A 125366-nucleotide genomic window follows, 5' to 3' on the forward strand; every position below is an offset into this window, starting at 1 on the left:
GTCCAACCTAATAGGTGCGCAGATAAGGAGGCTGAAACCAGGAGGGGGCTGTGACTTGCCCAAGATCACAGCGAGTTCCTGACTGAATCGGGTCTACTGGTCAGATCCTCTGAACCCAGATCTGGGCCTTTTACTCACTAACCTTCTTGAGATGGTGACCAGTCCTGAGATTCCATGACTATGACTCATCGGTTCTATAATTCCAAGACAAAGCACAATGGCACTGCTCCAGACAGCCTTGGTACAGAAGAACATGATCTAGGCTGAAGCATCAACTGAATCATTTTTTTTGTTTCACTTCAAAATCTCAACTACACCATCATGGATTCAAGAGCTGCACACAGTCCTGTGTTTCTAGTATTTCCTCCAGACATCACTATGCCTGAATTTCAGTCAGGGGATATTACAGGCACAACCTATGACTCTAGCATGCCCTTTCCAAAATCACTTGCTACAAGAATGAAAATCTTAGGGGTGAGTAAGATTTTCCCCCATGTAAATCCTACAGAGGGTATGTTAGAGGCTTAATGTTTGTTAGCCCCCAATTTGTATCTGAAATCCTAAGCCTAATGTGATGGTATTTGGAGATGGGGTTTTCGGGAGGTCATATGTTTCCGATGGTGGAGCCTGCATGAATGGGGGATTAGAGCCCTTGTAAGGAGAGGCCAGAAGGCTAGCTAGCTTTATTTCAACAGCACTCTGCAACCTGGCAGAGGACCTCCTTCAGAACCCAACCATGCCGGGAATCTGACCTCAGACTTTGGGTCTTCAGAACTATGAGAAATAAATTTCTGCTGTAAGCCACTCAGTCCATGGTACTTTGTTAAAGAAGCCTGAACTAAGACAGGGGGTAAGAAGAGAAGGGGGGAAAATATATATATATATATATATATATATATATATATATATAGTAGAATGATGTTTATTAAATTTATTTTATTGAAGTGTAGTTTATTTACAAAGTTGTGCTAATTTCTGTTGTGCAGCAAAGTGATTCAATTATATATACATTCTTTTCCATATTCTTTTCTATTATGATTTATCACAGGGTACTAAATATAGTTTCCTATGCTATAGAGTAGGACCTTGTTGTCTATTCATAATAGTTTGCACCTGCAAACCCTAAACTCCCAATCCAACCCTGCCCCCACCTCCCCTCCCCCTGGAAACCACAAGTCTGTCCCTAGGTCTCTGAGGCTGTTTCTGTTTCATCGATAAGTTCATTTATGGCATGTTTTAGATTCCATTTAGATCTAAATGGTATCATATAGTATTTGTCTTTCTCTTTCTGACTTACTTCTCTTAGTGATAATCTCTAGGTCCATCAATGTTGCTGCAAATGAGATTATTTCATTCCATTTATAGCTAAGTAATATTCCACTGTGTATATAAACCATGGTGGTGATGGTTTAGTCGCTCAGTCATGTTCGACTCTTGAGATCCCAAGGACTGTAGCCCGCCAGGCTCCTCTGTCCATGGGATTCTCCAGGCAAGAATACTGGAGTGGGTTCCCATTTCCTTCTCCAGGGGATCTTCCTGACCCAGGGATCGAACCCCGGTCTCCTGCATTGCAGGCAAATTCTTTACCAACTGAGTTACAAGGGAAGACCTATATCTTCTCTATTTCTCTGTTGATAAAACATTTAGGTTGCTTCTATGTCTTGCCTACTGAAAACAGTGCTGCTATGAACATTGCAAGGGCTTCCCTCGTGTCTCAGCTGGTAAAGAATCTGCCAGCGATGCAGGAGATCCCAGTCCGATTTCTGCGTTGGGAAGCTCTACTAGAAAAGGGATAGGCTACTCATTCCAGTGTGCTTGGGCTTCCCTTATGGCTCAGCTGGTAAAGAATCCGCCTGCAATGTGGGAGACCTGGGTTCAATCCCTGGGTTGGGAAGAGCCCCTGGAGAAGGGAATGGCTACCCACTCCAGTCTTCTGGCCTGGAGAATCCCATGGAGTGTATAGTCCATGGGGTCGAAAAGAGTCAGACACGACTGAGCGCCTTTCACTTTTCATGAACATTGCAGTGCATGTATCTTTTTGAATTATAGTTTTGTATGGATAGATGCTCATGAATTGGATTTCTGGATCATATGACAATACCATTTTTAGCTTTTTAAGGAACCTCCAGTTTTCCATTCCCATCAACAGTGTAGGAAGGTTTCCTTGTATCCACAGCCTCTCCAGCATTTATTTTTGTATATATTTTTAATGATGCTCAATGTGGCCAGTGTGAGGTGGCACCTCCTTGCAGCTTTTCATTTCTTAATAATTAGTAATGTTGAGCATCTTTTCATGTGCCTGTTGACCATCTTCTTTGGAGAAGACCATGTCTTCTTTGGAGAAATACCTATTTATATTCTATATATTTTTTGATTGGGCTGTTTGTTTTTTTGTTGTTGAGTTGTGTGGGCTATTTGTATGTTTTGAAAATTAAGCCTTTGTTAGCGGCATCATTTGCAAATATTTTCTCCCGTTCTTTAGGTTGTCTTTTTGTTTTCTTTATGGTTGGTGACACCATGTTTCAAGGTAGGAGCCAGTTCCAAAGTTTATGTTCGTAAATTCAGGAGATGTGTATCACTTCTATATCAATCCTGTGTAAGATTCTATAGAAAGGAAAACATTAAATGAATAAGCCAAGATCCCTGGACTCTTAAAAGTCACATAGTAAAAATCCCCAAACTGACTACCTGTACGATTTTTTTCCAGTCAAGTTCAGAAAAAAGAAAGGAAGGAGAAAATTGAATAGAAGTCAACACACTAAATTCTATATCTCAGGTTGTTTAGTTCTACAGTTTCATATTTTCCCAATGAAAAATCAAAATTCAGTCTGACAACAATGATATGGTATTCGTGTATGTGGAAACTTTTGCAGAAAATCTCCCTAATACTGTAAGTCTTCATCTATTCATCCATCTATCCACTTCATCAACATTAATTATCAATTATTTAGCAATCTTCTTTTCAGACAATGTGGGGATTCAGATATGTTTGAGGCTATGAAAGTGTTAGTAGCTCAGTTGTGTCCGGCTCTTTACGACTCCATAGACTATGGCCCACCAGGCTCCTCTGTCCATGGAATTCTCTGGGAAAGAGTACTGGAGTGGCCATTCCCTTCTTCAGGAGATCTTCCCTATCTAGGGATTTAACCCAGGTCTCCTGCACTGCAGGCAGATTCTTTACTGTCTGAACCACTAGGGAAGCTGTTTGAAGCTATAATATTGCCCAAATCTTAGAAAATATCCTTTCAATACCCAGACCTCTAAGAATAGAAAATAGAAATAAATCAATATTTTTTTCAGGAAAAATAAAGAGATTAGTACATAAATATGGTCCACTGACATGAGGAATGGGGCCATCAGTCTAAGCTGCATTAGCACCTATTCAAATATAATGACATCCAAACTTCTGCTGAAGAGTGAAAATTAGTTTTGAAATACACGTTATTAAACTACATGCAGGAAACTATGTTTAACATCATGGGGCCTATAAAACAAACAATCTAGTTTCTCTCACTGAGGAGAGAAAATAAATAATTTAAAACTAATAGAATGAAAATGTGAATAACTGCATTCAATGTAGTATTTACTAAAACTCATAAATGGTGTTGGTGGTGGGGCAGGAGAACCCAGAGGGGAAACAGTTACTTCCAGCTAAGGGGATGAGGCAACATCATGGCAAATCTGAACACCGAAGAAGTGATGCAATTTTAGAAAGCAGAGAGGAGGGAGGTAGAATATTCTAGATGAAGAAAGCATAATGGACAAAAGTTCACGGTGGAACAGCTATCATGAATGGCAAAGGAGAGCTGGGAGAAAAAAGCTAGGCTCAAAAGATGTGAGAGGATTGAAAAAGGACAAAATAGAAACAACCAGGATGGATAAGTAAAGTGTGGTACATCCACACAATGGAATATTGCTCAGCAGTAAAAAGCAATGAGCCATCAAGCCACGAAGGGACAAGGAGGCCCTAAAGCACACACTGCTGAGCGAAGGAAGCCGGCTTGCACAGGCCACCAACTATCACGTGATGCCCACTATACGACACCCCAGAAAAGCAAAACTACAGAGACGAAACCATCAGTGGCTGCCAGGAGACAAGGAGGGAAGGGCAGGTGGAGAGGTGGAGGGTGGGGGACTTTTAGGGCAGGGAAAACTATTGTGTACAATAGTAAAGGGTGGGTATGTGACATTATACATTTCCCCAAAGCCCTGGAACACAACACAGAGACTGAAAGTGTAAACTGTGATCTCTGGTTGACAGTCGTGTGTCAATGTTGGCTCATCAGTGTTAACAAAAGCACTATCTGGTGGGAGATGTTGATATTTGGGTAGGAGGTGAAGGAAGGGGATAGGGCGATATATGGAAACTCTCTCCATTTTCCACTCAATTTTTCTGTGATTCTAAAACTATTTTTAAAAATAAAGCTTACTATTTTAAATAAAATGGTAAATATGGTAAATTTTATATGTACATTTTACCATGGTATTAAAAAAGTACAAAAAAATGAATACTAAGTGGTGAGGAGAAGTAACCAGGAAAGTAATTTGGAGACCTAATTTCCAGGAACCCTGTAAACCATCCTTACTCAGATTTTATAACATAGATAAGTATTAATATTTTCCAGTCTGTAAAATCAATAAAATAACCTAAGGAGCTTTATAAAATACATACCAAGTCTCCAGACCTTGTTCTGCTGCTGCTGCTGCTAAGTAGCTTCAGTCATGTCCAACTCTGTGCGACCCCATAGACAGCAGCCCACCAGGCTCCCCCATCCCTGGGATTCTCCAGGCAATAAGACTGGAGTGGGTTGCCATTTCCTTCTCCAATGCATGAAAATGAAAAGTGAAAATGAAGTCGCTCAGTCGTGTCAGACTCTTAGCGACCCCCTGGACTGCAGCCCACCAGGCTCCTCCGTCCATGGGATTTTCCAGGCAAGAGTACTGGAGTAGGGTGCCATCGCCTTCTCCGAGACCTTGTTCTAGAACTACCTAATTACAATTTTGAGGGGGTGGGGGCCGGAGACCATTTTCAACACTTTTCTGAATGAATTTGATGAGCGCTGTGTTTCAAACAATACTGAGAAAAGTAACGGGATTGGGCTTCTCTTTTACACTGTCAAACAGGGAAAATGGATGCTCGTACAGCAAGGCCAGTGAGAAAACAATTTAAATGGTTTAGACGAACGGTAGCAGCCACTGAGCTGAACTTACTCCCCAGATATCAAGCTTTCCCACTGCAGGAGCAGTGACTGCCCGAGAACACTTAGGCCTTGAGAAGCAGAAGACGATGTGTGCCTGCTGGAAGACCTCTCGGCAAGGAAGGACGAGAGAAGGGGATCAACTTCCCAACCGCAGATGGAGAAGAGCGGAGAATATTCGCACATACGCACTGACACAGGGGAGGGGCTTGGGGTGCGTGAAACAGGTGCCCGACATTGCTGATGACAGAAAAACAGGAAAGAGCAAAGCCAAATATTTATGATTTTGAAAACAGAGGGAAGAGGAAAGCTTGGTTACTTTCTGATCGCAGGAGGTCAAGGGACATTCGAAGAGCAGAAGATGACTTTAAGCCTCAGAAAAAGATGGCACTAAAAACAAAGAAAGAGAGGGCAGAAAGAAGACAAGGTTTAAAGGGAGAAAAGGGAACTTGGTTCTGGCACATAGAATGCAAGGCGGCAGTGGGAGACTCAAGTGTTGGTGTTTGACGAGAGCTGAACACGCGAGTGTGGAGGTGAGGAAGACGGCACCGTTTACAATGGGCCTTTATAAACAGTACTTGCTATGGAAGTAGTGGCACTGTACAGGAGACAGGGATCAAGACCATCCCCAAGGAAAACAAATGCAAAAAAGCAAAATGGCTGTGAAAAGAAGAGAAGCAAAAAGCAAAGGAGAAAAGGAAAGATATAAACACCTGAATGCAGAGTTCCAAAGAGTAGCAAGAAGAGATAAGAAAGCCTTCTTCAGCGATCAATGCAAAGAAATAGAGGAAAACAACAGAATGGGAAAGACTAGAGATCTCTTCAAGAAAATTAGAGATACCAAGGGAACATTTCATGCAAAGATGGGCTCGGTAAAGGACAGAAATGGTATGGACCTAACAGAAGCAGAAGATATTAAGAAGAGGTGGCAAGAATACACAGAAGAACTGTACAAAAAAAGATCTTCACGACCCAGATAATCACGATGGTGTGATCACTGACCTAGAGCCAGACATCCTGGAATGTGAAGTCAAGTGGGCCTTAGAAAGCATCACTAGGAACAAAGATAGTGGAGGTGATAGAAATCCAGTTGAGCTATTCCAAATCCTGAAAGATGATGCTGTGAAAGTGCTGCACTCAATATGCCAGCAAATTTGGAAAACTCAGCAGTGGCTACAGGACTGGAAAAGGTCAGTTTTCATTCCAATCCCAAAGAAAGGCAATGCCAAAGAATGCTCAAACTACCAAACAGTTGCACTCATCTCACACGCTAGTAAAGTAATGCTCAAAATTCTCCAAGCCAGGCTTCAGCAATACGTGAACTGTGAATTTCCAGATGTTCAAGCTGGTTTTAGAAAAGGCAGAGGAACCAGAGATCAAATTGCCAACATCCACTGGATCATCGAAAAAGCAAAAGAGTTCCAGAAAAACAGCTATTTCTGCTTTACTGACTATGCCAAAGCCTTTGACTGTGTGGATCACAATAAACTGTGGAAAATTCTGAAAGAGATGGGAATACCAGACCACCTGACCTGCCTCTTGAGAAATCTGTATGCAGGTCAGGAAGCAACAGTTAGAACTGGACATGGAACAACAGACTGGTTCCAAACAGGAAAAGGAGTTCGTCAAGGCTGTATATTGTCACCCTGCTTATTTAACTTATATGCAGAGTACATCATGAGAAACACTGGACTGGAAGAAACACAAGCTGGAATCAAGATTGCCAGGAGAAATATCAATAACCTCAGATATGCAGATGACACCACCCTTATGGCAGAAAGTGAAGAAGAACTAAAAAGCCTCTTGATGAAAGTGAAAGAGGAGAGTGAAAAAGTTGGCTTACAGGTCAACATTCAGAAAATGAAGATCATGGCATCTGGTCCCATCACTTCATGGGAAATAGATGGGGAAACAGTGGAAACAGTGTCAGACTTTATTTTTCTGGGCTCCAAAATCACTTCAGATGGTGACTGCAGCCATGAAATTAAAAGACACTTACTCCTTGGAAGGAAAGTTGTGACCAACCTAGATAGCATATTCAAAAGCAGAGACATTACTTTGCCAACAAAGGTCTGTCTAGTCAAGGCTATGGTTTTTCCTGTGGTCATGTATGGATGTGAGAGTTGGACTGTGAAGAAGGCTGAGCGCTGAAGAATTGATGCTTTTGAACTGTGGTGTTGGAGAAGACTCTTGAGAGTCCCTTGGACTGCAAGGAGATCCAACCAGTCCATTCTGAAGGAGATCAGCCCTGGGATTTCTTTGGAAGGAATGATGCTAAAACTGAAACTCCAGTACTTTGGCCACCTCATGTAAAGAGTTGATTCATTGGAGAAGACTCTGATGCTGGGAGGGATTGGGGGCAGGAGGAGAAGGGGACGACAGAGGATGAGATGGTTGGATGGCATCACTGACTCGATGGACCTGAGTCTGAGTGAACTCTGGGAGTTGGTGATGGACAGGGAGGCCTGGTGTGCTGCAATTCATGGGGTCGCAAAGAGTTGGACATGACTGAGCGACTGAACTGAACTGAACTGATGGAAGTAGGGGAGCTTAGTGTCTGAGAAGGTGGACTGGGAATACATGAAGACAGAAGACGCAGACTCATATATTTTACACCTTCTAATCACTGCATCATTCTCACCAACCAAAACACTACTTGGTGTTGTAGGGCATCACAAATGTGGCAGAGAGAGAAAAAAAATAGAAAAATATAGAAAAGATGGGGGTGCTCTGGGCCCTGGGCGATGACGGTACCTCCACAGGCTCAGAGGACTGGTCATCAGCAGAAGGGTTTTCTGACTGTCCACTACCTGAGGCCAGGCTGGTATGGTGATTTATTATTTTTTTATTGGAGTATAATTAGCTTCCCAGGTGACTCAGTGGTAAAGAATCCGCCTGCCAATGCAGGAGACATGGGGGGCGGGGTTGACCTCCTGGAGCAGGAAATGGCATTTTACTCGTGTTCTTGCCCGGAAAATCCCATGGACAGAGGAACCTGGCAGGCTGCAGTCCATGGGTCACAAATGAAATGGAAGTGCAGTCGCTCAGTCGTGTCCGACTCTTTGTGACCCATGGACTGTAGCCTGCCAGGCTCCTCAGTCCATGGGATTTTCTAGGCAAGAGTACTGGAGTGGGGTGCCATTGCCTTCTCCAGGGGATCGTCCCTATCCAGGGATTGAACCCGGGTCTCCTACATTGTAGGCAGACGTCACAAATAGTGGGACAGAACTCGGCGACTAAGCAGGCACGCACAACTGCTTTACAAGGATGTGTTCATTCCTGCTGTACAACATGACGTCGTGAACCAGCCACATTATCCATTTATCCCCTCCCTCTTGAGTCTTCCTCCTTTTCCACTCACCTAGGTCATCACCAAGCAGCTAAGCTCCCTGTGCTACGGTGATTTAGAATTAGGCGTTTTTCAGACTCTATCACCTATACGACAAAGCCTTTGAGGTTTCTCCCCCAGCTTTACTGAGACATAACTGACATACGACATTGTGTAAATTTAGGGTGTACAATGTGATGATTTGATACACATACGTATTGCAAAATGTTTATACAATAAGGTTAGTTATCACTCCTTCGCCTCATACAATTGCTGTTTTTATTGTGGGAGTGGTGGCGAGAACATTAAAGCTTGGCTCTCACAGCAACTTTTGAGTCCACAATGCTGTCTTGCTAACTACCGTCACTACGCTGGACTCTCGATCCCCAGAACTTAAAACCAAACATTTGTTCCCTTTGACAAACATCTCCGCATTTCCCTGCCCCCGAGTCCCTAGCAATCACCATACTACTCTCTGTTCCTGTGAGTTTGATTTTTTTTTTAATAATTTCATTTATTTTTGGCTATGCTGGGTCTTCATTGCTGTGCGGGCTTTTCTCCAGCTGCGGTGAGCGGGCCGCTCTGCAGCCGTGGTGAGCAGGGTTCAGCAGCTGTGGTTTCCCGGCTCTAGAGCACAGGATCAAGCTGTGGCGCACGGGCCTACTTCGTCCTCGGCATGTAGGATCTTCCAGGACCTGGGATCGGACCCATGTCTCCTTCGTTGGCAGGCGAATTCTTTACCACTGAGCCACCAGGGAAACCCCGAGTCTGAAGGTTTTAGATTCAGCGTATAAAGGACATAATGTGGTATTTGCCTTTTCTTTTGACTTCACTTAGCATAATGCCCACAAGATCCATCAATGTTGTTGTAAAGCAGGATTTCTTTTTGTGATTGAATAATATTCCTGTGTGTGTGTGTGTGTGTGTCTTTATCCACGCATCTGCCAATGAACCTTTAGGGTGTTTCTCTGTCTTGCCTGTTGTGAATAATGTTGCCCTTAACTTGAGAGTATAGATAGCTCTTCGAGATAGTGACTGCATTTCCTCTGGACATACACCCAGAAGTGGAGTTGCCGGATCACGTGGCAGTACTATTTCTCACTGTTTGAGGAATCCCCATACTGTCTGTGCAGTGATACATCCCCGCCAGGAGTGCACAAGGGCTCCCTCTTCTCAACATCCACTCTAGCGTTTGCTCCCTTGTCTCTTTTACGACCGCCATCCTAATAGGTGATACCTATTTGTGGTCTTTATTTGCATTTCCCTGATGCTTGGAGAGTTTAAGACACAGACGTCTCAGCCTCACCTGGAGAGTCTTTCTAGTAAGTACAGGATATGACCTGAGAATCTACATTTCTTATTCCCAGGTGATCCTAATGTTCCCAATCCATGGACTACATTTTCAGGAGCAGGGAATTCGATCATTTTACCTCTCATCAATCACTGGACAGAGGGATCAAGAAAATATCTGTAGAAGCTTCTTACCGTCATCATAAAGAAGTGCCTACCATACTTCCTTTATTTATAAATGGGGTTAATTTCCTTTTAAGCAGAAGATCTCCTAAATTCTCACAGGAAGCCCGCCACTCTGGTCTCTTCTCACCAGGATGTTCTCCTCTATTTGCAGGCTGTCCAGATCCTGTTTGGAGTGATGAACTTTTCTTTTGGAACTGTTCTCCTTTTCACCTTGGAAGATCCATACCCAAGGTTTCCCTTTATATTTATTTCAGGATATCCATTCTGGAGCTCCGTTTTGGTGAGTATAAGTCAGTCAGATTCAATTTGAAGTCATGTCAACAGGGATTTTAAGGAGTTCTTAGTAATGAAATGAGCTACGCTGAGTTGTATGATATGGTTTGAAAAATCAAAATAAAATTTAACTCTGTTGAAATGATTTCCCCATTAATTCATCAGTTACTTGTATTCCATCATTGGGTCTTGAGGTTCCTTTAGGAATATTTGCTTGGGTCTTGAGACTATTCGTCCACTCATCCATTCAAAATGAATTACTATTATAAGTCAGATATGGAAGACCCCTGGTATAGGAAATGGCAACCCATTTCAGTATTCTTGCCTGGAAAATCCCATGGATGGAGGAGCCTGGGGGGCTACAGTCCATAGGGTCACAAAAAGTTGGACACAACTAAGCGACTTCACTTTCACTATGGAAAACAGCATAGAGGTTTCACAAAAAATTATTAAAAATAGATTTATGACCCTGAAATTCCACCTCTAGGAATATACCCAAAGGAAATAAAAGCACTTGGTCAACAGCATCTCTGCACTTCTGTGTTCATAGCAGCTATGATTACAATAGGCAGGCATGGTGCAACCTAGATGTCCAGCAACAGACAAATGAAGACGCCGTGGCACACCACACACAATGAAACGCCCCTCAGTCTTGTTCATAAGAAAATGAGAATATTTTGCCACCCGTGACAACACGAATGAGCTTTGAGGGCATTATGCCAATTGAAATGTCAGACAGAGAAAGACAAGTACCAGATGATCTTGCGTACATGTGGACTCCAGGAAAGAGGTCAGGGGGATGGGCAGAGGTGAGCAGGGAGCGGAATGAATCTGCTCTAAAGGCACACACTTCCAGTATGAGATCTATAAATGCCAGAAATGCAATGCACACCATTATGACCACAGTTAACACTGCCATGTGATACATGGGAAAAATTTTAAGAGGGTGGATCCTAAGAGTTCTCATCACAAGGAACCTTTTCTTTCTTTTTTGCTTTCTCTTTTCCTTTATTTGATACTTATACGAGATTATGAATGGATGGTAACTAAACATATTGGGGTAATCTTTTCATGATACATGTAAGTCAAATCATTAAGTTGTATACCCTAAACTGATGCAGTGGTATAATTCCATTATATCTCAATAAATCTGAGTGGGGGAGAGGGGCAAAGAAAAAGAATAATGCATGAGCCCTTCCTTCAGAGGGCTCTCACATCCTGCAAGAGAGAAAACATGCAAACAGGTCATTTCAAACTGGTCGGTAGATATCACAGAGGCATAGAAAGTGCTTATATAAGCAGAGATGAAAGATCAATTTCCTCTTTAGAGAAGTGGAGAAGCAGCTAGGACTTCTCAGATGTACCTTTGAGCTGCACAGAAGCATTTAATCACATTCAATAAGCATTGTTTTAGCACGTATTCTAGTACCAGAAAACTGGCAGTGTCTGGGGATTCTGAGAAACGGCAGTCCCTGGTCTCAAGGTCTCGGCTGAGTAGTGAGTGTCAGTCGCTCACACGTGTCCAACTCTTTGCGACCCCATGGACTCTAGCCCGCCAGGCTCCTCTGTCCATGGAAGTCTCCAGGCAAGAACACTGGAGTGGGGCTGCCATTTCCTTCTCCAGGGAATCGTCCCTTTCCAGGAATCGAAACTGGGTCTCCTGTGTCTCCTGCCTTGGCAGGCAGCTGAGTCAAGTGTCGGAGAATTATCGTCTGGTGTGATGGGTGATGATAAAGGACACACCAGCTGCTGCTGCTGCTGCTAAGTCACTTCAGTCGTGTCTGACTCTGTCCGACCCCATAGACGGCAGCCCACCAGGCTCCCCCATCCCTGGGACTCTCCAGACAAGAACACTGGAGTGGGTTGCCATGTCCTTCTCCAATGCATGAAAGTGAAAAGTGAAAGTGAAGTTGCTCAGTTGTGTTCAACTCTGTGCGACCCCATGGACTGCAGCCTACCAGGCTCCTCCATCCATGGGATTTTCCAGGCAAGAATACCAGAGTGGGCTGCCATTGCCTTCTCCACACACAAGCTGACTCTGCAGAACAGGGCAGGTTCTCCAGAGACATCTGCAGCTTGACTGACTGTTAAAGGATGAGTGGTTCACCTGGTGGGAAGGAAAGGAGTGGGGGGTGGTTGGGCATTAGGGGCAGTGCTGCCTTGCTGCATACCAAGGGAGAATCACAGGCAAAGGCTTAAGGTATGGGAGGACATCTTCTCTTCTGAGAACAGAGTCCAGCCCAGACAGTGAGAGTGGCAGGATGGAGCTGAAGAGGCTCCAGTCCACATGATTAGAAATTTAAAACAGATACATTGAAATCAGATTGGAAGTTTCCACCAGACAATAACAATACACAGCATGACTCACCTCCATGGAAACTGCCAGGATTTTTCCAGAATTTCCAGCGTATTAGCTGCAACTCCATCTATGTTCTCATCCAAGAGAACACACTGGACTGCAAACGGTTATGAAGGAGGTTTCTTGTAAGAATGGTGGAATCCAGTCTCACTGGCTGTAAACTGATTACACCAGTCTCTCGTGGCATCAGAGCTGAATCCACAATAGCTATGAAAGGAAGACAGATGAGAAAACAAAAGAGCCCAGTAAGGTTAAAAAACTTCTCATGTTCAAATAGGTAGGACCAAAGCAATTTGCTAGTCCCGGATTTCCCCACTATACACTTAGGACAATCATTGCATCGGCGCCTCTCACTGCCTTGGGGACTGTGTGAACTAGGAAGGAGAGATGCAAAGGAAAGGGACAGTGGCCCGTTAACCACGAGAATTCTTTAAATCAGTTCAACGTGTGCATCACTAAGATACGTGTTCTTTTTAACAGTTTGTTAATTCTGGAGCCTTTCTAGTTGCACTGGAAAGAAAAACCACAGAAACTCTGGTGAGTTATATATCCCCTTTTCTAAAGAATTTTAACGTTAAATAAATCATTCCAGCCTTGAAAACGAATTTGGAAAATCATTAAGCCACTATAATTCCACAAACTGCCAAGTACTGACACCAGTCAATGGTGTCTACTTCCTTTTTCACAGAATCATAGAACGCTAGTGCCATTTCCAGGGCATCTAGTTAAATTCTTAGACACTGAGGGTTAATAAATGACTGGCCCACGTTACTCAGTCATATGGGGAGGACAGGTTTCAATGTTCTGGTAACTTCCTCATCCATTTTCTGTAATTCAACCTTGTAAGCAGAATCTCAAAATAAATAACCATGTTAATGAATGCGAACTTTTAATTTACAAGTAAGTTATAGAGTATTTTTACTTTTCCCAAAGAAGCAAAGGCATGAGATATTAATTCATAGGCCAATCAATTATTTTCAGCAAAGGACATCACCTGTGGGCTTGTAGTTCTAGAATAAAATAAAAATTGCAAAGACATACAAGGTTTCACTAAACAATCATAAAATGAAAATGTCGATAGGCCATGACTTTTACTAGAGCATCAAAGGCAAGGTGATGTGGCTGCCCCCTAATTGTTAACTCCTCTTTTGTCTGCTGTGTGCTGCTTCCGGCAATTAAATGGGGGGCAACTTAGGTACGGCTTTGGGGGGATGGAAGGGTCATGCCCAGTTCACTGGGTCCCCTCCTTTCTGTGGACGAGGACCTGAAGCCCACAGAGGTCATGTGAAGGCGCCTGAGGTCACAGGCGGCTCTGGGGCATCTCAGGGCCGTGAGAACAGCCTGCTCTGCCGTGTCCGCGGCTCTGTCCGAGCGCGGCGCTGGGCTGTCACCGCATCCCTGTCTCACTCTCTTTCAGGTGACGCTGAGCCGAATAATGAACTCGCTGAGCGCTGTGGCAGCGGCAGCTGGAACCATCCTCCTCATTGTTGGCTTCCTTATAGATCGAGACTTCTTGTGTGGCTATTCTGGAGAAGCTAGTGAGTGCCACGCGGTTACCACTCTATTCATTGTAAGTGTGATGCACTTTTAGGGCGAGGAGAAATGGGTCTACTCAGGAAGGTTTATTAGCACCCGATTAGCATCAGCTAAAAAACACTGCAGACATGGGTATTGTCTTTTATTCACAAACATCTTACCGAAATCACAGTATCTGATAGACTGTTATGTCAGGCACTGTAAAATAGAGAAATGAAGGCATTATAACCCCCACTTTTAGGAATTCATGGATAAAGAGATAAAACAAGCATACCAGTAAATATATTCCAAAAGATAAAGTGATATATTAAAAGAAAAGTGTGCATATAGCAATATGGTAATAGTTCACTGCTAGATGTACGTATAGTCACATACGGAATATTTTTATGGTACTGGTTTTAATACTTAGACTGGACTTCTGATAAAACATGGTAGATAGAAAACAGGCATTTATTTCTGCTCTTTCCAAAATACCACTGAAGTTAGTGTGAGGAAATGGAAAAAAATATGAATCTACATGGAGAAAAAAATAGTGAGACTCCAAAATTGCTGAGAAAGCTAGAAAAGGGAGATCCTAATAAAAGTAAAATACTTCATATGGCACATTCTAAGAAACACTGAGTGTCTATATGTATGAGGACTACAGAAAGCAAGGCAGAAGAGAAGAAAATAGAGACTGGTTCTGGTAATTGTTAACGGAACTATTTGAATCAAACCTTCTCTGAAAACAAAGAAAAATGCTACATTAAAAAAACCACTTCAAAAACACAGAAGAGCTGAAGAGTCAACTGAAGCTCCTAGATCAATTTTTACACAAAAGCCTAATCTAAAAATCTATCAATGAGATGCCAAAGACCAACACAGCTGCTTCTCCTCAAGGCCTTTTCCAATGTTGTCTAGCTGGAATCTGATTCCCAGCCTAAGCGTAGGGCAGGAGAAAGAGGCCACAGCCCAGAGTCCACTCCAAGTATGAAGACTTAGAAAAAATCTCCACATTGAGAAAAAGGATCTGGGTCCTTGATAGATTACTGTACCCTTCAGGTAAGGGCAAAAAGACATACAAAATCCTCTGCCCCATAACAGCAGAGAGAACTTACTGAACAGAGTAAAGAAAGAAAGAAATCTCCTTGAGAAACTGTGGCCCTATACCAGATCCCCTGACAACCGCCTCCCACCCTGCACCCCGACCAGGACGTGAACCTTTGGTTAAAATAAACTGGGTGACTCCTGCACTGTTGCTGGGAATGCAAACTGGTGTGGCCACCACAGGGAGCCTGGCAGCTCCAGGGTAAAGAACCCGCCTCCGGTACAGGAGGCACAGAGACACAGGTTCCATCCCTGGGTCGGGAAGATCCCCTGGAGAAGGAAATGGCAACCCACTCCAGTGTTCTTGCCTGGAGAGTCCCATGGACGGAGGAGCCTGAGGGGCTACAAGAGACACGACTTGGTGACTAAACACCAACAACTATGGAAAACAGTGTGGAGGCTCCTGAAAATCTGAAAGTAGAGTTTCCATACGAAGCAGCACTCCCACTCTAGGCTTGTACCTGGGAAGAACTATGGCTCAGAAACATACCTGCTCCACATGTTCATAGCAGCACTGTTCACTATTCTCAAGGCACCTTGCTTTCCCAAGCAGCCGGCTCCTCACATCAGGGGGCCAAAGTATTGGAACTTCAGCTTCAGCATCAGTCCTTCCAATGAATATTCAGGGTTGATTTGCTTTAGGATGGACTGGTTTGATCGCCCTGCTGTCCAAGGGACTCTCAAGAGTCTTCTCCAATACCACAGTTCAAAAGCATCAATTCTTCAGTGCTCAGTTTTCTTTATGGTCCAACTCTCACATTCGTACATGACTACTAGGAAAACCAGAGTTTTGACTATATGGACCTTGTCTGCAAAGTGATGTCTCTGCTTTTTAATATGCTGTCTAGGTTGGTCATAGCTCTTCTTCCAAGAAGCAAACATCTTCTAATTTCATGGCTACAGTCACTGCCCAGAGTGATTTTGGAGCCCAGGAAAAATAAAATCTGCCACTGTTTCCATTTTTCCCTCATTTATTTGCCATGAAGCGCTGGGGCCAGATGTCATGATCTTCATTTTATGATGTTGAGTTTTAAGCCACTTTTTTCACTTTCGTTTTTCACCTTCATCAAGAGGCTCGTTAGTTCCTCTTTGCTTTCTGCCATTAAGGTGATATTATCTGCATGTCTGAGGTTGTTGATATTTCTCCCAGCAATCTTGATTCCAGCTTGGTATTCACCCAGCCCAGCATTTCTCATGCAAGTACGTTAAATAAGCAGGGTGACAATATACAGCCTTGATGAACTCCTCTCCTCATTTTGAACACGTCCATTGTTCTATGTCCAGTTCTAACTATTGTTTCTTGACCTGCATACACGTTTCTCAGGAGGCAGGTAAGGTGGTCTGATAGTCCCATATCTTTAAGAATTTTCCAGTTTGCTGTGATCCACACAGCCAAAGGCTTCAGTACAGTTGTACGGCCGATCCTGTTCGTGACACCAATAGCCTTGCTGTTCACGCTGTCTGCACTGGTTGCTGAACCAGGGTAGGCAAAGCATGAGCTAAGAGGCTGGAAGAAGACTCCAGGGGCCTTAGGAATTGCAGACACCTTTATTCTCTCCTGGCTGACACAGCAGCCGTAACGACATACTCTGTAGCTCTCCTCTCGTGGCTGACCGATGGACGCAGCCGGACGCAGCCATGATGCTGCCGCCTTGCAGTGGAGCCCGTGCATCCCTACAGCACAAACTAGCTCGCGGCCAAGCAAGTCCCTCATGGCTCGTGTGGGCAAGGCTGTCGGTGATCTCAGCTGTTACATAACTATTATTTACAAAACGTGGGGTGAGACAGTCTTCTTGGCTAATTTGCTTTCTCCCCTCACTCGTCAGAGAAGCAGAAGTAGATGTTTTGCTGTAATTCCCTTGCTTTTTCTATGATTCAACAGATGCTGGCACTTTGACCTCTGGTTCTCTTTCTTTTCTGATGTACATATGGAAGTTCTCGGTTCACATACTGTTGAAGCCGAGCATGAAGGATTTTGAACTCTATCTTGCTAGTATGTGAAATGAGAGCAATTGTGTGGGAGTTTGAACATTCTTTGGGATTGGAATGAAAACTGACCTTTTCCAGTCTTTTGACAACTGCTGAGTTTTCCAAATTTGCTGGCATATTAAATGCAGCACTTAAAGAGCATCATCTTTTAGGATTTTGAATATGTGTGTGTATATATATATATATATATACACACACACACACACACACACATATGCTAAGTCACTTCAGTCGTTGTCCGACTCTGTGCAACCCCATAGATGGCAGCCCACCAGGCTCCCCCATCCCTGGGATTCTCCAAGCAAGAACACTGGAGTGGGTTGCCATTTCCTTCTCCAATGCATCAAAGTGAAAAGTGAAAGTGAAGTCACTCAGTTGTATCCGACTCTTAGCGACCCCATGGACTGCAGCCCACCAGTCTCCTCTGTCCATGGGGTTTTCCAGGCAAGAGTACTGGAGTGGGGTGCCATTGCCTTCTCCAATATATACACACACACACACATATATATATAATTATTTGTTGTTTAATCACCAAGTCATGTACAACTCTTTTGTGACCCCATGGGCTGTAGCCTGCCAGGCTCCTCTGTCCATGTGACTTCCCAGGCAAGAATACTGGAGTGGGTCATTATTTCCTTCTCCAGGGATCTTCCTGACCCAGGAGTCAGACCCACATCTCCTACATCCCCTGCATTGGCAGGTGCCTGCCAATGCAGGAGATGTGGGTTTGACCTCTGGAGGAGGAAATAGCAACCCACTCCAGTATTCTTGCCTGAAAAGTCTCATGAACAGAGGAGCCTGGAGGGTTACAGTCCATGGGATCCCGAAGAGTCAGGCACAACTGAGCACGCACGCACTTATATATATACAAAACGTCTTTATCCGTTCATCTGTTTGTGGACGTTAAGGTGCTTCCATGTCTTGCCCGTTGGAAACAGTGCTGCAGTGAACACTGGGGTGCATGCATCTTTTTGAACTTCAGTTTTGTCTGCTAATGTGCCCGGGACTGGGATCCCTGAATCACATGGTAACGCTGGTTTCAGTTTCTTAAGGAACCTTCATACTGTTTTCCGTAGTGGATGCAACAATTTACATTCTCACCAACAGAAAACCACTGCATCTTGATTATGGCAGTTTTGTAATAAGTTCTGAAAAGGGGAAGTGCAAGTTCTCAAGCTTGTTTTTCTTTTTCTGAATTGTTCTAGCTGCTATGGGCCTCTAGCTGCTATGGGCCCTCTTCCACATGAATTTAGGCTCATCCAGTCAATTTGGGGAAAAGAAAAGCCAATTGGAATTTTTATAGGTATTACATTGAATCTGTAGACCATTATTGATGCCATAATATACAAAGTTGTTTGATCCATGAACCTCTTCATTTGATTAGTTCTTTAATTTCTTTGTCAATGACTTTCAGTATACAAGCCTGTACTTCTTTTGTTAAATTTATTCCTTATTCTTTTTTTATGCTATTACAAAATTAAGGTTTCCCAGGTGGCACAACCCACCTGCCAATGCAGGAGACTTAAGAGACATGAGTTCAACCTCTGGGTCAGGAAGGTCCCCTGGAGGAGGGCATGGCAACCCACTCTCATATTCTTGCCTGGAGAATTCCATGGGCAGAGGAGCCTGGAAGGTTATAGCCCATGGGGTCACAAAGAGTTGGACACAACTGAAGTGATTTAGCACACATACATGCACAAATGGAATTGCTTTCTAAATTCTATTTTTGCAATATTCATTGCTACTGTGTGGAAATACAGTTGATCTTAATAGACTATATACTCTCACTCTAACTTACTATTTGTAATACTTATTAGAGGATTCCTTAGGCTATTATATATACAAGAACATCAGTTCAGTGCAGTCGCTGAGTCGTGTCCAACTCTTTGCAAACACATGAACCGCAGCACACCAGGCCTCCCTGTCCATCACCAACTCCCGGAGTTCACCCAAACCCATGTCCATTGAGTCGGTGATACCATCCACCCATCTCATCCTCTGTCGTCCCCTTCTCCTCCTACATTCAATCTTTCCCGGCATCAGGGTCTTTTCCAATGAGTCAGCTCTTCGCATCAGGTGGCTAAAGTATTGGAGTTTCAGCTTCAACATCAGTCCTTCCAATGAACACCCAGGACTGATTTCCTTTAGGATGGACTGGTTGGATCTCCTTGCAGTCCAAGGGACTCTCAAGAGTCTTCTCCAACACCACAGTTCAAAAGCATCAATTCTTCGGTGCTCAGCTTTCTTTATAGTTCAACTGTCACATCCATACATGACCAGTGGAAAAACCATAGCCTTGACTAGACAGACCTTTGTTGGCAAAGTAATGTCTCTCTTTTTCAATATGCTATCTAGGTTGGTCATAACTTTCCTTCCAAGGAATAAGCGTCTTTTAATTTCATGGCTGCAATCACCATCTGCAGTGATTTTGGAGCCCAGAAAAATAAAGTCTGACACTATTTTCACTGTTTCCCCATCTATTTCCCATGAAGTGATGGGACCGGATGCCATGATCTTAGTTTTCTGAACATTGAGCTTTAAGCCAACTTTTTCACTTTCCTCTTTCACTTTCATCAAGAGGCTCTTTAGTTCTTTTTCACTTTCTGCCATAAGGGTGGTGTCATCGTATGCAAATTCAGATAGTTTTCCTTCTCTTCCAAAATGGATGCTTTCCTTTCTTTTTCTGTTCAACTGCCCTGGCTAGAACATCCAGCACAATGTTGAACTGAAGTTGCAAGAGCAGACAGACATCCTTATTTTTCTCCTGTACTTTGGGAGAAAACATCTAGCCTTTCACCCTTAAGTAGAACATTGTCTGAGAACTTTTTTCTGGTTGAGGACATTCTCTCCTCTTCCTACTGTGTTGAATATTTTTGTAATGGTGATAAATTAGTTACATGCTTTTTCTCAGCTTACCTATTGAGACGATCATGTGGTTTTGTCCTTTATTCTATTGATATGGTATATTGCATTGATTTTTTTACCCTAAATAAACCTTAGGTTCTTGAGATAAATCCCACGTGGTCATCGTGCAGAATCCTTTTTAAGTGTTGTTGGATTCAGCTTCCTAGTATCTTGTTAAAAGATTTCTGCATCTGTATTTATAAAAGATCTTGGTCTATAGTTGTCCTTTTTGTGTGATGCCTTTGATTCTGTGTCTGGTTAAAACTGGCCTTACAGAATGAGCTGGGAAGTTTTCTCTGCTCTTATATTTTGGGGGGAATTTGTGAAGCAATGGTATTGTCAGTAAACATTTGGAAGAATTCACCAACAAAGTCTCCTGGCCTTGGGCTTTTCTCTGTAGAAGTTATATAATTACTTGTTATAGATATACTCAAATGTTCTATCTCTTCTTGGGTTAATTTCAGTAGTTTGTGTCTTTTTAGGAGTTTGTCTCTCACTGTTGGCATCAGTGAATGAAGAAATATGCCAATAATAATTTTCAAAGAAGATGACCTTGGTGGTGCCATGTGTGTAGGACTGTCTACCAACAATCGAGAACTCTGAACTAGCAGAGAGGGGAGGAAAGGGCCAAGATGACGAGCACATCGCCATCAACAGTGTCTGTCACTCTGAGCCAGGCGGGGGGGCGGGGGTAGTTTTGTTTCAATCATCTTGAGTGGAAGCAGTTTACTTGGTAATTCTGAGGCACTTGCACCCCGTCTGCGAGCTGTTCTGTCTTTTGGACCATTTACTTCTGGAGAAATGCTAGAAGAGTAGAGCTTAAGGTCAGGAAAGGTGTGTGGGGTGGTAGTGGTTAACAAGGTCTTACTGAACAAGGCTCAAGTGTATTCTTTCTCTGATGAAGTTTCTGAAATAACCAAGCTCCTGCCTAAGTTGGCAAAGAATGATAAATAGCTGTCAAAGGAAAGTAGTCTATATCAGAGGGGAAAACTGACAAATTTATTATATCATCCATATTCTCAGGATGGGAGTCAAATCCATTGAAATACTGGTTGAAATATAACACAGAATTAATTTCTAAGGACTCACAATGATTAACTGGGAAGTAAGAAGTTTGGGGGATAGTGACAGCCTTGGAAAATCCACCCCTCCCTGCTGACAAAAGGAATCAGCCGCCTCTGACAGGTGGAATTTGTCAAAAAGAATCTATGCCACAGCAAATTTCTTACACATAAATAAAACTAAAAAAAAAAAACTTCTAATATTTTAAGGAGGAATCCAAGATAGTTGTTTCTAGAAGGGATATTGCTCAAAGAGACCTTTTACTCATTAGTCTCTGTGGCTGGGTAAGGATGATAAAACCTGAAATGACTCCTGCCCTGTGACCTATCCTTACACACGCAGAGAAACACAGATAGGAGGCAGATGGGCAGACAGGATGGCTAGTGGCAAAGCTTGGGCAGGCCTTCACCGAGAAAAAAGAACACAAGAACAAATCTGGAGAGATAATGCAAAAGGACTCTGGGAGACCAGCGTCCTGGACAAATACATAAACCCTGCTCGATGAAAAGGGCTACACTCACCTCACCAGCAAGGACAGTCAAACCCTGGGCAGGGAGGCTCACGGGCCAGGGACCAGCCACCAGATGAGTCACAGGACCGTAACGGTGAGGGGTCTGGCCGGGCACCTTCCAAGATTACTAGCAAAATCTACGACAGTTAAAAGCTTAATTTGTTACATTTGTTAAGCAGAGGAGAGCACAGCTTCTCAGGCCCAACAGACGAGAACAGAAAAGGGCAGCAAGAGCGACTTAACTTCACTTTCACTTTTCACTTTCATGCATTGGAGAAGGAAATGGCAACCCACTCCAGTGTTCTTGCCTGGAGAATCCCAGGGACGGGGGAGCCTGGTGGGCTGCTGTCTATGGGGTTGCGCAGAGTCGGACACGACTGAAGCGACTCAGCAGCAGCAGCAGCACCAGGGTTTCATCAGCTGGAGTCAGTCGTGGGGTGGTTTCAGGGACAGGACAGGAAGCAGTTAGACTTGCAAAGCAGAAGAGTTGCAGGGACAGATGACAATCTTATTTTCGGAAAACATGAATTAACATAAAGTTACCATTAAAACAGTTCTCCGTGGGTTTATCTTGAATAAAATAACGAAGCTCTGAAAAGCCTTATGTTAAAAGCTTGAATTTAGGCGGTAGTCTTTCTCATCAGACTGTGGCACACCCTGACTATTTGCTGAGTTATTTTTCCAAATTAAGTTTTCTTTTCACTTCTCAATTCTCAGCAATCATAACTAAAACTAAAAAATAAAAATAAATAAAGTTTCTGATAATTACAAGAAAGGAAAAAGCAGAAGCAACTGAATAGACAGCTAACTTTCCAAAAGCATCAATAAGATAACAGAACAATATCTTCAACATGCTGAATAAAATAACTGCCAACCTATACTCTATCATTATCCATTAAAATATCTTACATGAAGGTGAAATAAAGAATTTTTAGAGATACAAAAATTGATTTTGCCTCCTGTACACCCCCACTAAAGGAATAATGAAGGATGAATTCCAAATAGAAGGAAAATGATAGCAAATGAGGTACAAGAAAAAAAAGGTCAAAGGACAGAATAGGTGAATACTGCTTGTATAATGCAGTAATAATAATAATAATATACACTAGGACTAAAATGAAGCATTTAGAATATCAGACAGCATTAACATATAAGCAGAAATGGGGAGCAGTGGCACTTCTGCTGCTGTGTCTGCTGCAGGCCTTAGTTTTACAGGTTTCCCTGGTGGCTCAGACAGTAAAGAATCTGCCTGCAATGCAGGAGACCGGGGTTCAGTCCCTGGGTGGGGAAGATCCCCTGGAAAAGGGAATGGCAACCCACTCCAGTATTCTTGCCTGGAGAATTCCATGGACAGAGGAGTCTGGTGGGCTACATTTCATCGGGTCGCAGTCAGACACGACTGAGCAACTAACACTTTAGCTTTATCAGAGAGGAGGGTAAAGGTTTGAAGAACTTGAGACTTCGGTCTGTTTTAATGCTTGAAAGTGAAAGTGTTAGTCACTCAGTTCGACTGTCCATCTCTATCACCCCACAGACTGTAGCCTGCCAGGCTTCTCTGTCCGTGGAATTCTCCAGGCAAGAACACTGGAGTGGGCATCCACTCTCTTCTCCAAAGGGATCTTCCCCATCCAGGGATCAAACCAGGTCCCCTGCATTGCAGGCGGGTTCTTTCCCTTCTGAGCCACCAGGGGGCCCTGCAGCTACACAGTGGCCCTTAATATTGCAGAGGTGTTCCTTCTACTTATTCCTTTCTAGGCCTGTCTCAGCTGTCCTATGTCCTGCGCCGTTCCAGAGATTGCAGAGCAAGCTTTATTCCTTTCCAGGCCTGTCTCAGCTATCCTATACCCTGCGCCATTCCACAGAGATTGCAGAGCAAGCTTGTGCCTGTTTATCAATTTTGTGTCTTGCAACTTCACAGAATTTGTTTATTAGTTTTAATAATTTTTGGTGGATTATTTATCAATAAACAAAAGTTAAGTGCATTCTAAACACTAATAACAAACTCTCAGAAAGAAAAGTTAATGAAACAATCCCATTTGAAATTACATCAAAAAAGATGAATTATACAGGAATAAATTTAACCAAGGAAGTGAAAGATTGGCATACTGAAAAATATGATATTGAATAAAGAAAATAAAGAAGACACAAAGAAATGGAAAGATACCCTCTGCTCATGGATTAAAGGAATTAATATTGTTAAAATATCCATACTACCCAAAGCAATCAACAGCCAATCAATCCCTACCAAAACTCCATGGCATTTTTCACAAATATAGAAGGAAAAAAAAAACAACACTAAAATTTGTATGGAACCACGATACACCACAAATAGCTAAAGTAATCTTGAGAAATAAAAAGCAGAAGATATCGCACTTCCTGATTTCAAAGCATATTACAAAGCTACAGTCATCAAAAAAGTACAGTATGGGCCTAAAAACAGAAAGATGCATCAGTGGGACAGAATAGAGAGCCTAGAAATAAACCCACAGGTCAATAGAGAGCCCAGAAATAAACCCACACATACACGGTCAGTCCATTTATGACAAAGGGGCCAAGAATATAAAAGGAGGAAAGGACAATCTCTCCAATAAATGGTGTTGGGAAAAACCAGGTAGTCACATGCAAAAGAATAAAACTGGGCCACTATCTTTTACACCATACACAAAAATAAACTCAAATGAATTAAAGACATGAATGTCAGACCTGAAACTCCTAGAGGAAGACATAGGAAGTAAGCTCATTGACATTGGTCTTGGCAATGATTTTTTTAATTTGACACCAAAAGCAAAGGTGAAAAAAGCAAAAATAAACAAGTGGAACTACTAATATCAACCTAGAAACTTCTGTATGGCAAAAGAAACCATCAAGAAGATAAAAAGTCAACCTATAGAACAGGAGAACATATTCGCAAATAATATATCTAATATGAGTCTAATATCCAAAATAAAGTTTAAAAACCATACAAATCAACAGCAAAATAAAGCCAATTAAAAAATGGGCAGAGGGTCTGAATAGAAATTTTTATGAAGGATACAAAAGGCCAATAGATACAAGAAAAGATGCTCAACATCATGAACCATCAGGAAAATGCAATCAAAACCACAATGAAATATCATCTCACACCTGTCAGAATGGTTATTATCCAAAAGGCAAGAAATAACAAATGTTGGCTAGAATGTGAGGGAAAGGGGCCTTGTGTACTCATAATAGAAACGTAGTGCCAGCACTATGGGAAACAGTATGGAGGCTGCTAAAAAATCTAAAAATAGAACTATAATATGATCTAGCAAATCCACGTTGGTATTTAATACAAAGCAAACTGCAACGCTAACTCGAAATATGTGTACCCTCCATGTTCACTGCAGTAAGATTTACAATTGCCAAGACCTGGGAACAACTGTCCACTGATGGATGAATGATAAAGAAAATATGAGATACACACACACACACACATACATACATACACAGGAACATTATTCAGTTATAAAAAAGAAATCTTACCATTTGCAACAACATGGATAGACCTTGAAGAAATTATGCTAAGGGACATAAGTCAGATATTGAAAGATAAATGTTGTATGATATCACTTATACATGGAATCTAAAAAATCCAAATTTATAGGAACAGAATAGAATGGTGGTTACCAGGGGCTGGGCAGTGGGTGATTTGAGGAGACGTTAGTCAAAGGGTTTAAACTTCCATTTACAAGACGAATACGTTTTGAAGACCTAACACGTGGCGTAGTGTTACTGTTAACACCACTGGATCACGTACTTCAGTGCCACTAGGAGATTAGGTTGTAAATGTTCTCATCATAAAGAAGAAAAGATGATTACATGACATGATAGCAGTGTTGACTGATGAACACTATGGTGGTAATTCCATCGTAATATATAATGTGTTATATCAACATGCTGTACACCTTCAAGTTATACAGTGTTATATGTCACATATCTCAATTTTTTAAAAAAGTAAGTGAAAATGCCAGGCACAGAATGGGAGATAATATCCTCAATACATGTAACTGATAGAGGACTCACATCCAGAATATATAAGCATTCCCGAAAGTCAACAATAAAAAGACCAAAACATAAAAGTAAGGCCTGCACAAGCAGCTCACAAAGAAAAGCATACCGATAACTAGTGAGCATATATCTGTTCAACATTATTAATTACCAAAAAAATGCAAATTAAAATCACAAGTAAGATACCACTGCACATACACCAGAATGGCTTGAATTAAAAGAACTGGCAAAATTGAGTGCTGGCCAGAATATGAAGAAACTAGAATTCAACCACCTTGGAAAACCACTTGGCAGCTTTTAACAAAATTAAGCATAGACCTGTTTATATATCAGCAATATACCCAACAATGTTCTTGGGAAATCTATTCATAGCAATTAAAAACTTGAAGCAATTCAAATGTCTATCAGCAACAGAGAGGCCCAACCAACAGTGACTATTCGCACAACGGGACACTGATGCCCGCAGCAACACGGCTGAGATGCAATCCATCTGCTGAACACTCACATACAAAATTAACAGGTGAATTTACCCAGCTGTGCTAGAAATCAGGAGAGTGGTTTCCTCTGGAGGGCGTAGGGGAATTGACTAGCAAAGGACACTAGAGAACTTACTGCGTGATGAAGTGTATGGTTCTGATCTAGAAATCACAGAAGGGCAAAGAAAACACATTTATGTCAAAACTCTGCAATGGTAAAAGAACTGGAAGAATATTTTTAAAGCAGATGACAGAGAAGTTTTAAGGTTTTTATACACAAATAGAAAATAAAAGTGAGCAAAAAGTCAAGAACACAATGGAAAAAATAGACAAAAGTTTATGAGGAAGGACCAAACATGCGAATGTAGCAGCCAAAGACACTCAGAGGGACGCTCACATCCACTAGCGGGGAAATGCCAAGCAAATTAACAGAATCCCAGGGACAGAGGAGCCTGGTGGGAGGCCGCATACGGCGTCGGACACGACTGAAGCGACTTAGCAGCAGCAGCAGCATTTATATACACTCGACTGGCAAAAATCAGAGTTATAAAAGTTATGACTAGCAAGGAAATGGTGAAATGGATGCTTTTGTGTACTTAAGCAGCAGAAATATGAAATGTTCCTAAGATTCTGGAAAGCAAGGAGACATTCACCTACATGAAAGATGCACACACCTTAACCCAGAAAGCAGTCCCCACAGCACTGAGTCCCCTGCACATAAGGATGTGTGGGCAAGGATGTTTATTGCAGCATTTTTCAGAATGGTAAACACAAGGAAAAAGACAAAAAAACAAACAAAAAAAAAAGCAGAAAAGAACAGAAGAGGAGAAAGAAGAAATAAACTATTTCCAGTCACTAAAGAATAAAAGAATCATAACTACACCAAGAGATACTGTGCTTAGTCACGTCAGACTCTTGGCAGCCCCATGGATTGTAACCCGCCAGGCTCCACTGTCCATGGGATTTTCCAGGCGAGAATACCAGAGTGGCTTGCTATGTGTGACTTGAGAACAATTTTTCAACCTCTAGTCAAAGCATGCAGACACAGAGAATTGTATGACAGAGTGTCAACCATGCTAATCTTTACAGACCTTCACCAACGAAACACAAGTTGTGGCCAGCTACTCACAGGTGTGTGTCCCCACACGCACTCTTAGTGGCCAGAAAACAAAATATTTTAAAGGTCTTCAGTGGTAACAAAAAGAACACAAGAAGTTACTATTAGCGTTACATTAAAAGTGTCTTTTTCTGCATGTTCCTCTTTTTCTTAGCCTGTAGGTTTTTCCCCCCTCTTTTTCTTTCCTTTTCTATTTTTGCTCCTTTTTCGTTTCTTAACCTTCTTTCTCTTTCAAGAGGCCGCTTTCACAGTATCTCTCTGTATTGCATATTTATCAAGTGTAGTCACATAATTTAGCATATAATTTAGAAAGTAGATGCATAACTACCTCTTGCATAACTTCCTCTAGAAAAACAATGACGCTGTTCTGTACGGGGCTCTGCTGTGCCTGCTGTGTGAAAACACCCACATTTCCTCACAGCCCTCCAGCAGCTCGCTTCCTAAGCGTTAGACACACTTGAGACATGGAGGTCTCATTTCTCGCCCTACCACTGCTGCCCCATCAGCGTCAGAAATTACTATTATATGAGCATTACTGTGCTAATACCCTAACCCTTCATATGTTTCTCTTCTGTTGTAGGGAATTTTGGTTACGTTGATGGCCTTCAGCATCACTGAATTTCTCATTTCCCTGTCTTTCTCGGTTATGAGGGGACCCGCTGAGTGTGGTGACTGTGAGGAATGGGATGGAGCAGAACTGTGAGAATAAAGGCTTGATATGCAATGTGACCGAGAGGCGAATTATGCTGGTGAGGAAAAGCCAGCAGGAACACAGACTCTTAAGGCCAGTAATTCCTTGAAGCAAAGGGGAGTGACTCACAGAGTTGCTTGGTGGGGGGCTGGGGGGGTGGCGGGCAGGGGGGTGGTCTGGGAACTTTTGGCTGATAAAACACATCCTGCCTCTTTGCAAGACCCTCTCCTCCTCTCCCCAAATCACACAGTTGCCATGGTGTCACCTCCTTTGTTAGTGGTCCGTTCACTCAACTAAAGGATGGCAGTGCGGGGCTGGTTGAGAAACGAGCCAGAGCCAGGCTGAGCTGGGCCCGAGGTGCCTCCCGCTGACTTCGAGAGACTGAGCCTCGGGGCTCCTGCTCCACTCGTGTGGGAAGATGGGCTGGCTGCAAGGACGGCTAGGCCCACAGGCCACACTGACCGACGTTAGCCACTTGTAACCACTGGCAGGTGACTGCAGAAGGCACTGCAGCGTTCAGGCACCACGCCACGTGCTTCAGGGGCATTGCTTATTCAACCTCACACACACACAAATCTAAAAGGCAGGCCTTATTATTATACTCATTTTGCAGACCCAGTGAAGCTGAAGCATACAGAGGGTAAGTCAAGTACCCAAGGGCACAGAGTTTGCAATGGCAAAGTCATGTCGCAACAGATAACCCAGATCCAGAGCCCAGTCTTACTCTCTAGCCCAACACACTGACATCGTTTAGATCCTTGGTCTCAGGGCCTCTTGACACTCTGAAAAAATATTTAACTCATCATTATACATTAATACAGGTAATATTTTTACTAAAATAACTCTATTTTAAAAAATAAGAATTAGTGTGGAGAGTAACATTGATATACAGTTTTGTAAATCTTTTTTTTAGGGTTACGTGAGATTCTTTTATTTTTAGCTTTATTGAGTTATAGTTTATTCACCAAAAAACTGCACACATTTATGTGCACATATGCCCGGTACCATCACCAAGCCGCTCAGCCTACCCATCACTTCCAAAGTGGTCCTTCTGTCCTTTGTGGGTTTTGGTTTTAGTTTTAGATTTTAGTGACAATGCTTAATATTAGGTCTATCCTTTTAGCCTATTTTCCAGTGCACAATACCATATTATTAACTATAAATACTCTGCTGGACAGCAGATCTCTAAAACTTACTAGTCTTGTGTAACTTTATATCCATTGAAAAACAAAACCCCATTTAATTTGACTGCACATTCAAGGGGAACTTTCAGAAACCCCAATGCACCACATACCACCTCGTACCAATTAAATCAGAATGTGGTAAGAGTCGGACATCAATATTTTTTGAAGGTTCCCAGGTAGTTGCAATGCAGAGCAAAACTTGGAAACCACTGCTTCGCTCTTGATGGAGACAGATCCTCTTGGTTGCTCCTGTATTCAACCTGCTGCAGTGTCTCACGTCCTGCAGCCTGTGGAGAATGCTGTTGTACGTCCACAAAGAGGGGAAATAAGGCCTTAGTATTATGATGAAAATTGTTCTGAGGTCATAGGCCTCCTACGAGGGTCTCAAGAAACTCCCGGAGATTCGCAGGCCGCCCTTTGATGGCAGCTGCCTGGGAAGAGTTGGGGCTCACCTCTGTCATCCCTCGCTTGTCACTGACACCCTGAAAGAGGTGTAACTAGCCCGCATCGCAGACTGAGGCTCCAAGTGGCTAACTCTCAGACTACAGAAGGGAGCATGATTTAGTTCAGGATTTGAATCAAAATCCCTAACATTAAATCCTGTTACCCTCTGCTTCTTTAGGCATGGGGAAAACAGCATGCCTCAAGAACAAACAAGCAGGTTTTCATTTCTGCTCTAAGCTGGAAGGAAAAGGCATAATTGAGGGCAGAGGGTGGGGGAGTGGGGTTCCGATGAAAAGTAGATGGTAGCCAATGGGTAGGGTTCTGATGGGTAGGGTTTAAGGTATATTTGAGGAGGAAGGGCCTGTCATCTAATAATACGGGCTTTTAAGCCAGGCATTGGTTTTGACCTTTAAAGCAAAGTGACCTGAACACATCATTTAACCTTTTGAGCTTTAAATTCCTACACTGAAATGTAATGATACTCCCTACCTAATGTGTTTACTGCGAGCCTTAAATGAAATGTGAATGGATTCTATGACTGCTTGGAACGTAAAAATCACTCAGAAAATGGTGGGCTTTCTTTGAAATTTATAATTGCAGTTATCTTGCTTCCCAAACATCACTATCACTTACTCTGTGCCTTAGAGTCCATTTCCCCCGTTTCCTCTGAACTTTGGTTCCCACAGTTATAAAACGGAATCAATACCATAGGTGTTACATGGCCAGTGTTTGGCATATAAGCAGATATGCAACTAATGTTATTTTTTTTAATATAAAGTAGTCCCTCAAAGCAGAAGGAAGGGGCTTTCCTGGTAGCTCAGTGGTAAAGAATCCACCTGCCGATGCAAGAGCGAAAAAAAGCCAAAGTGTTAGTCACTTAGTCGTGTCTGACTCTTTGCGACCCTGTGGACTGTAGCCCACCAGGCTCCTCTGTCCGTGGGATTTCCCAGGCAAGCGTATTGGAGTGGGTTGCCCTTTCCTTCTCCGGGGGATGGATCTCGCTGACCCAGAGAGGGAATCCTGTCTCCTGCATATCCCGCACTGCAGGCGGATTCTTTCATCGCGGAGCCACCAGGGAAGGCCTGGAAGGCCTCAGGCCTCACAGTCCTCCACGACTCAGACCCTGGGGCGTTGCCGGCTGTCGAAGCGCCTCAGCAGATATGCGCAGACCCGCAGCCGGAACCTTAAACAGACGGGGGTCTCACGTGTCCACCTCTCCACTCTGCGACGTCAGTGAGAGGCGGCCGCGTGGCTTCTACCTGTGTGTGCTCCACCGCAGCAAGTTCCCTGTTCAAATGCCAGCCTGTCCCACTGAGGAGCTGCCCCAGCGGTGGGGAGATGGCACTTTTTCTACGTTGCCCCCAAATCAGCCTCTCCAGAACGACTTTTACTTGGTGTTTATCATCTGATTCCAGATCACCTTAAAGAAAAGAGGGAGAAATAGAAAAGAGAGAGAGAGCAAGAGAGAGGGTGTGAACTGACGTCAGGTTCAGCCGCAGAGCTGCCGTGTTTCGGCCCTTTAGACTTGGCAAACGACTGCCCAACTATAGCCCTGGGTCTCTGATGAGATAAATCAATAGATATGAAAATGTAAAAGTCAGGGAAAATCCAAACTATGAACAAAAAGGTTGTATACTGTAGGGCAAGGGGTACAGTATCTTTGGACAAAGCTCTCTTTGCTTCCTGTTCCATACTGATTTGATTTGATCCATCTTCCATCTCACTCTCCCGGCCATCATCTTCCTCCACCCCCTCTTATCTGGCTCTAGGCTCCGGAGTCACACAGCTCCAGCCCCTGCTGCAGAGAGGACACAGGGGACTAGACAGGCGGAGGGAAATGGCGAGCATGGAGGTAAAGGTGCTATTTCAGTGACACCCCAAATGTGGAGCTCTCACCTAAGGCTTCCGGGGACTCGATCTATAGCACCAAACAACATTTTTAGGCCATCTCTACTAAAAAATCAACATGAGACACGCATGGTCCCACTAGAACTCTACGTATGGGCCAATGAGGGTGCAGAGGGCACACACCACTTCCACTGTAAGGGCTAGGTGACCCCGCATCGCTCTGCGCAGATGCCTCCTTCCACAGCAAATGGAAAAAGGGAAGAGTCCTAACAGCCCTTCTTGGGAGAATTTCTAGAGCCCTTCTTGCCCTTGGGGACCATCCACACCTGCTTGCAGGGCGGGGGTACACAGTCCTAATTAAGGCAGCGTGAAGTACGCCTGGCAGTCCCTGGGGTCTTTTTCAAGAAGTGAAACCTCCTGGTATGGCGGAACTTCTTTGTATATCCTCTGGCTCTCATAACTGTGTATTAAACCCAAGCCATCAGCGCAGAGCCCAAGGCAGCAGAAGCCCCTGACTTCCTGTCACCTGGTATCCCTCGGCGCTCCCAGGCCTGGCCCTGCTCACTCTGGCCCCCGTGTCCTGGGGAAACGAGCTGGTGAGGTGAACTCGGCGGCCAGAACCCACACATCAGCCCTTGAGCCTTGAGACCTCGGAGACTCAGGTAAGGAATTCATTTGCTCTGTTTAAGTGACTGTGAGGCAGTGGTGGATACGACACAGGATGGTTCACGAGACAACAGTCTCAGCTTTGATTCTAGGGCTTCCCTGGTCAGGTTTTCTGGCAGTGTCTTTATCTGAGGAGGGGCGAAACCAAGACATGCAGTCCACCTACCATTGTAACTGCTCGCTCTCTCAAGAATGGCCTGGGCCGGTCAACTCTGGGTCATTCTACAAAAGCAGAGACTGCAATATGTACATTAAAGCATGGTTACTACCTGCTGGGCTCCAACCTGAGCTCCACCACCACCAAGTTACTGAACCTCAATATTCCTCCGTTTCCTTATCTGTAAAATGGGGGCAGTAGTAATACCCCCTGCATTATGAAGAATAACGAGCTAAAATCCTGACGCTCTTAGAATGGCCCTGTACCAAGTGAGAAAATAATCAGGCAAGGCTATTATGAAAATAACACGCCTCTCGCTTTAAATGCTTTTGTCTCCAGAGATATCGCACTAAATGTGAATAGCCTTAGGTGTTGGTAAGCCTCTCGGGCTAAAAGTTTCTGGAGGGGCTTGGTGGACAGCAAACTGAGCACAAAACCCTGCCTCAAATCCATTACAGCAGCTGCTGGTGGGGTGGGTGGCGGTGCGAGAAGGGTGTAGTGAAGGCTGATAGAGATGAGCTAACCCTGTCATGGTTCTTTCCTGAAACCAGCAACACTCCCATAAAATGGTCTCAGCTCACTGATCAACAGGTGAGGGGAAATGGTCGCCTTTTGGTCCGACACCTGAGTGTGCGTAAAGCTGCCCAGGAAAGTGATTCAGTTTCCTATTTATTAGCTCATAGTGTGTAGAAAAGGGAGAAGGCAATGGCACTCCACTCCAGTACTCTTGCCTGGGGAATCCCAGGGACGGAGGAGCCTGGTGGGCTGCCGTCTATGGGGTCGCACAGAGTCGGACATGACTGAGTGACTGAACTGAACTGAACTGAAGGAATGCAAAGAGCTGGGGGTTTGAAGAATTTCTGCCCAGGAAGAGCCTTCCATGTGTGTGTGCTCAGTCTGTCTGAGTCTTTTGCGGCCCCCTGGGCTGTAGCCCGCCAGGCTCCTCTGTCCATGGGATTCTCCAGGCAAGAACACTGGAGTGAGTTGCCACGCCCTCCTCCAGGGGATGTCCCCGACCCAGGGATTGGACGCACGTCTCTTGCGTCTCCTGCATTGGCAGACGGGTTCTTTACCAGTAGTGCTGCCTGGGAGGCAGGAGATGTGTCCAGACCAGTGGCTTTGTGGGCAGTGGACGGATGCGAGTTTAAGAAACCATGTTGAGACCACCAGTGTTTCTGGAAACCAAGAGATGGGTAATGCTTCTTAAGCCTAAACTCTTAGAATAAAGCAAAGTCTGAAACTGTAAAAAAAAAAAAAAAAAAAGTCATGTAGAGTCTGTGAGCAGCCAGGGGGAGGGTTTCTCCAGCAGGCGATGATGGATCAGAGATGAGTTAGAGTGCAGGAAAAGGTATAACTTCAGCAGGGATTTAGACAGCCTGCTCTAGTAGCCACACAGAGGATGGATTAGGGAAAAGAGATGAAAGTCAGAAAAGTAAGATTTTTGTGCTAGACCAGGAAAGGAAACGAGAATCTCACTCATGGGGTGACCCTGGCAGTAAAAAGAAAAAAGAAAAAGGTCCACCTGCAAACCAAGATCCCTTGCAGAGGTAGAAACAGCAGGACTTGGCCACTGGCTCCACGTGGAGATGAAAGAGCTGGAGAGGAATATGGCTCCAGCTTTCCAAGCCAGGGAGGCAGGGATACCGACGTGAAGCTGTCTGAGGGCTGGTGCCTAGCTCAACAGCACAGTCTGTATCTCTTGGAGCTGTCTCCCCCCAGCTCGTGGCGTGCAGGACCACAGTGACACGCAGGATCTCGGTTCCCAGACCAGGGATGGAACCCGTGCTCCTTGCGGTGGAAGCGCAGGGTCTTAAACCACTGGGCCTCTAGGGAAATCCCTGCAGCACAGTCCTTGAAAAGAGCGGTTTCAGCCGAGTGGCTCCGGCAGGAACTAGCCGCGGAGTGTCGAGCAGTAAGTGGGTGGTGAGGCGGTGGAGGGAGACAGGAAGCGCTTGAGACGCTGGGGGCACAGGCCTGGGGTAGGGCTGGGAAGTCGCCGGGGCAGGCCCGGGGTAGAGGAAGGGGCTTTGGGGTTGGGGGACCCTGCAGTACCTGCTAATCCTAACAAAGGTTCTTCGTTCTGTTCTGAATGTTGTGGACACCGCGGGGGAAGGAGAGGGCGGGACGCATAGAGGCGGTAGCAGTGGCATGTACACACGAGCGTGTGCAAGCGGAGCAGACAGCTAGTGCAACGCTGCTGCATGGCACAGGGAAGGGAGGCTCCGAGGGAGGGCATGTGCATCCATACACGGCTGATTCCTGCTGCTGTATGGCAGAAACCAGCACAACACTGTAAAACAGTTATACTCCAATTTAAAAAAATTAAAGATTAAAAAAAACACGCAGGTTCCAGTGACGGTTATCCTCTGAGCGCCTTAAGTTGAAATTATCCCACGTTCTCAAAACAAAACGCTGACTGGAGAGGTCAGATCACCGAGGCAGCAAGCAACAGAGCTGGGGCCTAGAAACAGCAGCGCTCTTTCCGCCTTGTACTCCATGAACAGAACAAGAGCCAGAGACGCGAGGGCAGATCTCTGAAGAAGTAAGACCGCAGTGAAAGGAGCCGGGCGAGGCGCGCCGGCAGCGCGGAGGAAGTGAGGCCACGCCTCCTCAGAGCCAGGCACTCGGGGGCCACGAGGGGAAAAGGAGAACTATTTTGAGTGGCAAAGGAGGAAGCTGAGGTAACAAGGGCTGTGCAGCTTTGAGCTTCTGAGTAAAGGATGGGCTTATTGGACCTCAAAGTCATTATTCAAACCAAAACCCATAAAGGCTGTGGATGGTCTTCAGTATAGACGGACAGGGGAACCGTGTGGGCGCTGTTCACAAACCCCAAACGATTTGCAGAAGTTGCTCTAATAACACAGGGCAGGGTCTGATCAACGCAGTCCTGCTTTTAGTATAGTTAAGTGAGAATAAAACCCTCTTATGACCACATTTGACCAGTGTGATCAGTAATCGCTACCAAGTGTACCCACTGGTCTCTGAGCCTAACCGTGTGCTGGAAAACACACGGGTGGGGACAAAAAGTCACGGTGAACAATTAAAGAAAAAAGTACACAGGGTAAGGCTGCAGGAATCTACAGTATTCTGATGAGTGCGTGGTCCAGTTTCATATATCCGCATAGAATAAAATGAATAAAATCTTTTCAGTCGTCAGTCCGCAATAACCTGCTATAAATATATATATATATGGGCTTCTCTGGTATATATATAGTTATTTCCATGAAAAAATGAAGTAGCATAGAGAAACAAGTATGTCTGTGTTTATAAATTACCATTTACAGTAATATATGTGTTGGAGGTTTTGTAGAAATACACTTGCTGGAGTGAGACATCATTTTAAGAGAAATAAAATATTCCCCTCCAAAGTCATTACTGCCATTAGCCTTTGCTGACACAGCCCTAGCAGGACGTGTTCACATAAAAGGTTATGTCACCAGTAACATAGGCATAAGCTTAAGCAGCTGAGAAATAAGGAGACTTTAAAACAACAGTAGCCCAGTCATTGCCTTCTGTCCAGATAACTGATGACCTTGGCTCTGGAGAGAAGCAAGGTGACCCCGGCTCATTCCATACTTGTTATTCTTGTTTAGTTGCTAAGTCATGTCCGACTCTTTGTGACCCCATGGACCCCCCAGGCTCCTCTGTCCATGCGATTCCCCAGGCAAGAACCCTGGAGTGGGTTGCCATTTCCTACTCCAGGGGATCGTCCCGACCCAGGGATCCAACTCACACTTCCTGTATTGGAAGGCAGGTTCTTTACCACTGGGCCACCAGGGAAGCCCTTCCATGCTTAACCGTGGGAAAATTAACTAAGTTCTCAGAACTCCCATTTCCATGCCCACAGAAAGACAAAATGCCCAGTTAGTAGGAAAGGTGTGGGAGAGCTGGAACCAGGTACCCAATATCCCTGGCACGGAGCAGGTGCTCCGTGAACAACTCTATGTGGTCCAGCCTGCAGTGCAGAGAAAAGCACCAGCCTCAGAGCCCTGGGTTTGGCTCTGTCACTAAGTGCAAGGTCTTTTTTTAAAAAACATGTCCATCATTTATGACTCATGGGAATAAAGTCCTAAAAATATAATTATGGGAGTACATCAACATTTTTTTTGGCTGCACTGCACACAGCTTGGGGGATCTTAGTTCCCCAGGAGATCGAACCTGCAGCCCCTGAATTGGAAGCACAAAGTCTTAACCGCTGGACCACCAGGGGAATCCCAAGGGCAAGGTCTCCAACAAGGCATGTCCCATCCCTGCGCCACAGTTTCCTCATTTGTCAAACGAACAGAGTGGTTTCTGAGGTTCAGACTGGCGCTGAAAACTCCGCCTGCTCACCAGAAATGACTTTGTAAACTCCCTTAGCGGTCTATGTTAATATAGTGCCTTTTGTTGGCGGTCTTGTGGGGAGGTTTGTGGTGCAAAGCAGGTCCCTGAGACCACCTGGCATCTGGCAGTCTAGAGACGGGGCAAACATCAGGTGTGACAAACCCACAGCCTCTCCTCGTTCCTTCAACCACGGCTCAGACAGATATTCTGCTTTCAGCTGATTTATAACCTCCCAAATCATACATTTATATGAATAGAAGGAAAAGCTTCACAAAGGAAAGGCTAAAGTCCTGTTCCCCACGGGAGACAAAGCAGCCTGGTATCATAGATACTGTGTTGTGTAGGTCTTAGCCCTCATTTTCTAAAATTTTTATTGGCGTGTAGTTGCTTTAAAGTGTTGTTGTTAGTTTGTGCCGTCCATCCAAGTCGGTCAGCTATTACATAAACACACGTCCCCCTCGTTTTCGGATTTCCTTCCCGTTTACATTGGGGAACACTGAGCGGGGCTCCCTGCACCACAGCAGGCTGTCATTAGTCAGCTCCTGCATGCCTGGGCGTGTGCAGACGTCAGCCCCAATCTCCCAGCTCATCCCTGCGCCCTTCCCCACCTTGGTGATTCGTATGTTTGTTTTCTGTAATGATGCCTCTATTTCTGCCAAGCCCTCATTTTCAATCCCTGGTGGCTGTGACTTTGAACAAGTTACTCACGCCTCTGTGTCCTTACTGCCGTTTCTGCACAAGTGAGGCAATGCTTCCTCCCGTCTCCCCCGTGAGGCTCAGATGAGGTGCCAGGCCCAGAATGTTTGTTACTGGGAAGTGGGCACAGGACGGGGCCTGGGAGGCTCCCAACACCTGTCCTCAGCACCCCGGAAGGCACCCAGAGGTAAGCACGCGGGATGCACAGCCTCGGCCTCCAAGGCCACTCATGTGACTCAGTCAATGAGGACAACACGAACTCTTTGTCCCTAAAGGAAGACTTCCAGGGCCCAGGAAAGGCTCCGCGGAATTCATGCCAGTAACTGACCCACAGAAATGAATTACGAAGGGGGTCACACGATGAAGAAGGTAGAACAGTCTTAAAGTGTCAGAACCGGAAAGGGACATTTCTGTTCAGAACCCAGAGATCAGACCACATTTACTTTCTCCTGTGTACGGGGCATTTTCACTTACGTTAACATACTTATTTATCACAACCTGTCTGTGAAAGGTGTATCGGTCTCATTTTTCAGATGGGAAAAAAAATAGAAACAAATGCTCCTAAAGGAAATCATGGTAAGAACAGGAGCAAGAACAAAAGAAGTGAACGCTTCAGACATGGGTGCTTCACCTGCATCCACTTCTTCACTTACCTTCACAAGGAAACTTCTAAACCCAGGCACGCTTTCATTACTTTAAAACCTACTCACTTACTTGGCCGGCTGTCCCTGGGTCTCGGGGCGGCACGAGGCCCCTCCCTCTTCACCGCAGCGTGCGGGGTCTCTGGTGGCATCGTGCAAACTCTTAGTTGCGGCAGATGGCTCATCCCGGATGGGACCCGGGCCCCCTACAGTGGGAGAGTGGAGTCTTAGCCACTGGACCTCTGGGGAAGTCCCAGGCGTGCTGTGAAGAGTAAAGAAGAAACGCAAGGGATGTATGTTGTAGTAGGGAAAGACAAACGATAAAGCAGCAGGCAAACACAGCAACTACTCACAGTAAGTGACCACGAAGCAGAGAAAGGGAGGAGCTGCAGGACAGTCATCAGGAGGCCGCACTGTGGACTGAGGGCTCAGGGAAGGCTTCTTCGAGATGCTGAGGTCTGAGCTGCCCCCGGCTGAGGCACACATGCCATAGGGCCATTTAAGTCTTAAAGCAACCGTACGAGACAAGAATTATCACTGCCCCCGTTTTATAGCTGAAGAACTTGAGGCCCAGAGTTTGAAGAACTTGCCCAAAGTTTCACAGCAAACAGGGAAATCATGATCTGAACCTAGGAACCTTCGAGAACCTCCCTGAGGTGATGTACTCAAGATTGCAGAGTCAGTGGGAGCAGGGCAGGCTGTCCTGGCCCTCCTGACTGCAGGCCCAGTCTTCAGCATCTTCCACCACGGTGACTCTGGCCCATCTCCACGGACAGAAGCAGATAAGCAAAGGGACAAGGACAAGCCCGTGAAAAATACATTTTCTTATATTAAAGCACAAGAAAAGCACCCACGGGTGACAGACACACAGAACACACGAGTTAATGAGCGTGACGTTCTCCACAAAGAAAAACCATGACCCTCGTGTGGGTGTCGAGAGTACTGGCAGGGATCCCTGAGCCAGATACCTGTACATCTAAAAAATAGGCACAACCTAAAAGTTGAGAATGTTCTTTTATTTGGCAGAAATTTTTAGGACTTAAGCCCAGGAAGCAGCATCTCAAGGAATCCTGAGAGAACTGCCCTGAAGAGCTGAGGGAAGGCGTCAGGTCATTCAGAAGTTTTGAAACAAAAGGCAGGTAGCCTGAACATCAAGATGTTATTGTTAATTAAAGGAAATCAGACCTTCCAAATTAGGGAATTCAGTGCTTTTCCATGTATGGGAAGATGTAAGAGTCTGGCCTCACGGAAATCATTCCTTTCATATTGTTGTTCAGGCGTTCAGTCGTGTCTGATCCCATGGACTGCAGCACACCAGGCCTCCCTGTCCTTCACCATATCCTGGAGCTTGCTCAAACTCATGTCCGTCGAGTCAGTGATGCCATCCAACCATCTCATCCTCTGCCGTCCCCTTCTCCTCCTGCCTTCAATCTTTCCCAGCGTCAGGGTCTTTCCAATGAGTCAGTTCTTCAAATCAGGTGGCCAAAGTATTGGAGTTTCAGCTTCAGCATCAGTCCTTCCAATGAATATTCAGGACTGATTTCCTTTAGGATGGACTGGTTGAATCTCCTTGCTGTCCAAGGGACTCATAAGCATCTTCCCTGACACCACAGTTCAAAAGCATCGGTTCTTCGGCACTCAGCTTTCTTTATGGACCAACTCTGACATCCATACATGACCACTGGAAAAACCATAGCCTTGACTAGATGGACTTTTGTTGGCAAAGTAATGTCTCTGCTTTTTAATATGCTGTCTAGGTTGGCTATAACTTTTCTTCCAAGGAGCAAGCGTCTTTTAATGGGTGCCCTTGGGGCTCAGAAATTCACACTGCAGGGCCAGAATCACTGATGACTTTGACATCCTCGATTACTGATCAGGCAGGAAATACTCCACTTGTCATACCTTGTCTGAGATGCTCCCCCACACCCTGTCTCAGAACGTGGAAGGAGGCCTTGCCTCAGATCCAAAGCCAGTAGGAGGAGGCCCTGACTGCCTTCAGTGACACCATGCAGAGAACACAGAGCAAACCATTCAGATTCACGACAAGGTACAAGTTGGCTAACAATCCCGTTTCCTCTCATTTTATTATTTATCTTCAGGAGTCTGAGGGTGAAATGACGACACCCAGGAATTCAATGGTTGGAGCTTTCCCAGCAGAGCCTCTGAAAGGTCCCATTGCCATGCATGCTGCTCAGAAAGGGGTTCCCAGGAGGGTGCCTGTGGTGGTGGGCCCCACACAGAGCTTCTTCATGAGGGAAGCGAAGGCTCTGGGGGTAAGTCAGTCACCCTGCATTCCACATCCTAGGGACTCTCTGGCCTCTAGAAGCAGCTGCTACAGGCCAGGTACAGGATTCAACCTGACTTGAAGGTATCTGATCCAACATGAGGTGTTCTTTATGTCTGACACGGGCTGTGGGGGTTAGGGCGGGGGGCGGTGGTCAAACCAGGGATGCAGAGATTACTGCAGTTTATACTCCCATGCCCTGATCCTGAGACTTGCACAGTTAGGGGCCTCCATCCCAATTCATCACCAGTATCCCAGTATACCTGCCATGGAAATGCCCGGGTAGTGGGGGAAATGAATCTGAAGATGACAAAGGTCTTGGGCCCTTGAACGCTTGCTCTGGACATCTCACACCGCCCTTCCGCCCTCCTGCGGAAGTTCCGCCGTCAGCGCCCCTCTCCTCCCCACAGGCTGTCCAGATCATGAACGGGCTATTCCACATTGCCCTGGGCAGCCTCATGCTGATCCACATGGACGTCTACATGCCCATCTGTGTAACCTTGTGGTATCCTCTCTGGGGAGGCATCATGGTGAGTAAAACCTAGTAACCTTATTGGGGAGGGATGCAGACAAAAATGTTCAAAGCAGCTCCACAGGAATATACCAGATCACCTATGTGTTGAGGAAAGCATAGGAGTGGGGAACAGGTTGTCTGGTTGAAGTGCTTTAGAGGAAAAAGAGGCTGAGTTGAGCCCGAGTCTCGTGGTTGAGTCAGTGGTCATGCTTCTTGGGAATTCAGAGAAAGCGGCCCCACGTGGATGTCCACAGAGAGGGAAGACGCTGCAAGCACGACCTCTCCGAACTCAACGGCTGGGGTGGAGCTGGGTGGGTCCTAGACTGTACGGGTTGGTGTTTCAGAAAGCAAGAGTGGGCGGGGGCATTGCAGCTCCTCCCACCTGGCCCTTCTTCCGGACCATTCTCTTTAGTTCCTGTCTCGTGTGGTCAAACAGTCTCATGCCAAGTAAACCCCCCTCGCCTGTCAGCGGAGCAGTACGCCTCATGGCTGCTCCACGTGCAGCTTTCCAAGTCTGCAACCCTGTGTGCATGAGGTGTGAGGCAGTGATGTCTTTATCCCCATTACACTTTCAGAGATGAGCTCTGAAGACAGGTTCAGGACTGAAATTTTCAGGGCAAGGAGAGATCGACTAGAGCCAGAGTTTCCTCCATTTTACAGCTTGAAGAGTAGAACAGGAACACGAGAAACAGTGATCACTTCCGGTAGCAGCCCAAATTTTAATGACGTGCCTGCTACATGAGGCCAAGTGCCTCTTGTATGTCAGTTCACTCATCATTGCCATCAGTCATTGAAAACACCGTGAACTCCAAAGAACAGGTCCCCAAATTGTTTTTAAAAATGGAAAGCTAAAAATAAAACTTTTAAATTCTCAGTGTGAGTACTAATTGACATGGAAATGGGAGTTCTGCCTCTGGTTTTACTAAGTGCGTAGTCACAGATCCCCAGCTGGTTGAATGAAAGGCATGGATTTAATGTGGTTGAGCCTGAATAGTGGAGAAATATGTGCTGAAAAATGAATGAGTCCATTAAAAAGGGCAGGGAAAGTGGTTGAAAGGGTGGACAGCTTTTTCACAATCGCTTCTCCACATTAAAAGGTGATCTTCCTCTCTGCCCCTCTCCCCGCTGCTTCTCCCATCTCTCCCCACCCCTCTCCACCCACCTCCTCTTTTTTACAGTTCATCATTTCTGGATCACTGCTGGCAGCAGCGGAGAAGAACTCCACACAGAGCATGGCAAGTAACACATGCCCTCCTTTCTCGCACAGCAGAGCAGCGTCTGCTTTCTCAGCTGGAAACAAGGACCCTGGAAGACCCTGGAGTCAGAGTAGCACTGTTACCCCTCAACCCCCAGAAGTGAAAGATCCTCTATGATGCTACTGTGATCGGTTCATAACAAACGTGAAAACGGGATGTCCATGGAAACAGAGGCAGATCAATGAAGAGCAGGCTTATGGTCTCAGGAGTGAGAGATGCTGCAAGAGACTGAGATCTCTTTGAAAGTCATGTCTGTTCTCTCAGATCAGCATTGAGGAAAATGGTCTAATCAAGACCGTGGTTGACTCAAGTCTTAGTTAACCTTGAGCTGTAGCCTTGGGCAAGCCAGCTTCCCTCTATGTACCTCTAAATTTTCACCTATGAGATGGAGATAACAGTCCTTGCTACCATATGAAATTGTCCTGAGGATAAAACAGAGTAACGTATATGCAGGATAAAGTATATGAAGGTGCTTCAGGGGCTATAAGGAGCTAGAGGGGTCTTGCTCATGGAACTCCACAGGACACATTCACACCCAGGTAGACCCCCCGACTCTCTACAGGTCCAGGGTTTACCAGCAGGCTTCCTTCTTCAACTTTTCTACACTTACTAAGGTCTTACTAATTTAAGTCGCTTCCGAAGTCCATGAGAGATTGAGATGGCTCCCCTCTAGAGGTGGTCTGACAGACTCACTTTGTGGGGAAAACAACTGTTTATGAAGATGAAGCTGTATTTAAAGTACAGCCCGTCGTACTGACTTGATCTGTAGGTCACACGACCAGGGATGAAATGTCTGTGTTGTAAGATAATCATCAGTAACCACACATCACTGTGGTGCTTATTGCGTGAATCGTCCTGGTTTTGACCCTTCGTCATCCCTGCAAGGTGGTGAGCCACACGGACACCCTGGTGCTACCCAGGACGCCAGCCCTAAGTGTGTTTGTTTTGGGAGGTGGCTGGCTGACTGCAGCCTGTGTCCACAGGGAAGGAGGACGTGCGTTACTACTTGTGTGTCTCCCCTCGATGGCGCAGACCTGGAGGGGCCAACCTGCTCTCTCCCTGCCTGTACCCACAAGGCGTCCTGCTTCACTGTGACACACCCTGAATACTACTTACTTCATCTGCTCAACAGCTGTGCACTGAACGTCTACTAGGATTCCAGGGGGCGGGAGGGAGGGGGGAAGGGGTGGGCCCTGGCAGCTAAAGGAAGTACAAGGATCGCTTCTAGAACATTTTCTTGATGAACTGATTGGATGGGTGGCATAAACAAGGTGGGGAGGACCGAGAGAGCGACAAGGTGCAGACAGGAAGGTGTTTATTTTACAGTGACAAAGATGCTAAAACAGCCAAGAGAAACAGGACTTAGCAGGATTTAGATGTAGTACCTTTATGAGTCAGGAAAATAAGATCTGGAACTCTGTCCTAGCTTATATTGTCCAATTGGAAATTAGACTTAATCAATAAGTATCTGTGTCTCTTATTTCAGCTCACAGGAAGACTAATAATGAACTCTTTGAGCCTCTTTGCTGCTATTTCTGGAATAATTTTTTTGATCATGGACATATTTAATATGACAATTTCCCACTTTTTTAAAATGGAGAATCTGAACCTTATTAAGACTCAGGTGCCGTATATTAACATAAACAACTGTGAACGAGCTAACCCTGATGAGAATAACTCTCAGTCCATGGAATTTTGTGCCAGGATACGGTTTGTGTTCTTGGTGAGTACGAAATGGGATTTACTTTCAGTAAGGAAGCACGGCATTTTTCTTACGATCATCAACTCTGGGTCCAGACTGTCTGTGTCTGCTGCTTAGGGCCTGCGTGGTTTTGAGCAGAATTCTGGCCACACCGCACTCTGTCTCATTTTCTTCCTCTGTAAAATGGGAGACGGTGACAGTATTCGTAGAACTGTTCTGAGGGATGAGTTAACACGTGAAAAGCACTTCGAACAGTGTCTGGTACACAGCAAGTGCTATTTAAGCCTTTGCTTTAACATTTATTAGTACTATTAATGGAACTAATCTTTATTATTAAGATGAACATTGAAGAACCTAAGTTGTAATAAATGCCATTTGCCTCAAGGGCTTCCCACATGGCTCAATAGTAAAGAATCCACCTGCCAATGCAGGAGAGGTGGGTTTGATCCCTGGGTCTGGAAGATCCCCTGCAGAAGGAAATGGCAACCCACTCCAATATTCTTGCCTGGAAAATCCCATGGACAGAGGAGCCTGGCGGGTTACTATCCATGAGGTCATAAAAGAGTCAGACACGACTTTAGCAACTAAAACTTCACTTCACTTGAAGGGAAAAAAAATACATCTCCCAGGTGTGGAGAAATTTCCTTGGTGTGATACTATACCACCTAAAGCTGGATACAGTTTCATGTGGAACTCACATTAAACTATTCTTACCTCCACGGAATTGATTCTTCAACTAATTATACTGCCTTACTTTCGGTCAACAACACACACTCTCTGTTATGTGCCAGGAGTTGCACTAAGGGTTAGGGTTATGCAGATGCCAGCATTTCTCACAGTCAGTCACATTTCCCTACAATGCAGATGCCAGCACTTCTCACAGGTAGTCACATTTCCCTCCAGAACTGACCTTCTAATCATTTACTTTTAGTCCACAGCCATTTGCTGTGCATTAACCATATTCTCGTATCTTCATTAGTACATTTTTACCCTCATTTTTCTGTTCTTCAGAGCAATTTCGCAGTGATGATGATCTTTGCCTTCCTCCAGAAACTTGTGACAGCTGGCACTGTTGAGAATGAATGGAAAAAAATATGCTCCAGACCCAAAGCTGTAAGTAGAAGCTGTGCTATTCACAACCTCCCTTAGGAAAGTCTCACCTGCAAAAAATCATTTATGGAGAGCGTAATCTGATGAGTCTGGAGCATCATGAAAAATGATTCTTGCATATTTCTGGGAAGCAGAAAATACCAGTAATGTTCAGGGTATTTGAGAAATGGCTGACTGGGGCTGACTGCAGCCTGCGTCCACAGGGAAGGAGGAGGTGCATTACTACCTGTGTGTCTCCACTCGATGGTGCAGACTTACAGGGGCCAACCTGCTCTCCCCCTGCCTGTACCCACAAAGTGTCCTGCTTCACTGTGACACGCCCTGAATACTACTTACTTCATTTGCTCAACAGCTGTGCACTGAACATCTACTAGGATTCCCAGGGTGGGGAGGGGGGCGGGGGCATGGCAGTTAAAAGAAGTACAAGGGTCCTGTGCTCCGTACATCCTCTTACTAACCTTGGACTCTGCTGGACTTCAGTCGTGCCTCCTGATTTCAGGTTTCCATACCTAGATGGCTGAAGGCTGATTACAGCCACTAGTTCTTCCAAACCCAATTTCGCAGTACTCCCTTCTCCCCTCTTCTTTCTACCTAATCTCTCTTCCAAAACAGCAGGTTCAAAGAGGCCCTACGGTTGAGAGATATGAATATCCCAGTGATAGATCAACTGTCGACTGCTTCAGAACCATAGGATGTCAGCTTTGCAACAGAATTTAGAAATCACCGTTAATGCCTTCATTTTGCAAGTGAGGAAAACAGGATTAGAGACAGCAAGTTAATACTTTCCTGAGGTTATCTCCAATAAAGCCCAATCAAAACTGAAATATAAATTCCTCTGTTATCGCAGTGTTCTTTCCCAAACACTGTGAGTTCATTCCAGGTAAGGTGGCAAGTATTTGCTGGCCTTGAGGATAAGCCTTGATTAGTGGTTTGGTGAGGATCTGAACACCTGGGAAACCAATCCTGGTATGCAGAAGCATTTAGAAAACAGCATAAAAACCAGGAGATATCAATATTTGTGCAGATTGTTGAGAAATGTGCCAATGATCAAAGTCGAGAAAAGTTTGCTCAATTTTGTGTTCCAGAACGTTGTTCTCCTGTCAGCTGAAGAAAAGAAGGAGCAGGCGATCGAAATAAAAGAAGAAGTGGCTGAGCAGATTGAAATATCTTCCCTACCAAAGAATGAAGAAGACATTGAGATTATTCCAGTCCAAGAAGAAGAAGAAGAAGCAGAAATGAACTTTCCAGAGCCCCCCCAAGATCAGGAAGACTCGCCAATAGAGAACGACAGTGTCCCTTAAGCTGCTTTTTTGTTTTGCTGTTTTCTTTTTTCTTTCAGCGTTAGTGTTCACAGCTTCCCAGAGACTTACTCACCCGCGTTTCTGAAGGCACTCTGCACGTGGCCTCCACATCTTCCTCTGGTCTTCACTTGGAGGGACCACAGACAGCTCCCTTCTCCTCATCCTCATTCAGAGTATGAACACAGGCCCCTGCAGCAGACTGTAGCATCGTGCTTCTTGCTTAGGACAGCCTTCTTACACTGAAAAGAGAGAAGTCTGAATAAGGGCTGCAGAATGTGATTTGTCACTGGCCTGACTCTTGGACAAGGTGTAGCAGAGTAGTCACAGAAGCAGTAGCAGCAGCAGAAGTTTGTTTTTTCATTTTTCTCTCTGCAATAGGCAGACTCTGTATCAGATGAAAAATGTAAGTGACTGCTCCATGCCATCCTTAAGCTATCTTTGATTTCTTCCACATCTACATTTGTGTGTGTGTGTGTGTGTGTGATCTCTTTTGTACCACTGTTTTCAGGAAAGTAAAAAATAATAATAATGAGGCACAGTAAAGAACCTATCCCATCTGTCTTTCTATGGGGCTGACACTGTTGCCTCTGCGTCTCACTGGAGGAGCTCTAAGGGGCCAGTCCTCAGCCCTGTCTCTGTACAAACAGCACCGCTTATGCCTGGATCTGTCTCCTTCCGTCTTAACTTTTCCTAGCTCCTCCTCTAGGCTCTTGGCTGCACTGTCTACATACTTTTCCCCTTTAGGCAAGAGAAGAAAGGATGATGGAAACAAATGCCGTAATGAATGCCCAAGTCGCAAAGGATGATCAGTGCTTGCATTTTTCAGTGTTTTCCAGTTCACAAAACATTTTATCAAATAATTGTCATTGATCTTCCATGATCAAGGAAAAAAATTCCTATCTCTGTTTTACAATGTTCACACAGTAAGCAAATAAATCAATGTAACTTGTCAATAGTCACCGCAAGTAATTTTGAGAGTCTTATTTCGTACCCAGATCTTCTTATTCAAATACTATAATGCTTGAAACTACGAAATTGCCTATCCAGTGTCTATGTAAGAGCCGAGTCAACAGGTTTATCAAGCACCTGCTCTCTGACCAGCACGAAAGAGGTGTTGAGAAAGACACAAAAGAATCAGAAATCATGTTTTACCCCTTGGGGACAAAAAATTTAAACATTCACAGTCTTCAAAAACTCATTAACATACAATTCGCTGTCAGATTATAAAATGCAGATACTAAGTGCTAGAGACATTCTGAGAAAGATCATGCTCGAAAATAACACAATTACTTACAATGCCAGATCTCAGGGACTGTTTACTCTACCTCTAGATTCTTGTTCAGAGAGGTTACTACCCTACACAGAGAGAGCGTTAACCTAGGAAGATATCACTAAAATCTATCAACCATGTTTGAGCATTTGCTGCATGGTAAATGATGCCAGACCCTGACGGGTATATAGACGATGCAATTTCCACCCTCAGGGACATTTCCACTTTGTTAGGGACCATGAATAAAAGATATTTGTGGTGATTAGAGAAGAAAAAGTAGGTGGGGCATTTCTCTGTGTAAAGTCCTTGAAAATGGCTTTAAATGAATAAAGCACTGCGTGTGTGCTCAGCTGCAGCAGGTGATTCTAACATGGTGTCCCCTAGGCTTCTCTACTCTTGTAACATTCTGGTCACAGGAGCCTCCAACATTCTCAAGTTCATACTCACGTAACCCTAGTCTGGGTTTGAACCGTGAGATGTCAAGACATTGACTATTCGTGTCAATATATTCTAACACGCACACACACACACACACACATATTCCCAAGGAAAATTCTCCTGGAGTAGGTCATTAATAACACATTCCTTTCTGTCTTCACTCCAGAATGTGACTGGACTATATGGTGGCAGACTAGGACCAGTCCCTGCCTTGGACTAGGGGAAAGGGAAGAGGGTGCAGCTATGACTAACTCAAGGCAAAAACTGGTGAGAACACCTTCAAAAAAGACAAGATCTTGGGACTTCCCTGGCTGTCCAGTGGTTAAGACTCTGCATTTCTAATGCTGGAGGCATGGGTTTGATCCTTCGTTGGGGAACTAAGATCCTACATGCCATGCTGCATGGCCAAAAAAAAAAAAAAAAAATTAAGGACATGAGTTCTTATTTCTATCTCATTTTCTCAACTTCTGAAATATATATGAGGATCCTTCTCCAAACACATGGCTTCCTTAAGTATTTTAGTTTCTTTTATTCATTTTTTAAAATAGGGCTTCCCTCGTAGCTCAGTCAGTAAACTATCTGCAATACAGGAGACCCGGGTTCAATTCCTGGGTTGGGAAAATGCCCTGGAGAAGGAAATGGCAACCCACTCCAGCATTCTTGCCTGGAGAATTCCATGGACAGAAGAGCCTGGCAGGCTATGGTCAATGGGGTCGCAAGAGTCAGACTTGACTTAGTAACTAAATCAATTCGTTTTTATATTTTCAAATAGTTTTTACTGAGCCTACATCATTAACTCCTTATCACAAGACACCACTGATGTCTACTCTTAGAAAATGAAAATCCTTGCTATGACTTTCTCTCCAGTTATCTCTTTGGCAATTTGTTCACTGACCACCCCACTCTGCTCAGGACTAAGAGATTTCTTGGGATGCAGGAAGTTTAGTGCTAAAACCCAGATTGTCTGAGGCAAACCAGGATGAATGGTTGATCACCCTAGTTCAAGATAATACATGATTTTACCTAGATGCAATCACTGCGTAATAATATAATATTTTTATACTTAAATTTATATCATAAATATATTTCTTTGTTGTTGTTGTTTAGTCAGTCAGTCGTGTCTGACTCTTTGCGACCCCATGGACTGCAGCATGCCAGGCTTCCTTGTCCTTCACCATCTCCCAGAGTTTGCTCAAATTCATGTCCATTGAGTCGGTGATGCCATCCAACCATCTCATCCTCTGTCATCCCCTTCTCCTCCTGTCCTCAATCTTTCCCAGCATCAGAGTCTTTTCCAATGAGTTAGCTCTTTGCATCAGGTAGCCGAAGTATTGGTGCTTCAATGAAGCTTCAGTCCTTCCAATGAATATTCGGGATTGACTTCCTTTAGGATTGACTGGTTTCATCTCCTTGCTGTTCAAGGGACGCTCAAGAGTCTTCTCCAACACCACAGTTCAAAAGCATCAATTCTTCAGTGCTCAGCTTTCTTTATGGTCCAGCTCTTACATCCATATATGACCACTGGGAAAAAAACATAGTTTTGACTATATGGACCTTTGCTGGCAAAGTGATGTTTCTACTTTTCAATACACTGTCTAGGTTTGTCATAGCCTTTCTTCCAAGGAGCAAGCATCTTTTAACTTTATGGCTGTAGTCACTGTCTGCAGTGATTTTAGAGCCTAAGAAAATAAAATCTGTCATTGTTTCCATTGTTTCCCCATCTATTTGCAGTGACGTGATGGGACCAGATGTCAGGTCTTCAATTTTTGAATGTTGAATTTTAAGCCAGCTTTTCAACTCTCCTCTTTCACTTTCACCAAGAGGCTCTTTAGTTCCTCTTTTTCTGCCATTAGGGTGGTGTCATCTGAATATCTAAGGTTATTGATATTTCTCCTGGCAATCTTGATTCCAGCTTGGGATTCATCCAGCCCAGCATTTCTCATGATGTACTCTGCATATAAGTTAAATAAGCAGGATGACAATATACAGCCTTGACGTACTCCTTTCCTGATTTGGAACCAGTCTGTCGCTCCATTCCAGTTCTAACCATTGCTTCTTCACCTGCATACAGGTTTCTCAGGAGGCAGGTAAGGTGGTTTGGTATTCCCATCTCTTTAAGAATTGTTCACAGTTTGTTGTGATCCACACAGTAAAGGCTTTAGAATAGTCCATGAAGCAAAAGTAGATTTTTCTTTACTGTTACATAATTTTTTTAATGGTGTATAATTTTCTTAAGTATTATTTTTAGTTGCAACTTAATACTTCACTGAATCAATATAGGATAATTAACCATTCCTCTATAATTGGGTACTTAGGGTATTTCCTTGTCTTTTTGGGTTTTTTTGCAAATCACTTTTATAGCTGCAGAAACCATGAGCAAGAAAAAACATATTTCCTGTTCTCATTATTCAAAATGTGGTTTCACATGTCAGGCCTCGTCAAATTCCACCAGCAGGAAGCACTGGCACTTGTTAAAAGCCAGGGAATTAGTTTTTACCACACTTTGAGAAGAGAAAAATCCAATACACAGAAAAGGTAGCTTGGATTTGATTTGTTTTTTTAAACTCTTGGTACACAACCTAAAACACCAATCAGAAATCTTCATAAGTCTGTAAACCTGAGAGGTTATACATTCTCAGCTAAAGAGAACCAAGCAATATAAACTGAATATGGTAGAATCATTTGGTGGCAAAGCCGCAGATAAGCTAGGAGCTTCCCATGGAATCACGTTTGCCCCCTGCTCACCTCTTCCACCGATGACTTACTGTAAGAAAGTTGCTCTTACCTAGTACGCATTCTGCTGCAAGGGAGAACAAAAATTCTAAAGTAAGAACTAATCACTGGGGAATCATTAATTATCCAAAAGTACTTACTGATGCCAGCCTATCAGTAAGTAAAAATAAGCAGAGTCCCCTCCTTGTAGAGCTTACTATCTGGTTAGACAGAGATCAGTAATATACTCATGAGGCACTTACTATGGGTATGACATCCTGTGAAGAACAGAGTGGTATACTTTGAGATAAGAAAGTCCTCTGCCCTCAAAAATCAGAAAACCCCCCGCCCCCAAAGCTCCCTGCCCTCAAAAATAAGAAAAACCCCCGCTCTTTAGTGCCCAACTGGAGATGATAAAAACCATATGCATTAAAAGATAATCAGTACAGATACAAGAAAATTCAGTGGGAGAAGAATAATCCTTCAACCAGTTGGTGGATAAATTGGACAGTCATGTACAAAAAAGAATAAAACTGGACACTTAGCTCGTATCACTTACAAAAATTAACTCAAAATGGATCAGAGGCCTAAACATAAGAGCTAAAACTATAGAGCTCTTAGAAGAAAACAGATAATAAATTCATAACTTTGCATTAGGCAATGGTTTCTTAGACACTAAAAGTGTAAACAAATAAAAAGAACAGATCATCAAAATTAAAAACTTTTGTGCTTCCAAGGGCGCTATACAGAAAATGAAAGCAACCCACAGGAGGGGGTAGAATATCTGCAAATCATATGTCTGATAAGGGTCTAGTATCCAGAATGTGAAAAGACAGCTTACAATTCAACAATAAAAAAGACACAGAGCCCAATTAAAAATTGGGCAAAGGATGTGAATATATATTTGTCCAAAGAAAATATGCAAATGGTCAATAAGCATATGAAAAGATGCTCCTCACCAGCCCCTAGGGAAATGCAAATCAAAACCACAATGAAGGAACTTCCTTGGTGGTGCAGTGGTTACCACCTCACCTTCCTAAGCAGGGGGTGTGGGTTCCATCCCTGGTCAGGAGAGCTGGGATCCCACATGACATAGTGCCAAAAAACCAAAACATAAAACAAGCAATGTTGTAACAAACTCAATAAAGACTTTAAAAATGGCCCACAGCAAAAACATCTTCAAAAAACAAAAGACCACAATGAGATATGACTTCACACCCACACAGATGGCTATAATCAAAAAGAAAGGAATGAGTTCAGTGAGGATCGGGAGTAATTAGCCCCTCATGCACTGGTAGTGGTAACGTAAAGGGTGTAGCTGCTTTGAAAAGCTGCTTGGCAGTTCCTCAAAAAGCTAACATACAAGTTACTCTAAGGCCCAGCTAAGATCGTGGCATCCGGTCCCATCACTTCATGGCAAACAGACAGGGAAACAGTGGAAACAGCGACAGACTTTATTTTCTTGGGCTCCAAAATCAGTGCAGATGGTGACTACAGCCAAAAGACTCTTGGTCCTTGGAAGAAAAGCCATGACAAACCTAGATACCATATTAAAAAGCAGAGATACTCCTTTGCTGACAAAGGTCTATCTAGTCAAAGCCACGGTTTTTCCAGTGGTCATGTATGGATGTGAGAGCTGGACCATAAAGAAAACTGAGTGCCAAAGAATGGATGCTTTTGAACTGTGGTGTTGCAGAAGGTCCGTTGAGAGTCCGTTGGACTGCAGGGAGATCCACCAGTCCATCCTAAAGGAAATGAGTCCTGAATATTCATTGGAAGGACTGATGCTGAAGCTGAAACTCCAATGCTTTGGCCACCTGATTTGAAGAACTGACTCATTGGAAAAGATCCCGATGCTGGGAAAGATTGAAGGTGGGAGAAGAAGGGGACGACAGAGGATGAGATGGTTGGATGGCATCACCGACTTGATGGACATGAATTTGAGTCAAATCCGGGAGTTGGTGATGAACAGGGAGGCCTGGCGTGCTGCGGTTCATGGGGCCGCAGAGCAGGACAGGACTGAGCGACCGAACTGAGCTGATACAGTGCAGCAGTCTCCTACTGTGTATATACTTAAGAGAAATGAAAACACAGGCTGACACGGAAACTTTAATACAAATGTGGACAGGAGCATAATTCATAATGAGCAAAAAGTGAAAAACAAGCCAAATGTCTAACAACTGATAAACAGGCAAAGAAAAACTGGTATAGGCATAAAGTGAAACATTATTCAGCCATGAAAGGAATGAGGAACTGGTGCATGTTATAACATAGATGAGCCTTAAAAATTCCATGTTAAGTACAAGAAATTAGATACAAGAAACCATACACTATATGATTCCATTTATATAAAATGCCCATAAAAGGCAAATCCATAAAAACAAAAAGTAGATAGAGGCTGGGGGTAAGGGGGCAAGAGAAATGGAATGAGTGTTGATTAATCAGTTAGGTTTCCTTTCTGTGTGCTCAGTCAGGTATCTCTGACTCTTTGGGACTCCACGAACTGCAGCCTGCCAGGCTCCTCTGTCCACGGGATTTTTCTCAGGCAAGAATACTGGAGTGGGTTGTCATTTCCTCCTCCAGGGGATCTTCCTGACCCAGGGTCTGAACTCTCGTCCTGGCATTGGCTGGCAAATTCTTTACCGTTTGAGCTACAGGGAAGTCCTTATACAATGGCACAAAGATGGTTATAAAATTTTGTGAATATATTTTTAAAAATCTATAAAAGATGTGTGAATTATATTTCAATAAAAATAAAAAGAGATAGTAAGTGATCTAAGACAGCTAGAAGGACTAAATAACAGTATAATGCTCTAGTACCTAGCACAAAATAACTGCTCCATAATATTACAGGAATGAGCCAATGAAGGCTAATATATTAAAAGGAAACCTCATGAAATAGGAGACATTTGAGTTGAGTCCTAGAGAGTAAGTAGAAATTATATAATAAAAATGGAAAAATCATTCCAGGTAGGAGGAAAAATACCTATGCAGGATGAAACAGAAACATTCTAATTGTGTTCAGAGCCAATAATGATAACCCAGATGGTTCACAGTAAATCAGGGTGTGATCAGACCAAAGGTAACAAAGGCTGAAACCACACTTGTGTTCAGACCCAGTAACAATACCCAGATGGGTGTGATCAGTAAATCAGGGTGTGATCAGACCTAAGGTAACAGACAGAGGCTGAAACCACACTACACCGGGTCTCAGATGCCCACGGCATCTGGACCTTAATCCGTAAGCATCAGAGAATCACTGGAGGTGAACTCAGTAGGGAAGAAATAAATTACAATTAATGGTTTAGAAAGTAAGTGAGACAGTAGGCATAAACAAGGAAGTAGACTGAATTAAAAATTAGAAATAAGAAGGCGGGATTATATTTTAGAGATATTTGAGGATAGAAAAGATTTAATAAATGTGAAGGAATTATTAAAGAGTGAGAAAGGAAGAAATCGAAGACAGCTCTCAGCTCTGAGTCTGAATAATGGGAAGTGGGAAGGGCTTTAGATGGTGGTGATGCTGAGAGAGAGAGACAGGAAGCTGAGAAAGCAGAAGCATGGGGGTTGGATCAGGAGCTCAAACTGGACCAGTTCTGTGAGCTGACACTATAGACTGAAGAGTCATTACGACAGGCACTGAAATCTCTGGAAATGCAAGCTGGCAAGTCAGACAAGAGAACAGGATTGGACGCACATGGCATCGCATGACAGGTTCACCTAAAGCTGATGTAATGGGAACGGATGAGAGTTCCAGGGGAAGGTGACACCTTGTAAGGAATGGGCATATCTGGCTGACAAAGTGAAATTAATGAAGATGAACTTGAGGATATTGAAGAAATTAAGAGAGGGCCTCAAGAGTGTCCTGTTCTGGAAGCTAAGGAAAGACAAGCATGTCACAGGGCCAGGAGGAAGCAGAGCAATGCGGTTGAGAAATCCCAAAGGACGGGGATTGAATAACGCCCACTGGAGTTAGCCAACAGGTTGTTACTGGCGGTATCAGGGGAAACAATTTTAGAAAAGCATTAAGGAGAGAGGAAAGACTGCAATTCACTGGGGAAAAAATGAATGCAACATGAAAACATTTAAACTGTGAGAATAAAGCTCTGCTTTGGGAACGTCTGGTTATAGAAGGAAGGCAAGAGATGACTGATGGCTTGCTGAGAAGTAGGGCAAGGAGTCACTCAGAACACTTGTTCAGTCGCTAGGTCGTGTCCGGCTCCTTTGCGACCCCATGGACTGTAGCCCGCCTGGGCCTCCTCTGTCCATGAGATTTTCTGGGCAAGAATACTGGAGTGGGTCGCCATGTCCTCCTCCAGCGGATCTTCCCGACATAGGGATCCAACCCGAGTGTCCTGCATGTCCTGCATTGGCAGGCACATTTTTTTTTTTTTTTTTAACCAGAGCCACCAGGGAAACCCATTCAGAAGAGTGGGTGATGTAAAACCTGCAGACATAGATAGGTACAGGGCGATCCCTGGGTTGGGAAGATCTCTGAAGGAGGGCATGGCAACTCACTCCAGTATTCTTGCCTGGGGAATCCTACGGACAGAGAAGCCTAGCAAGCTACAGTCCATGGGGTCACAAATAGCTGGACACAAGTGAAGGGACTTAGCACGCACGCACTTTAACAAATTCAAATATTTACTGCTTTTGGGACTGTCTCTAAGTGATGAGGACATAAGTAGTGGACAACACAGACAAAAATTCCTCCCTCTGTGGAACTGACATCTTTCATATGCATTCATCAGCTGTCCCGTTTCTTTTCACTGAAGAGTTAGGTTTCAGGTGCTTTAGTTCCAACTAACTGACATGCTCGTAACTTACTGATGATCGGGTGTAGCTGTTACAATGCTTTTGATTTTCAAAACAGTATTTCCTCAGCTTTAACAGGAACAATCACAACAGCCAATATAGTAAAAACAAATCTGTGGGCTGCAGCATCAGACAGACGCGGTATTACTCCAGGGACCGAGGGGATCAAGGAAGGGAGAAGTCACTGGCCCCCTAAAATGTCAAGAAGTACTCACAGCATAATTATTGGGCACCAGTTTTCATCAGCTTCTGCAGGGGAAGAGCTGCCCGGAGATCTATCAACAATGCCCTGTGCTTTTATCTGTATAGGAAACGAAACTTGTTAAAGTTACACTTTTGCATTTTGCAGGAAACAGCTGCAGCGAACCTATGCTTAAGACAGAACAATCCAAGTCACGAGATGGTAGAAAACTTTATTAAAACTGATTCAGAGAAGTCAGACCACATACATTTTATTAAGAAAACTTGAATTTTGTTAAACTTTCATGTGATTCTAATGTGCAGTAATCTGAGGACCACTATTTTAAATTCTTTCTGTGGAACTCAAATAAGATTGAAAAAAAAATAGGTAACGAGTTATCACTTTAAATATTGGGTTGGCCCAACAATTCGTTCAGGCTTTTCCCTAAGTCGTTACAGAAAAACCCAAATGAACTTCTGGGCCAACCCAATAGCTTTTTAAACATACTTTATATGGAAAAAAACACTTCAGAATTTTGCAGACATGACGGGAAAAATAAACAACACAAAATCACCCAATTGCACCTTGTTCTCCCGACACTCCCTCCCAGCTCATCTTTGTTCTCTGCCTGACACTCACTTATCACAACTGGATACTTCCATCGTTTATTTGAGTGTTTGCTCCTCCTGCCTAGAAGACAAGCTCCTGAGGCCTAGGACTTGCCTACTGTGCTTATCACTGAAACCACAGCATCTGAAAGAGTGTGACACAGACTGGGTCCCCAAACAGCATGTGTTAAAGGATGATAGTTAAAGATCAGTTCTGTTTATGGCTACTTGCAATTAAACTGATCAACAGACATATTCTTTTCCCTGCATAACCTTTATAATGGGTTTTCTGTATGTAGCTTTAGCTCTCCATGTTCTCATTTTCATGGCTGCATAAGAGTCCTTCATGAGAAAGCCCCAAATTATCCATTTACCTTGTTCGTGAACTATCTCTACCTGGTTGATTCTAACTGTATATATCTACCTGTGAGTATGCTCAGTCACTCACTTGTATCCAACTCTCTGCGACTTGCCAGGTTCCTCTGTCCATGGGATTCTCCAGGCAAGAAAACTGGAATCGGTTGCCATTTCCTCCTCCAGGAGATCTTCCCCACCAGGGATCGAACCTGGGTCTCCTGCACTGGTGGGCAGACTCTTAACCACTGGGCCACCTGGGAAGCCCATGTGTGTCTACCCACCAATCTTTCTGTCTTTACATTTATCAATTAAAATAGGAGCATTCAGTTTTATTCTTCTTTCATCCCTTTATTAAAGTTTACATTAGAAGTCAGTGAAATGTTGAATCAAAGGGATTTCACTCTATTTTTCATGTGTGGTGATTTTTTCTATATATTAATAGTTTTAGGTTAAGATATGCAGTTCCCTTAAAAGACAGGCGTGCCCTGTTCACTAAATTTAGACTAATTTTAATAAATGACCACTCTCTCTTTCACACCCTCCTCAATTCATTAAACAGAATATTGTACCATCTTGATAACTTCTTACTGCGAGTAAATAGAACAGCATTCTCATACACTAACTGAATCTTTTTATTTTCTGTTCATATTTTCTGCCCACTACAATGTGATTTACCTTTGTTGACACTTTTACTAACTTAATGGTATCAAGTAGTCAGAACATGGAAGAATGCAAGACACACCAAACCACGAAACCTGACAGTTTGGAGCAAAGTCGCCTTCCTTCCTGCTCCCTTCCTTCCTTCTTGTTTTCTTTCTCTGCTTTTCTTTGCTTCTGTTTTCTGGAGGGAGCACCTTTAAAGAGGCGGATGCTATAATTTCTGAAGAACTGAAAAACTGAATCCCTTTGAAGAGATAATCTCATAAAGACACATAAAGTAGAGTTGGTGAAGAAACAGTGAAGTTAGATGAAGTCAGAGAAGACACAATGAGTTACAGAGAATATGGTTAGAGTATTACTGGAGAAGAACCAGAGGATGAAGAGGCAGTATCAACAACAGAATGGCAGAACGCAGGAGGAAGACACCAGATATGGAGAGGGGACTTGCTGAGCAAGCTACTTTCCATACTAGAGGAAATGAGAGCTGCTTTTCTGGTGATCATATATGGCTATTCAATCGAGCATAAAACTGGGGATCCACAAAAGATTTCACAGGCAATCTGAGATCAAGATAGAAGCAAAAGGGGGATTCCGTGGCAGTCCAGCGGTTAAGACTTGATGCTTCCACTACAAGGGGCAAGGTTCAGAACCTGGTGGAGGAACTAAGATCCCCCACGCCACGCGGCAGGGCAAAAGCAGGCAGAACTACAGACTAGACGAGGTGTCCAGAGGCAAATGACTCCCATCCTGCATATGTCTGGGTAATAACTCACTGAAGGCCACATTTCCACCAGCAGGGTGGGACCAAGGACAGAGACCAGGGAGACAGATATGGTAAGAAAGCAATGCTCTGTTCTAAGACTTCTCAGTACAAGGCATCTCCATGCGGAACCATGCCTGCCCACCAGAGGACTGAGACAACAGGAAAGTGATTGAAGTTAATACAAGAAATAGATCGGTTTAAGTAAGAGGAAGAGAAACTAATTTTTGTTAAATATACACCATCTGTCAGGCATTGGGGTAAAAGCATTACACCCAATAAGTTTCTTTAAAAGGGAACCAAAGCATTTGCTAGGTTCTCATGAATTATGTGCTTTATACAGAGGATCAACAGTATGCGTGCATCAATCTCACTCTCCCAACTCACCCGACCCGTTTCCCCCCATGGAGTCCACACGTTTGCTCTCTGAGTCTGTGTGTCTATTTCTGTTTTGCAAATAAGATCATTTTTCTAGATTTCATATATGTGCATCAACATGATAACTGTTTCTTCTGACTTCGTTCTGTATTACGGTCTCCAGTCCATTCACATCTCTACAAATGATCCAATTTCATTGCTTTTATGGCTGAGCAATATTCCATTGTGCACAGATAGCACATCTTTATCCAGCCCTCTGCTGGTGGCCATTCAGGCGGCTTCCATGTCCTGGCTGCTGTAAACACTGCTGCCATGAACACGGGGTGCAGGCACCATTCTGAATCAGTCCTTCTCTGGGGACATGCCCAGCACTGGGATTGCTGGGTCATGTGGTACTTCTACTTTTAGTTTTTTAAGGAAACTATACTGTTCTTCCAGAGAAGGCAATGGCACCCCACTCCAGTACTCTTGCCTGGAAAATTCCATGGATGGAGGAGCCTGGTAGGCTCCAGTCCATCGGGTCGCGAAGAGTCGGACATGACTGAGCGACTTCCCTTTCACTTTTCACTTTCATGCATTGGAGAAGGCAATGGCAACCCAGTCCACTGTTGTTGCCTGGAGAATCCCAGGGACGGGGGAGCCTGGTGGGCTGCCGTCTATGGGGTCGCACAAAGTCGGACACGACTGCCGCGACTCAGCAGCAGCAGCATACTGTTCTCCATGGGCTTCGCTGGTGGCTCAGATGGTAAAGAATCTGCCTTCAATGCAGGAGACCTGGGTTCAATCCCTAGGTTAGGAAGATCCCAGGGTTGGGAAGATCCCTGAGAGAAGGAAATGGCCACCCACACGAGTATTTTTGCCTGGAGAATTCCATGGCCAGAGGAGCACAGGTCATGGGGTTGCAAAGAGTTGGGCGCAGCAGACAACAGGCACACACGCTCTTCCCCACAGCGGCTGCATCAATTCACACTCCCACCAAGAGTGCAAGAGGGTACGCTTTTCTCCACCACCTCGCCAACATTTATTGTTTGTAGATTTTTTAATGATGGCAAATTGTTTGTGAGGTACAGGGAAGCAACCTAAATGTCCATCAACAGAGGGACAGGGAAGCCTGGGCATGCTGCGGTCCATGGTGTCGTGAAGAGTCAGACACGACTTGGCAACCGAACAACAGCAACAAACTGCTTTTCACCTCTAGCCAGCTGAGGTGAGCGTGATTCCATTTTACAGATTTTAAAAAAAGGAGTGCAAAGGATTGTCACCTCCCAGAATTACAAAGCTAAGGGAGAGGGGGTGAGATTACACTTCAGCCTAACCACAAATCCCTCATCCTTCCTCCTAAGGTCTCTTTTAAGACTAGAAAGGAACATTTCTGTCTTCCATCTAAAGATACACCATCTTATATCAATTCTATGAGTCACTATTTTTTTACATAGTAACACCTGTGAAATCTCAGGGTGTCATAGGTTAAGGGTGCTTGTTTTCTTGCACAAGTTTCTTGGTTTCAAGTGTTACATTTAAGTCTTTAGTCTATTTTGAGTTTAGTTTAATATATGATGTGAAAAAATAATCTGATCTTTTTACTTGCAGTTGTACAGTCTTCCTAATGCTATGTATTGAAGAGCCCGTCTTCTCCCCACTGCTCAGTCTTACCTCCTTCATTGTAGACTGACCATGGAAGTGTGGGTTTCCTTCTGGGCTCTCTCTTCTGCCCCACTGATCTGTGTGTCTGGTTATGGACCATACCATACTGTCTTGATTACTGTAGCTTTTTAGCATAGTCTGAAGTCAGGGTGCATGATACCTCCTGCTTTGGTCTCCTTTCTCGAGATTCAGGGTATTTTTGTCTTTTGATACAAATTTTAGAATTATTTGTTCTATTTCCGTGAAAAATGCCATTGGTATTTTGACAGAGATCCAGGCTGCTACTTTTAAACTGAAGCTTGCTCCTTAGCCCCAGAGATCCCACAGGTCCTCTTATCTCAGAAGAGGTCCTGCTCAAAGGGAGCTTCGAGGATGGCATCTTCTGTGAAGCCTTTACCCATTCAGCATTTTAAGTTCTTCTCTCATGGACTATCATAACTTGTATTTCTTTGACGTTTATTCACTGATTCTTTCATTAGGATATGAGCTTTTTGAAGGTTAAAAACCATTTTTTTACTCATCTCAACATCCCCATTTCCTGCTAACTTAATACTTATTTTAATTGGTAAAACCATTATGGAAAACAGCCTGAATGTTTCTGAAACTAAAAACACAGCCACTGTATGACCCAACAATTCCATGCCTGGGCATATACATGCACAAAACTATTGTTCATAAAGACCCATGCAACCCAGTGCTCAAACCAACACCGTTTACAATAGCCTGGATATGGAAGCAATATAAACGCCCACTGACATGAATGGATGAAGAAGATGTGGTACATATACACACAGAATATCGCTCAGCCACGAAACAGAAGGAAACAGTGCCATCTGCAGCAGCGTGGGGGACCTAGACTGCCACACTGAGTGAAGTCAGTCACAGGGAAGAGGAGAAAATGTGATATTGCTTCTATGTGGACTCTGAAAAAATGGTACAAATTAACCTATTTAGAAAACAGAATAGTCTCCACAGATTAAAAAAAAAAATTATGGTTACCGGTGAGGGAAAGGGGAGAAAGAGGGATAAACTGGGAGAGGGAATCGACATATACACACTACTACATATAAAACAGGTAACTAATAAGGACTGGAGGCTTCCCAGGTGGCTCACTGGTAATCTGCCTGACAATTCAGGAGATGCAGGTTCGATCCCTGGGTCAGGAAGATCACCTGGAGAATGAAATGCAACTCACTTCAGTATTCTTGCCTGGGAAATCCCATGGACAGAGGAGCCTTGCAGGGGTCACAAAAGAGTTGGTCATAACTTAATGACTGAATAACAACAAAATAAGGACCTACTGTGTAGCACAGGGAACTCTACTTACTCAATACTCTGTAATGACCTATATGGGAAAAGAATCTTTAAAAGAGTGAATATATGCATAACTTATTCACTGTGCTGTACAGCAGAAACACGACATTGTAAATTACCTATATTCCAATAAAAATTTAAGGATAAAAATACAGCATTTAAATAATTAAGTCAGACTTTATTCTTTATGAGCTCAGTGAAATCATCTCTGACAAAGTTTCCATCAGCAACACTGACTGCTCGAGGTACATGAGTTAGAACAATAGTAAGTGTTTCTTTATATTCTACACTACTTTCTTCCAACTATTCCAGAGATCAGCTTTGATTCTGTCGGCTCCAAACTTTGTTCCAATCACCACTTTCAGGAAACCATCTTCTCTGTATCTCCTGGAGTCCTGTCCCTAGGCCAACCAGGAAGGCCCACTGCATCTTCCACGGGTCCCACAACCTCCCCAAGGACAGCGCCCCTGCCCGAGGCTCTCCGTAATGATTCTGCTGCCGCCCTGGGATCTGCCCTTGTCCCTTCTCCCATGCCCCGGAACCCAAGCCGTGATGATTCTTTCCACACATCTAAGCAAATGAGTTTTTGGTCTTTCCCATACATGAGGCACCACACTGCTTCATATACATATTTGCATGTGCCCTTCACGATAACCCTTTTTTCTGCCTAGATGCTGCTATTTCCCTATTTCAAACACAAGCTGACTAAAGCACAGAGGTTAACTAATCCACCCACGGTCTTGTGTAGTGAGAGGCGGAGTGGAAATCTGAACCAGCGTGTAGATTCCATCACGCTGTTAAGCTCTACGGGCTCTGCCTCCTTTTCTCTTTTTCAAACACCATCTTTGATCCTTACATTTACAACCTCACATCTGCCTAGGTTTGTTCTATGGTTGGTTGTTTTATTGTTTGTTTGTTTGCTTTTTATTTTGAAATGATTTTACATTCACACAGAAGTTGCTAACATAGTACAAACTCTCCTGGGTACCCTTCTTCCAGTTTCCCTGATGTCTGTATCTTACATAATCATAATATGGTTACCAAAACCACAATTCTTCTATCCCCCAAAATACTCCCTTGATAACACAGAACCCTTCTATAACCACAACGAAACCCCCTCGGATGACCCCTTCACAGTGGCAGCCCCATATCTGCCCTCTGGGAACCTCCGTCATATATTTCGCCACTTTAAGAGCCAAGGGACATCCCTGGTGGTCCGGTGTTTAAGACTCTGGGACCCTACTGCAGGGGGGTCCCTCATCAGCGAACTAGATCTCACAAGCCACGGCCAAAGATCCTGCATGCCACATTAAGACCCTGTGTGGAGAAAGGAAGGACGGGAGAAAGGAATGGAAGAGGGAGGGAAGGAGGAAGGAAAAGAAAAGAAAGAAAGAATAATCAACAGATAGAATTGTACAGTGTGTAACCTTCTGAGATTGGCTTTTTTCACTCAACCTGATATCCTTGCGATCCATCACTGTATGTATCAATCGTTTGTTGCTTTCTATTGCTGTGTAGTATTCCATTTAGTGAGTATATCGTTTGCCTGCTGCTGCTGCTGCTGCTGCTGCTGCTGCTAAGTCACTTCAGTCCTGTCCAACTCTGTGTGACCCCCACAGACGGCAGCCCACCAGGGTCCCCCGTTCCTGGGATTCTCCAGGCAAGAACACTGGAGTGGGTTGCCATTTCCTTCTCCAATGCATGAAAGTGAAAAGTGAAAGTGAAGCTGCTCAGTCGTGTCTGACTCTTTGCGACCCCATGGACTGCAGCCCACCAGGTTCCTCCATCCATGGGATTTTCCAGGCAAGAGTACTGGAGTTGGGTGCCATCGCTTTCTCCGATATAGTTTGTCTATTTACCAGTATAATTTTTTTTCAGACTCCTCTGCTTCTACTCGAATAATCTAGTGATTCTCAAAATATGGTGGGAGGCCTTCCTTAAACTGGATATGATTGCTAAAAATGCAGAATTATGGACCCCATTTAAGACCCATTCTATCTGCATGTCTGTGAGTAAGGCCTAGGGTTACAATATCTTCAACAAATATCTATTTGTTGAAGTTCAAATACTTCAACATAGCACAATTCTGGTTACTTTTTAGTTGCATTAAGTTCAAACCAATGTTCAGTTCAGTTCAGTTCAGCCGCTCAGTCGTGTCTGACTCTTTGCAACCCTATGAACTGCAGCACACCAGGCTTCCCTGTCCATCACCAACTCTCGGAGTTTACTCAGACTCATGTCCACTGAGTCGGTGATGCCATCCAGCCATCTCATCCTCTGTCATCCCCTTCTCCTCCTGCCTTCAGTCTTTCCCACCATCAAGGTCTTTCCCAATGAGTCAGTTCTTCCCATCAGGTGGCCAAGTATTGGAGTATCAGCTTCAACATCAGTCCTTCCAATGAATATTCAGCACTGATTTCCTTTAGGATGGACTGGTTGGATCTCCTTGCAGTCCAAGGGACTCTCAAGAGTCTTCTCCAACACCACAGTTCAAAAGCATCAATCCTTCAGTGCTCAGCTTTCTTTATAGTCCAACTCTCACATCCACACACAACTGGTGTAGCGACCATTTAAATTAGGAATGGTGACGGTTAACTGGTCTTCTAATTATAAACCATTCTCCAGAGGCAATTAGTATCAGACCCTTGGCTAATGAGAATAATAAACGTCAGAATTTGTCTTGAAAATGAGTGGCTTATTACATAGCATGGCCATATTAGAAGTGTTACCCACTGGTGACTTTGAATGTATTAACATTTTAGGAACATCCTCTACCCTTGCATGTATAGGATGTAAGTGTCTGACAATGTCTGTAGCCTTTACCCTTATGTGCTGAACTAATGTCAGGTCTTCTGCCCATCCATGAACTTGGTAGACTGATGACAAGACCTTATCTTGGAAGACTTGGCTTGCCTGCTCAGTTGAGGCTTTCACACAGAACAGCGGGAAGAGGAGCATCTAAAGAACACAGAACCTTGGGCTGCAATGAGCACCTTCCGTCTCGGTCACGCGTCACAGCCGAAGGCAGCACTTAACACCAGGTTGGGCCTCCGTAAATATTCAGTGGATTTTAAAATGTGCTCTGCTCTTTGGTACTTTCCTTGTGCTGACTAGGGTCACAAAACCAGTTAGTCCTTAATTCAAGGTCTTCAGTAAACAAACCTTTTTTTTTTTCCTCCTTTTATGAATTGTGCTTTTGGTGTCTAATCTGAGAATTCTCCACTAACTCTAGATTCTTAAGGTCTGTGCCTATCTTTTGAAAACATAAATTTACAGTACATTTATTTTCATAGTAATATGTTGCACACATTTACAGTTTTACATTACAGTCTATGACTAATTTTCAGTTAAATTTTTATATAAGGTGTGAGACTTAGGTTTGAGTCCTTCCTTTTTTATAATTTATGGTGCCACTAGACTTCCTCAGTGGCTGAGACAGTAAGGAATCTGCCTGCAATGTGGGAGACCTGAGTTCGATTCCTTGGTTGGGAAGATCCCCTGAAGGAGGAAATGGCAACCCACTCCAGTATTCTTGCCTGGGAAACCTCATGGACAGAGGAGCCTGCTGGGCTGCAGTCCATGAGTTGCAGAGTCAGATACGACTGAGCAACTAAGACTTTCACTTTCACGGGGCCACTTGCTGCAGCACCTTCTGTTTAAAAGGTTACCTTTCCTCCGCTGAGTCCTCTTGCACCTTCATGAAAACTTAGGCATATTTGTGTGCTTCTGCGTCTGGGTTCTCTATTCTATTCCACTGATCTACATGTCCCTCTCCAGTACCACACTGTCTCGATCACTGTACCTGCATGAGAAAAGTGAAGTCGCTCTGTTATGTCCAGCTCTTTGCGACTGCATGTACTGTAGCCTGTCAGGCTCCTCTGTTCATGGAATTCTCCAAGAAATAACGCCGGAGTGGGTGGCCATTCCCTTATCCAAGGGGACCTCTCCGATCCAGGGATCAAACTGTGTCTCCCTGCATCGCAGGCAGATTCTTCACCATCTGAGCCACCAGGGAAGTCCTGTAGCTACATCAGTTTAGATCAGTCGCTCAGTCGTGTCCAACTCTTTGCGACCCCATGAACTGCAGCACGCCAGGCCTCCCTGTCCATCACCAACTCCCAGAGTTCACTCAGACTCACATCCATCGAGTCAGTGATGCCATCCAGCCATCTCATCCTCTGTCATCCCTTTCTCCTCCTGCCTTCAATCTTTCCCAGCATCAGGGTCTTTTCTAACGAGTCAGTTCTTCACATCAGGTGGCCAAAGTATTGGAGTTTCAGCTTCAGCATCAGTCCTTCCAGTGAACACCCAGGACTGACTTCCTGTAGCTGGACAGTTAGCACTGCACAGAGAGCGTCCTTCTACCTTATTCTTTTCTAGGATTGTTTCAGGCGTTCTTTATCCTGTGCCAGCCCACAGAAATGTTAGAGTAAGTCTGTGCCTGTTTAACAAAAACCTCATTGGGGTTTTGGTAGGAATTTTATTAAACCTTTCTGTCAGTTTGGGTAGAAGTCACACCCTCGTGGTATTGCGTTGCTTTCAAACGCTTCCTCCTCAACTTCCCCAGCAGGGCGCCCTTCTGGTTGTCTCTCTTTTGCTGCTAACTCTATCCTGTCTCTCAGCTTCATCTTCTTCTGCCTAGACATTAAATATTCGACACACACAAGCAACATTATAAGATCCCCAACTCTCTGTCACTTTCTAGAGTTGCACAGTGCCTGGGAGCAGAAAAGGCACACATTTTCCCTTGCCTCTCCAAGATCCAAGGTAACTTCTTGGTGCCTCGTAAAAAGAATTAAAAGCGTCCTTGCTCAAAACAGGCAAGAAAGTTAAAGGGGGATAAAACAAAAAAAGGGGCACAGATTAACCGTGAAGGACATCTGGTGGTGAAATCTGTCACGGTCCTGTCAAGGCTGCGTCTCAGGACCACACAGGCCACTAGAGGGCACGACTCAGCCGTGGCTGCCACGCAGAATCCCCGTCTTGGGGAAAGCTTAACCAGGGAAGCCCAGCGCCTTCATTCATTCTGGAGTGCCCTCTGCCTCTGTCTGACGCCACTTTTCCCTTGGCTCATGGGAGCCTGCAGACCCGGTGAGATGCAGCTCCCAGCAGGTGCCCCACTTCAAGACAGAGCCTGGCACCTGTGGACACAGAGCCCGGAGCCCTGACACATAGTCCCTAATGTGACCTCAGTCAGACTGCTTACCACACTACGACACGCTGTCCCCCTGTTCAAAGCGGCAGTTAAACTTAACTCATCACAGGGTTTTCATGAGAATAAATAACAGAGGTGAATGTAAGACCAAATAATGTCCGATAAACAGCATGTGACGTTATTTCTAAACTAATTCGTGTGTGTGTGTGTGTGTGTGTGTGTGTGGAGTCGTTCAGGGACGTCTGGCTTTTTGTGACCCCATGGACTGTAGCCCACCAGGTTCCTCTGTCCATGGGATCCTTCAGGCAGGAATACTGGAGAGGGTTGCCAGTCCCTTCTCTAGTATCAAAATATACTACCATCCTTTGACCACTAGAGACTGAGGTTTAGAATCTGCCTTCATTCCACATACTTTCTAGGAGCCCTAGGCATCTCTTGCCTCCTCCTCCCCTTATTCTTAGCCAGTTTATATCACTGGGCCTCGGTTTCTTTACTGAGACCTCCAGCCCCAAGAGACCAATCCCTCACCACATCCCTTCCCAGGAAACTGGATCTGGCTCCCTGCACCTCTGGTTACAAGATGGAGTCTGCCTGGCAAACATGGAGCCAACATGTCTGAATAGGCTGGTGCCCCTCAAACCAGAGAAGGCACACCAGTGCTGAAACCCTCTTAAAAAAAAAAAATCAGCGAGGATATAAATACAGAAAAAAAAAGCGGTAAAGCATTTAGCGACTCTCGCCTCACTGGATAAGGGACAGAAAAAAAAGCGGTAAAGCATTTAGCGACTCTCGCCTCACTGGATAAGGGGCAGAAAAAAAAGCGGTAAAGCATTTAGCGACTCTCGCCTCACTGGATAAGGGACAGACCCGTCTGCTTATTTTGAAACCTGTGTATGTAGCTGCATGTGGTGTGGCCACATGGATCGTGCCCTGCAGGTCCAACATTACAACGTGCGATGTGTGAAGGTTGGTGTATCAGCTGCAACCCCTCCTCCCCCCAAATATGAAAATCTGAGAAAACGTAAGCATTAAAATGTAAGGTTTCCCTGGTGGCTCAGATGGTAAAGAATATGCCTGCAATGTAGGAGATCTGGGTTCAATCCCTGGGTCAGGAAGATCCCATGGAGAAGGGAATGGCTACCCACTCTAGTATTCATGCCCAGAAAATTCCATGGGCAGAGGGACCTAGTGGGCTAGGGTCCATGGGTCACAAAGAGCTAGACATAGCTGAGCAACTAACACTTTCACTTCTTTATCACTTTCAAGCATTATTTATAACTTACTATTCAATGAGAAAATTCTGTTGAGAATATCTGAAACAAGGAGTAACCTGTTCGTGTTTCCCCAAGAACACAAATGTGCACACAGCACTGCCCTTAATCCAATTTAAATGAAACACGTTAAGCAAAAGGGGAAAAAAAGGTCATCAAAATGTGAACCTTTATAGAGTGGCATACACAATGTGCATTCCAAGTGTGAGTATAGGCTTTTAACATGGAATCGTCTTCCTTTATAACTTTAGGTTATTATAAATATAATCTAAACAAATATAACTTGGGAAACTAGAAAACAATCACAAATTTTAAAATGCTGACTAATAGGAAATTAATATAATTATATTACACACAACTTTATGTCCTCTCAAAACTGTAGAGAAACAAAAAATTACAAAGGAAGAACAAACCAAATTTCATGCCTACTAACTCTAACAAAAGAACTGGACTTGAATTGTTGTCTTTTTAATTTTATTTTCCCAGTACGTTATTTTTTTTCATATGTTACAAAAGCATTGGCCCACAAAGGACTCGTAAGATTTTTAATGGCCTTTCTTCACTGACAGCCTGTGACTCACAGGGCTGGAGGCCAGTGATCCTGATACAGGACTCGGTGTTGAACCAGGCAAGCTGCCTCACACCCACAGACAGCAAGCTCATGGACCACACCTCTTGGGATGCTACCTGAAATCTGGACTCCTGATTTGTTTCTTAGGAATCCAGCTCCACAGTTAGGCCAATTTCCCCAGATTTGAAACTTTATATAAGAATGATTTCCTTCTCAGGAAAGCTAACTAGAGAAGCATTTTCATTGTATTTGAATTGTAATAACAGATCTGATGGCTGTACAACAGAGTGTTAGTGAGTTTATGCACACAGTGAAAATCCACTGCCTAAAGGAACAAGTCATGTGCTTCCCTAATATTTTCACATATAAATTCAGCTGACAGCTGAGTAAATTCCCATATAAATTCAGCTGACAGCTGAGTGAATTCCCATATAAATTCAGCTGACAGCTGAGTGAATTTATATTGGGAAAATATTAGGGAAGCACATGACTTGTTCCTTTAGGCAGTGGATTTTCACTGTGTGCATAAACTCACTAACACTCTGTTGTACAGCCATCAGATCTGTTATTACAATTCAAATACAATGAAAATGCTTCTCTAGTTAGCTTTCCTGAGAAGGAAATCATTCTTATATAAAGTTTCAAATCTGGGGAAATTGGCCTAACTGTGGAGCCGGATTCCTAAGAAACAAATCAAGAGTCCAGATTTCAGGTAGCATCCCAAGAGGTGTGGTCCATGAGCTTGCTGTCTGTGGGTGTGAGGCAGCTTGCCTGGTTCAACACCGAGTCCTGTATCAGGATCACTGGCCTCCAGCCCTGTGATTCACAGGCTGTCGGTGAAGAAAGGCCATTAAAAATCTTACGAGTCCATTGTGGGCCAACGCTTTTGTAAAACATCCGACTCTTTGCTACCCTTGACGGGCTAGGCTCCTCTCCCCATGGCACTCTCCAAGCAAGAATACTGGAGTGGGTTGCTGTTCCCTTCCCCAGGGGATCTTCCCCACCAGGGATCGAACCTGGGTCTCCTGTATTGCAGGTGGATGCTTTACCATCTCAGCCACAGAGGAAGTTTACTCAGTTACTTATATGCAAACCCTAGAAGATTGGGATGTGCTTATTTTAATAAATGGACTAGAAATGTATCTGCTTCAAGGTATCTTTATACAGCAACTGAACAAGAGAAAACAGGAAACAGCTGGCCACTTTGGGGTGCCCAGAAAGCTGCCTCAGGAGGCGGCCTGCACTGCTCAGGTGCTACCCCAGAAAGGCAGCAGATTCTGTGAATCTGCCGGCACTCTCTTACAGGGGCCATACCACTCTTCCGACGGCTTCAGTTTTTGAGGACTCAAGTAGGCACCGATCAATGGACTTCTCTTGAATTAACTGATTAAGTAACTAATTTGGCTGCACCAGGCCTTGGTTGCGGCGCTCGGGCTCAGGGGTGACAGTGGGGGCCCAGTCACCCCGTGGCGTGTGCGATCGTGGTTCCTTGACAAGGGGTCAAAACCCACGTCCCCTGCACTGCAAGGGAGATTCTTAACCACCGGACCAGGAGGGACGTCCCAGATTAGTGTACTTCTAAAATGATAATTCAGTGACAATAATGCCAGTGAGATATTATGTATAATCGCAACAGTGATCTGGCAAGAAAAATTAAATGCAACCACCATCTACTGGTTTGAGAAATGGAGCCACAGTTGACTGAGAAATTAATAAGACTGGTGTAAACAACATGAGAATACTTGAAATCCTGCTGAATGTTTATTGTAAAAGGTAAGTGTATTATGTTTTCAATAAAAAGAAAGTAGCTCTTTTTAAAAAGGCATGTTAGTCTTTGATTTGAGAATGAATATTCACAAAATATAACTCAGCAGTTCATGCATCAGCATCTTATTTTCCTTCTAGGAAACAAAGGGATGTGATGAAGAAAGCAGCGTAGCAAAGAAATTTGTGTTATGACAGCAACTCAAGGCAGCAAGTACTCTTAAGACACAGAACCTACTCAGAGAATTCCATCCAAAAAATGTTGAAAGGAAAATACTTGTAAACACCCAGCTGTGGATGTGACTGGTGGAGGCAGTCAGGTCCAATGCTGTAAAGAACAATATTGCATAGGAACCTGGGATGTTAGGTCCATGAATCAAAGTAAATTAGAAATGGTCAAACAGGAGATGGCAAGAGTGAACACTGACATTTTAGAAATCGGTGAACTAAAATGGACCAGAACGGGCAAATTTATTCAAATGACCATTATAACTACAACTGTGGGCAGGAACCCCTTAGAAGAAATGGAGCAGCCCTCATAGTTAACAAGAGTCCAAAATGCAGCACTCGGTGCAATCTCGAAACAACAGAATGACCTCTGTTCATTTCCAAGGCAAATCATTTAATATCATGGTAATCCAAGTCTATGCCCCAACCAGTAATGCAGAAGAAGCTGAAGTTGAATGGTTCTATGAAGACCTGCAAGGCCTTCTAGAATTAACACACAAAAAAGATGTCCTTTTCATCATAGGGGACTGCAATACAAAAGTAGGAAGTCAAGAGATCCCTGGAGTAACATGAAAGTTTGGCCTTGGTATACAAAAGAAAGAAGGGCCAAGGCTAACAGAGATTTGCCAAGAACACACTGGTCAGAGCAAACACCCTCTTCCAACAACACAAGAGAAGACTCTACACATGGACATCACCAGATGGTCGACACTGAAATCAGATTGATTATATTCTTTGCAGCCAAAGATGGAGAAGCTCTATACAGTCAGCAAAAACAAGACCAGGAGCTGACTGTGGCTCAGATCATGAATTTTTTCTTGTAAAATTCAGTCTTAAATTGAAGAAGGAGGGAAAACCAATATACCATTCAGGTATGAGTTAAATAAAATCCTTTATGATTATACAGTGGAAGTGGCAAACAGATTCACGGAATTAGAGCTAACAGAGTGCCTGAAGAATGATGGGTGAAAGTTGGTAAAACTGTACAGGAGGCTGTCATCAAAACCATCCCCAAGAAAAAGAAATGCAAAAAGGCAAAATGGTTCTCTGAGGAGGCCTTACAAAGATCCGAAAAAGAGAGAGAAGCAAAAGGCAAAGGAGAAAAGGAAAGCCATATTCACCTGAATGCAGTGTTCCAAAGAACAGCAAGGAGCGATAAGAAAGTCTTCCTAAGTGATCAATGCAAAGAAATAGAGGAAAACAATAAAATGGGAAAGACCAGAGAGCTCTTCAAGAAAATTAAAGATACCAAGGGGACATTTCATGCAAAAGAGGGTACAATGAAAGACTGAAACGGTATGGACCTAACAGAAGCAGAAGATATTAAGACATGGAAGAATACACAGAGGACCTATACAAAAAAGATCTTTATGACCCAGATAACCACAATGGCGGGATGATCCATGTAGAGCCAGACACTGTGAAGTGCAAGGTCAACTCAACCTTACAAAGCATCACTATGAACAAACCTAGTGGAGGTGATGGAATTCCAGTTGAGCAATTTTAAATCCTAAAAGATGATGCTGTGAAAGTCAGTCAGGTAGTCACTTCAGTCACTCAGTCATGTCTGACTCTTTGTGATCCCATGAACTGCAGCATGCCAGGCCTCCCTGTCCATCACCAACTCCCAGAGTTTACTCAAACTCATGCCCATTGAGTTGGTGATGGCATTCAACCATCTCATCCCCTGTCATCCCCTTCTCCTCCTGCCCTCAATCTTTCCCAGCATCAGGGTCTTTTCAAATGAGTCAGTTCTTTGTATCAGGTGGCCAAAGTATTGGAGGTTCAGCTTCAACATCAGTCCTTCCAATGAATATTCAGCACCGATTTCCTTTAGGATGGATTGGTTGGATCTCCTTGCAGTCCAAGGGACTCTCAAGAGTCTTCTCCAACACCACAGTTCAAAAACATCAATTCCTCAGTGCTCAGATTTCTTTATAGTCCAACTCTCACATTCATACATGACTCCTGGAAAAACCGTAGCCTTGACTAGATGGACCTTTGTTGGCAAAGTAATGTCTATGCTTTTTTAAATGCTGTCTAGGTTGGTCATAACTTTTCCAAGGAGTAAGCGTCTGTTAATTTCGTGGCTGCAGTTACCATCTACAGTAATTTTGGAGCCCAGAAAAATAAAGTCAGCCACTGTTTTCACTGTTTCTCCCTTTATTTGCCATGAAGTGATGGGACAGATGTCCTGATCTTTGTTTTCTGAATATTGAGCTTTAAGCCAACTGCACTCAATATGCCAGCAAATTAGGCAAACTCGGCAGCTGCCAAAGGACTGGAAAAGGTCAGTTTTCATTCTAATCCCAAAGAAAGACATTGACAAAGAATGTTCAAACTACTGCACAATTGCACTCATCTCACATGCCAGCAAAAAATGCTCAAAATTATCCAAGCTAGGCTTCAACAGTATGTGAACCAAAAACTTCCAGATGTTCAAGCTGGATTTAGAAAAGGCTGAGGAACCAAAGACCAAATTGCCATCACCCGTTGGATCACAGAAAAAGCAAGAGTTCCAGAAAAACATCTACTTCTGCTTTACTGAGTACGCCAAAACCTTTGGCTGCGTGGGTCAAAACAAACTGAAGAAAATCCTTAAAGGTAGGGGAATAGCAGACTACCTTACCTGCCTCCTGAGAAATTTGTATGCAGGTCAATAAGCAACAGTTAGAACCAGAAAACAGACTGGTTCAAAATCTGGAAAGGAGTATGTCAAGGCTGTATATTGTCACCCTGATTATTTAACTTATATGCAGAGTACATTATGAGAAACGCTGGGCTGGATGAAGCACAAGCTGGAATCAAGATTGCCGGGAGATATATCAATAAACTCAGATATGCAGATGACATCTGCCTTATGGCAGAAAGCAAAGAAGAACTAAAGAGCCTCTTGATGAAAGTGGAAGAGGAGCATCAAAACATTGGCTTAAAGCTCAACATTCAGAAAACTAAGATCATGGAATCTGGTCCCATCACTTCATGGCAAGTAGATGGGGAAATAATGGAAACAGTGAGACTTTATTTTCTTGGGCTCCAAAATCACTGCAGATGGTGACTGCAGCCATGAAATTAAAAGACACTTGTTCCCTGGGAGAAAAGCCATGACCAACCTAAACAGCATATTAAAAAGCAGAGACATTACTTTGCCAACAAGGGTCCGTCTAGTCAAGGCTATGGTTTATCCAGTAGTCACGTAAGGATGTGAGAGTTGGACTATAAAGAGAACTGAGTGCTGAAGAATTGATGCTTTGAACTCTGGTATTGGAGAAGACTCTTGAGAGAGTCCCTTGGACTGCAAGGAGATCCAACCAGTCCATCCCAAAGGAAATCAGTCCTGAATATTCATTGGAAGGACTGATGCTGAAGCTGAAGCTCCAAAACTTTGCTCACCTGATGTGAAGAACTGACTCATTAGAAAAGACCCTGATGCTGGGAAAGATTGAAGGTTGGAGGAGAAGGGGATGACAGAGGATGAGATGGTTAGATGGCATCACCAATTTGATGGACATGAGCTTGTGCAAACTCTGGAAGTTGGTGATGGACAGAGGAGCCTGGCATGCTGCAGTCATGGGGTCACAAAGAGTCGGTCAGGACTAGCAACTGAACTGAACTGAATGCATATATATGGAATCTAGAAAAATGATACTGATGAACCTATCTGCAGGACAGCAACAGAGATACAGATATAGAGTACAGACTTGTGGGCACAGCAAGGGGAAGCAGAGGGTGGGACGAATTGAGACAGTAGTACTGACACATTCATATTCAGTTCAGTTCAGTTCAGTTCAGTCGCTCAGTCGTGTCCGACTCTTTGCGACCCCATGAATCGCAGCACGCCAGGCCTCCCTGTCCATCACCAACTCCCAGAGTTCACTCAGACTCACGTCCATCGAGTCAGTGATGCCATCCAGTCATCTCATCCTCTGTTGTCCCCTTCTCCTCCTGCCCCCAATCCCTCCCAGCATCAGAGTCTTCCAATGAGTCAACTCTTCGCATGAGGTGGCCAAAGTACTGGAGTTTCAGCTTTAGCATCAGTCCTTCCAAAAAATAGATAACCAGTGAGAATTTGACGCATGATGCAAGGAGCTCAACCTGGTGCTCTGAGACAACCTAGAGAGGTGGATGAGGTGGGAGGTTCAGGATGGAGGGGACATATGTATACCTATGGCTGAGCCATGTGGATGTACGGTATAAAGCAACACAGCTTGTAAAGCAATTATCCTCCAATTAAAAATAAATAAAATGTAAAAACCCAGAAAAAAAAAGAAATACCATATGATCCAGGAATTCCATGCCTGGGCATATACTCTCCCCCCCCACAAAAAAAAAAAAAAAAACCCAAAACACTAAATTGAAAGAATGCATGTGATAGCTTATGGTGAACGGGGCTGAGTTCGTGGTCTCTGAAAGAGAAACTTTCACTCCAGAGCCAAAGACGCAGTCTCTGTCACTCAGAGCTTTGTATAGCAGAGATTTCATTAAAGTGAAAGTGACAGAAAAAGTTTCCAGCACAAAGCACTTGAAACAGGCTGTTGTGAAAGAGGGTAGAAGAGTACCTGCCTCACTAGTTTGAGCCCAACGTTTTACACTTTCCAATTAGCTGATAAGAATAGACACAAAGAACACCTCAAGGTTGTGAAAGTTTTATCAGACCTTTTCTCACAACATACAATTAGAGATAATATTAGCATAAGATAAGCCAGAAACGGCTCTGGGCACATGAGAAAGCAGTGAATTAGAAAACAGACTTCCAGGCAAGATTTGTTACAATTATAATCATTAACATGAAGCCTAAGAAAAGCATTTTCCATGAGTAAGATACATTGTGCTTAAAGAAACACCAGTTTTCAAATGAAATACGCTGTTTAAAATTAACACAGAGCCTAGGAAAACATGCCCTATGTGACCAAGGCAGAGGAAGTGGAAGAAAAAGAACGCTTGCCTCCTCCTCCTTAAGGGGGCCATGGACTCCCTATCAACCTGCCTCAGCTTTAACTCTCTCACATGCTCCCCAGTGTTCACAGCAGCATTATTTACTGTAGTCAGGACAAGGAAGCAACCTAAATGTTCATCAACAGATGATGCATAAGGAAGATACGGTATATATCCACAATGAAATCCTCAGCCATAAAAACCAATATTTTGCCATTTGCAGCAACATGCATGGACTTAGAGAGTGTTATGTTAAGTGAAATAAGACAAAGAAAGATAACTACTATATGATATTTACATTATTTAAAGATAAATACATCAAAAAGATAATAAATACATCATTTATACATGGAACTGAAAAAACATAATGAAACTAGTAAATGGAATCAAAAGGAAGCAAACTCACAGATATAGAGAACAAACTACTGGTTACCAGTGTGGGGAGGTGGGGGTGTCACAAAATACCTGTGCGGGAATGAGAGGTTCAAACTGCTGGGTGTGAGACAGGCTCAAGGATGTGCTACAAAACAAGAGGGGTGCAGCCATAATTGTGTACTGAGTGTAAATGGCAAGTGACCTTTAAAAACTGTATATGAATAAAAACTTTTTAAAAAGTATACTTAAGCCAGAAAACAACAAAAAAAGAATTACCTTTCTAAAATCCATAAATGTATCTTAGATATGCACATATCATTCCTTCATGCCAGGCCTACACAACATTCCAGGAAACTCTTTTTCCCAGAGCGTGGGATGGACTTGATCTCCCTGGAGAAAGGGTATTCTCCTCATTTGTGCACAGACTATAACCAGGCTCCTGCTCTGTAAGAAGGATTGAAGAAAACAGAAGACTATCTGAACAGCCTCAGGACTTGAAGCTTGGGGGAGAGCTTGGAGGCAATATCTGGGGCCAAGTGGCCTCTTCCCAGAGAAGCAACAGCAAGCCTGAGCAGCCTAAGACATGGACAGAATGTGGATGCCCCACACATGCAGCAGCAGCTCAGCAGAGGCCTCATAAGCTAGAGAACAATGTGGAAATTCTGGGGACTCCCAGAAATACTTTGCAAGTGGCAATGTGCAAAGAGCTGAGGTGTACCTGGCAGCTTCGTTCATCTGACAACCTTAAATAGGACTGTGTGGGCGTGTCAGCTCACGGTGACCAGTATGTTCTCTTGGCAAAACTCTGCTAGCCTTGTCCTGCTTCATTTTGTACTCCAAGGCCAAATCTGCCTGTTTCTCCAGACCAGAGAACAAACTGCTCATAGCAAACACCCTCTTCCAAAAACACAAGACAAGACTCTACACAGGGACATCACCAGATGGTCAATTCTGAAATCAGATAACCACGATGGTTTGATCACCGACCTAATGCCAGACATCCTGGAATGGGAAGTCAAGTGGGCCTTAGCAAGCATCACTACAAACAAAGCTAGTGGAGGTGATGGAATTCCAGTTGAGCTATTCCAAATCCTAAAAGATGATGCTGTGTGAAAGTACTATACTCAATATGCCAGCAAATTTGGAAAACTCAGCAGTGGCCACAGGACTGGAAAAGGTCAGTCTTCATTCCAATCCCAAAGAAAGGCAATGCCAAAGAATGCTCAAACTACCATACAATTGCATTCATCTCACATGGTAGCAAAATAATGTTGAAAATTCTCCAAGCCAGGCTTCAACAGTACGTGAACCATAAACTTCCAGATGTTCAGCTGGATTTAGAAAAGGCAGAGGAACCAGAGATCAAATAGTCAACATCCGTTGGATCACAGAAAAAGCAAGAGAGTTCCAGAAAAAAAAATCTATTTCTGCTTTATTAACTATTTCAAAGCCTTTGACTATGTGGATCAAAACAAACTGTGGAAAATTCTGAAAGAGATTGAAATACCAGACCATGTGACCTGCCTCTTGAGAAATCTGTAAACAGGTCAGGAAGCAATAGTTAGAACTGGACATGGAACAAGAGACTGGTTCCAAGTAGGGAAAGGAGTACATCAAGGCTGTATACTGTCACCCTGCTTATTTAACTTATATGCAGAGTACATCATGAGAAACGCTGGACAGGTGGAAGCATAAGCTGGAATCAAGATTGCCGGGAGAAATATCAATAACCTCAGATATGCAGATGACACCACCCTTATGGCAGAAAGTGAAGAGGAACTAAAGAGCCTCTTGATGAAAGTGAAAGTGGAGAGTGAAAAGGTTGGCCTAAAGCTGAACATTCAGAAAACGAAGATCATGGCATCCTGTCCCATCACGTCATGGGAAATAGATGGGGAAACAGTGGAAACAGTGTCAGACTTTATTTTGGGGGGCTCCAAAATCACTGCAGATGGTGACTGCAGCCATGAAATTAAAAGATGCTTACTCCTTGGAAGAAAAGTTATGACCAACCTAGATAGCATATTCAAAAGCAGAGACATTACTTTGCCAACAAGTCCGTCTAGTCAAGGCTATGGTTTTTCCTGTGGTCATGTATGGATGTAAGAGTTGGACTGTGAAGAAGGCTGAGTGCTGAAGAATTGATGCTTTTGAACTGTGGTGTTGGAGAAGACTCTTGAGAGTCCCTTGGACTGCAAGGAGATCCAACCAGTCCATTCTGAAGGAAATGAGCCCTGGGATTTCTTTGGAAGGAATGATGCTAAAGCTGAAACTCCAGTACTTTGGCCACCTTGTACCAAGAGTTGACTTATTGGAAAAGACTCTGATGCTTGGAGGGATTGGGGGCAGAAGGAGAAGGGGACAACAGAGGATGAGATGGCTGGATGGCATCACAGACTTGATGGACGTGAGTCTGAGTGAACTCCGGGAGTTCATGATGGACAAGGAGGCCTGGCGTGCTGCAATTCATGGGATTGCAAAGAGTCGGACACGACTGAGCGACTGAACTGAACTGTACTGAACTGATATATACACACAATGGAATACTGCTGCTGCTGCTGCTGCTAAGTCGCTTCAGTCGTGTCCGACTTTGCGTGACCCCATAGACGGCAGCCCACCAGGCTCCCCCGTCCCTGGGATTCTCCAGGCAAGAACACTGGAGTGGGTTGCCATTTCCTTCTCCAATGCATGAAAGTGAAAAGTGTATGCTTGGGGCTAGTGCACTGGGACGACCCAGAGGGATGGTATGGGGAGGGAGGAGGCAGGAGGGTTCAGGATGGGGAACACATGTATACCTGTGGCGGATTCATTTTGATATTTGGCAAAACTAATACAATTATGTAAAGTTTAAAAATAAAATAAAATTAAAAAAAAGTGTAAATGAAGTCGTTCAGTCGTGTCCAACTCTTAGCGACCCCATGGACTGCAGCCTATCAGGCTCCTCCACCCATGGGATTTTCCAGGCAAGAGTACTGGAGTGGGTTGCCATTGCCTTCTCTGTCAATGGAATACTACTCAGTCATAAAAAAGAATGAACTTTTGCCAACTTCAATAACTTGGATAGACTTGGAGGGCATTATGCTATGTGAAATGTCAATCAGAGAAAGATAAATAATGTATAATATAACTTATCTGTATAAAAAATACTACAAAAAGTGAGTATAATAAAAAAGAAGCAAACTCTCAGATATACAGAACAAACTAGTGGTTACCAGGAGCTACGGGAAAGTGAAAGTGTTAGTTGCTCAGTTGTGTCTGACTCTTCGCAACCCCATGGACTACAGCCTGCCAGGCCCCTCTGTCCATGGAATTCTCCAGCAAGAATACTAGAATGGGTAGCCATTCCCTTCTCCAGGGGATCTTCCTGACCCAGGAATCAAACCCAGGTCTCCCACATTGCAGGGAGATTCTTAACCATTTGAACCACCAGGGAAGTAGGGAGGGGAGTGGGATTATATAGATGTGGGAGAGCAGGAAGTACAAACCACTGGATTTAAGATAGATTCAAAAATGTATTGTACAACATGGGACTATAGTCAATATTTTGTAATAACTCTAAACAGAAATCAATCTTTAAAAACTATATAGAATTTTTTAAAGATTAAAAAAAAATCTACATGTGGAATGAGTCTCACTGAAAACTAACTGGAAACTGGTACAAGGACACCTTTACAACCAAAGCTGTAAGAAAGATACACATGTAATTGGATAAAAAAGAAAGAGATCAGGTCAGGATCTGTGACGCAGGTGACTCAGAGGCAAAGGGAGATTACACAGGGAGACTCCCACCCTGAGAAGTGAGGGTGCAGGCCACTTACTGGGCACCCCTCACCAGAGGCCGGGCCCAGGGAAGATGAGTCTCCTTGGCTGGTTGGAGGGCTGCTGGGACTAACAGGAGGGCTGTGGGAAGTCTGGTCTCTGCCTGTGAGGAGCATCAGAGCACTAGCTTGCCCCTGAGGCAAAGAGGAGAGGGGGGATTGAGGACTGCTCTAGTGGAGGCCATGTCCTGCAACTGCCCGAGCACCAAGTAGGCCCTCCTGAGCCTAGGGAACACTCCAGCCCTGTTTACTCCACATCACAGCTCTACACTGGACCTACGAGGGCTGCCATGACCAAGGAGAGTGTGCACCCAGGGACTCAGAGGCTGGATAGCATCTGAGCAGGGCAAGGGCAACAGCTGCTGGGCAGCAACTGCCTGCACCACCCCTGCTGCTTCAGCACTGCTCGGCTGTGGGGCAAGGACCCCAGTGCTCAGAGAGAGGATGTGGGCACTTAAAGGGAACAGAGCCGACTCTGGGCTCAGGGCTTCCGCCCCCAGCGACTTGGGACCTGAACCCCTTGCCCCTGATGGGGCAGTGTTGGCCACTGAGTAGCAGGGAACCCCACCTCACACTCAGCAACGGCTCTAGTTCCTCGATCTTGAGCCTGCCAAGAATGAATCAGGAAGACAAAGACAGTATAAACAGACCAATCACTAGTCCTGAAGCTGCATTCCTAATTTTAAAAACTCCCAGCAAACAGAAGTCTAGGATAAGATGACTTCAAAGGGAAATTCTACCAATCTTATAAAGAAGTGATAGTTATCACTTCTTGAACTGTTTGGAAAACTCGAAGCAGAAACAACACTCTCAAATTTATTTTACATGGCCACCATTACCCTGATACCAAAACTAGACAAAGACATCTATTCATACCTATGTTCATACTGAATACATGTGAATGAATATGTAGTCATACTCACTGAATTAAGATAAATATATATTTGAAACCCCATCCAAGAAAATCATCAAATCTACAATAATTTCCAGAGACTTCCAGCTAAACTTCACTTCCCTCAAATCACTCATGACAGCAAGTTACAACAGGCCACCATCGCATCAGAACTCTTATTCCTACTAAATCCATAATCTTGAGGTTGAAGACACATTCAAGGCAGATTCCTCTTTTTCTTAGCACATGCATGCTAAGTCGCTTCAGTCAATATCTGACGCTTGCAGTCCTACAGACTGTAACCCACCAGACTCCTCTGTCCATGGGATTCTCCAGGCAAGGATACTGGAGTGGGTTGCCATGCCCCCCTCCTCCAGGGAATCTTCCAGACCCAGGGATCAAACCCACATCTCCTGTGGCTTCAATAATCCGGAAAAACCCCTTCTTTAGCACACATTATGCTTAGTATTCCTGCCTCTTGATAAATCTGTATGGAGGTCAGGAAGCAACAGTTAGAACTGTACATGGAACAACAGACTGGTTCCAAATAGGAAAAGGAGTATGTTAAGGCTGTATATTGTCACCCTGCTTATTTAACTTATATGCAGAGTACATCATGAGAAACGCTGGGCTGGAAGAAGCACAAGCTGGGATCAAAATTGCCGGGAGAAATATCAATAACCTCAGATATGCAGATGACACCACCCTTATGGCAGAAAGTGAAGAGGAACTAAAAAACCTCTTGATGAAGGTAAAAGTGGAGAGTGAAAAAGCTGGCTTAAAAAGCTCAACATTCAGAAAACTAAGATCATGGCATCCGGTCCCATCATTTCATGGCAAATAGATGGGGAAACAGTGGAAACAGTGGCTGACTTTATTTTTTGGGGCTCCAAAGTCACTGTAGATGGTGACTGCAGCCATGAAACCAAAAGACGCTTACTCCTTGGAAGAAAAGTTATGACCAACCTAGATAGCATATTCAAAAGTAGAGACATTATTTTGCCAACAAAGGTCCGTCTAGTCAAGGCTATGGTTTTTCCTGTGGTCATGTATGGATGTGAGAGTTGGACTGTGAAAAAGGCTGAGCGCCGAAGAATTGATGCTTTTGAACTGTGGTGTTGGAGAAGACTCTTGGACTGCAAGGAGATCCAACCAGTCCATTCTGAAGGAGATCAGCCCTGGGATTTCTTTGCAAGGAATGATGCTAAAGCTGAAACTCCAGTATTTTGGCCACCTCATGTGAAGAGTTGACTCATTAGAAAAGACCCTGATGCTGGGAGGGATTGGGGGCAGGAGGAGAAGGGGACAACAGAGAATGAGATGACTGGATGGCATCACTGACTTGATGGACGTGAGTCTGAGTGAACTCCAGGAGTTGATGATGGACAGGGAGGCCTGGTGTGTTGCAATTCATGGGGTCGCAAAGAGCTGGACACGACTGAGCAACTGAACTGAACTGAATGCTTAGTATTGTCAGAACCCTCTCTTCTCACAACAGGTAAAGTGCAAAAGAAAATACAAATGTTAGAAAACAAAGTGCCTCATTACATAAAAATAAAATACCCTCATCTTTGCATAAAATGTTCCCTTGGTATCTTTAATTTTCTTGAAGAGATCTTTAGTCTTTCCCATTCTATTGTTTTCCTTTATTTCTTTGCATTGATCACTGAGGAAAACTTTCTTATCTCTCCTTGCTATTCTTTGAACTCTGCATTCAAATGGGTATATCTTTCCTTTTCTTCTTTGCTTTTCACTTCCCTTCTTTTCACAGCTATTTGTAAGGCCTCCTCAGACAGCCATTTTGCTTTTCTGCATTTCTTTTTCTTGGGGATGGTGTTGATTCATGTCTCCTGTACAGTGTCATGAACCTCCACCCATAGTTCATCAGGTACTCTGTCTATCAGATCTAGTCCCTTAAATCTATTTCTCACTTCCACTGCATAGTCATAGGGGATTTGACTTAGGTCATACCTGAATGGTCTAGTGGTTTTCTCCACTTTCCTCAATTTCAGTCTGAATTTGGCAATAAGGAGTTCATGATCTGAGCCATAGTCCACTCCCAGTCTTGTTTTTGCTGACTGTACAGAGCTTCTCCATCTTTGGCTGCAAAGAATTTGGCTGCAAAGAATATAATCAATCTGATTTCGGTGTTGACCATCTGGTGATGTCCATGTGTAGAGTCTTCTCTTGTGTTGTTGGAAGAGGGTGTTTGCTATGATCAGTGCGTTCTCTTGGCAAAACTCTATTAGCTTTTGCCCTGCTTCATTCTGTACTCCAAGGCCTGTTACTCCAGGTGTTTCTTGACTTCCTACTTTTGCATTCCAGTCCCCTATAATGAAAAGGACATCTTTTTTAGGTGTTAGTTCTAGAAGGTCTTGTAGGTCTTCATAGAACTGTTCAACTTCAGCGTCTTCTGAGTTACTGGTCAAGGCATAGACTTGGACTACCATGGTATTGAATGGTTTTCCTTGGAAACGAATAGAGATCATTCTGTCGTTTTTGAGATTGCATCCAAGTACTGCATTTCGGACTCTTTCGTTAACTATGATGGCTATTCCATTTCTTCTAAGGGATTCCTGCCCACAGTAGTAGACATAATGGTCGTCGGAGTTAAATTCATCCATTCTAGTCCATCTTAGTTCACTGATTCCTAGAATGTCGATGTTCACTCTTGTCATCCTCCGTTTGACCACCTCCAATTTGCTTTGATTCATGGACCTAACATTCCAGGTTCCTATGCAATATTGCTCTTTACAGCATCAAACTTGCTTCTATCACCAGTCAGATAATCACGATGGTGTGATCACACATGTAGAGCCAGACATCCTGGAATGTGAAGTCAAGTGGGCCTTAGAAAGCATCACTACGAACAAAGCTAGTGGAGATGATGGAATTCCAGTTGAGCTATTTCAAATTCTAAAAGATGATGCTGTGAAAATACTGCACTCAATATGTCAGCAAATTTGGAAAACTCAGCAGTAGCCACAGGACTGGAAAATGTCAGTTTTCATTCCAATCCCAAAGAAAGGTAGTGCCAAAGAATGCTCAAACTACCGCACAATTGCACTCATCTCACACGCTAGTAAAGTGATGCTTGAAATTCTCCAAGCCAGGCTTCAGTGAACCGTGAACTTCCAGATGTTCAAGCTGGTTTTAGAAAAGGCAGAGGAACCAGAGATCAAACTGCTGACATCTGCTGGATCATTGAAAAAGCAAGAGTTCCAGAAAAACAGCTATTTCTGCTTTATTGACTATGTCAAAGCCTTTGACTGTGTGGATCACAACAAACTGTGGAAAATTCTGAAAGAGATTGGAATACCAGACCACCTGACCTGCCTCTTGAGAAATCTGTATGCAAGTCAGGAAGCAACAGTTAGAACTGAACATGGACGAACAGACTGGTTCCAAATAGGAAAAAGAGTACGTCAAGGCTGTACATTGTCACCCTGCTTATTTAACTTATATGCAGAGTACATCATGAGAAACGCTGGGCTGGAAGAAGCACAAGCTGGGATCAAAATTGCCGGGAGAAATATCAATAACCTCAGATATGCAGATGACACCACCCTTATGGCAGAAAGTGAAGAGGAACTAAAAAGCCTCTTGATGAAAGTGAAAGAGGAGAGTGAAAAAGTTGGCTTAAAGCTCAACATTCAGAAAACGAAGATCATGGCATCCGGTCCCATCACTTCATGGCAAATAGATGGGGAAACAGTGGAAACAGTGGCTGATTTATTTTTCTGGGCTCCAAAATCACTGCAGATGGTGATTACAGCCATGAAATTAAAAGGCGCTTACTCCTTGGAAGGAAAGTTATGACCTACCTATACAGCATATTAAAAAGCAGAGACATTACTTTGCCAACAAAGGTCCATCTAGTCAAGGCCATGGTTTTTCCAGTGGTCATGTATGGATGTGAGAGTTGAACTATCAAGAAAGCTGAGCACCAAAAAATTGATGCTTCTGAACTGTGGTGTTGGAGAAGACTCTTGAGAGTCCCTTGGACTACAAGTAGATCCAACCAGTCCATCCTAAAGGAGATCAGTCCTGGGTGTTCATTGGAAGGACTGATGTTGAAGCTGAAACTCTAATACTTTGGCCACCTGATGCAAAGAGCTGACTCATTTGAAAAGACTCTGATGCTGGGAATGATTGAGGGCAGGAGGAGAAGGGGACGACAGAGCATGAGATTGTTGGATGGCATCACCGACTCAATGGACATGGGTGTGGGTGGACTCTGGGAGTTGGTGATCGATAGGGAGGCCTGGTGTGCTGCAGTTCATGGGGTCGCAAAGAGTCAGACATGACTGGGCGACTGAACTGAACTGAAAATACCCTAAATGACATACCAACCAAAAGAAAATGTAAAAGTTTTAGGAAAGCCTGCAATATGTTTTTCTTTTGAATGAGGAGACTTTAGAGTCACAATGTAAGAAAGCTAGCCATGGGGCTAAAGGCAAAGTTATTGAGTTTATAATCCATTTTCAGGCTTTACAATAATCATAAAAGATCATAGCACCTTTAAGACATACTTTTTGAGGTTTGGCAAAGAGTACTAGTGGCACTTGGGCAATTTCTGTGTAAAAGAAAAGTCAGTTTCTCTTTCTGAATGTTTTGCTCACTGGCTGTATCTTTCACTAAATATTTATACCCCAAACCTGAATTTTAACTTCCAAAATGCCAAGATAAACTTTCCTGGATTATATCACAGTCATAACATTCAGGAGTTGCAGGCCATCTGCTCTCCACGTATTTTAATGCCTCTGTAAGTCCTAATGGTTGCTTAACAAGGTTATTTGTACCTGTCCGTTAATTCAAGATGACTGCTCTTTTTCTTTCCACTTCCTCATCCACCTTTCCAGAACTTCTATATTTTCGAGCTGGTACCCCCTACTTCTTTACGTGGTGGTGGTTAGTCCCTCAGTCATGTCCAACTCTTGCGACCCCATGGACTGTAGTCTGCCAGGCTCCTCTGTCCATGGGATTCCCCAGACAAAAATACTGGAGTGGGTCGCCATTTCCTTCTCCAACTTCTTTATGTGTCTGTTCATAAACACTGTTTTAACTACTGCCCACACGTAATAGAGAGCTGATGCCAGGAATAACCTGAAAGCTAAACTCACCTCAGCCGGTCAATCCAAAAGTCATTCCAGTGTCTCGCTAAATATTCTCTCAATTTAATTTCCTTCTTTAGCTACTTACATTTCTCATGAGTCAAGGACTCAGCTACTCACCTTTTTCAATATGTTTGCGGCCAAAATTATTCTTTGAGAAGAGAGCAGGTGAAAGACGGGCTTTTCCTCAGAGATTCTAGCTGCTTTGCAGCGGATGTCCATATGAAAAACACCCCAGGAGGGAGAAGATAACAAACGGAGGTGTGGAGCAGCCCTCACCGGAGGAGCAGCCCTCACCGGAGGAGCAGCCCTCACCGGAGGAGCAGCCCTCACCGGAGGAGCAGCCCTCACCGGAGGAGCAGCCCTCGCTAGAGATGCCGAGAAGCCGTTCCCAGGACGCACATGGCCGGCCGGGCGCGGAGTCTGGGCATGCGCCGTCCCTCTCTCCCGCGCGCCGCTGTCGCGCAGGCGCAGGAGGGCCCAGGAGCGCGTGATCAACCAGGCTGCCGTTGGAGCCCTGCGCTGCCTGAGGAGCCTGAGGGCCGGCTGGATCCCGGGCCCCTTGATCTTTCCAGGATGCCGGCTTGGCGGGGTCTGGGGACCTGGCCCTGAGGGCGTAGCTAGCAGAGACCCGCCCCCGGAGCCGGGCCAGGGCCCTGGCGGGAGGACCCAGTCTGGACAACCGCTCCGGAGCAGGGTGACCTGCCGGCGCCGAGACCCCCGCCTTAGCCAGGGCCAGGGCCAGGGAGGGCGAAAGGACCGTGAGCAAGTAAAATGAGGGGTCATGATGTCGCTTTGCCTTTGAGCTTTGTTAAGTGTTAAAAGCCCCAAGGAAGGACGGAGACAGAATTCAGTGCCTCGCCATGCCCACCCCCTGTTCTTGTCTCCTTCCTGCTGTCTGCAGAGGCTGGGACTCACCCCCCCGCTCCGCCACCCGCAGAACCAGCCTCTTTTTTTTCCTTTTAACTGTAGTTGGTTTATAATATTGTGTTGAGTTTCACGTGAACAAGATACTGCACTTCATCCCTTTGCTGAAAAGTGAATCTTTATCTGTTTCGGGTATAGTGTCATCTGTCTGTAATCCTGCACTCCTCACTTAACCTTCTTGCTCCTTTCCCCCTTTGGTAACCATGAGTTTCCCCCTTCCCCCATGTCTGTGAGCTTGTTTTGTAAATAAGTTGATTTGTACTATTTTTTTAAGATTCCCCTGAGAAGTGATATATATGTCTTTCAATATCTGAGTTGCTTAACTTAGACCGATCTTAGATCTCTAGGGCTTCCATGTTGCTGAAGATGGGTTTTATTATTATTTTTTATGGCTGAGTCCTGGCGTGCTGCAATTCATGGCGTCGCAAAGAGTCGGACACGACTGAGCGACTGAACTGAACTGAATATTCCCTTGCATATATATATATACATATGTATGTATATATACGTGTGTATAACTTCTTTATCCATTTCTTTGTTGATGAACACTTAGATTGCTTCCATGTCTTGGCTACTGTATATAGTGCTGCTATGAACATCCTTATGAATCAGTTTTTTCTCCAGATAGATGCCAAGGAATGGGATTGCTGGATCATATGATATCTTGTTCTTAGTTTTTTAAGGGAAGTTCAGACTGTTCTCCATAGTGGCTGTACCAGTTTACATTCCCACCAACAGTGTAACAGGGCTCCCTCTGGAACTGGGTTTCTCCACACCCTCTCCAACATTTGTTATTTGTAGATTTTTTGCTGATGGTCATTCTGACTGGAAGGAGGTGTTTAATATCTCATTGTAGCTTATTTAATAAAGTCTGAGTCTCTTGATCACAGTGCAGGACTGGCCCTGGACAGATAGAAATTAATTCCTGGACTTCTGGGAGCTCACACTGACCTTGGGAACCAGTCCTGAAAATCAGAAGTTGAGACTCCATGGTGATAGGAAGTATGCCCAGAATGTTAGGGAATCAAGGAGAGGGATATCTTAACAGACTCCTGAAGCAGAGGCTTCCCAGAGAATATTGCGCCAGCACTGTTAGGGCTCAAACTTAGGGAGTGGCCACGATGAGGCTGAGAAGCTGAGCAGAGAGCAATTCATGAAGGCCTTTATGAGCCCTGCCAAAGAATTTGAACTTTATTCTGAAGACCTTTAGGAGTTGCAGCCCTGTTGAGGCACTGAAGATGGAGAAATGGTTTCTCCACATGAGCTCTCTGTAATTGTTCCAGAATTTCTGTGTGGCACTAATTTAAGGGGTGAGGATGGGGTTGAGAATAATGGCTAGGGGCTTTCCTGTAGCTGCTTTTTGGCTTAGTGATGGATCACCAGAAGATAAAAATAAATAAATCATTAATTTTCTTTTTATATTCTACTTTTAGTTTTTAACCACATGTAGAATTTTTTCTTTAATTTCTAACCATCATGTATTACAGGAGTACACTGCAGCATTTCTTACTCTCTTCCTTCAGTCAGTTAAGCTGAGGATTTTTAACACACATAATTTTTTTCTTGGTATTTTAGTGAATACTTCATTTGGAGTGGTTTTGGTAGGGGCCCGATGGCAGTTATAATGATGCTAAATGTTCTACTTCCCAAGTAGAAGCACTTCATGGTGCTTCCACTATAAACTGTGAAAAGACTTTTTTCTATACATACAAAAAGGCTTACTATTTTTATTATCTTTCTTTTATCTAAAATGTGGCAAATAATAGCAGTCTAGATATGACTTTTCTTCATTACTCTATATATGAATTCTATAGTTCTTTGTCTTTAATTTAAGCATGATAGAGTGATTGATCTTCATTGCCTATAGGCTTTTACTCTTTAACATTTCTCAAAAGTGACATTTTAATATATAAAGCTTAGTAGCTATAATTCAGCTATTAAAATACTATTTTCTCTATTTGCTCTCACAGTTCTTGTATTCTTACCTGGCTTTTTCTGTTTCTGTACTTTATAGAATTAAGAGACATTCAGGAAATCAAATTTAGAAACCAGGGTTTCATTAAAATAATCAATTCATGAGATTTTAAGGGTGCAGGGAATGACAGATCATTTAGTCAAACTCTTCTCTCATTTCTGGAAGGTCCAAGGAAAGTTTTGAGATCATCTGTTAGGTGATCACCTGAGTGGCTAAGTGACATAACTCATGTTTTTTGACCTAAGTATGCCATGTTAGAAGATATTAAGCAGTGTTATTCCAGATCCTCAAGTGGGTGAAATCTCAGAAGGAGATGCATTTAGCCAGGTTTTTAATGTTCATATAAGTAAGAAAGTGATTTAAGCACAAGGGGAAGCTGCAGGAATAACAGTAAGAGCGTTTAGGATTGTGGAAACAACTTTAATAAGTTGTCTGATGGAAGAAAAATCCATCTTATAGAAATAAGAACTAGGTAGCAAATATATGTCAAGGAAAAAAAAGTCACAAGCCCATGATGAATTAAGTCCAAGAATTTGGTTTTAAAAATGCAAACATGGCATTATGAGTTACATTGAATTGATTATGAATTGCAAATGAGCTATTAAAAGCTTTACTAAGATCCTCTAGTACTAGTCCTATTTCCTGCTGCTGCTGCTGCTAAGTTGCTTCAGTCGTGTCCGACTCTGTGTGACCCCATAGACCGCAGCCCACCAGGCTCCCCCGTCCCTGGGATTCTCCAGGCAAGAACACTGGAATGGGGTGCCATTTCCTTCTCCAGTGCATGAAAGTAATAAGTGAAAGTGAAGTCGCTCAGTCATGTCAGACACTCAGCGACCCCATGGACTGCAGCCTACCAGGCTCCTCCGTCCATGGGTTTGTCCAGGCAAGAGTACTGGAGTGGGCGGCCATTGCGTTCTCCAGTCCTATTCCCTAGGTTTTCTTTATACTTCATAATCCAGAGAAGCTGTTCACTACTCAGAGAAAATATGTGTAATATTGTATATATCAACATTTTTTAGTCAAAGGGAAGCTTTTCAGTTCTGGAGACCTAACTCAAAACAGGTGAATGCAAATTCCTTCTAAAAAAGCAAGGAGAGACGAAAGTGATTGCTTCAGAGTGTGGGAAAGTAATTGCAAAACAGTAAGAAAAGAAGTGACCTTAAGTGTTTTCTTTTGAGCAGAGCTTGTATTTGTGTTTTGTACTGTTTTGTAGAAGTTTGCTAATAGAGAAATCACCAGAGATTAGAGACATCATCACCTAGAGGAGATGCTGGTAGTATGGCTGTATGTACGTGTTGTTCAAAAGTCTCTGAAGCAGATTCTCTTGTTATAGCGGTAAGTAAGACTTACTTTAACTAAATTCAAGATCATGCACTATTTCTATTTAGTAATGGTAAAGAATCTGCCTGTAATGCAGAAGACCAAAATCTCAAGGATTTTGAGATCTAGCAGAGGATTTTCTCCCAGTCAAATCCAAAGAATCTTTGAAAATGATGTTGTTCTTCCAAATCTGATGCAGAGGAAACCTTGAAGTCTGAATCTAAATGCATAAGATTGTTATCCCCCAAAAGTGGGTTTTCTATGCAAAAATTTTTCTCTAAAACACAGCTTTAATATTAATCAGTTGCATTTAAGTACTTCATAGATCACTTGCTTTACAAAGAAACAAAAGAGCTGAAACTACTCAACTTAAAACATTAAATAGCTTCCTATTAATATTAGGAATATTAGCTTTCTTTAATATTAATCAGTTGCATATGTGTTTCATAGATCACGTGCTTTGCAAAGAACTGAAACTACCAAACTTAAAACATTAAATAGCTTCCTATTAAAGTTTATATGAAAATGAAAGTGAAAATAATGTATCCTCTGACATTTTTAAAGAGTGATTAAAAATGTGACTTAGTATTTGAAATATTAAGTTTACATATAAATTCAGAAATTTACTGGTACATATTTCCTGGGATTATAATTGCCTTTTTACAAACTGAAGTTGAGTAATAATTCTCCCCGACCCTAACCTGTCCCCTATCCAACAGAAAGACCTCGGGCAAGTTAGTCTACTTTGGGTATCTTTGTATGTCTGTACTGACTACCTCATCTCAGCATCTTGTGAAAAAGGTCCATATCAAGTGTGCCTTGAATGAAAAGAAGTCCCCTCAGTATTCTCCTGACACGTCATTACTTGATAGAGAGGATAGCGAGCAGTAGAGTCAGACTGCCAACTTTCTTATGGGAGAATTCACCAGAATGCCTACTGAACAGTCTGATGCTCCAAGTATGGCTCATTCCTCTTGGGTAAACCTCAGCACTTTCTGGTTAGGGCCCTCTTTTTAGACTAACCAATCCAGGAATTTCATGGTTATGTGCATTTCTATTTTACTACCATCTTTTGTAAAAACTTTGAATTTTTTTATAGTTAACACTTATTGGAATTGTTATAAATTACATGGTTTCAGTACTAATAGCCTTCTCTTCCCGTAGGCTGTCCAGATTATGACTGGCATCTTTTGTATTTTCATGTGGTATCTCCTATTGATTTTGTATATGGGACAAATTAAAGGAGTCTTTGGGACATATGAACCGATAACTTACAAAACAGGATGTTCTTTATGGGGAATTTTTGTGAGTAGAATACATTTTTTTATTTAATCGTTCAGTAAATAATGTTCATGCCACTAGTAGAACGTAGGAAGAGTTTCTGAAGTTTTCAGGAGAGTTAAGTAACTAAATCCCATATTGATAATTCAAAGTCAGATCCCTTTTTTTAAACAAATATTTATGGAGCACCTTTAACTTAGCAGTGCTGTTATAAGAGACATTGATATAGGACTGAATACACAATGACGACCATAGGCTGCATTGTCCTTGGATATGTTCACATATCCATACAATTACAGAATTGTAAGCATAGTCTCCATTTCTGGTTACTTTCCATCTTGGGTCCTTGCCTTAGGGTCCTCACGCAATGAGTCTGTATTCACACATTTTTAAAATCTGTCATCACCTGCACTCTTCTGTGGTTTCCTATAGCCACAAAGTAAGAGGAAAGTCTGGAGAGTGTGACATCCTGGAAGTCAAGTAAACAAAGAATAGCGAAAGACCAAATGTATTAACTCTGTTATGTTGTCAAATCAGAGAAGGGCTGAGAACTGACCATTGGATTTAGCGATACGAAGGCCAATGGTAAGCTTGCCAAATAGTTTCAGTGGAAGGTGGGGCAAAAGCCTAACTGGAACTGGTGTAAAGAATAATGAAAGGAGAGGAATTAGAGACAGTAAATACAGACAGTGTATCTAAGGGTTTTGGTGCATGTGGTGTAGAGTGATTATGTGGTGTAGAGTGATGCGGCTGTTGAGGGAACCTTGAGTCAGGAGAGGGTGAGCTTATTTGTTTCAGTACGTTGTTCCACGTCTTTTGTTGAAGGCACTGAACCAGAAGAAAGTTGAGGATACATGAGATAAGTGATGGGGGAGATTTTTAGAATCATGGACTTAGACACAAGAAATGAATGCCTTTTAATACACAAATAGGAGCATGGATACTTCTCCTCTAGTAGTGGTTCTCAGCTAGAGGTGATATTTCCCCTCAGAGGACATTTTGTGGTAACATTTTTAGTTTTCATAGCTAAGGGGTATACATCCAGTGGGCAAATCAAGGATGCTGCTGAACATCCTATAGTGCAAAGGACAGCCCCCAACAAAGGATTATCCACCTTTAATGCAAATAGTTTCAATGCAGGCAACAGGAAGGAAGGTAGAGGAACAGAGAAAATGGACAACTTTCAGGCCATTGGGTATTGGGAGCTTGTAGAACTTTCCTTCTGATGGCCTCAACTGTTTCAGTGAGTTAGAAAGTAGGATCATGCTCTGAGAGTGTGAATGGAGAATGGGTTGGTTGCTTGATGTGAGAGAAAAGATGAAGAAATGGTCACCTAGGAAAAATGAGAGTGTGCATGGATTGTGGAAAAGTAGTGTGACTTTGATGAAGCATTAAAGACTTTTGGAACATGATTACATAGTGAGATGCATCAAGATAGTTATGCACATCTGTCTCAGGTCATGTTCAGCGCATGGGTGCAGGCATGTAATAAGAAGGAGAACTGTGTTTAATCAAGATTTTGGCCTATCCATACAACTGTGATCAAGACAGGTGCAGAGGAGTTGAGAATGTAAAAAAGTGAGCGTTTTTAATAGCTGGTCATAGAATTTAAACTGGTAAAGGAGAGAATATAACAAAGAAGTAAGGGGCTCAGATTATAGATCCACATGGGGTCAGTGGATTATTAGAACTGTAAAACTGCAGGTCATGAGTTGGTGGACAAAGTGGGATAATTAACATGGAGATTTGAAAGGTGTTACTATTCCCAGGTGGCGCTAGTGGTAAAGAATCCACCTGCCAATGTAAGAGATGTGGGTTGGATCACTGGGTTGGGAAGATCCCCTGGAGGAGGGCATGGCAACTCACTCCAGTATTCTTGGATTCTCCTGGAGAATCCCTATGGACAAAGGAGCCTAGTGGACTGCAGTCCATGGGGTCGCAAAGAGCTGGACACGACTGAGTGACTAAGCACGCCCAAAGAGTGACCAAGGTAGGGGATCAGTAGATGACTTCAACCAGAAGGGACAGTGGGTGATAGCATCTGATGACATCTGATTCAAAGCTGGAGGAGAGAGCATGGTTGGAAGGAACAAGGAACAAGGGAACCACTTAGCGTGCTTAGAACCAGTGGTAGCGGGCAGTAGATCAGACGCCACCATTTGCTAGGGCTGTAAAGGAGCAAGACGCCTTTAGGAGCCTCTGCTCTTGTATGTCGGCTTACAGATGTCCAAGCATTGCCTTGGAAAACAATAGGAGAAAAACAGTGCATTTGCGGGTAAAATCCAGATAAATGATTGCTGTCCTTCAGTGTTTCTAATCATATTATAAAAATATCATAGTTATCCCTTACATTAAGTTATCTAAAATTTCAATTAGGTATAGTTTAATTCTAAATTTCTCATTTAGGTCATAAACTTTGAAAGGCCTTTTGTAAAGCACATAGTTTGGTAATCCAGTTAGCACTAGTTTAAAATTCTCAAGGTGCTTTCACTTTGTATTCTGAACTAGTTGTTACCTGCACTTTGTCTTCTTGGAAATCTCACTTTTGCTACAGAATGAAGTGCTGAGTATGTGCACTTAAGAGATCCTCCAGTAGTTAGTTAACCTCAAGCGTGGCCTTCCTGTATATGGGGTGTAGTATGAATACTTTTTTCCTACAAATTAGTCTTTAACTTAGATCTTTGTCAAAGCCATTAAAACAGATAAGACAAAAGGAATATTTCAAAGGGATTGTGTAGCCCACTTTCAAACAATATGGCATAGCTTTACACTTCTGGGAAATAGACAAAGTAGCCTGGTATGAAATAATGGAACTTCTTTTTATAAAAGAAAGGCAAAAATAGGAATAACATCTGTTACCTTAAAAATGGCTACAGTCTCGGTTAAGAGATATATTTTGTACGAATACTAGTTGGAATATAGATTCACGGACTACTTTTTCACATCTGGATATATACACAGTAATCATAATCAGTAATAGCATTTCAGTCAGAAGTATAGCATTAGAAGTAAGAATTGAATGAGTTTAGAAAGCATGTGCAGATACAAGCAAATTTGGTCCCTGATTCAGGACTGCATAAGTCATCTTTGGCATATTCTACATCCACTGTCTGAATTATGCACACTGTCCCCTATATGTTTCTATTGTTAGTGATCCTACTGTTATCTTCATTACTATAGATGTAAACTTGTCCTAACCCCTTCTACTGAAACTTCTTTATATTATTCTACTCTGACTAGTCTAAAAATAATTGACTTAGAAGAGGGAATTGTTTAAAATATATTTTAAGTTGATGAGCATTATCAATGAGTATTTATAAATATATGTTTTTATATTCAGTTTATCATTTCAGGAATCTCCATAATAAGAGCAACGTGGTATCCGTCTCAACGCCAGGTAAGTTAAAATGTTTAGTGTACCCTAGAAATCAAAGCTAGGTAGGTTTTAATGAAAACATAGTGGCATCTAAACAATAAAGGAATCTACCCTATCTGTAAAATAAATGAAGGAGTTAAATGAAAATCTAGGAGCAGATAATTTAATGTAGACAGATATGCTATATTAGAGTCATATTATGTAAAGGTTTCTAAGTTTAAGTATAGAGGTCTTTTGTTTTTTTGGTTTGGTGTTATACCTTTTTTTAACCTTATATGAATTTTACTGTTAGCAAAAAATTTAATAGAACTCAATGAGTTTATAAATAGACATAATTCTGTTGTAAAACTTCATTTTCCTAACTCTAATTTGGAAACACAACTGTACCTTGTAACAAAATAGAAAATCTGTTCAAAATAAAGATCCATCTATATTATAGGTAGAAAGATATTGGGAAGGAAAATAATCTTAGAATCTCAGAGCTAAAAGATACCTTAGAGATGAATTAGTCTACTCTTGTGATTGTAGAGATAAAAAACTAATATCCAAAGATGTTGATGGATTTCCCTAAAGAATTAAAACCCTGGATTAAAATTAATTGAATCCTATTCGGCCTGTTTCTACAAGCAGTCATTTTCCATCTTTTTTCTCTTTTTGATGTGGAACTCCTTTTGTTCAAATAATATATTATAAGGCTTTCTTCCAAATGACTCAGAAGATTGTAAAATATAATATTTTTGAGCCCAAATGGAAGATTTATGCTTATTGGTATGAAGATGTTTTGATATTTACTCCAAATTAATCAGGTTTCATATAAACCAGAGAAGGGTTTCACGCTAATGGCAAGCGTACCAACACAGATTCTAAAGATTTAGAAGCTAGATTAAAGTTTTAACTAGATTGCTTTTTTCAGTAATACAAACTATTTAACAATATCATTTATTCTGAGTATAATAAATTTACTCTGTGTCTTCTTTTTAGCTTACCTGTGCTATGCTTGTGAACATCTTATGCATAATTCTCGCAATTATTTCAATGATTCTAACAATAGTTGAGTTGTCTACTTTTAAGTCTGTGTCATACAGGAATTATGGACAAGCGGTAAGTGACCAATTCTGTGGGAACATCTTAATTTCAAAATTATTCTTTTCAGAGGTTTTAAAACCTTAGGAGGTAAAATAAAGCTTTAATTCATATCCATGAAATTCTTTGATTTAGTAGTAAGCTCTCGACTGAAAGTTTTAATTAAAAAGTTACTCTTAACATAATTTTTTGTAAATACTAATAGGATGTTTGAATTCCTGACATACCCAATGAAAATTCAGTAAAAATTGTAAGACTTAAGTGATACACACACACACACGTTACGATGATTCTCTTAAAAGAAAAGTATAATCCAAGACTTAAAACCTTTCCCAAAATCAGCAAAAGAATTCTGCTATTGATGCATATGGTTGGAATTGTATAAAGCTACTCATTTCTAGTTTAATGTAGATATTTTAATTTATAGCCTGTTTGTTTTTTTTTTAATGAAGCAAGTAAAGTGTTTATTTATTAGGAGGAAAAAAGGGTACAGTATGTGTGGATAGATACACGGATGGACTCAGAGACAGAGTTGTTGCATCACACCCCCCGTGTGAATAACTTTTATGAAGCATTCTTCAGGGAATGAATCTCCAATCACTTTACATTGGGGAAGCCCATTTACCTCCTGGCTCATTTTGTTACTGAAGCTTTGTAGCATAGTCTGAAGTCTGTGAGCCTGATAACTGCAGCTTTGTTCTTTTCTCCCAAGATTGCTTTGGCAATTCAAGGTCAGTTGTGCTTCCATGTGAATTTTAGGATTATTTGTGAAAAATATGTATCTCACATGAATTTTACTTTAGGCCCTCAACTGCCAAATGTGCATGAATCTGCATTGCTTCCATTTAATTAACTGTCTAATCACATACTTTGTAGTGGAGAAATAACCATATTTCTAAGATAGTAACATTCTCCAATAAATGTGAATATCTTTACTGATACTATAATAGATTTATTTCAGTTGTGTTGACTTTAGATTCAGAAGCACACAGTATTAGTGCTGCAAAAGACTTTAGTAATAATTATAGCAATATTCCATTTAAAATGAGAACAGATTGGAGTGGAGCTCCTCTTTGTTACTTAACAACGGAACAAAACAAATAACAATTTGGAAATTTTAATTTAAGATAATCTGAGTAGAAGGGTCATTACGGATAAGGGATAAACTTCCTCCTCCCCTATATACCTTCTCTCCATACCTGTAGTATATCATAAAGTAAGAATGGAGGAATCAGGTGAAAGAATCCAAACATGGAATACAAAAGTCTAGAAGACAATAAGATAGTGAGAGGAGACACAGTAATACCTCCAAATAGATTGTCAGTCATGAATGATGTATTGATTTAAATAAGCATGCATTAGATTTCCCCTGTAAACTATAAGAAAATTTCCATTGGCCCTGGAAATCCAAATCTATAAATCTTCCATTCTAACTTCAGGGGCAGAGATGGGGGAGGAATAGAATTAGTAAGTATGGAATTGTTTCAGGTTATTTCAACTTACCCCTCTTACTCATAAGCTTATAATCTTAGTTTAAGATACGGCATAATTGCCAAGACTTAGAGAATCCACCTTCGATACTGGAGACCTGGGTTCGATCCCTGGGTTGGGAAGATTCCCTAGAGAAGGAAACGGCTACCCACTCCAGTATTCTGGCCTGGAGAATTCCATGGACTGTACAGTCCATTGGGTTGAAAAGAGTCGGACACGACTAAGCAACTTTCACTCACTAACTCACTCACTACCTTTTGCAAACAGTATTACAAACCGTTGTATATTGAATTTATCTGACATGAACTCAATACTAATGATCAGTTTCACAATCTCCCAAACATAAAAATTTCAATTTTATTTGCTGTAATTACACAAAATGAACTTATACACAGTATCTTTTCCTAGAGGCATTATAGAATTATATACCTACATTTTCTATCTTTTTTTGCCTTTTCATACTGTTCATGGGGTTCTCAAGGCAAGCATACTGAAGTGGTTTGCCAGTCCCTTCTCCAGTGGACCACATTCTGTCAGAACTCTCCTCCATGACCCGCCCGTCCTGGGTGGCCCCACAAGGCATGGCTTAGTTACATTGAGTTAGACAGGGCTGTGGTCTGTGTGATCAGATTGGCTAGTTGTCTGTGATTGTGGTTTCAGTCTGTCTGCCCTCTGATTCCTCTCTCAGCGCCTGCCGTCTTACTTGGGTTTCTCTTACCTTGGATGTGGGGTATCTCTTCACGGCTGCTCCAGCAAAGCCCAGCCACTGCTCCTTACCTTGGGGTGGGGTAACTCCTCTCAGCTGCCACCCCGACCTTGGACGTGAAGTAGCTTCTGTCAGCCGCTCCTGCACCGTCACAGCCGCCGATCCACAACACCCAGTTGTGGATGGGACTGGTGATAGAAGCAAGTTCTGATGCTATAAAGAGCATAGGAACCTGGAATGTTAGGTCCACAAATCAAGGCAAATTGAAAGTGGTCAAACAGGAGATGGCAAGAGTGAACATCGACATTCTAGGAATCGGCAAACTAAGATGGACTGGAATGGGTGAACTTAACTCCAATGACCATTATATCTACTACTGCCGGCAGGAATCCCTTAGAAGAAATGGAGTAGCCATCACAGTCAATGAAAGAGTCCGAAATGCAGTACTTGGATGCAATCTCAAAAACAACAGAATGATCTCTGTTCGTTTCCAAGGAAAACCATTCAGTATCACGGTAATCCAAGTCTATGCCCCAACCAGTAACTCTGAAGAAGCAGAGTTGAACGGTTTTCTGAAGACCTACAAGACCTTTTAGAACTAAGACCCAAAAAAGATGTCCTTTTCATTATAGGGGACTGGAATGCAAAAGTAGGAAGTCAAGAAACACCTGGAGTAATAGGCAAATTCGGCCTTGGAGTACAGAGTGAAGCAGGGCAAAGGCTAATAGAGTTTTGCCAAGAGAACGCACTGATCATAGCAAACACCCTCTTCCAACAACACAAGAGAAGACTCTACACATGGACATCACCAGATGGTCAACACCGAAATCAGATTGATTATATTCTTTGCAGCCAAATTCTTTGCAGCCAAAGATGGAGAAGCTCTGTACAGTCAGCAAAAACAAGACTGGGAGTGGACTATGGCTCAGATCATGAACTCCTTATTGCCAAATTCAGACTGAAATTGAGGAAAGTGGAGAAAACCACTAGACCATTCAGGTATGACCTAAATCAAATCCCTTATGACTATGCAGTGGAAGTGAGAAATAGATTTAAGGGACTAGATCTGATAGACAGAGTACCTGTTGAACTATGGACATTGTACAGGAGACAGGGATCAAGACCATCCCCCAGAAAAAGCAATGTGAAAAAGCAAAATGGCTGTCTGAGGAGGCCTTACAAATAGCTGTGAAAAGAAGGAAAGCGAAAAGCAAAGGAGAAAAGGAAAGATACAAACATCTGAATGCAGACTTCCAAAGAATAGCAAGAAGAGATAAGAAAGCCTTCCTCAGCGATCAATGCAAAGAAATAGAGGAAAACAATACAATGGGAAAGATTAGAGATCGCTTCAAGAAAATTAGAGATACCAAGGGAACATTTCATGCAAAGATGGTCTCAATAAAGGACAGAAATGGTATGGACCTAACAGAAGCAGAAGAGATTAAGAAGAGGTGGCAAGAATACACAGAACTATACAAAAAAGATCTTCACAACCCAGATAATCACGATGGTGTGATCACTCACACTCACCTAGAGCCAGACATCCTGGACTGTGAAGTCAAGTGGGCCTTAGGAAGCATCACTACGAACAAAGCTAGTGGAGGTGATGGAATTCCAGTTGAGCTATTTCAAATCCTAAAAGATGATGCCCTGAATGTGCTGCACTCAATATGCCAGCAAATTTGGAAAACTCAGCAGTGGCCACAGGACTGGAAAAGGTCAGTTTTCATTCCAATCCCAAAGAAAGGCAATGCCAAAGAATGCTCAAACTACTGCACAATTGCACTCATTTCACATGCTAGTAAAGTGATGCTTAAAATTCTCCAAGCCAGGCCTCAGCAATATGTGAACCGTGAACTTCCATATGTTCAAGCTGGTTTAGAAAAGGCAGAGGAACCAGAGATCAAATTGCCAACATCCACTGGATCATTGAAAAAGCAAGCGAGTTCCAGAAAAAAACATCTATTTCTGCTTTATTGACTATGCCAAAGCCTTTGACTGTGTGGATCACAATAAACTGTGGAAGATTCTGAAAGAAATGGGAATGCCAGACCACCTGACCTGTCTCTTGAAAAATCTGTATGCAGGTCAGGAAGCAACAGTTAGAACTGGACATGGGACAACAGACTGTTTTCAAATAGGAAAAAGAGTACGTCAAGGCTGTACGCTGTCACCCTGCTTATATAACTTATATGCAGAGTACATCATGGGAAATGCTGGGCTGGAGGAAGCACAAGCTGGAATCAAGATTGCGGGGAGAAATATCAGTAACCTCAGATATGCAGATGACACCACCCTTATGCAGAAAGTGAAGAAGAACTAAAGAGCCTCTTGATAAAAGTGAAAGAGGAGAGTGAAAAAGTTGGCTTAAAGCTCAACATTCAGAAAACGAAGATCATGGCATCCAGTCCCATCACTTCATGGCAAATAGATGGGGAAACAGTGGCTGACTTTATTTCTAGGGGCTCCAAAATCACTGCAGATGGTGACTGCAACCATAAAATTAGAAGACGCTTACTCCTTGGAAGGAAAGTTATGACCAACCTAGACAGCATATTAAAAAGCAGAGACATTACTTTGCCAACAAAGGTCCATCTAGTCAAGGCTATGGTTTTTCCAGTGGTCATAAATGGATGTGAGAGTTGGACTGTGAAGAAAGCTGAGTGCCGAAGCATTGATGCTTTTGAACTGTGGTATTGGAGAAGACTCTTGAGAGTCCCTTGGACTGCAAGGAGACCCAACCAGTCCATCCTAAAGGAAATCAGTCCTGGGTGTTCATTGGAAAAACTGATGCTGAAGCCGAAACTCCAATACTTTGGCCACCTGATGCAAAGAGCTGACTCATTTGAAAAGACCCTGATGCTGGGAAAGATTGAGGGCCAGAGGAGAAGGGGACGACAGAGCATGAGATGGTTGGATGGCGTCACCGACTCAATGGACATGGGTTTGGGTAGACTCCGGAAGTCAGTGAGGGACAGGGAGGCCTGGCGTGCTGCGGTTCATGGAGTTTCAATGAGTCGGACACGACTGAGTGACTGAACTGAACAGTTTCTAAGGCAGCCAATATTTCACAAGATTTTCTAAATGCCAGCTTTTCTAACATAAATCAGTGGCTTGACTAAATTCACAAACTCAACAAGTCATCAGTGTTCTCATGTAGGTTCAGTTGTCCCCAAAAGTTCATGTCTCTGAAAAATACTTCTCATACAATAAATCCAAAACCAATAAACTGCCTTTATTTGGACACTACCTTTCATACTTACTGTATGTAACCCCTTGAACAAGTTTAACTTCCCTGTTCCTAGATGTATAAGTGGAGAAAATGCTATCACATATCTGTTAAGTGCTCTGTCTCCCCCAGACACCACGCCTGTTGTTCTAACATTCTAATGACTCTTCTACTTGAATTTGTTTCTGTTGCCATCATCTCAAACTCTGCATACATAAAATAGAAAATATTTGCCACTGAAAAAATACTGTATTGCAAGACTCCCTTATTTCGATATCCTAGTCTCAAAACCTTGAACTAAACCTCACCCTTAGCTTTACACTGTCTTCCCAGTTACCAACTACTGTGTATCACTTAGTTAAATTTTTACTAATTAAGGATCACTTGGTTGAGACAAGAAATACAATCCAAAGTGACTTCCAGAAAAGGGGCACTTACTGACTTAAGCTGAATTTAGAGGCTTAAATCATATGCTGAGAACTCAAGTCATGCTTCCAGTTGTTTTTCTCAGATACACAACTTTCCACTTTTAGCAGAAGACTTTGTCTGAAATTAAGGAGTGAGGGCAAAATTACTTTCTACAGTCTTGCCAGCTAAAAGGTCACAAGTACTTTCCAGCTAAAATGCTATGACTATGTTTCTGTCAATAAAATTAATGAGAATTCTTTACTTTGCTATTTCAAACCCACTACAGCCTTTTCTTTATTTTCCTGTTAATATCATCTTGAATGAACACTTTACTTCTGTTAAACTTTTTATAATTTTCTCAAAAAATGTTATGTTCATTCTTGCATTCCGTTTTTTGCTCACATTAGCAAACTGTAGGTCATATGATATATAGTTTGGGTTTATTTTTTAATGTCTCAATTTCTTAATTATTTTTGTCCCAATTTGTGTTAAACAAAATAGGTTACAGAGAAACAAGTAAAGCTGCCTGGACTATTGCTTTCCTCCTTCAGTTTTCTTAGTCCTTATTTCAAATGTCCTACCTCTTTATGAAGCCTTCCTAGATGTGAATGACTTTAAGATGAGTCTCCTATCCCCTGTAATTACTGATCAAATTTTTAATCCATTTTGACATCTTTAACCTTATCATATATAACCTTATATTATTCTTCTGTATTTTCTACTGGAATATAAGCTGAGAAATCAGGAACTTTGTCATTTCATTCTTACCATCTAATGGCTACCAACCAATAACTTCTTGCATATAAAAGGTATTAAATAAATCCAGAAAAAGAGAAGGGGAAAGGTGAAGGAATTGAAGGAGAGAGAATTGTGATGTTGTTTTATCTAGATCAGTATTTCATTCTTATCTTCTCACAGCCAGCACAAGCACTACGTTTGTTTTCAGACTTAGTACGAAATCATTCATCCTCATATGTATCTTTGAAAGTTGAAAGTATCTTTCCAGTAGCAACAAGAGGGATCTGCTGTATTTATCTCAGAAATCACAATCACCTTATACTTCTAAGTGAAATGTTCTCTTTTTGAATTTACTCATTCTTCTATCTATGGGAAAGACTGAAGGCAGGAGGAGAAGGGGATGACAGAGGATGAGATGGTTGGATGGCATCACTGACTCGATGGACATGAGTTTGAGCAAGGTCTGGAAATTGTTGATGGACAGGGAGGCCTGGCATGCTGCAGTCCATGGGGTCGCAGAGTCAGACACGACTGAATAGCTGAACTGAACTGAACTGATTCTTCTGTTGGATACTCTAGCAATTTCTATGTGATATTTTTATACATGTAAATTTAAGTGTTTGTAATAATAGCTGTTTTAATGATGAGAATTGCTTGATGTTCAATAAAATCTCTTGGTAGTCTTTTTATCATTGGAGACATGAGCCAAATCTTGTTGACTGATGAGTTTGGATAGTGAGCTATACCAGAGACTGTAGTGAACAGAAGGAGAATGAAGAGTTGCAAGAATTGAGACAAGACTGCTGAAAGACGAAGATCAAGACTTAAAGCTGTAGATAACTAACTGGGGGGATGAAAGCTAGGAAAGTGAAGTGGAGGCTACAGGAGTAGGAATGCCTGGGGAGTCAAATAGTGAAAGAAGCTTATTTATTCTTCTGTTTCCCTCCTTTTCCTTGACTGTCATATTAGGAGCTCCTTCTAAGAACATCTCTGCACTTACTAAAGATAATAATACTAGTAAAGGCACTGCATCCACTAGGCTTTTCTGTGACTTGAGCAAAGCACCAATCTTCTTGTGCTTCCTGTCTGCTTCTTCAGGTTTGCCCAGATTCTTAGCTAAGAGAACTATATAAGGACTGAGCACTTTTCTGGTGGTGTGATCTGGCTCAAGACTGGATCTCACTGCAGATCTCTGCCATCCCTACACATTTAAACATAGTTTTCAAGATCTTTTAGGTATCTTAAAACTTTAAACTTGAAGGAGACAAGATGGCAGAGGAGAAGGAACTTGAGCTTACCTCCTCTCAAAAGCACACCAAAATCACAAAATCACAGCTGAACAACTATGGGTAAAAAACAGACTGCTGCTGCTGCTAAGTCACTTCAGTCGTGTCCGACTCCATGCATCCCCATAGATGGAAGCCCACCAGGCTCTCCCGTCCCTGGGATTCTCCAGGCAAGAACACTGGAGTGGGTTGCCATTTCCTTCTCCAATGCATGAAAGGGAAAAGTGAAAGTGAAGTTGCTCAGTATACTCTGCATCCAAAGACATACAGAAAAAACCTCAACTAGACAGTAGGAGGGGCATACTCATGATGTGATCAGATCTCATACCTCCAAGGTGAGCAGCCCACAGACTGGAGAATATATCACAAGTTCTCCACAGGAGTCAGAGCTCTAAGCCTCACATCAGGCTAACCAGCCTCGGGGTTGCATCAGGAGGAGGAGCCCTCAGAGTATTTGGCTTTCAAGCCCAGCAGGAGTGCTTTCAGGAGCTTCACAGGACTGGGGAAAACATATTCCACCCTTGGGGGGAACATGCAAGGGCTTGCAAGCACCAGGACCCGGAAGAAAAGCAATGACTTCATAGAAACCTGGGTCAGACCTACCTGCTGGTCTTAGAAGGTCTCCTAGGGAAGCAAGGAGTAGCTGTTCCCTCTGAGGTCATAAGAGTGGGTGGCAGACATCTCGGAGTATTCATCTGTATGAACTCTCCTTGAGGCAGACATCTTGCTTGGGTCTTTAGCACCAAGACCTGGCCCTACTGAACAGCCTGTAGGCTCCAGTGTTGGCACATCTCCAGCCAAACAGCTAAGTAGGCTGACACACAACCCCAGGCTTCCTAAAGACATTTGGAGCCCATAGCCCTTTGAGACAGTCCTACACAGAGAGCCAAAGCTTAGCTCCACCAACCAGTGGGTAGATACCAACGCATCCTGCCAGGAAGGCTGCATGAGCCTGTAAACCAGCTTAACCCACCAAAGGGCAGACACCAGAAGCAAGGAAACTGATTCCACAGCCTGCAGAAATGAGTCCACAAACAGATCAGAAACTATCTGGGGACCAGCTGGTCCCTTGCCCTTGGATGATGAGAGAGGGATGTACTTCTGGGATACATAAACTATCCCCTACAGAGGATCTCCAGGATTGAGGGATGTAACCTACCACATTCATAAAAATGAAGCTTAAACAAAATGAGACAGCAAAGGAACATGTTCCAGATGAAAAACAAAACCTCAGAAGAACAAGTAAGTGAAGTGGAGATGGGCAGTCTACCCAAGACAGAATTCAAAATAATGATTGTAAAAATGACCCAAGAACTCAGGAAAAGAAAGGATGCACAGAGGGAAAGGTTTTTAACAAAGAGCTAGAAAATATAAAGTGTTGAAGAATACAATAACTGAAATGAAAAATATATTAGAAGAAATCAAAAGCAAAATAAATGGGGAAAAAGAATGGATCAGTGAGCTGGAAGACAGAGTAGTAGAAATCAGTTCCATAGAAAAGAAGAAAAAAGAATGAAAAAAAATGAGGACATGTTAACATACCTCTGAGACAACATCAAATGCACCAACATTTGCATTATAGGGGTCCGATCAAAGAAAGAAAGGGCCTGAGAAAATACTTCAAGATATAATAGCTGAAAACGTCCCTAAACTGGGAAAGAGAACTGTCACCCAAGACCAGGAAAGGCAGAGTCCCAAGGAGGAACATGCCAAGACACATAGTAATCAAATTGACAAAAAGTAAAGATAAAGAGAAGACATTAAAAGCAACAAATTACACAGAAGGGAATCCCCATAAAGCTATCAACTGAGTAGGACATGATATATTTTAAGTGATGAAAGGGAAAAACCTACAACCAGGAATACTCTACCCAGCAAGCCTCATGTTAAGATTTGAGGATGGAGATATCAAAAACTTTACAGAAAACCAAAAGTAAAAGAATTCAACACCACCAAACCAGTTTTACAACAAATGCTCAAGGAATCGGTCCAGGCAGAAAAGAAAAGGCCACAACTGAAAACAAGAAGATTACAAAATGGGAAAGTTCATGGTAAAGTCAAACATATAGTAAAGGTAGGAAACAATCCACACACAGATATGATATCAAAACCAGTAACTGTAAGAAGAATAAAGTATTAATACAAATGAAGGATATTTAACATGCATTGGGAATAAAGAGATCAGCAACTTCAACCATGTATAATGTAAGCAGATTAAATGATCCAACCAAAAGAAATATACTGGCTGAATGGATAAAAAAACAAGATCCATATATAAGCTGTCTATAAGAGACCCACTGACCTAGAGAGACATGCAGACTGAAAGTGAGAAGATGAAAAAGGGGATTCCATGCAAATGGATATCAAAAGAAAGCTGGAGTAGCCATACTTTTATCAGTCAAAATGGACTTTAAAATAAGACTATTCTAAGAGACAAGGGCACTACATAATGATCAAGGGATCAATTCAAGAAGATGTAATTGTAAATATATATGTACCCAATATAGAGCACCTCAATATATAAGACAAATGTAAACAGACATAAAAGGAGAAATTGACTGTAACACAATAATAATGGGGGACTTAACACCCTGCTTTCATCAGTGGACAGATGCCGGGGTCCAGCCCCAGCTGATCCAGGGTATTCGAAGGAGAGACAGCGTAGGCGAGGGTCAGGAAAGAACTGCTTAATTACACTTTAATTAAGGATACAAAGAGTAATAGAATAAGGATAGCTCAGTGAGGAAATTCAGTGGAGAAAAGCGGCTGAGTAGCTTGGTTTACGCGGGAGACCAATAAAACTTCAAGACAAGAAGTTTGCACCACTTACGTAGGCCGCAGGCGTCCTTCCGTTCTCCTGAAGGAGAGGAGACACTGAGGCCTCCCCGGTCGGATCTTAGAAGCCCAGGCATAATTAGCAAGCATGGCGGGTTCCGCGCTCCAGATGGAGACTAAGCCAGAATTTGAAAGAGAGAGCAACATGGGGAGACCAAGTTTTGGTGAACAAGGCCTGCACTTTATTTTCCAAAGTAGTTTTTATACCTTAAGTTGTGCATAGAGGATAATGGGGGAAGGGGTGGAGTCATGCAAGGACAGCAGTTCCTGGTCCTAATCGAAGCCAGGCTTTCAAACTTATCATATGCAAAAGTTCAGGTGAATTACATCATCTTCTGGCCTGGAGGCCTGTTAACATTTTAAGAAACTTATTTTTCTCTAAAGGTGATTATTCCAAAGTCAGGCACCAGCCTCCAAAAAAGCACTGGACAAAGCTGCATTTTACATTTCTATATACCCATTATATCAATCAATACACTGCCAAGGACACAGTAGGTAAGGAGTATGGAGACTTAGCAGCAAACATTGGCTCAATAAGTGAAAAACCCTTCACCAATACAATTTCTAATAAATCTTTTAACTACTCAAAAGAATCTGTGTTTAGACAGTTTAGAACATCTCCTGCCTCTCACAGTTGAGAGGCTCTGAACAATCACATGTGGCCAGAAAAACCTATTCAGGCAGGCTAGAGGATTTCCAAAGGAGTTTGTAGGTTAAACACTGTCACACCCAGGAATTATTAACTGGAGCTGTAAGCTAACTCTTTTTTCAGAGAGAGGTAGTGGGGGACAGCCCCCTGTAAAGTCAGAGGTGTAGGTGAAAGCACAAAGCAGAAAGTAGGCAGACTCTGGTTTTGGGGGTAGATGCTCGAGAATTTCCAGGGGAACTCCTGAGGCTCGATCCCGCCTTTGCATATGCCGAGCCTCCTTCCTCATGACCTTTGTCATGGGCGGAGTTCCTCACGCTGGCTCCCGGCAGTGATAGAATTCCTGTTGAGCTATTCCAGATCCTGAAAGATGATGCTGTGGAAAGTGCTGCACTCAATATGCAATATGCCGGCTCCCGGCAGACAGATCATCTAGACAAAAAACCAATAAGGAAACACAGGTTTTAAAATGAACATAGGCAAAACACTCTCTGACATACATCATAGCAGGATCCTCTATGACCCACCTCCCAGAATATTGGAAATAAAAACAAAAATAAACAAATGGGACCTAATTAAACTTAAAAGCTTCTGCACATCAAAGGAAACTATTAGCAAGGTGAAAAGACAGCCTTCAGAATGGGAGAGAATAATAGCAAAGGAAGCAACTGACAAACAACTAATCTCAAAAATATACAAGCAACTCCTACAGCTCAACTCCAGAAAAATAAATGACCCAATCAAAAAATGGGCCAAAGAACTAAATAGACATTTCTCCAAAGAAGACATACAGATGGCTAACAAACACATGAAAAGATGCTCGACATCACTCATTATCAGAGAAATGCAAATCAAAACCACTATGAGGTACCATTTCACGCCAGTCAGAATGGCTGCGATCCAAAAGTCTACAAGCAATAAATGCTGGAGAGGGTGTGGAGAAAAGGGAACCCTCTTACACTGTTGGTGGGAATGCAAAGTAGTACAGCCACTATGGAGAACAGTGTGGAGATCCCTTAAAAAACTGGAAATAGAACTGCCTTATGATCCAGCAATCCCACTGCTGGGCATACACACTGAGGAAACCAGAAGGGAAAGAGACACGTGTACCCCAATGTTCATCGCAGCACTGTTTATAATAGCCAGGACATGGAAGCAACCTAGATGTCCATCAGCAGATGAATGGATAAGAAAGCAGTGGTACATATACACAATGGAGTATTACTCAGCCATTAAAAAGAGTACATTTGAATCAGTTCTAATGAGGTGGATGAAACTGGAACCTATTATACAGAGTGAAGTAAGCCAGAAAGAAAAACACCAATACAGTATACTAACACATATATATGGAATTTAGAAAGATGGTAACAATAACCCTGTGTACGAGACAGCAAAAGAGACACTGATGTATAGAACAGTCTTATGGACTCTGAGAGAGAGGGAGAGGGTGGGAAGATTTGGGAGAATGGCATTGAAACATGTAAAATATCATGTATGAAACGAGTTGCCAGTCCAGGTTCAATGCACAATACTGGATGCTTGGGGCTAGTGCACTGGGACGACCCAGAGGGATGGTATGGGGAGGGAGGAGGAAGGAGGGTTCAGGATGGGGAGCACATGTATACCTGTGGCGGATTCATTTTGATATTTGGCAAAACTAATACAATTTTGTAAAGTTTAAAAATGAAATATAAAAAAAAAATGACACATTAGGCCGGATGGACTTAACTGGTATTTATACAGTATTCCATCCAAAAGCAGGAGAATAGACATTCTTTTCAAGTACATATGGAATATTCTTCAGGAGAGATCATATGCTGGGCCACAAAGCAAGCCTCAGTAAATTTAAGAAAACTGAAATCATATCAATCAACCATCTATTCCAGCTATGAGGTTAGAAATAAGCTACAAGAAGAAACAGAACCAGACATGGAACAATGGACTGGTTAAAGTTTGGAAAGGAGTATGGCAAGGCTGTGTATTGCTACCCTGCTTATTTAACTTACATGAAGAGTACATCATATGAAATGTCAGGCTGAATGAATCCCAAGCTGGAATCAGGATTGCTGGGAGAAAGATCAACAACCTCAGATATGCAGATGTTACCACTCTAATGGCAGCAAGTGGAGAGAAACGAAAGAGCCTCCTGATGAGGGTGAAAGAGGAGAGTGAAAAAGCTGGCTCAAAACTCAACATTCAAAAAACTAAGATCGTGGCATCCAGTCCCATCATTTCATGGCAAATAGAAGGGGGAAAAGTGGAAGCAGTGACAGACTTGATTTTCTTGGTCTCCAAAATCACTGCAGATGGTGAATGCAGCTATGAAATTAAAAGACACTTGCTCTTGGGAAGGAAAGCTATCACAAACCTAGGCAGTATATTAAAAAGCAGAGACATCACTTTGCTGACAAAGATCTGTATAGTTAAAGCTCTGGGTTTTCCAGTAGTCAGGTACAGATGTGAGAGTTGGACCATAAAGAACTTGAGAGTCTGTTGGACTGCACGGCAATCCAACCAGTCAATCCTAAAAGAAATCATCCCTGAATATTCATTGAAAGGACTGATGCTAAAGGTGAAGATCCAATACTTTGGCCACCTGATGCAAAGAGCCAACTCTTTGGGAAGGGACCTTGTAGCTGGGAAAGATAGAAGGCACAAGGAAAAGGGGATGTCAGAGGATGAGATGGTTAGATAGCATCATAGAACTCAGTGGACATAAATTTGAGCAAACTCTGGGAGATAGTGAAGAACAGGAAGTCCATGGGGTCACAAAGAGTCAGACATGACTTAGAGACTGAACAACAGCAAGAAAAAAACTGCAAAAAACACAAACGTGGCGGCTAAACAATATTCTGTTGAACAGCCAATAGATCACTGAAGAAATAAAAATACCTAAGAGACAAATGAAAACAAAATCATGATAATCCAAAAAACCTATGGGACAAAGCAAAAGTAGTTAAAGAGGGAAGCTCATAGTGATACAAAATTGCCTCAGGAAATGAGAAAAATCTCAAACAACTAACCTTATGCCTAAAGCAACTAGAAAAAGAAGAACAAATAAAAACCAAAGGTAGTAGAAGGGAGGAAATCATAAACATCAGAGCAGAAATAAATGAAGTAGAGACTAAGAAAGCAATAGAAAAGATCCCTGAAATGCAAAGCTAGTTTTTTGAAAAATAAGCAAAATAATTGATAAAACTTTAGCCAGACACAACAAGAAAAAAAGGGAGAGGGCCCAAATCAACAAAATTAGAAAAAAAGAGAAGTTACAACTAATACCACAGACATACAGAGGCCCATAAGAGACTACTACAAGCAACTATATGCCAATAAAATGGACAACCAAGAAGAAATGGACAAATTCTTAGCAAGGCATAACCCCCCAAGACTGAAAGAAAAATAGAAAATATGAACAGACCAGTTAAAAGAACTGAAATTGATTCTGTGATTTAAAAACTTCCAATAAACAAGTCCAAGACCAGACGACTTCACAGGTGAATTCTAACATTTAGAGAAGAGTTAACACCTAGTCCTCTGAAACTATTACAAAAATTTCAGGGGAAGGAACACTTTCAAACTCATTCTATGAGACCATCATCACCCTGATACCAAAACCAGACAAAGATACCACAGAAAAGAAAATTACAGGCCAGTATGACTGATGAAAATAGATGCAAAAATCCTCAACAAACTAACTACTAGCAAACCAAATCCAACAATACATTAAGCAGATCATACACATGATCAAGTGGAATTTGTCCCAGGGATGCAAGGATTTTTGAATATCTGCAAATCAATCAGTATGAGACAGTACATTTAAAAATTGAAGAGTAAAACAGAAATAGACTTACAGACATCAAAAACAAACTTAGAGTACCAAAGTACCAAAGGGAGGAGTGCAAGATAAATTAGGAGTTTGGGATGGACATATATTCACTACTATATGTAAAGTAGGTAACCAACAGGGACCTACTGTGTAGCATGGGTAACTGTACTCGATATTTGTAATAATCTATAAGGGAAAGAATCTGAAAAATAATATACATATATTACACCACTTCCCAGGTGGTGCTGGTGGTAAAGAATCTGCCTGCCAGTGCAGGAGATGCAAAACATAGGTTCAATCCCCGTGTCAGGAAGCTCCCCTAGAGTAGGAAATGGCAACTGGCTCCAGTATACTTGCCTGGAAAATTCCATGGACAGAGGAGCTTGGCAGGCTACAGTCCATGGAGCTGCATAGAGTCAGACACCTCTAAGCACACACGTGTACATATATACGTACATATGTGTGTACATATATATGTACATGTGTGTACATATATACGTACATATGTGTGTACATATATACGTACATGTGTGTACATATATACGTACATGTGTGTACATATATACGTACATGTGTGTGTACATATATACGTACACGTGTGTGTACATATATACGTACGTGTGTGTACATATATACGTACATATGTGTGTATAATTGAGTCGCTGCTGCACACCTGAAACTACCACAACATTGTGAATTAACTATACTTCAATCAAAATTTTTCTAAGTTTTTAAAAAGATAAAAATGCAAAATGTCTATCTATTTTCTGATTTCAGAAACTTGGGAGAGAAATTTCACGTGTTTTACTGAGCTTCTACCCATTGGAAGTGTCTATGGCACTCACATATGCAGTCTTCGGCTGTGTTGGTTTGGTAAGTGTTTTATCTAAATCACTGGCAAAACTAGAGATGTAATTTCTAGTAAGTACACTTTATGAGGAGATAAAGTGTTCTGATATGTTTGGTACTAATAAAAATATAATTTCACTTTCTATTTTTTTCTGTTTATAAAATTAGAAAAATAATACATGAAACAATATTAAAATAAAAATAAAACAAGATCAAACCAGTCAATCCTAAAGGAAATCCGTTCTGAATACTCATTGGAAGGACTGATGCTGAATCTGAAGCTCCAGTAGTCTGGCCACCTGATGCAAAGAGGTGACATTATTCCTGATGCTAGGAAAGATCGAGGGCAGGAAGAGAAGGGGGTAACAGAGGAGGAGCTGGTTGGAGGGCATCACTAACTCAGTGGACATGAGTTTGAGCAATGGTGGTCAAGGACAGGGAGGTCTGGCATGCTACAGTCCATGGGGTCACAAAGAGTCAGACACAACTTAGCGACTAAACAACAACACAACAAATTGAGAAGCGTTTATTTTTAAAAACTTACTAAACCTTGGGTAAGAGCAGCAGATGTCTGTGACAGTTTAACTTGGGGCTGCTCTAGTTCCTTCCAACTTGTCCCCTCAACTCCAGGTTCCATTTTGCAGAAACTTATCTGGGTGAGTCAGACTGTGAGGACCACTGCTGCAGAGGCCTGGTTTTATTTGGAGTAGAGCAAAGGAATTTTTATGACTAAGGGTATTATTAAAACAATGGTGATCTCAGTTGCAAACAGTCTGGAAAAGCCAATCTAACGCCTGGCCTAACTAAGATTACAGAACTATTGGGGCAAGAAATTGACAGCCAGCCAGACCTGAAGATGCACACTTCAGTTCAGTTGCTCAGTCGTGTCCGACTCTTTGAGACCCCATGGACTGCAGCATGCCAGGCCTGCCTATCCATCACCAGCTTCCAAAGTTTACTCAAACACATGTCCATTGAGTCAGTGATGCCATCCAACCATCTCATCCTCTGTCATCCCCTTCTCTTCCCACCTTCAATCTTTCCCAGCATCAGAATCTTTTCAAATGAGTCAGTTCTTTGCATCACGTGGCCAAAGTATTGAAGTTTCAGCTTCAGCATCAGTCCTTTCAATGAATATTCAGGACTGACATCCTTTCTGAAATGAAAAACCCAAGGGCAAATCTGAGTCAACAGAAGACAAAATCTGCAAACGTGATAGAACAGTATAGATCATCCAGTCTGAAGAACTGAAAGAAAAATAAACAGCCTTAGAGATTTGTGGGGGACCCCATCTACTGCACTCACATATGCATAATAAGAATACCAGAAAGGAGGGAATGTGGGAAAAAATTGAAAAATAATGGCCCCAAATTTCCCACATTTGAGGAAAAATATTATTCTGTCCATCTAAGACACAGGTTCAATCCCTGGGTTGGGAAGATCCCCTGGAGAAGGAAATGGCAATCCATTCCAATATTCTTGCCTGGAGAACCCCATGGACAGAGAAGCCTGGGGGGGTATAGTTTCTAGGATTACAGAGTCAGACACAACTGAAGCAACTTAGCATGCATCCATCTAAGAGGCTCAGTGATCTCAGAATAAACACAAAGAGATGCACTCCTAGATTATTCAGAAATAAACTAATGAAAGAAAGTCTTGAAAACAGCAAGAAAAAATGACTTCATGTGCAGTGTAAGTGTGATCCACAATAAGATTAACTGCTAACTCATCAAAAACAGTGGAGGCCTTAACGTAGTAGGAAAGTGCTGGAATTATTCCAGTAGTATTACAGTGCTGGAAGAAAAAAACAGTCAAGCAGGAATTCTATGTCCTTTAAAGCTGTCCTTCAAAATGACTGTGAAATAAAAACATACAGATGAACAATGACTGTGAATGTGTGGCTGGCAAAACTTCCTTACAAGGGACATCACAGGAAGCTCTTTAGGCTGAAAGGAAATAATACCAGGCGGAACTCAAATACACATGAAGAAATTGCATCAGTAAAGGTGATTATGCAGATAAGTATTTTAAAAATAGTCTAAATATGTCATTTGTTCTTTGTTAACTAACTTAAAAGACAATTGCATAAATCACATTGAGCTCACCCAATTAATCCAAGATAATCTCCTTATTTTAAGTTCATGTTTATTATCAACATTAATTCCATTTGTCCCCGCTACTCAGTTTTACTTAATAACATGAAAGCAGCCATGGACAGTGTTTAAATGAACAGATATGGCTCTGTTTCGATCAAACTTTATAAAACAGATAATGGGTCAGATTTGGTTCATGTGCTGTAGTTTGCTAACTGTTGGTCTGTAAATATATTTTCTTTTTTTATATGAAATTTTAAAAGAGATAAGATTATAAAAGCAAGAATTATAACACTGTATCATTGGTTACACAACATGCACTCATGTCTGACACTTTGCGGCCCCATGGACTGTAGCCCTCCAGGCTTGTCTACCCATGGCATTTTCCAAGCAAGAATATTGAAGTGGGTTGTCATTTCCTTCTCCATGTCACATATGTAGATGTAATACATGTGGCAGTAATAGCACAAAGGAGGGGAAGGAATATAACCACATTAGAACAGTTTCTGTATTTTACTGGAATTAAATTAGCATTCATCTGAAGCAGATTGTAATAAGGTAAAATGCACACTGTAACCCCTGACCAGTGACTAAGAAAATTCCCAAATTGTAGTAAAATAAAATTAACGAAATTAAAATAATACATAGAAAGTATTTTATTTCAAAAAACAAGTAAAGGAGGACTATACAACACATGACACATATAGAAAACACACAGCAAGCAGTCAGGCGTAAATGCGGCCCCTTCAGTACCAACATTAAAATAAGACTACGAGGAGACACTAACCACCTAACAGAAGGACTGAGTTTCAGAGGACAGATTTAAGTGATGGTAACGACCGTATAAATGCAATTTCGCACCCCTAGTTGGAGTATAGATTACTGCAACAACTTTGAAAATCTTTGGGGGCATTATTTACTGAAGGTTAAGATATGCATACCCTATCAGTAACTTATTATGTACTCAACAGAAGTGTGTGTACACATGTAGCAAGATAAACGTCTAGGGGAAAAAAATAAACATATATATCAGTATTATTCATAATGGTCTTGAAGTGCAAATGCATTCAGTGCGTGGTGAATATATTGAGAATAAAATTCTACATGTTGATTAAAATGAGGAATAACTACACTTAACAACACAGATCAACCTCATATAATAATCTTGACTATTAAAAGGTAAATGCAAAAGAATGCATACTTTTTATTCTACTCACAGAATATTTGAAATTGGGCAAAACTAAATCTAAACTATAATGTTTAGTGAGAGGGCTGGAAGCTATTGGTAAAATTAGAAAGAAAAGAAAGGATGGATTACCTGTAAGTGAAAAGGGCATTACTTTCAGAGGAAAGGAAAGGAATAATTGGGAATGTCACGACAGGGTGACTTCTGGCGTGCTGGCATTTGTTGATGTTGTAGAAGACCACAAATATTTTATTTTAAAAGTCTGGGAGTATACCAAAAGTTATATGTGATTCAATAGCAATTAAGAGAGTGGGTTGAGATAGACATGAAACCAAAAGAGGACAAATGGCATTTTAACATTTTGTTTTATAAACATCACTATTGCTTGTATTTTTAAAAACTAAGTATTTACTACATGTATGATTTTAGGAATCATAATGTGATTTTCAATGCTAATTTTTTTTCAGTGTCGCAAAAAAGAAGATGCTCGTACAGCTGACACAGAGGAAGTTGAGGATGCTTTTTAGAAACCTTAGAACTGTGAGAATTTTCCTGGTGCTCTTACCTGATGTGGGCCCTAATGATATATCTGTGTAACAAAGCTGCTACAAAGTCCACAGATTTTGTGCAAAAGAAAATATGAAACAAGTTGAATTTTCCTTTTCAGTATTCAAAAAATTCTTTGCACATATTTTTGTAGGCTCCAGTTGGAAAGCTTTTTCCCCAATTAAATATAATACTATCACAAGGAAAAATTTATTCTCTAGGTTACACTAAATAGCTGTCAACTCTTCCTAATGGAGCTTTTGTAAGAAACCATTTAAAAGATTTGCAATTGTCTCAGACTTGGACCATGATATTGTATAACTCTCACGGAAATTTTAGATAACTTAAGATTCTGATTCTATGAGTAAAGGGTACATTTCAGTCTGAGTTCTTCTACCTGAGCTAGCTAGCTACCTGAACAAAGTATAAATCAAAAGGCATCCAATTCAGCCGCTTCATTGACTGCTCCTCTCCTCATTAAAATTCCTTTCTGCCCTAAACGTGTCTGCTGTCTTTCTTCCCTTTTGTTCCCCCTTGCTTCTTATTCTTTTCATTGCGTGGATCACCTGTTCAATTGCTCTTCAAAACAACAGGCTGCTCTTCCATACTAAGAAATATTTCCCAAGCATCTGTTGTGACTTCAGTCATCCTTCCTTCAAATATGGAAAAGAATTTCAGAAAGCCTTGCTCAGCAATATTGATCATGCCAGTGAGTATATGCAGCTCTCTTTTAAGTGCTGCTGGTTTTTATTTGTTCGTTTTCTACCTTGTCTCTCAAGAAGTTTCATCAATTGTTATCTAAGAACACAATTGAAGATTTTGTTGTTCTAAGAATTTTAGTGCTTATCTTGCACACATTGAGTGACTACAACGTACCAACAAATATATTAAACTTTGTAGTATCAAAAATTAATGAGGTACCTCATCACAAAGAGTTTTTATTTTAAGGAAGGAAACAGTTAAAAAATCAGTACTGTAGTGTGACACATTATTAACATACGTATGAGAAAAACATAAGAAAAAAGATAATGATTCCTTTATTGGGAAATAGGAAGGAATAAAGTTGAAGACTGTGACCTCTGAGCAGAGGACTGATCATAGTTTACCGAGCAGATTGGAAGGTGACAGACATTTGAAATGAAAAGATTAGTTCATGCAAAAAAAAAAAAAGATGTGAAAAAGATCACAGCATATCCTAATAGCTAAAATAAATATGTATCGTTAAAACATAATGACAGGGAGAAATAGGTGAAGAGTAAAAGTTTGAAAAGTGGGAAGAGACCAGATGATAGAGTCAAATTATCAAAGATTTATGACTAAAGTGTTAAAATATGTCTTGCAGATTGTGCAAAACCACTGAAGAGCTTTTAAGGAGGAAATAATAAGCTTGAAATTACACTTGAGAAAAAAGTAATAAATAGAGGGAAATGCATTAAAAAGGAAACTTTCGATGAGATCAAGTAGACTGTGGATAAGAGTATTGGATAATTACTGCAATGACTCAAGCAGAAAAAAGGACAAGCTTTAGTTTTGTTGACTGATTAAAAATAAGGTATTGAGGGGAAAATAATCTAAAATGACCCTCATACAAAATGCAGAAGACACAGCAGGATTGGATAAAGTGATAAGCTCCATTTGGATAGTTGAGTTTGAGATTGAGATATTAAAGTGGTGATGTCTCTTGTGCAGTTGAAAATACACAATTGGAGGCTGGGGGAAAGGTTAGCTATATAGAAGGAGAATGATTTTGATGGAAATATGGAAGTAGGAGGGTTTCCATTTCCAGCAGTTAAAAACTAAGTTCTTGAAGTCCAAGCCTCCTACAAAGAATAAACAGAAGCAAGCCAAAATTTTAAAACATTATCTGTTTGAAGGTACTGGAAATTTAGGACTTAAGGGAGCTGGGATTTAAGGAACCAAGATTCCAGAATTGAAACCAAGAGATGATGCGGACTTTTAGCATAGCTTTTCCTGCAGGTGTATTTTCTGAATTGCAAGCAACAGATAAGTGTTAAGAAACTCAAAAGCTCCTCATATTCTTAAAGAATTATGAAGGCAATAATTGGAATTCCCGCCTGCCAGAAGCTCATAGACACCCAGGACTTCCTATTATGATCCTTATAAAAGCTATATCCTATTTATGGCTGAGTAATATTCCATTGTATATTAGCTCATATATATGGAATCTAGAAGAATAGTACTGATAAACCTATTTACAGAGAAGAAACGGAGAGTCAAATGTAGAGAACTGCCTGATGGACACAGTGGAGGAAGGCAGGACAAATTGAGGAAGTGGCGTTGACATGTACGCACCACCATGCATAGGATGGAGAGCCGGCAGGGAGCTGCTGTGTGGGACAGGCGGCCCGGCCAGGTGCTCTGTGATGACTTAGGGGGAGGGACGGTGGGGGAGGGGGAGACTTAAGGGGGGGATATCTATATAAGAGGGAGGGATGGTGGGGGAGGGGGAGACTCGGGGGGGGACATCTATATAAGAGGGAGGGATGGTGGGGGAGGGCGAGACTCGGGGTGGGGGGGCATCTATATAATTAGACTGATTCTCAGTGATCTACGGCAGAGATCACCACATCATAAAGCAATTGTTCTCCAATTTAAAAAAAAATTAAATTTACAGAAAAAAAAAGAACTATGTCCTAATAGTAAAGGTGAACAGAAATGAGCCATCCCTCTCATAGACTGATGCTCAGTTCAATTGCAGATTGTATGAAAATGAGCTTCCCCAAAGCAAATATAAATCATTTCAAGAGGAAGATAGCATTATCCAAAGCATCAAGTTATCACTACAGTTTTTCATACCCAATGTCTGGAATTCAATCAAAGTAAAACAAGAATTAATTGAAATCCAATAAAAAAAATACAGACCCACAGTAGATCAAATATCAGAACTATAAAACCTTAAATGACATGATTTCAGCAGAGAAGTGAAAATTGTAAAAAAAAAAAAAAAATGGAAATGAGAAATAGCACTACAACTGAAATTAATATATAAATATATGAATGTAACAGCAAGTAGACATAACTGACAAGAAATTAGTAAGCTGGAAGAAAAAGCAAAAGGAGAAATAAAACTGAAGCATTGATAAAATGTTGGAAAATGCAATAATGGATAAGGTAAGAGACATGATACTGGTGAAAAGTCCAATACCATGTATTTGGAAGTTCAGAAGGAGAGTAGAGAGAAGAGAAAACAACTAATATCTAAAGAAATTATATCTTGGAATTTTCCCATTTATTTTTAAAAATGACTAGCTATAGATTCAAGAAGAGTTACAATCCTAAGCTAAGTAAATATAAAGAAACCCACATCTAAGTACAATATAGTAAAACTGCACAAAACCAGCCACAAAGAGAAAAGTCATAAATGTAGACAAGGTAAAAAGACATTTTACCTTCAAAGAACAATGATAAAAAGAATGATGTCTGGCTTGTTAACCAAAACCAATAAAAGCCAAAAGCCTTCAAGGTTGAATTAAACTTTCAGTAAGTGTTCTTTAGACAAATGGGCAATGATCTCAGATGGAAACCTGAAGAAGCAGAAAAGGAAAAGATGCACAAATTTAACAGGATAAAGGTCTGAGTAAATACAGTGACCATATACATGGTCCTTGCTGGGCATGCTGAAATACCTTTAAAGAGAGTGCAGTAGCCCAAGGCAGGTGATAAATGCAGTTAAGGTGTTCTAAGGTTTTGCCTTGTCTGTGAAGCAGTAAAGAACTAATTGCCAACAGCCCTTGATAAATTGAGGTTGCATGTTATAACCTCTAAGGCAAACACTGAAAGAATAATAAAAGACTATAATAACTAAATAAAATGAAATAAAAATATGTGAAAAATTCAAAAGAAGGCAAGAAAAGAAACAGAAGAGAGGTAACCAAAGTATTTTTAGAGAAAATATTAAAGCAAGAAAAACTAAGATGTAAAGGAAATTCAATAAAAAGTGTCACTCTGTTAGGAAGATATAATTCTATATTTGTATGTGAATAATATTAAAATACATAAAACAAATTGAAAGAACTAAAGTAATCATAATTATACTGGAAAAATTTTAGCAACTTTTCTCAATAATTGATGGAATAAGCAGACAAAAATCATTAAAATGTTGAAGATTTTAATAAAACATAACACTACTCACACACCTGAATGGCAAAAAAATTTAGCAGTGATAATACCAAGTCTTTGGAATCATGTGTAGAATCTGTAATTTACATACCCTGCTGGTAGACATATAAATTGCTTAAACCACTTTGGATACCAATTTGAGAATATCCAATATGGAAACTTCATTCCTAGATTCAAAGTGTAAAAGTTAGTATATATGCTCTTAACAAAAGACAAGAATATTCATAGAACAGTCCTAGAATCTGTATTCCAAACCCCAATTGGAAAAAAATCTAAAATTCCAAATCCAAATGCTTATCAGTGGTAGAATAATTTCACTAAATATATTTAGTGTTGAGCAAAAGTATCAAGCATGAAGTATTACATACTTTATGATTCAATTTGTTTGATGATTAAAAACCAACAAAATACCTACTGGAAGTCAAGATTGTGGTAACTTTTCAGAAGAAAAGATGGAAATTAAACAACATAATTCTAAATAATTCCCAGGTTAAAGAGGATGTCTTAAGGAAATTTTTAAAAATGTTTCACAGCAACCCACTCCAGTATTCTTTCCTGGAGAATCCTATGGACAGAAGGGCATAGCGGGCTACAGTCTGGTGGGCCACAAAGAGTCAGACACGACTGAAGTGACTTAGCATGCATGCAAGCAACATGATAAAAATGCAACATGCCAAATTTATTGCTATACAGCTAAAACAGTGAAATTTATAGCATTTAATGTTTACATTAGAAAATAGGAAACGCCTTAAATCAATCTAACCTTTGAACTCAAGAAACTTGAAAAAAAAGGAACCAAAAGCAAGCAGAAAGAAACAGAAAAATAAATCAATAAAACTGAAAACAGAAAACTAGAAAAATCAAAATCAGAAAAAAAAATAATTTTTTAAAAGATTGATGATGAAACTAAGTGATGAAACTGATGAAACTGACTTAGGAAGACTAAGGAAAAGAAGAAACACATTGCTAACATAAGGTATGAAATGACAGATATCACTAAAAAGCCTACAGACATCAAAAGGATGGTAAGGGGTCCCAAAGAAAGCAAACTCAACCCATGACAGCTGCATCAACCAGGTACATGTTCACCTACACTTTGCAGATTTGGGCAAACCTTTCCTGATCATGGTGGCCCGTGACTGCTTCACGGCCACCCGGCAGCCCTGTACCCCGCCGCCGTGAGCTCCAGCTCCGTGGACTGTTGGCTCTGGTGTGTGGATTCATGAAAGCCCTGCACTCCTTGACACAGAGACGAATGGTATTGCAGCCGTCCTCCTATACAGACTTGAAAATCCCCCATTTTTTCTGTAAAATCAAACAGGTGACATGCTTCTTCGTCACATGGTGACGTATTTTGAAGCTGTAGTGCTCCTGGGTGCTGGTCTCTCATTTTGGATCCTTTACTCATACTCTAAGACAGTTTCCATCATGTGAAGAATATCATCAGTTCAAGGGAAATATAAAGCATTTTCCACCTGTGGTGAGGGGAAAGGATGGTAAGGGAACACTACAAACAACTCTATGCATAAATTTGACAATTACTTGAGATGGATCAATTCCTTGACAAGTGCAAGCTGCCACAACTTGCTAAAATGAAATAGAACTTTTGAATATTCCTATAGATATTTTTCAATCTGATTTATACTTTAAAACTACCTGCAAATAATTTTCCAAGCCTACGTGGTTCCACTGGAGAATTCTATGGAATACTTTAAGAAAAAGTAATACCAATTCTACATAATCTCTTCCTGAAAATAGAACAGGCAAAACACTGTCACCATGATGGTAAAACAGTAAAAAGCAATACCAAAAGGAGAAAATTACGGACCATATCCTTCATGAGAATGCAAAAAAAAAAAAAAAAAAAATCTTAACAAAATGCCATTAGCAAATATAGTGACTTGAATGGATCCCAAGAGCATTACTCTGAGTGAAAGCCAATCTCAAAATGGTCACGTATTGTATCATTCCACTTTTTTTTTGTTTTTGGACTTCCTGGTGGCTCAGACGGTAAAGAATTGGCTTGCAATGCGGAAGACCTGGGTTTGATCCCTGGGTTGGGATGACCCCTGGAGGAGTGCATGGCAACCCACTCTAGTATTCTTGCCTGGAGAATCCCCATGGACAAAGGAGCCTGGCAGGCTACAGTTTACGGGGTCACAAAGAATCAGACCCAACTAAGCACAGCACAGCACATACAGTTTACCCTTGAATAATACAATTTTGAACTGCATAGGTCCACTTATACACAGATTTTTTTTCAATAAATACTACAGTACTGCATGACCTGTGGTTAGTTGAATTCATGGATGCAGAGCCACAGAGTCCTCTGTGGGATTTGAACATCTATGGATTTTGGTGGCCCCGGTGGGTCCTGAAACCAATCCCTGATGTTGCTCAAGGGTCTACTGCATAAATAGTCTTGAGTGACAAACACGGAGATAGCGGGAAATAGATTACTGCTTTAAGGATGGTAGGCTGGGTGTGGCTGCAAAGGAGCAGCTTGAGGGCCATCTTTGTGGTAACGGAATAGTTCTGTATCTGATCGCTTTAGACGTCACACAACTCTGCAGGCATCCCCCGCTTTTTAAAAGTTCACTCTATGCTCACGTTTATGAAAGACTTACATTAGAACCTGTTTTCACCTAATTGAAAGAAATCTGAAGAGTGTTTTCGATTTTATGAAAGAAAAAAAAAAGCAGAAAGCAAAAATAGCCTCCAGCGTTTAGTTTGCAGCAAGCTCTTATAGAGGCAGCAAGCGCTTCAAGCAGCAAGAAAGGTGCTGCCAAGCTCCCTCTCCAGAGCTACACTCAGCATCTCAGCATCACCATGGCTTTGAATTGTGTCTCTGAGCATTTGTGCTTTACCTAGATTTGTTTTGTGAATCTGTTAGTAAGATGTGTCCTAAGGTAATTGAGTCTTCACTTGACGCCGTTTCAGCTACAAAAGGTTTCATAGGAACAGTGCTTTCAGGTGGCAGGGGAAATCTGTACATACCTGATGAAAGGGCATAGGGCCACACACACAGGACGTGACGCGCCTAGCTGGAATGCTGTGCTGTGCTACGTACAACGTAACCCCTGGCATACTGGGTGAAGACTCCTGGGACCTCTCTGCACAATGTAAGCCTTATAGAAGTTAAAACAGAAAAGATACAGGTTGTGGTACCACAGAGCCAGTGAGTGGTTCTCAAGAGATAGTATGTCTTCTTTATTAACCTGGGTGAAGGCTCCATGGACTTTCAATTTGCTTAATTCATCTAACTGTATACTTGATATGGATAGCCTCTGGTATATTTAATTCAGCCCAATTATTTTTAAGGGCTTCCCTGGTGACTCAGACAGTAAAGAATCTGCCTGCAATGCAGGAGACCCAAGTTTGATCCTTCGGTTGGGAAGATCCCCTGAAGAAGGAAGTGGCAACCCACTCCAGTATTGTTGCCCGGAGAATTCTATGGACAGAGGAGCCCAGCGGGCTACAGTCCATGGGGTCTCAAAGAGTTGGACATGACTGAGCGACTAACAATTTAAGTTGTTTTTAAAAGTATGAGGATGGATGAAACCAAAGAGGATGAAAGCATTGAGTGAATAGTTAAGAATACGAAGGGAAGAGCTCTGAAAAAAACTAGCTTTAAGATCATGACCAGAAGGAAGATGCAGCAGAATCTGGGAAGTAGTCATAAGGGAAAAAAAGAAAATTAAGGAATTATAGTATCATGAAACCAAGGGAGTACCAAGATAGGGATTCAAGTTAGTCAATTAAGTCAGTAATGGAAATGGCAAATAATAAGGTCTCAGTACTCATATCTTTGGCCAAATTGCAGGAAGTTAAAAATACTTAACAGGATATGAACATGTAGACACTAGAGCATATGCTAATGTATATGATTTATGCTCTTAGGTTGGGGGAAAGTTAAGTTTTCATACAGGCCGAGAGAAAGAATATAGAGAGAACTGATTAGTGGTAACTACACGATGATCACAAATCCTTCACATCCCCATCTGCATGCTCCTCTGAAGTGTGACTCTGAAGTTCCTGAATATATTAAACATCACTAACAGGTCTCAAGGCAAAAACAGACAGCAATGAAATTAATAGCAATAATGGATAGATTATCCAGACAGAAGTCCATAAGGAAATAATGCACTTGAACTATACTTTAGAACAATTGAGCCTAACATATATATACAGAAGATCATATCCAACAGCAGCAGAATACAATCTCAAGGGGGCACAGAGCATTTTCCAGGATAGATCATATACTGGGTCAAAAAACTAGACTTCACAAACTTAAGAATATTGAAACATACCAAACATCTTTTCTAATCACAATGGTATAAAACTACAAAGAAATTGAGGAAAGCTGGAAATTTTACACAAGATGAAAAAATGCTTCTGAGCAAACAAAGTGTCAAGAAATCAGAAGAAATCAAAAAATATTTTGAGAGAAATAGAAGTGTAAATGCGACATGTTAAAATGGACGCAGTGAAAGCCCTTGTAAGAGGCAAGTTCATAGAAATGAATGCCTGCATTAAAAAGGTCTCAAGTACACATCTGATTTTACAACTCAAGGGCAGAAAAAGAACAAACTAACCCAAAGTTAATAAAAAGAATATAATAAAGATTAAAGCAGAAATAAATAAGAGGCTAGAAAGACAGCAGAAAAGATGAAGAAGACTAAGATTTTTGAAGAAACGGACAATTTTTCTTAGTCTTAGCTAAACTAAGAAAAAAATAGATGCTTCAAATTAATAAAATTATAAAAAGACATTACAGCTAATACCAATTATAAAAGATTATAAGAGAATACTATGAACAATCACATGCCAACAAATCAGATAGCTTAGAAGAAATGGATCAAGTCCCAGCTAAGACTGAATCATGAAGTAATAGAAAATCTGAGCAGACCAGTAACAGGCAAGGATGTTGAATCAGTAATTGAAAATCTCCCAACAAACAAAATCTCAGGACCAGATAGCTTCATTGATGAACTCTACCCTGTGGCTCAGACGGTTAAGAATCTGCCTGCAATGCAGGAGACCCGGGTTCAATCCCTGGGTCGGAAAGATCCTCCAGAGAAGGGCACGCCAACCCACTCCAGTATTCTGGCCTGGAGAATCCCATGGACAGAGAGGCCTGGCGGGCCACAGTCCACGGGGTCGCAAAGAGCTGGACACGACTGAGTGAGTAACGCTACTACTGCTATCCAACAGTTAATTTCCACGTCAACTGTTTTTAAGGCTCGTGTCACAGACTCACACTTAACGGACAATCCAAAGGCAATGCTAGGGTCCAGCAGAGAGAGCATATCTTTTCTTCAAAGGAGTATGGCGGTTAGGAATTTATGAGAAAAATTCTGGCACCTGGGAACATTGGAACTGAAGGAAGGGCTGAGGGTTGGGCCTTTTGGCAGCAGAGGGGATTAGGATGAGATTAACCAGATGAGAAAACAGGCCTACTTTTAGGTAGAGCATGCACGTCTGGATCAAACCACAGTTCCCCCAGACAGTCATTATTTCTAACCCTAGGTTCTCACGGGAATAGACTAATAGCAGTCCCAATTCTGAAATTCATTCATATAAAAGCACAAATAAACAATACTAGGCTATCCATTCCAGTATTCTTGGGCTTCCCTTGTGGCTCAGCTGGTAAAGAATCTACCTTCAATGTGAGAGACCTGGGTTTGATCCCTGGGTTGTGAAGATCCCCTGGAGAAGGGAAAGGCTACCCACTCCAGTATTCTGGCCTGGAGAATTCCATGGACTGTGTAGTACATGGGGTCGCAAAAAGTCGGACACGACTGAGTGACTTTCACTTTCACTTCAAAGCACAGTGATTGATAGAAGATAGGATGTAAAAACAGTTCACATTTTGTGAAGAAATAAAATTATGAGTTTTAGTCTAGAAGAATAGGATATCACACTCACCAAGTTAGGCCTAAGACTTCAGTTTTACTCATAACAAATGTGTAGATAACAGGGATAGTCATCAATAAAGATGACAGTA

The 125366-nt window shown here is 42.3% G+C and overlaps 3 protein-coding genes and 1 long non-coding RNA gene across 5 annotated transcripts; 3 read left to right on the top strand and 1 right to left on the bottom strand.

Moving 5' to 3' along the window:
- Window positions 1-321: 321 nt before the first annotated feature.
- Window positions 322-28044, top strand: MS4A5 (membrane spanning 4-domains A5). Its single transcript, XM_055547263.1, has 5 exons — window positions 322-474; window positions 10154-10282; window positions 13115-13171; window positions 14052-14204; window positions 27922-28044. The coding sequence occupies exons 1-5, from the start codon at window positions 322-324 to the stop codon at window positions 28042-28044; spliced, it is 615 nt and encodes a 204-aa protein (XP_055403238.1).
- A 12061-nt stretch (window positions 28045-40105) lies between these two features.
- On the top strand, window positions 40106-46228 carry MS4A1 (membrane spanning 4-domains A1). The gene is made up of 6 exons (XM_055547262.1): window positions 40106-40264; window positions 40686-40805; window positions 41968-42024; window positions 43532-43768; window positions 44759-44860; window positions 45943-46228. The coding sequence occupies exons 1-6, from the start codon at window positions 40106-40108 to the stop codon at window positions 46156-46158; spliced, it is 891 nt and encodes a 296-aa protein (XP_055403237.1). The 3' UTR covers window positions 46159-46228.
- On the bottom strand, window positions 43344-85857 carry LOC129627736 (uncharacterized). 2 transcript variants are annotated; one of them, XR_008702674.1, is made up of 4 exons: window positions 85539-85857; window positions 55609-55694; window positions 46232-46397; window positions 43344-44816 (listed from the first exon to the last, which is right to left on the bottom strand). It is a non-coding gene; the product is annotated as an uncharacterized LOC129627736 (long non-coding RNA). The 2 variants fall into 2 exon arrangements; XR_008702673.1 differs by lacking the exon at window positions 55609-55694.
- Window positions 85858-85949: 92 nt separating this feature from the next.
- Window positions 85950-115684, top strand: MS4A13 (membrane spanning 4-domains A13). The gene is made up of 7 exons (XM_055548104.1): window positions 85950-86115; window positions 89534-89655; window positions 90805-90945; window positions 94262-94318; window positions 95279-95398; window positions 111323-111418; window positions 115141-115684. Exons 2-7 carry the CDS (start codon window positions 89599-89601, stop codon window positions 115198-115200), a joined length of 531 nt encoding a protein of 176 aa, XP_055404079.1. The 5' UTR covers window positions 85950-86115; window positions 89534-89598; the 3' UTR covers window positions 115201-115684.
- Window positions 115685-125366: the final 9682 nt, after the last annotated feature.

This window comes from Bubalus kerabau, chromosome 15 (assembly GCF_029407905.1).
Source record: "Bubalus kerabau isolate K-KA32 ecotype Philippines breed swamp buffalo chromosome 15, PCC_UOA_SB_1v2, whole genome shotgun sequence".
Lineage (NCBI taxonomy): Eukaryota > Metazoa > Chordata > Mammalia > Artiodactyla > Bovidae > Bubalus > Bubalus kerabau.

What these genes read in the sequence shown, in the direction of transcription:
- MS4A5 (XM_055547263.1), top strand. Translation starts at nt 322, where the DNA reads ATGGATTCAAGAGCTGCACACAGTCCTGTGTTTCTAGTATTTCCTCCA. An exon ending in CAAGAATGAAAATCTTAGGG is followed by an intron (nt 475 to 10,153) that starts GTGAGTAAGATT and finishes CTCTATTTGCAG; the next exon opens with GCTGTCCAGATCCTGTTTGG. An exon ending in GAAAAACCACAGAAACTCTG is followed by an intron (nt 13,172 to 14,051) that starts GTGAGTTATATA and finishes ACTCTCTTTCAG; the next exon opens with GTGACGCTGAGCCGAATAAT.
- MS4A1 (XM_055547262.1), top strand. Translation starts at nt 40,106, where the DNA reads ATGACGACACCCAGGAATTCAATGGTTGGAGCTTTCCCAGCAGAGCCT. An exon ending in AGAACTCCACACAGAGCATG is followed by an intron (nt 42,025 to 43,531) that starts GCAAGTAACACA and finishes CTCTTATTTCAG; the next exon opens with CTCACAGGAAGACTAATAAT. An exon ending in GGATACGGTTTGTGTTCTTG is followed by an intron (nt 43,769 to 44,758) that starts GTGAGTACGAAA and finishes TCTGTTCTTCAG; the next exon opens with AGCAATTTCGCAGTGATGAT.
- MS4A13 (XM_055548104.1), top strand. Translation starts at nt 89,599, where the DNA reads ATGGCTGTATGTACGTGTTGTTCAAAAGTCTCTGAAGCAGATTCTCTT. An exon ending in GGTATCCGTCTCAACGCCAG is followed by an intron (nt 94,319 to 95,278) that starts GTAAGTTAAAAT and finishes TCTTCTTTTTAG; the next exon opens with CTTACCTGTGCTATGCTTGT. An exon ending in TCTTCGGCTGTGTTGGTTTG is followed by an intron (nt 111,419 to 115,140) that starts GTAAGTGTTTTA and finishes ATTTTTTTTCAG; the next exon opens with TGTCGCAAAAAAGAAGATGC.